The sequence below is a fragment of the Cornus florida genome, unplaced genomic scaffold (genome assembly GCF_030987335.1).
Source record: "Cornus florida cultivar Cherokee Brave unplaced genomic scaffold, ASM3098733v1 CherokeeBrave_3.0.0_Hap2_Chr04, whole genome shotgun sequence".
NCBI classification, from domain to species: Eukaryota; Viridiplantae; Streptophyta; class Magnoliopsida; order Cornales; family Cornaceae; genus Cornus; species Cornus florida.
In genome coordinates, this window is record NW_026775574.1 from 94,313,115 (window position 1) to 94,457,293 (window position 144,179).

The following is a 144,179-nucleotide window of genomic DNA, read 5'->3' on the forward strand; positions in this document are numbered from 1 at the left end:
ATCTCCACACTAGTTAATAGCACAGACATACGTCGCATCATATTAAAATCTGCATGTAGTTCTTCATACCGCCGATCATTCAAAACCCTCTCATAATGCTCAAAGAAACGTAAAAGATTATGACTCAGCTTCAAGTAATTCTTTAACAATTTATTCATACTTTCACTACGTTGGGAAGTTTTCATGTCCGCAATGAAAATATGTCATCCGTAAACCATTGCCCATTTTTCTCTTATTTTAAATAACTCTTTTAACCATTTATTCTCTTGGAGACTGTATTTTTCCAACATACTATTCCATGCCAATTGCCACTCATTTTCATCTTCATAATCGTACACACAATTGCTAAGGTCATAAGCAAAATGATTTGATCTATTGAACACATGACTCAAATTCTTGGCTGTATTTTGATATATATGCCAAACACATAAACGATGTTGAGATTCAGAAAAGACAAGTGATATTGCTTTTGCCATTGCAGCAGATTGATCTATCAGAATTGTCTTAGGTTGTTTTCTGGACATTGCACCAAGGAAAGTCTAAAACAACCACTTAAATGATTCAATGGTTTCATTTGTTTATGATTCAATGGTAAAGTAAGGCTGCACCAAACATGATTGTTTGTTTATGATGATTCACCCCAATAAATGGTGCAAAAGGTCGACCATATTCATTTGTTCGATAAGTATTATCGAAGCACACAACATCTCTAAATAGGCTATAATCATTAATTGAGCGTGCATTAGTCCAAAAAATATTAGTGATCACATCATCCTCATCTACTTGCATTGAATAAAAATATGATGAATCCTTCAATTGCATTTTTTCAAAATATTCTAAAATTGCTCCAGCATCTCCTCTTATCATTGCCATCTTTCGCTTTCTATGTATATAATTTCGGTAATCCTTATCTAGAAAACCAAGATGTTACCTCTCGCCAACTTCTACTCATTAAATCCATAGTTCCTTTTATTAGCAATCCTGACTTCTCAGCATCTTCAACATGTTCTTTTTGAGCCTTTGAAATATTTCGATTAACTCCCATCATATGTTTCATTGGAGTTCTAATCAAGTTATGATTATGAATTTTGTTCAACGATACAACTTTGAATTTGCCATTGTTTTGAAGTCCACATTTTATATGAGCCAAACAACCAACTCTTGCAATAGGTTGATGGTATAAAGGAGTTTTGGTCTCTTTCCTTTTACCTTCTTTTAAATAACAAAAGGTAACCACCGTGATGAGCCCCGCTGTATTTTTTCTCTGATGATTTCTCCTTACATCGAAACCAAGTTTGAGACCATAATTGAGGTACAACTTATATGCTTCATCAGATGAACTAAATTCCATTCCAAGTTCTGGTTCATCTCTTTCTTCTTCATTCTTTTTTTTTTTTTTTTTTTTTTTTTTTTTTTTTTTTTGTGAGGAAAATTCATTAGTAGGAGAAGAATAATCATCATCAATTTCACAATTATTTGATGTTTCACTACTTAAGCTTACATAATTTGTTTCCTCCATAGGTCTGCATATATATGATTAAGACTATTAAAAGCTGCCAATTAAATGTAAGGAAATCTTTTAATCTAAATTTTGTATACACAAAACTAAATAGACCTATGACTAACCAAGTTACAGAAACTCACCCTTAAAAAAAACAAAGAAGTTACTTTGACATAGAAAAAAATGATTGTTGTGTTAATGCATCACCAATCTTAGATTTCTCAAATTTGAGAGAGATATTGAGGGTTTTTTTAAACCATTTTTTTCCTTCTCAGTTTGGATGCTTAATGTTAGACTTCTGAGTGCAGCACTCTTATTTTTTTTCCATTCTTACTCTATTACTCCAATTGTACCAAGTCTTGTGAAGTCCTCAAGGCAAAATCACTAATGGCAACAAATCAGTACAATATTTCTAGAATTTTGCAAACACTCCAAAAAAATTAATAATAAATAGTGTGTCAATTTTAACTAGTGTGAATTCAGAATCATACATTATGTTGTATTATATCATTTTTCAATGGAAAATATTTATGTGGCAATAAATGAAATTAAACTTTACAAAGTTGTTTTTAGCCTGATGGTTTCTTCTTTGGCTTATATGTCTTGCTTTGAAATATCCTCCAATGTACTATATAGTGTGTCTTCTTCCTACTTTATATATATATTTTTTAGTTACCAGAACAACCATAAAAAAATTTGAAGTTCTGTACATATATATATATAAAGAAAAACAGAGGAAATAATTAAAGAAAGTAAAAAAAATTTATATATACAAAAAAAGAAAAAAAAAAGAAAAAAAAAAAAAGAAAAAGAAGTGGAATGAAACACTAACTTGAAATCACAACAATATTTCCTCAATCTCCATTCAGAATCATTTTATTCTTCAAAATAATTAAAGAAAGTAAAACAATTTATATATATATATAAATGGAATGAAACACTAACTTGAAATCACAACAATATTTCCTCAATCTCCGTTTAAAACTGCCTCGGGGATCGGTGACAAGGGGATTGAGCAGAGGATGGAGATCCAGATGCTTCTCGTTGATGCGTTCTTGACGATTTATGACTACCTTGACCAGGATCTTCAAATCTTTGCGAGGGACGATGAAAAACTTCTACATTTCTCCTTAAACGCAAGCAGAAAGATGGAGAGGGAGAAAGAAAGCGAGAGAGAGACAGGCGGGAATATTAGAAATGGGTCTACGACGCAGTATAGGTTTTGAGTGAAAGAGAGAGAAAGGGCGTGCAAAATGGGTTTGACCTGCACCAAATGAGTATTACCCATGTTTTTATTATTTTTTTAATAATGGACACGTGTCAATATATAAGGAAGCCACATCAGCAGGGAGGATGAAGCATCCTCCTTGCGCAAGATGCAAGTATTACTCTTATATTAAACAAGCATGATTCACCGCTTTCTTATTTCACAGTTACAATATTCGGACCATTGGGGGAAGGAAATAATACTGTTGCGTGAAATAAAAAAAGGCGTAAAGTTGGCAACTGTTACAAGGGGAGACTTGTCCCACATCAGATCCGGATGGGAAGTGATATGGGTATAAATGGGTGGGTATGCAGCACTACCCAACAGTTCGAGCTTTTGGGTAAATGGGCAAGTGCCCACCCGTTACAGCAACCGCCCCTATCGTTGCCTAAAGGAGATGGAATTGGTTGGGTTTGTTGGTCGTCTTATTGACCTTGATCTTGCCAAATACTTTATTAAGAATGCCATCAATTTGGAGAAGATTACCATTGATGGTCACTGGGTATGTTTTACGAGCGGACCGCCAGTGTTCAAGGAAACCTAAGAAAAATTTTTATGCAAAAGAGCTTGCCATGCAGCTCTAAGAAAATATACCTGTAAGAGTCAAAATGGAAATTATTTAATCCTCCTCAACTGCATTTGGCTGCTCAAAGTTTAGTTTGTTCATACTTATCAGATAATTCAATTCTTTTCTTTACTATTTGTTCATCGTACTTCTAAGAGAGTTTCATGAATGTGTCTGTAACTGTTAATAATACATCTAGTCTCTCTTTTTTCTAGCTGGGGGAATGGTAGAAGAGGTGATACTGAATGCTCTGGGATCGTGCTGCAAATTTGTTGTTGATCATCTCATCGAATTAGCACTTGACGTATGGCATTGGAGCTTGGTTCTTGTCCCCTGAGAAGTAGATGCTGTTTGATAAAGTTTGAAATAAAATTCAAGGAACCGAGAGTGAGTGTGGAATTACTTGCCAATAAATAAATAAACATGATCTCCTCAGATATTATAACCTGTTATTGAGTTTAGAATTGTCAATTTTAAATTCAGATTTCTTTTGATACTGGTTGGTGTGGATGTGGTTCAGCCACGTCACCAAAGGTCAAGTCAAATAGTCAACACCTTGACAAGATCCACCTCAGTAAGGTGAGCAGTAGTCGACCGCCGGGACTCAAACTTTGAACCAAACATTCGGTTGATGGATCTTGGGCCTTGAACCATGAGCCATCTCCGTAGTCGGTTGACGGGCCTTGAACCTCGATCCAACCTCGTTACAATTAGTCGATCGATGGGCCTTGAACCTCGATCTAACCCCGTCACAATTAGTCGATCGACGGGCCTTGAACCTCGATCCGACCCCATCACAGTTGGTCGATCGATGGGCCTTGAACCTCGATCCGACCTGATCACAATTCATCGATCAACGGGCCTTGAACCTCGATCCGATCCGACCCGATCATAATTTGGCGATCGACGGGCCTTGAACCTCAATCTGACCCCATCATAACTTGTCGATCGATGGGCCTTGAACCTCGATCCGACCGACGACCGACATATCCTGAGCCGTGAATCAATGTAGCAGCAAACCATCAATTGATGGGCTTTGAGCCTTTATTCAAGCAACGAAGAGCTATGGTAGGGCTCTTCGAGTGACACCTGGGATGTAGAAGGGATTTTGGAATGGATGATAGAAAATTAGTAATGTCTTGCCCACTAAGGCAAGACCCAGTTTGAGGATAAGAACAAAAGACAGCTGGAATAGTACAATTGCCTTTACAGCCTGCCGTTTCTGGACTATTCAACAGGAAAGGTACACTTGGCAGCCGATCCAAAAATATAAGGATTAGGGCAACATGACCCAAAGAGGCATGATTATGACCCGCTCTGAAAATGGAGGCCCAACAATGTACCACCTGGATGACCTAGGGCTATAAAAGAAGGCAGTGACAAAAGAAGCAAGAAAAGGATGGACGACAACTTCTTCCCTACCATTATTCAAATCCTCTACGGACTTGTTTTCTCTCCCTTCTTCTACCTCTCTACATTCCTCATATTGTCTTAGTGATATATTCCCAGACTCTTACAGCTACTTTCGGGACCCACGAGAAACAGGTATCTACAGTTGGAATTTTAATATTTGATTTTTAGTGTAAATAGCATTACTTAAAGCAACTCCAATGTTCTCTCATTTGGGTTTTCAAACTCAAAATATGAGAGGTGGCTAAAAAGTGAGCTCTCCAATAGGCTCTCATTTGGGCTCTCAAAATTTGAAATTCTCAAATCCACTCTCAAATCTTGCAGCTGCCAAATTTTTTTTTTTTGGCAAGTCTCTTAATTCCTCTGTCATCTCTATCTCCCTCAGTATCCGTCTCTCCTCTACCTTTCGTTCCATTCTATCTCTGTCCCTTTCATTGCGTTGCCCTGTCGTCTCTCTCTCCCTCTCATCTGCAATGACAAGTTTGTTGCCATTTACAAAATCTGACTTCAATCTCTCTCTCTCTCTCTATATATATATATGTGTGTGTGTGTTTGTATATCTACCTCTCAATACAAAGCCCTATTTTTGTACCCAGTACCACAATGTCTTCTTATTTTTCTTGACCCTCCCTGCACTAATCGAAACCTTTCCAGAAAACAGAGCACCAAACCCAAATGGGTTTGATTATTGATGATGAAGAAGAACGAGGCGACGTCGTTCTGGTTCCACCCACCAATTTCTCCATGGTCGAAGATGGCATTTACAGATCCGGCTTTCCTCAATCCTCCAATTTCCCATTTTTTGAAACCCTCAATTTGAAATCAGTCAGTCACGTAAGTGTTGTTATATATAATATAAATGTATATGTATCGTAATGATTCACAATTTTCTTGTACTGAGTTTGGGATTTTGGGGCAGATGTTTGTATACCGAACCTTACCCTCCAGAAAATTTGGAGTGTCTTCAATCTCACGTTGTACATCTCTTCCAATTTGGAATTGAAGGGACTAAGTTATTTCAATTTTCTCCTTGTATCTTTCATTTCTACTTTCTCTCTCTAAAATTATCAATGTGAGCATAGAAAATCTTGGTTAGTGTTTGTATTATATTTGGTAATTTTTTGGTAACTATATTATATCTGGTGTAATGATGCTGATGCATTGTGTGCGCGCGCTCTTATGTTGGAAATTGAGAGGGTGGAACTCCAGGCTTAGCTTTTGTTTATGAGATCATAAGCTAAAATGTTATGTAAATTAATGAGGGGTTATTTCTTTTTGTCATACTACCTGTTTTTTAGGTGGCATGGACCAGTGATTACCATTTAATTTGTGATCCAGATGAAATGCACCATTAGAGCAGAATTGTTAAAATGTAGCATTTTGACACTGTAACACTTATCAAAATATAGTTTTGGCATACAATAATAGCATTTTGCATTGGAATGGTAGTTGAAAAAAAAAAATAATCATAAAAAATGCTATTTTTTGACACAACCATCAATTTTTTTTTTTTTTTAAATTCTACCATTCCAATGCAAAATGCTACCAAAAAAACATGGTTTAAGCTTCAGCTTCGAAGATCTTACCCAAAAGTTTAAGTTTGGACTTATAATAGTTGAAAGATGGTTACTTTTTTTCTTACACTTTTTAAATTGCTTTATAAAGTACAATCTGAAAATTGCAAACCAAATAGTAAATTAGTAATGATATGATAATTTTTTTTCATTGTATTTTAGAATGAAATTATCTTCATTAGTTCATCACTGTTGGTTTCAAATTTGCAATGGATATTTCTCCCTTTCTCACTTTCTTTGAGCCCATCTTGTTTTCCTTGTACTCTTCTTCTTACTAATTAGAAAAATAAGTGGGTACTTATTTATTAGCAATCTAAAAAAAAAATTCACATGCACTGTCCAAAATCTTAACCCAAACGTAGACAATTTTTTTATTTTTTATTTTTATTTTCAGTTGGGGGTAATTTTAACTTTGTCTCCACAATTTTTAACTTTCTCCTTAATTATATGAGTTACAATTTAATTTTTTAAAAATAAAAGTTGTAAAGAAATTATACATCAAATTTTTCCTCAACAACTCTTATACAGTGAAACTAATGCTCATCGCCATGGCCACTTTCAAGTCTTCAAGATATACCAAACCCAAAACCTAAAACAATTAACCACTTCTATCCATTATCTCCACTCACTCTTCACAAACCCTAGCTCTCCCTTGAATGGCTTGTTCTTCTTTTTCGCTCTTTTAACCTCCTTTTCCAACCGATTCGCCGGAAAATCTCCTCTCTGCTCGGAGAAGTGTTGTTTCTCTGCCGTTGAATGTATCGGTGAAGGGTACTTTGTCGCTGAGGCGATGGTGTGGAATGACTGGCGCCTCTACTGAGATTCTTGATGATCAAATTGTGGAATTGGAGAAGGGGAAAGAGAGAGGGAAGATTCTGAGAGTAGGACTCATCTACGGAGGTCCCTTTGCGGAGCATGGAATATCGCTCAACTCTGCAAGATCAGTTCTTGATCATATACAGGTGTATATATACATATATATATTTATACACACCTGTAAGTCCTAAACACTACTCCTCTCCTCACCGGTGAGGTGAGGACTGAGGAGGAATCTTCTCCGATAACAATATTTCCTCCTTCCCTATAAGGCTGGCTCCTGTTGGGTGATATGGACCAAAGAAAAGTTGACACGTGTCCTAAAGTTAATATTTAAAAATTATGGTGAGGAGGAACCTCGTCCCAACGTGAGGTATGAGACATGTTAATTTTGAATTTTTGTTATAAGAAAAGAAAAGTTAAATTTTCTTTTTTAATAATTTTAAATTCAAAATGGACAGCATTAAGTCGTAAAAAATGATTTTGTAAATGAATTTTTTTGACCAATTTATAAATTTAAACTTAGTTAAATTTCTGAATATATTATAAAATTTTCCAAATGTTTTTCAAATAAAAATAATAATATATTACTATTTTATAGAATGAGAGATTTTTTTTTTTTTTTTTGAGAAAAATTAAAATTGACTATCAATGTTCCGTAAATGCTAATTATATAATTATAAATTATAAGGGATAAAGTTCATTCCCAGGAAACATTTTGGTTGTTGTTCATTATCATTTTTATTATAAAACAGATTCTACTAAAGTAAATAAAAGATTTCATATTGATTTGCATGTGTTCTTATTATCTTTAGATGGTACGAAAATGTATTAAATTTGTGATATTTCTGTGCTTTTTGCCTAATTTTAATTCCATCTTTGACTTTTACTAACATTCAATATTTTACATTTCTCTTGCTGACTCACATAGGCACATGGAGTAATTGAGATGCCAAACCCTCCGCCAGAGCACTTAATCTTTGAACCTTTCTTGAGACAGACGAGATAATTGTTTCATCCAAATCCACAAATGAAAATGCAGATCATCTATTGTGGGAAGGACATAGTAGATGGGTAGAGGTAACTGTTGGTGTTATGGGAAATCTTGGATCAATGCACTCGTTGTCACCTGGTGTTACTGTCCAAGAAACTGGTGATTTCCATACCAAACCATACCAGCATATTGAACCCTCACACCCCTTTTGGGGAGGATAGGTTATACATTTGGGTCAATGGCTTGGTAGTTTATTGGGCACTTATCAAGAGAACTCATACAACCATGTTGTAAAATTAATGGTTTGAAGGTAGATATGATTTCATGGATTTTACTGTGTTAATAGGTATTTGGGTTAATTTCATTAACACTTCTTCTTTGGTCATTTTTTATCCTCAAATATCTTTAGAAAATAACTGTGACTTAGGTCTAATTCTATTTTTTCGTTGCTCCGTTAAATACATGGATAAAGACTACTTTAACCCTAATTTTTTAATTTCATTTATTCCAAAATATCAGACTGCTTAAAGGACCATTATACCTTACACCCACCTACCATCGAGACATTGGAACGGAGATGAAGCACGACGGTTGGAGTCCATGGACATTTCTGTTCGGAGCTTCGTTGGTGGGTTCGTTGACGCTCTGAGTTGAAATTTGGAATTGAAATTGACTGGAAAAAAATGCCCCAAAATTGATATAATGAACCCATTTTTTTTTTTTTTTTTTCTCTCTCTCTCTCTCTATCTATATATCAGAGGGCTTTGCCGGTGGAGAGAGAACAGAGGGCTGTGGTTGTCGTCGACGCCACCATGGAAGAAGACAATCACGGGGAGGAGGTCGCCGGACGGATTCCGATGACGAAGCTGCGAACACTCCGAGGACGACCACCGCTGGTTTAACAGAGGCTCGCAACTATGACTCCAACGTTTATAGATTCCGATGACACTCCGAGGACGACGACGGATGGGTGTTGCATATTTCGATGATGGATGGGTGTTACTAGTGGTAGTTGTGGTGGCGGCAGATGGGTTGCAGATTCCGACGATGCCAGTCTTTTTTATAGTACTCCCATTCAGAAATTTATCAGCCATCCTGTGATGTGAAATTAATGTTGTGCTAAGTTGAAAATAAAATGATTTTATGTGGTAATTGTGTTAATTGAAAATAAATGAGGGGCATAAGTAGACTTTAAAATGAAGGGTACTTCTAAGTTCTATCTTAGAGAAAAATGGTTTATTTTGTCTTGTACTTATTTGAACTAGGGACATTATTCAATGGCCTTGTTTATAAAATGTTCAACTCTTAATTTTGAATATTCAAATTTAATTCATATATAGTGTGAATAAATTGATATATGATTTGCGTGTGTTACTTTTCAAAAAAAATTGATTTGCGTGTGACAGGTTATGAAAATAAAATGAAAAAAAATTAATCAACTACGTAAATGAAAGTGCAAAATGACTCATTCACTCCTGCATTGGACAATTTCTTCCACCTAATTTAAGATGGTCTAGATCCTCCACTTGATAGTTCTCCATATTATTCCATGGAACACTTTGTCATTCTATTTATCCTAAACATCTAAAAGCACAAAAAATCCAACCCGGCGAGATGATGACGATTCCAGAGAGCGCAAGACGACAATGACGTCTCTGTGACATAGACGTCGAGACAATAACATTAGTTAGACAACACACTCCTGAATTAATGATTTATTGTAATTAAGAACAAAAACTAATTTACTTTTTCTCATTAAATTTGTCATTTCCTATTAAATTATTATTTTTAATCTTTTCTCCGATTATTATTATCCCAGAGCATTCAGTACCACCGCTTCAACCATTCCCCAGCTAGAAAAAAGATAGACTAGATGTATTAATAACAGTTACAGACACATTCATGAAACTCTCCTAGAAGTACGACGAACAAATAGCAAAGAAAATAATTAAATTATCTTACAAGTACGAAAAAAACTAAACATTAAGCAGCCAAATGCAGTTGAGGAGGATTAAATAATTTCCATTTTGACTCTTGCAGGTAAACTTTCTTGGAGCTGCATGGCAAGCTCTTTTGCATAAAGTTTCTTCTTGGTTTCCTTGAACACCCGCGGTGCTCGAGCACTCGAAGAATATTCCCAGTGACGATCAATGGTAATCTTCTCCAATTTGATGGCATTCTTAATCAAGTATTTGGCAAGCTCAAGGTCAAGAAGCCGGCCAACAAACCCAGCCAATTCCACCTCCTTTAGGCATCCATGGGGGCAGTTGCCAACTTTACGCCTTTTACTTTCATGCATTTTTATTTTTTCCTTCCCCCAATGCCTCGAATATTGTAACTGTGAAACAGAAAAGCGGTGAATCATGCTTGTTTAATATATGAGTAATGCCTATTTAGACCTATTTGTCTGGCCAAGAGTGTAACTGAAGGGGTTTTTATCCATGATATAGTGGATATGCTAAATGTGAATCTCATTCACTACATCAAAGGGATGGTAACCCTTCGGTTATACAAATAGGTTTGAGAAGTCGCCTTAAGAATCATTTTCCTTAAACATATATATATATATATATATATATATATATATATATATATATATAATTGATTGTGTAAAGCTTTTAAAACACTACCAAAAGGCATAAAATAAAGACTGAGAGAAGACACACACATATATATGTATATATATATTCCTGGTAAGTTCAAAACAGACTTGTAGCAATAATCTTAAAAGTCTGTTAAAGAAATGGTACAGCACATAAAATAAGGCATTTCAAACGCAAGAAAATATACCAGCCAAATCAAAAGCAGTCCCATTGCATTTTGGTACTCAACAACTAAAACAGGGGCAGACCCAAGAAGTATTAATGGAACAGTTATGACATCCAAACAAGCAGTTCAGTACAAATAAGTAAGTTCCTATTCTGTCAAACACGATAACTTCCGATTAATTACTTCTATTGTTAAAGAAATGGTACAGCACATAAAATAAGGCATTTCAAACTCAAGAAAATATACCAGCCAAATCAAAAGCAGTCCCATTGCATTTTGGTACTCAACAACTAAAACAGGGGCAGACCCAAGAAGTATTAATGGAACAGTTATGACATCCAAACAAGCAGTTCAGTACAAATAAGTAAGTTACTATTCTATTGTCAAACACGATAACTTCCGATTAATTACTTCTAATCATAGCAGAGTGTTGCTTTACATTAAAGTGGTATGTTAAAAGTTTCCATGTACAAAAATTTTGTGCTCTTCACACTACAAAGAATAGTGGACAAATATTTATCACAGTTCTACTTTAGAATTAGCTCTACCAGCACCTCTTTTATGCCTTTCACCACAATAAGGGGATGTCCACACATAAGTGTCATCAAGCCTCTCCCCCTAGGAGATGTGGGACGTCATAATGCACGGGTTGAGCAGGTCGTGACTCATGACACAAACACGTCTTAGAAAAGCCATCCCCAACAAACATTGAAACATGCCAACATATCTCAAAACATGCAATTAACACTTAGTAGCATTGGACAACTATATAATTGCAACTAAAAAATATGATAGGTAATTAGCAAAAATGTTGCATATATGTAAATTTTTAAGATATATTCAGCTTCATCTTCCACATATGCAATTATTAGTACATAAAGCAGACAATTAATCGAAGTTATATATAGTCCTATACAATAGATGTACTACACTCAAATTAACTCAGTAAAGCCTTTCTCTCAACAACTTAGAGTCCAGTACATGAATCCAAAATTTTCAATTCCGCTCTATTCAAGGTCATAACCAATGTCAAACTACATGTGATCATATCATTCCTTACTAACTCTATACATTTCGACTTTGGTCTTCTCCTATGTCACCTTCAATGTGAATCATGTCACTCGTCCAAACTAGCTCACTTAGTGATTTTCTTCTTTGCACATGTCCAAATCATTTTAGTACATAATCTCTCATTTTGTCTTCAATTGGTGTTACTTTAACCGTCCCATGGATGTGCTCATTCCTAGTTGTACTTTATGCTCATTCCTAGTTGTCGTTTCTTGTCTTACTGCACATAAATTACGACATTCGGATTACAGCCGCACTCACATTATATATATGTTGTTTCTTAACTGCCTAACATTCTATCCTGTAAAGAACAATGTGTGAATTAGTTGCTCTTTTTTTTGATAAGTGGGTGTATTAGTTGTTTTATAAAAGTTCACTTCCAATCTTAGCGAGATACACAGATCAAACAACATACTAAATGAACTCCCTTACTTAACCCATCTTGCCCTGATTTTATGATCAACATTATCTCCAATTTCCTCCTCGATATAAATGATTGAGCTAATATAATGTAACTATTCACCTTTTCGTATCTCATGACCCTCAATCTTCACTACATACTTATTTAAAAACCCTCTTAATTCTAGGGTTGTAAATTAGCCAAGCTGATCATAAATAGACTAGGCTCGATAAAAACTATTGTGTTGGTTCATTAAGTAAATGAACCGAGCTCAAACAATTTTCTCAAGCTCGTCTAATAAATGAGCCAATCTCAAACACCTATAAGCTCGGCTCGTTTGTTGGTGAACTGAGCCTGTTATTATGTTTGTGAACTAACACCAACTAAATATATATAAACATATATACATGTAATATAGAGAGTATAATATATGAATATATATATGCAGACCAAGTTACATGGACTATTCAAGAGTAGTGGAGTACCTGTGTCAGATACATATTGCGCAGACATGGGTATGTGATATGTGTCCAACACTTGAGCATGTACATGTACTTAAAAAGAATATCCAACCATTCAATTATATTATATTATTACTTTAAATAGAGTTAAAATGTATATATTGAACACTATATTAGATGAAAATATTACTTTACTAAAAAAGATTAAATAAAATGAATATGTAATAGTGCCCATGTGTCGGATATGCATGGTTACATACCCGTGTCGGACACACAGACTCAAGTCCAGGTAACATAGTATATAGAGTCAAATAAAAATGCAAAATATCTAACACCAAATGAATTATGAAATCATTTTTAAGTGGTTTCCCATACCTATTCTTCGAGATCTTCCACTATAGCTAGACTAGAGTCTAGATATTTCTCAATATTTATCTTCTCTGTTCTCGCATACACTTCACCAAATGAACAATTTTGAGCTTGTTTTCACATACACTTATTGATTTCTCAAGATTTCCACCTTGAAGCTCAATGCTTATGGTCTAAGGAATCCACAATGATACCGACGATTCAATATGCTACACGTCATCGTCCGAATTGCTCCGAAAGACGGTGAGCTTCTCTTCTTCCTCTCTAAATCTCTCATTTTCTCTTTCTATCCAACATAAACTCAACTACAAGGATACTCAATAACGCAATTAATTATGCCCTCTTCCGTATACGAGAAAGATTGTACATAAAGAGTTTATTTGAGAATTAATGCAATTATAGATCAAGAAATATGAAGTCTAAACACAAAGTTTCTAGAAACTCTAAAAGAATCATTGATAAATCAATGACGTTATTCTCAATGTGTATGAATCTTCAGCTATACTTTATGTTTTTGGTTGTCGAACGTTATCAAGGTTCAAATGGTTTTAATTCATAAATTTGTCTCAACATTAAAGATCCATAAAACTAAATGACATATTAGCTTTGTGTACTTCAAGTCAGCATTGGTTGTGACCCTCTCATGCCTTTCTTTATGGAACTACTGTAACAAATTAAAATAAACTAAAATAACATACTCTGTTAGTACAAATTGAGATTTAGATATTAAGCAACGACCAACGTAAAAATATTTTCATTGTGATATGATTTTATGTTTCTGTTTTCTTTCAACGACAAGTAGATATAATACAATGTAATTCACAAGATGGGACCCACACAGAATTTTTTTAATGATCTACAATTATATAAATTACAATTTTATGATATTTGTCTAAAGATTAGAAAACTTAATATAAAGAAAACTTTACAATTTTATCCAATGCAAGTAACTTCTATCCATGGCCGTTGCTGTGAGAGGATGACAGGAGAGATAATTATCATGTGTCATTATACAAAACACCCGTATACAAAAAAATATTTACCTGCAATTTAAATTTGTGCAGCAAAGGTGATGCATTTATCAAGTTCGTCCAACCGATAAAGCTTGAAGATTCGTCTGCGTCAACATGCAATGTCAAGTGTTTGAGCTTGGTAAATTCAGGAAGTTGTTTGAATCCTCGATTACCCTGAAAAGCAAAACTTATCATAAACTAACAAAATTAAATAATGTCACTACATAGTGTTGGGGTTACGTGGGATGTTGGGAGGATTTACTCAATCCGAACCTAACCTTTGGTATAATTTTCGACAAAAAGTATTTGCAGTCATACTCGAACCAGTTTTCTAGAAGTTGGCAGTTCCAAGTTTTTAACATAGCACCAAGCAATGATCACTATTCTATGGTAATCCTCACCAAAAAAACAAATAATAACAATAATAAAAAAATAAAAAATGATCACTATGCTAAAATAACTTTAGAAGATATTAAATAACACTCCTGTTAAAAATTGATGTACTATTTTATAACTTTATAGAGAAATTTATAGAAGATGGAAATATTGTCATACAATAAGTACTAGTAAAATTGTCTTTCTAGAAAAAATAATGTGTCAAAAATATGTGTAGGAGAAAATACTAGATACATGTACTCTAGAATATTGGCCAAGGAAGCTATGCTAGTAAGCCAAGTCTTCCAATATCCAAAGCCTTGTACTTGGAGAGTAAGTGCTCCAATCAGGAAATATTCTCTGCTTCATGTTCACTACTCCCACCTAAATTCATTCCAACAGCCCATGTCACAGAATTGCAATAGAAATATCAACTAACCTGAGTCATCTGCATGCCCAACGAAAGATTCTCGAGCTGCGAAAAGTAGCTTGAAAACGGGAAAAAAGCATAGTCTATTTGCCTAGAGAAATCTGAAGTAGACACCTCAGCAAGCTGGAATGCATCCTTAATTTGCATATTTATTATGCTGCCCTGTCCAAAATATTTAAATGAAACAAGACTCGGAGCACAAACCTCAAGATCCATCAGATGGCGGCAGAAGGATATCTCCAAAACCTTCAGCCGAAGTGAGGAGCCAACAACTTTTAAATTCACTAAATCTCTCGAGCTTTCTACATGTAAAGATTCAAGAAGAGGACAATTGGAAACGAAGCATTCAAGAATTTCTCCACTTATGTTCACAAACTTAAAACAGAGGGATCTTAGAGACCTAATGCTGGAGAAACCCGCAGGAGTTTTGATGTGAATATAAATCCGGTTTGTAAAAGCATATGCTACACCATCTCGATGAAAGCACCATGGTTCGAAGTCCACCTCAAGCCTTTGAACTCTCTTTGTTATTGCAAACTCAATCCATCTATCAATGTCACAACTAGAAGAGTTATTCAAACAAAAGGAAACTCTAAACTCATCTATGGTTGAACCATGATGCGACTCCACGACTTTGTTCACCCAATTTATGTACCTAGATCTTCCTACTTCCAGTTCATTTCGATTCGATTTAAGATGCAAAATTGTTTGTAAAGCATCAAAATTTAGAACCCTCTTATATGACCACACATGTTCCCATCTTTTAGAGAGTACACAAGTGCGTGCGGCTTCTCTAATTCCCAGAAGAGACAAAATAGAAACAAGAATTTCATCAGGCAGCCGACTGATCCAATCTTTCATGTAGTTGTTACTCTGAGAACCAAAATAAATTGCAAAATAAAAAACAGTAAATACGAATGCTTCAGCCAAAAACACTAGCATAATCCAATTACCCAGAAAAAATAATAATGAAGAACAATAACTTTAAACTGATCAATAACATGGGTAATTTGACCAAACAAAACCAGATCGAAAAACATAGGTAATTTGACCAAACAAAACCAGATCGAATTACCTTGTGTTTTTTTGTGCATTTAGAGATGGGCGTTATCATCCTTTTCCTCATTGAACCTGATGTTACAGCTGTTTTAGCCCTTCTGCTACTCATAATTTATAGCTAACTAATCTCTGCACATAATACCCAGAAAAATAATAAATAAAAAAATTACAGATTAAATCTAATAGAAATTTATGTAAAGAAAAAAACACAGAATTCAGAAAAAGAAACTCACCTCGGATCGAAGATTCAAAATAGGAGCCCTAGTTTCTTCATAGAAACAACAAAGATCCAACCTTTGTTTGGGATGCATATGTAAATATGTATTGTCCTGTAACGATTTAATTTTAAAATTGTGGATGGGAGATATTATTACATACTCTTTGTCTTTGATCACGGCCAATGAGTTGTTGACAAATAAGCACAAAGCTGATTTCTAATTGATTTTGAATACGTGTCAGCTAGCTAGTTATTAATATGGAAGTGTTCGAGAAGTACGTAATAATTTCTCTTTTGGAAGTACAAAAGGTAATGATGATGTTTTGTAACCCTAAATCCGTTGCAGATGAAGCCGACATGCTGAAGGCCCGTCTTTGTTTGGGCCCAACAGACCTCTCCAATTCAATGGGCTACCCGGATTTGGCCCCTTGTCTTTTAAACGATTTAGATGATACTTACTGTATCATCCCTTCTTTATTATAAAAATATATTTAAAAAAAAAAATCTTTTTTATAAATATAAAAAATTTAAAAATAAATTTTGCTCCTACAAAATTAAAAATGAATAGAGACACATATAAACTTAGATGAAATTAAAAAATAATTCACTGAGATGTAGACTCGGTGTCTTTTTCTCCCATATTCAATTATATACTTGTAAAATTTTAACATCTCCTAAAATTACAAAGAAAAGAAAAAAGTTACTTGTATGCCCTTTTACACAATTTTCTTGGTCCCTCTTAAATTTTATTTAAGTGTTCCTATAATATTCACACAATTTCTAGGTCTGTCTCTAATTTTATTCAAGTGTTCCTATGATATTGTTGGGAGATGGGTCAAATTGACGTGGTATTTTATTTTTTTCTTGACGTAAAGAGGGGGTGAATTTTGTTATTGATATGTGATTACTTAATATAGTTAATTGTTTAATACTTTCTGTTGTTCTGTTGTTGTGTTATAAAAATAAATAGATGGCAGATGCCTTCATCATTCCCACAAAGATTTTTATGGCAGATGCCTTTATCATTCCTACATTTTATACAAAAATATCATCATTCTGAAATAATAGAATAAATTAGTCCGCTTGGGTCAATTTTTTTTTTTTTTTAAAAAAAAAAAAGAAAGAAAAGAAAAAAAAGAAAAGAAGAAGAAGAGGAGTAGTCTAATGGTTAGAACTTAGAATGCTACCTTTAAAAATAATAATAATAATAAAGAAAATAAAATCTTAGAATGCTTGAACAAAACAGAAAGCCTAGGTTCAACTCGGGACGAATCCAACACCCACCAACAATAGGTCTCATTCGCTTTAGGTGGGCATTACATTGGATCATGTTTGTACGAGCTTTTAATTGGATATTATCATAATAGCAATTTTGTTAAGGTATAAGTGTATTTTTTTTTTTTTTTTTCTTTTTAGTTGGTAGTCACACACACTTGTCTCTTCTGAGACTTAAATTCTTGACTTTCTTTTGAGAAGTAAGAGATTAATACCGCTAGGCCATTGACCCGTTAATGACATAATTCACTAATGAAAAAGGCTCAACGAGTCGTGATATTAAAAATTAGACCGATTTGTTGAGCAAAATTTACGTGGCACAAAAAGACAAATTAATATAACAATTAAATGGTCCTACTAACATGTCCAGTAAAATAACATGAATTTTTAAAGGCAAAATTACCCTTATATTGTCTTCTCGCATTCATCCTCCCTTTTTTAGGATTACAACTGAGATCATCGCTTCAAAAACAACCGTAATTAAAAATTCCTTAAAGTTGTTTTATAAATTTCATCAAAACACTATTTCTCCCTAGGTAGATGTGCAATTCAATCCCCATAACTTTATTTTTAAAATTTTATCAAAACCTTCCCTAAAATTTTAAATTTCTAAAAATATATGATAAATTTTTCTTGTACTTTTAAATTCTTTTGATTCCTTATTAGAAAAAAATGTTATATTCCATTTTTTTAGTTAAATTCTAATCCTTTCAAAGTTCTTTCTTTTTTCTTTGTTCTGTTTTTTTTCTTTCTTTATTCTTTATAAACTTTTTTTTTTTTTTGGAAAGGTACACTTCTATATTTTGGATTTGTGTCTTACTGCATTATTAGTTTTTATACATTTCTTTTGAAATTAATTTATGCTTATCACTGTTTTTATTAAGACTTAAGACTATGTTGCATTGTTAAAGTAACTAAGACTAATTAAATTAATAAAAAGCATTGGGTAGTTGAATTTTTTTTTTTTTTTTTTTTTTTTTTTTTTATTTTTTTATTTTTTTTATGTTAAAGTACACTACACCCTTTGAATCATGGCTTTGCCCCTGACAACACTCTTCTACACAAAACCAATAACAAACTAGATGAGTTCATCGATTGAGTGGCGGATCTAGAGAACTGGTTTCATCAACTTGAAGAGGAGGGAGAGAATGCCACGATGGAAGAAGAACAAGTGGTCTCTCAGGACGACCTGATGGTGATGGCGACTGCAATGGCAATGGTGGTGACGCCAGAGATAACTGGGAAGAAAACCCTCCTCACCAAGTACTTTAAAGTGATATATTTGTTTATCATGAATCAATTATGGCAATGGAGAAAAGGGTGATAAAAAAAATATAAAGAATGGGTTGACTATGGGATAGAGGTGAATGAACTGTAATACCCTGGTTTTTAAAAAGATATAAAGGGAATTTAATTATTTATTTTTATTATATTTTATTTAATTATGTGGTTATGTACGTGCTTATGTGTCTATGTGGTTAATATTTTATTTTATTTTATTTATTTATTATTATTATTATTATTATTATTATTATTTGGAGATGAGCATATAAAGAAAAGAAAAGAACTAGAAAGAAGAAGGCATGTGACAATTTTTTATTTAATCTTAGAAGGTGATAGGTATACCTTAAAGAAGATAGGTGACAACCTCTTAGAATCTCTATATAAAGCTTCCATTCTCTCAACTTATCGAAACAAAAGCTTCCATTCTCTCAACTTATTGAAACAAAAGCTTCCATTCTCTCAGTCATATCATCTAAAACCAGTCCATTTCTACCTTTCATAAACATGGCAAAACTTGGCCTTTGCTTGCTATTACTCTTCTCATTCCATCTCATAGTTACCATGGCTGCGAGTCCTACCGTTGCCATAGATTCCAGCACCACAAACTTCATAAAAACCTCACGCAGAGCCACTAGCTATCCTGCCTTATGTGTTCACTCTCCCTCGAGTTATGCCAGTACAATACAACAGAGTGATCAACAATTAACTCAAGCTTCCCTGTCAGTGAGCCTGACCAGGGCTCGATTGGCTGCAGTGTTCGTCTCCAAGATGACTAAAACTTCAGGTATCAAGCCTAGGGAGTACCAAGCTGTGAAAGATCGCCAACATAGGTGATGCCATATATGATCTCAATAGATTGCCACATGGGTAAAGCTAGGGCTCAGGACTTCTCGTGGCACATGAGCAATGTGCAGACGTGGGTCAGTAACTCAGTACCGCGCTCACCAAAGAGAGCACTTGTGTTGATGGATTTTCTGTCCAAGGCATGGATGGAAAATTGAAGGTTGCTATTGAGAATAGGGTCACCTATATTGCACAACTCACTAGTAGTGCACTTGCACTGGCTAGCCGCTGGCCCGCTATGCAGCAAGACACAAAGCTGCTTCAACCTCCAACTATCCTTGATTAGATCTCGTCTTAAAAGTGTATCACCATGAAGGTCTCTAGGTAAATATGTTAATCGATAGCCCTCAAAGATGTTTGTAATAGGCACCAGATTTTTATTTTATTTTTAATCTGGTGTCTAGTTTCTGTTCGTGTTGCATAGCATCTGGTTTATGCTTGAAGGGCACAAAAAGCTTGTTTATGTATACTCATATATATGTATATTGTCGTACCATCATTCCATTGATATTTGATTTTTCTTTTGTTGTGTCGCCATATCTTTGGCATCCGTATCCCGTATCTGTCTCCATACTTCAAATGAGTACTGATTCCAAAACTTGCTAGTTGACAAGACTTTCAATGATTCTGATACATTAACATAAAATCATTTAGACTGGAGGCTTTGAGCCAATCTTATTATTCAACTTACACAATACATATATCTTTCCACTTATCAGGTTCCAAAATAATTTTATGAAGTTCAAAAGTTGAATCAAGGAGAGAAATGTGTTTTATGAATGCAGAAGGTACATGAGATGAGTTGTGAGCACTAGGTTGTCTATCCTAAAAACTGCAATTAGTGTGGGCCAGTGTAACAGTTGGTATCATATGGATGCTTGTGGTTAATTAACAAAATTATTGAAGCTATGCCCAGTACACTATTGGTACAAGGCTCCATACTACAAATACATAAATGTTTGTTTTCTCTTATTTCAAGGAAAGTGGACTTCATGTTTATTTTAATGATGAAATGAAAAGGATAGCCTGAGCAAATATTGGTGAATGTTACTCAACTTACACAATATATCTTCACCTGATATGGAGGGAAGTCTACTGATGGTTATTACTGGTTCTAGAATAATCTTATGAGGGAAATATCTTATATGGTTAAATCATATTCATTATCATCCTTGTTTTAATTTCATATAAATAGGTCGGTCACATGAATTATCTCTCTCCAAACTTTTTTATTACATGTCAATTCACCTATTATATTTAACATTTTAATAACCTCATCCCTTGTTATTTTTTGCCGTCATTTCCATCTCTTATCTTTATTACAACTATTCTTACTCATTTGATAATCACCAGGTCTCCAAAAGTCTTCTCTCTCGAATTTTCTCTCCAATAAAAATGATCTCTAATTTTCATCTCACACTTTGATTAGTGATCTGGTTTAGTTTCTCTCCAATAAAAATGAACTCTAATATTCATCTCACACTTTGATTAGTGATCTCGTCTAGTCATCTACTCATACATCTTAACATTCTCTTCTTCTTCTACTTCTTCTTTTATTTTTCTTTTTATGAATAAATAAAGTACATAAATTGAGGTGTTGAGTACTAGGTTGCCCATCCTTAAAACTGCAGTTAGTGTGGGCCAGGCATGTCTGCTCTAATAGTTGGTATCTTATGGATTCTTGTGGTTAAAAAAGTTAAAGAAGCTACGCGACAAGACTCCATATATATATATATATTCACTATGATATACGGAGTAGTTTTTTACACTACTACACATGCTCATCATTTAATAGTAGTTTAGTTTTTGACTTTTGAAAAAAAAAAAAAAGGCAGAGAGACACATTTGAAAAATTCAGAATCATCCACGAAAGATATAGGCGACATTGACCTTTATTAACGGAATCCTCAAAGCTGCAAACTAGAGCCTTCAATGTGAGTAATAAATTGCTAGACCTTTTGTGTGGAGGAAAAAAAACTCCCTCCAATAAAAAACGCACACGTCATCACTATCCATATCTATAGGCCAAGGACATATAAGACCCATCATGCTCAAGCCCAAGTTGAGGGTATTTACAGTCCAAGACCATTCCATCAAGGCCGAATCAAGAAGCCATCAGCCCAGCTTGTCGTCAGCCCAGATATGAGTATTTAACATCCGGCCTGTTACCCAAGCCCAGCCGGATCAAAATATATTCAGCCCAAGAATGCACAAATCCTACCATTTGAAGAATTTACCGTAGAAGGAAAATTCGGATAGGAAGTTCTGTACAAGGCAAGTTCTATGTATGGAAAATTCAACAATGGAAAGAACTCTATTAGAAAAGAATGGTTATATAGAAAGAATTGGAGGGCAAGCAACGCGAGTCCTACCATAATTTTGCAATCTTTTGTATATAAATAGAGGCTAAGACCTCCAATAAAGGATCAAGCAATTCCACACTTCTCTACACATTGTTCTTATTTATTTTTATTGTTTTTGAGTGAGTTGTTTTATTTTTCTCAGTCATTATTGGTTGAGCGAAATTTTGCACCTACACCTTGGCGCCGTCTGTGGGAATCGTATAGAAATATACTCCCACTTGTTCTTCAAAGTAAATCCTTTAATCGTGTCTGGAATGTCAAACGGAGAGTCAGTAATGAATCAACAGATAGAATTGATGCAAAAGATGCGAGAAGAGTTCTTGCACCAATTTGAGACACTCCGGCAAGCAAACGATACGAGTGTCACCCAGATAGCTGCGCTTCAGCAGCAGACTCATACGCTGCACACGGCCATGGCCAGGCTAACGCCACAACCGCCACCAGGCGATGCTGCGGCACCACCTCCCACCCGGAATTTACCTCCGGTTCACGAGCCTCCAGCCAACGAGACACCACCCAACGGGGCTCGTCCTAGTGAGGTTCAGCAAAAGCAAGGGACGAGGTCCGAGGCGGTTGCTTCGGATAATCTCCGGCATCGCACTCAGGACGAACAGGCCGAGTCCAGCCGTAGGCTCACCGTATGGTCCAATGGCGTTCCGGATGGCGCACGTGTACAAGATGCCTTCGACGAAAAGAAGCTCTTGAGAGTCCAGACACCAGCCGAGATGGCTAGAGAGCACAAGAATTCCTTGGTCAAGACCCCCTTTACTGACGAGGTGTACCTTGTGGAGAGGCCGAAGAAGTTCACTATGCCATCCTTCACCCAGTTCGATGGGGCAGGAGACCCCTCTCGGCATCTTGATCATTATGCGCAAAAGATGGCATTGGACGATCATAACGATCCGTGGATTTGTAAGGTTTTTCCTACCAGTTTAACCGGAGCAGCGTTAGAATGGTTCAGGAATAGGCCACACAAGTCTATCCCTGACTATGAGACCTTGTGCACCATGTTCTTAGCCCAGTATTGCGGAAATAAGAAGCAGAAGAAAAGTATCGCCAGCCTTTTCACCATAAGGCAAAGGAAGGGAGAAACTTTGCAAGATTTTTTATCCAGGTTTAACATGGAGGCCTCGGAGATAGCAGATTGCCATCCTGCCACGGCAATCGAAACGTTTAAGTTGGCGATGATCCAGGGAACCAAGTTTCACACATCCTTAGTCAAATATTCCCCCCCGGATATGCAGACTTTGAACGCTAGGGCACAAATCTACATCCGGTTGGAGGAAAACGTAGCCCACCGTGCACAGCACGCTACCCTCGTCACGGTGGAAAACAAGTCTCGAGAGAAAGCTGTGAGCACAAGGATGCAGAAGGTCCCTCATACCGCCACACAAGTCACCCAAGCGTCTGAGAAAAGGCGAAGGACAGAGGACAGGCTTACCCCTCTCCGTACTACCTTGGCGCGCCTATTCCAAGAGAATAAGACGAGGTTCGCAACTCCTCAGCCCATGAAGCAACCCTTGGAGCAGAGGGACAAAAGCAAACATTGTGCCTACCATAGAGATTATGGGCATACCACCAAAGACTGCAGGTCCCTACAGCGACAAGTAGAAAGCATGATAGCGAGAGGAGAATTGGTGGAGTATCTCGCCACAAAGGAGCACGTAAGACCTCGGGAGGTTAACCCTCGACAGGTAGAGAGCGGTCAGGTAAAGGTTATCCATGCTATACACGGAAGGTCAGAGGATGATGAAGAATCTGAAGAGTTGTACAGATCCAGGCTGCGAGAGGCTCATAAGTTACGCAGGTTGTCTTCGGTAAACACAGTTGCACCAGGCAGCATCAACATTGGATTCGGTAACAATGACCTTTCTAGAGTCCAGCGCCCGCATGAGGACCCCTTGGTCATCAGCCTCCTGGTAGCGAATTACATGATCAGGAGAGTGCTGGTAGATCCGGGAAGTAGCGCCAACATCATTACAAAAACAGCTTTTGATCAGTTGGGGATTTCACCATCATCCATCAGGCCAACTTCCGGCCCCCTAATGGGATTTGATGGTACTAAGGTGAATCCGCTTGGGGTGGTCGATCTATCCGTTACTGCAGCAAAGAGAACTCTAAAGGAAAACTTCGTCGTGACAGAGATTCATCCATCCTATAACCTCATTATGGGAAGAGGTTGGATCCATCGTATGAATGGAGTCCCTTTTACACTTCATCAAGTAATGAGGTGTTTATCCCCGGATGGCAGGGAGGTCATCGACCTCTGGGGAGACCAGGTTGCTGCCAAAGAATGTTACATGCTAACGCTACACGAAGCAAAGAAAGCGTCGAAATCATCTCAGTCAGAGGCGAATCCCAAAGACGCAATCAAATAGCAGCTACAGTATCCTCTGCCCAAGTATCTCAAGGCAGAGGAAGAAACCGAAGCTGAAGCACCTACCGAGGAGTCCCTCGAAGCTGTAGAGGTAGTCCTCGGAGACCCTCAGAAGATCACCTACATTGGCTCATCTTGCACAGCCGAAGAGAAGGAAGCATTGATCAGGGTTATTCGGTGCAATTCGGATGTCTTTGCCTGGGATCACTCAGATATGGTGGGGATCAATCCTACAGTCTCATGCCATAGTCTGAGGGTTAACCCAGAATTCAGGCCAGTCAAACAGAGGCACCGACGGTTCGCACCTGAACGCAATCGCATAATAGCCGAGGAAGTGAATAAACTGTTACAAGCAGGATTCATTCGAGAGGTGCAATACCCACAATGGCTCTCGAATGTAGTAGTCGTTCAAAAGAAGAATGAGAAATGGAGGGTGTGCGTAGATTATACCAACCTTAACAAAGCTTGCCCAAAAGATAGCTTTCCTCTGCCCAAGATTGATCAAATGGTGGATGCTACGACGGGTTATGAAAGGCTCACATTCCTCGACGCATACTCTGGCTATAATCAGATTCCCATGAATCCTGAAGATGAGGAGAAAACTGCTTTCATCACAGAAACGGGCACTTACTGCTACAGAGTGATGCCCTTCGGTCTAAAGAATGCCGGAGCCACCTACCAGCGACTTGTCAATAAAATTTTTAATAATCTGCTGGGCAATACAGTTGAAGCCTATATCGATGATATGGTAGTTAAAAGTATACGGAAAGAGGACCACTCGAAGCACTTCCAGGAGGTCTTTGATACTCTCAAGAGATACAATATGAAGCTGAACCCCACCAAGTGCTCCTTCGCCGTTTCGTCAGGACAGTTCCTTGGGCACGTCGTAAATAAAAGAGGAATAGAAGTAAGCCCAGCTCAGGCAAAGGCACTCATACAGAACCAGGAACCGAAAACTCGCAGGGAAGTGCAAGTTCTAACCGGCCGAATTGCGGCTCTCAGCCGGTTCATATCCCGATTATCTGATAAGTATAAACCTTTCTTTGATGCTATTCGATCCAAAAACAAAGATATGTGGGGACCTCAGCAGCAGGAAGCTCTCAATCAATTGAAAAGCTACATGGCAAAACCCCCAATCCTTTATGCTCCAACGCCCGGAGACACTCTCATCCTGTACCTGGCAGTATCAGCTGTAGCAACAAGTGCAGTGTTGATCAAAGAAGAAGACAAGGTTCAGCACCCAATCTTTTACACAAACAAAACTATGACGGATGCCGAGACACGGTACAGCAAGACAGAAAAGGTAATCCTGGCGTTAATTTATGCCAAGAGGAAACTTCGACATTACTTCGAGTCTCACAGCATAGTGGTACTTACAAATTACCCTATACGGGCTATCCTAGCTAAACTAGACCTGTCTGGTCGAATTACAAAATGAGCTATTGAACTTAGCTCTTTTGACATCACCTATGCACCGAAGGTATCTCATAAGGGGCAGTCGATAGCGGATTTCCTACTAGAGTACGAAGATCAACCTGAGGAACCGACACTTCCAGAGCCATACTGGGAGTTACGAGTTGATGGCTCGTCCAACCGGAAGAGGGCAGGGGCTGGTATTGACATCACAACACCCGAGGGTACCAAGCTGCAGCAGTCAATTCTGCTAGATTTCCCATATACTAATAACGAGGCCGAGTATGAGGCAATGCTCGCCGGACTTCGGCTAGCTAAACAGCTACAGGTACGATGTTTAAAAGTTTTTAGTGATTCACAGCTTGTGATCAATCAAGTGACGGGGCAATATTCCCCCAAGGAGGAACGTATGAAGTCATACAAAGATGCTGTAGAGAGTGCTATCCGAGAGTTTGATCAAATCGAGTTCCATCAGGTACCACGAGATGAAAATGCCGAAGCAGATCGATTGGCCGCAGCCGCATCGTCTTCAGATGAAGAATTGGTTCAGCTTGTTCCAATCGATGTTCTCGAAGGACCTAGCATTAATCCCCAGCAAGAGGTGATGGTGATCCCGGAAGTACCACGCGAGCCCTGCTGGATTGATCCAATCGAAGCCTACCTCAAGGAAGGGGTTCTCCCGAATCAGAAAGCTGAGGCAAGGAAGCTTAGGCTTACCGCGGCTAAGTATGCCATCATCAATAACCAGTTGTACCGAAGGTCATTCTCCGGTCCCTATCTCAAGTGTGTAACCCCTACTGAGGCTCTCACAATTCTAAAACAAGTTCATGAAGGAGATTGTGGAAACCACTCCGGAGGAAGATCCCTTGCACACAAAATTCTGACCCAAGGTTATTTCTGGCCATACTTGGCTCGGAATGCCGAGGAGTACTCAAGACGATGTGACAAGTGTCAGCGTCATGGTCCAATAAAGCACCAACCTGCCGAGGGTTTGCACGCCATGGCTAATCCATGGCCGTTCGCCCAATGGGGGATTGATATAGTAGGACCATTGCCCAAAACCATGGACAAAAAGGAGCATGTGCTTCTGGCTACGGATTATTTCACCAAGTGGGTGGAAGCTGAAGCCTTCTCTAGCATCACCCACGAAGAAGTAAAGCATTTCATTTGGAGCAACATTATTTGCCGGTTTGGGGTACCAAAAGTCATCGTAATGGACAATGGTAAGAACCTCGATAGCAGAAGTACAAGGAAATTCTTTAGCGAACATGGAATCTTGCAAAAGTTGGCTGCAGTTAGTCATCCACAAGGCAATGGGCAAGCTGAAATAACTAATCGCACGATATTCGGGTGCTTAAAGAAAAAATTGGAGAAATTGAAGACAAAGTGGTACGAGAATCTCCCTCAAGTGCTTTGGGCCTATCGAACCACTCCAAGACGACCCACGGGAGAAAGCCCATTTGCTATGGCATATGGGTCCGAAGCTGTCATTCCTACCGAGTCCATAATCCCAACCCTTCGGACATCCTTGGTGCTGGAGGGGAACAATGAGCAACAACTCGAACATAGCCTTGATTTGGTGGATGAAAGGAGAGATGCAGCAGCAATTCGACTCGCGGCCTACCAACAACAGGTGTGTAACAGTTATAACAAACGCGTCAGGATCAGGAGTTTTGTGGTAGGCGATTGGGTGTTGAAGCAGGAGACAGCTCATGTAAAGAAACTGGAACCTCATTGGACCGGACCCTACAGAGTTACCGAAGTAGTGGGGAAAGGAGCATATCGTTTGGCCGAAGCTGGCGGACGCCCCATTGCGCGTCCTTGGAACGCAATACACCTGAAAAGGTATTTCCATTAGTTAAGTTTGTCAATTTTGCTATAAGTTCTTCACAAATAAGGCTGAATATGTCCGCAGTTAGCCAAACTTTTCTTTATTTTACTTCTCTATTCAATATCACTCTCCTCTGTTTTTGTTTCTTTTTATAAAAATGGGGAGTCATACGAACTCTATGATTACGCAATTTTTATGCGCATGCCAAGTCACATTTTTATGCGCATGCCAAGTCGCACAAAACAATGATTTTTACAAAACAAAAACAAAAACGAACAAAACACAAACACAAAAACCAACAAGCACACAAGACACAAAACACATGAATTATGGCCTGTGCTTAAAACTTTCTATCCCACATCGATAAAACAGTATGTGCTACATTCTGTTATATATGGGAATATTCAAATAGTTAATTACGGTGTAAGGAGGGCCCACTGGTATTTAAAGCTGTCAAGCTCAATACCAGAGGCATTCCTTACACCGACTTTTTTGACAAAATTTAGTCTATGTCCCACATCGGATAGGAATAGAGAATAAATGCGGTTCATATATGCGCGGTCCACAACATTTGGCTGCCAAGAAGGGAGTATCAGTGGAGGCAGGTCTCTAAAGTCAACAAATGGAGAACTTCACAACCACTGTTACTCGCTTTCTTGGCCTCCTATCATTTTTGAGTCTTCAGCCTCATAATAAGTGATTTGAGGAAAAATATGAAATAAACCTCCCATCAGGCTCAGCGCCGGGGAGTAATTCATTCGCCTCGGACCCTAAGTGTCCGGCTCGGCAAAACCTCCCCTCTGGCTCAGCGTCGGGGAGTGATTCATTTAAACCTCCCCTCGGGCTCAGCGCCGGGGAGTAATTCATTCTCCTCGGACCTCAAGTGTCCGGTTCGGCACAACCTCCCCTCAGGCTCAGCGCCGGGGAGTAATTCATTCGCCTCGGACCCTAAGTATCCGGCTCGGCAAAACCTCCCCTCTGGCTCAGCGCCGGGGAGTGATTCATTTAAAACCTCCCCTCGGGCTCAGCGCCGGGGAGTAATTCATTCGCCTCGGACCCTAAGTGTCCGGTTCGGCAAAACCTCCCCTCTGGCTCAGCGCCGGGGAGTGATTCATTTAAACCTCCCCTCGGGCTCAGCGCCGGGGAGTAATTCATTCGCCTCAGACCTCAAGTGTCCGGTTCGGCACAACCTCCCCTCAGGCTCAGCGCCGGGGAGTAATTCATTCGCCTCGGACCCCAAGTGTCCGGTTCGGCATAACCTCCCCTCAGGGTCAGCGCCGGGGAGTAGTTCTCTCGCCTCGGACCCTAAGTGTCCGGCTCGGCAAAACCTCCCCTTTGGCTCAGCGCCGGGGAGTGATTCATTTAAAACCTCCCCTCGGGCTCAGCGCCGGAGAATAGGTCATTCGCCTCGGACCCTAAGTGTTCGGCTCGGCGAAAATCTCGCATCGGACCCTACGTGTTCGGTTCGACAAAACCCCCCTCCGGCTCCACGCCAGGGAATGTATAATTCGCCTCGGATCCTGAGTATCCGAGGCAGCTTCGGACCCTAAGTGTCCTATTCAGATCAGAACTCTTTCCTCCGGACTCCAAGTGTTTAATACCTTGTGTATGCGGATATGTCATAAGTTCATCATATTCCACCCCACATCAGGAACACATGAGAAGGAAAGAGTATGTATACTGAAGGCGAGTAGAAGGCGAGGAAGGTTCATTTAACAGTTAAATCATTGTCCATATGACTCATCCTGCGATATCAACTAAACTGTTAAAAGGATCTCCTTCTTCCCACAATCCTTGCATTTTCACGGATAGCATAAATCCGAAGTATAAAGACAATGTTTAGTGTTTAAACACATTACCAGTCAGAGAAATATATCAAGAGCATACAACAAAAACAAGTCAGGCAAGCCTAAAACGAAAAGTTATATTCATTATCCCAAAACGGGCTGTTCATAAAAACAAAATACATAGTTCTACTTCCTCTTCGGATCAAAGGGAGTAGATTCAAAAGCATCCACTACATTAGGACTTGAGGTAGCCGCAGGAGCAAGGGAGCTAGGAGTACCCTTCAGGTGTGCCTTCACCATCTCGGCAAAACGAATTTCAGCTTCCAAAGCCTCTGGCCCTTCATCATATGGGAAGTGCACCCCCACCTGCTTGTCAAAGGCGTCCGGATCCATCGTCTTAGGGCCTGAACCCTGATTATAGCCAGACCGAAACGCCTTAGCACTAGCCAGGTGCGCCAGACAGGAGTAGCGCCCCTGCATTTGCTTCCCCGCCTTGAAGCAAGTAGTAAGAGCCTCGGTCAGGCGTTGAACCTCGGCCTGAAGAGAATCCACCTTAGCCTCAGAGGCTGACAACTGCCTCTTATACGCATCCTTGGCTTCAGAAGCTATCTTCAGATTGGTAGAGGCAGTAGTGGCTCTCTTCTCTGCATTGTCAAGATCCTTTTCCAACTTCTTGATGGAGAGGGATTGAGCTTCAGCAGTGGCACAGAGGGCCATGGTGTGGTATAGACTCTGTTTAACAGGGAAGCAAATATAAGCATAAATAGAAACACAAGCAGGCAAGAGTAGCATAATTCTGAAGGTGCAATGCGAACCTCTATGGCCCGGACTGGGGCAGAGGGGAGTAGTTGCTCCAACCCCATTTGGCTGATGGCTTCCTCGTCATTTGGGAGCCACATTCCTCGAGCCACCGCCAGTGCAGCTGAAGGGTCTGTAACCACAGAATCCCCTGAGTGTAGGACTGACCTGTCAGCCCTGGTGAAGGAAGGAGTCCAAGGAGCTCCAGTCTCAGCAAGAACAAAGGCCCTGACTTCATCTTCAGGTTCAGCCTCCCCAGCTTTTTTCCCTCTGCTTTTAGAGGGGACTTTGCCCTTGCCAGAGGAGGAGGGGTTGAGGCGGGATTTTTTCAATGGTGGTTCCTCAACCTCCACCTCATCCTCAGTTGATCCAATGACGACTAAGGGTTGGGCATCTCCGGCTTTCTTTTTTAAAGCCTCAGCCCGCCGTATCTCCTCCTCGGTCATAGGGAAACTGTCAAAGGATGGTAAAGCCAGGTCCATGAGGTCTGCAGCAACGGCACTGGAAGCAATGTCCTTGAGGTTGGAGGAAGTTAGCAGGTCCTCGATAGGCGAGGGTTTACTCCACACTCGTTCCTCAAGAAAAGAAAGTCTGTTCCTTGCTGTGGAGGCCGGGAATGTAGCTGAAAAAACACCAAGAAATTCATAAATACGGTGAAATATTAAGACTTGGCAAGGAAAACAGCCAGAACACTTGGTATGAAAGGAGGTTAAATATTCTATACCTAATTTCCCGAATTTGCGCGGAATGGGAAGCGCAATTAATTGGGACACGAACCATTTCCCTTGAACTACAACCATCTTTTCTTTCCATTTCTTTTCGGATGAAGGAAGGTTCGTGCATATCCTTTGATGAAGGGGAGAGGTAAAAAAGAAGCGACCAGGCTCGGTCCCATGCTTAGATATATTGTAAGTAAGCAGAAGGTCGGCAAGGGTCAAATCCAAAGCCTCTAATTTCCGGCGCACCAACAACGCCGAAAGGATGCGAAAGAAATTGGGATTTACTTGAAGGGGGGCAAGACCTAGCTTATTGAAAACTAAATGATAGAAGGGATGAAGAGGGAATCGGAGGGCGTTAAGGTGCCCTACAGAAAGAAGCAACTCATCCTCCTCAATTCCCTCGCCGGAGGTGAAATTGGCACCCTCGGGATATTCTGCAATGTCTACTCCTTCAGGAACATCAAATTCTTCCATTACTGAAGCAATAGAGAATTTGATGCGGCGAATAGAGATGATTGCTTTCTTCTCTTCATGGGTAAGAACGTAATCAGAGCCTGAGGTGGATGTTTCGGTTGGAAGAGGGGAAGTACCTGATGGATTCAACGAAGGGCGATCTGGAGAAACCCTAGGAGGGGGAGCCCTAATGCGAATGGGGGAAGATGAAGGTGTGGATTCAGAATCCCCAAGGTCTACACGTTCGGGAGTAGATGAAGTACTCATAATGAAAGATTGAAGAGAAAGATGCGAGACTAACCTGACAAAGCGAAGGAAGCGATGAAATGAAGGACGCAGAAGTGCAGCAAGGGCAAATGCAACTCTTGCAAAATCTTGTGTGACGGAAGTAATAACGAAAGGCCACGAACCGTTTCTGAAGCAAAGTGAAAACCGGTTTCAATTCCCTCTTTAATAGGAGCCGTCACTCAATTAAAAAGGGAATTTGGGGCAAAGTGTGGAGGGAAAAAAACTCCCTCCAATAAAAAACGCACACGTCACCACTACCCATATCTACAGGCCAAGGACATATAAGGCCCATCATGCTCAAGCCCAAGTTGAGGGTATTTACAGCCCAAGACCATTCCATCAAGGCCGAATCAAGAAGCCATCAGCCCAGCTTGTCGTCAGCCCAGATATGAGTATTTAACATCCGGCCTGTTACCCAAGCCCAGCCGGATCAAAATATATTCAGCCCAAGAATGCACAAATCCTACCATTTGAAGAATTTACCGTAGAAGGAAAATTCGGATAGGAAGTTCTGTACAAGGCAAGTTCTATGTATGGAAAATTCAACAATGGAAAGAACTCTATTAGAAAAGAATGGTTATGTAGAAAGAATTGGAGGGCAAGCAACGCGAGTCCTACCATAATTTTGCAATCTTTTGTATATAAATAGAGGCTAAGACCTCCAATAAAGGATCAAGCAATTCCACATTTCTCTACACATTGTTCTTATTTATTTTTATTGTTTTTGAGTGAGTTGTTTTATTTTTCTCAGTCATTATTGGTTGAGCGAAATTTTGCACCTACATTCTGGATCTTGTATGACTCAACAGGAGTTGTTTAATTTAATAGTTATAAATAAAATTCTCTTTTATATTTTTTTACATACCGGAAACATTGACAGCTTTTATTACTTATCTTGGGTGTGGTTTCTTTTACATTTATACATAAAGGAAACATTGACATTAATGGATAAGTGGCCTAGCGGTATTAAGTCCTTATTCCCTAAAGGATGGTCAAGGGTTCAAGTCACAGTGACAACTTCTTCAGAATCCAATTCAAATCCTTGATATGAATGCAAATTTTAATAATAAAATTAATGTACTGAAACATTAAAATAAATGTGTTGAAATTTCTCTGTCATACGACAGTAGAGTCTCCAGACTTAAAAGGAGCGTATGGACACACGTTTGAGTAAAAAAATGGTGAGACCTTTATCACACTACCAATAGAGTATGTTCATCTCTATCTGATTGCTTACATTGATGAAAACAAAGATGATCAGGAATTTTATGACTTCTTGGAACCAAGTGGAGCTAGCATATAAAGAAAAGATAGAACTAGAAAGAAGAAGGTATGTGACAAATTATTCTTATTATTATTTTTATCTTGGAGGGATATAGATATTCCTTGAAGAAAATAGGTGACAACCTCTTAGAATCTCTATATAAAGTTTCCATTCTCTCAACTCATCAGAACAAAAGCTTCAATTCTCTCAATCATACCATCTAAAACCAGTCCTTTTTATTAACATGGCAAAACTTGACCTTTGCTTGCTTTTATTACTTTTCTCATTGCATCTCATGGTAGGCATGGCCGCGAAGCCTACCGTTGCCACATATTCCATTACCACAAACTTCATAAACACTAGCTATCCTGCGTAGTGTTTTCACTCTCTCTCGAGTTATGCCAGTACAATTCAACAGAGCGATCGACAATTAACTCAAGCTTCCTTGTTAGTAAACCTGACCAGGGCTCAATTGGCTGCAGTGTTCATCTCCAAGATGACTAAAACTTCAGGCATCAAGCCTAGGGAGTACCAAGCTGTGAACGATTGCATTGTTATTAACATAGGTGATGCCATATACGATCTCAATAGATCGGTTCAGAAGCTAGTCCAGATGGGTAAAGCTGGGGCTCTGGACTTTGCGTGGCACATGAGCAATGTACAGACGTGGGTCAGTACCGCGCTCACCAAGGAGAGCACTTGTGTTGATGGATTTTCTGACCAAGGCATGGAAGGAAATGTGAAGACTACTAGTAATGCACTTGCACTGGCGAGCCGCTATGCGTGCAACAAGACACAAAGCTGCTTTGACCACCAACATTCCTTGATTAGATCTCTTCTTCAAAGTGTCTCATTGTGCAGGTCTGTAGGTAAATATGTTTTTAGCCCTCAAAGATGTTTGTAATAGGCACCAGGTTTTCCTTTTATTTTTAATATTTTTGATCTGGTGTCTAGTTTCTGTTCGTGTTGCATAGCATCTGGTTTATGCTTGAAGGGCACAAAAAGCTTGTTTATGTATAAATGTTACTTAACTGCTCTAAGTTGGAGTACTTCTTTTACTAAATTGTTTTTTTTGTTAAATTGTATTGGGCTTGATAATTTTGCTCTCTCTCATTTTGTTTCACGTCCTGACCCTCGGAAATGTGAAATATAGTGACAACAGTTGGTATCATATGGATGTTTGTAGTTAACAAAAAATTATAGAAGCTATGCCCAGAACACTGTTGGTATCTCCATGTATACTACAAAACAGATAGCAATGAACTAATTATGGACTACTAGGCTGAATTCTATCAAGGAGTTTTAAATTTTTTTATTTAATTGTTCATGGTATATTGTTCCGTAGACAGGAAATTTAAGCTCTGGAAAGACCAAGGCCATGGTACGAATTCATATTTTGGAGTGAAAATAGTTTGTGCCAGTCTGAGTCTTGGAAGGAAAATGAGAAATGCTGCAATGAAGTGTGGAAACTAAAATGTTTATTTAATGATGAAATGAAGGGAAGTCTGTTGGGTGGTTATTACGGGTTCCAGACTGATCCTTTCAAGTACAAAACTTGAATCAAGGAGGGAAATATCTTAATTGAAAACCAGTCGTTGTCTTAATCTCATACGAATGGAGTCGGCTACATGAATTCTGGTTGTTCAAACTTTTCTCTTACATGTCAATTCACTTACTATATTCAACTTTTTAAAATTATTGTAATAACTTCATCACATGTTAATTTTGGCATGTCTTTTCCTCTCTAACCTTTTATTATAACTAATCTTCCTCATTTGACTAGCGCGTCACTAGGTCTCCAACGTATATATCTAAACCATATATAAGTTTATTCTTTCGAATTTTCTCACCAGTAAGTGTTATTAATCTTCCTCACACTTTTATTAGTGACGCTATAATCTAGTTAATCTATTCATCCACGTTAACATTCTCAATTTCTTTTCCTAGTTGGCACTAACACATCCCTCTTCCTAAGAATTATTTGCTCCCAAAAAGATTGGTAACATTCTCATTTTCTCTATACAAAAATGTTCTTGTTTGTTTTGTATATAAATAAATAAATTACATAAATTTAGCTATGAATACTAAATAAATATTCAGTACGCTTGATGTATCGTTCATCGGACTAATCTAAGACATGCATATGTTGACGCAAGTTGTACACGGCTTTTATTAGTCCCGTGTCTGACTACCTATTATGTTGCTCATCCTTAAAACTGCAGTTAGTGTGGGCCAGGCATGTCTACCCTAACTGTTGGTATCATACGGATGCTCGTGATTAAAGAAGTTTCAAGGCTCCATACATATTGACTAAGATATCAAGGAAAGGGAACTGGTGGTAGTCGCTATAAATTACTAAAATCAGAATAATATCTTAATATGGCTCTTTCTGTCTCAAAGCATATCCCACCAGTCAATCCCTGCTTGATCTTGTAAACAAAAATAATCAACCGACTATGTAATACGTAATAGTATTTTACACTACACACGTTCATCATTTAATAGTAGTTTTTTTTGGTGAGTTGGAGGCATAAATAACTAGGATTACTTTAGTTATCAACTTGTGGTTAGTTTTTTACTTTTGAGGAACAACGTAGAGAAATACATTACTTCTGTTCGGTTCAATAGGAAAGAAAAAAATTAAATGAAAAGAAAAGAAGAAGTGATGACTGAAACATTCATAAGGAAGAGATTAAGGCTTTGTTTGTGTTAGGCGCTGAATGTTATACATTTTAACCCTTTTACTTACATGTTTTATTCTCTTAATAATAGTTTATTTGTGATTTTACATTGTTTTATTATTTTTATTTATTTCATGGCTTTAATTATAAAATCAGTCAAGACCAGTGATTCTGAGCTTTAAAAGATGACATTTCGTGGGACCGAGCAATATTGAAGATCCAAATCTAATTATTCTTTGAAAATAGTCCAAAAGAAGTCATAAGTTAATGAGAATGGAAAGAAGAAAAAAAGGAAAAATCATTCTCCAAAAAAGAAACTTTCGCCAAAGTTGGTAACTTGAACCCATTTTGGTAATATGGTTGTATCTCTCTCCTCGAGTGTCAAAACAACTAAATTCCCACATAAGTTAATAGGAAATTCGAAGAGTTACAATTTTGTATTTCAGGAGGATTCCATAAAACAGCTGTTTACTTTGTCAAAATTGGGCTGGAAGTATATACGAATTTTGGAGTCCTTATTTGACAGAATTTCTATGTATGTCTTCTATATGAAAAATGGAACTTTAGGGCTAATCTTTTATTATTTAAAGGGAGTCCTCTACAGCATTGAATCATCATACAGAAGAGCTTGAGGCTGAGATCAGAGGATAGCATTCAGAAGAAAGAAGAGATCGATTCATGGCGGTGAAGATGTCTTCCTCAACCATGAAGAATTCCACTCCAGTCATGCTTGGCTAAACGTTTTGCTAGGGTTGTGATATAGCCGTGGCTTAGCACACTGGTTTGATTGTATTTAAGTATTGGAGAACAATTTTTATCATGCATGATTGTGTAATCTATATAATTTTTAATTAACTTTTCAATAAGAATCGATTTTAGAGTTTTAATTCAATTACAAATATTTTTCTATCTTATCTTAGATATTTTAATCTTATGATTGAACACAACTCATTCACTTCTTGTAATTGTGAATGAGATGATTACACGATAGTATTTCTCTGAATATAATGTTTGAAATTTGATAGATTATGCTTAGAAAAGATAGACCATGCTACACCTTAGAGTAAAGTAGTTAGGTAGATGGTTTATACCAATCAAAGATAGCTCATGCTTAGCTTTAAATTATATTATTTTCTTGTTGAATTAATATGTGCTTGTAACCATGATTAATTCCCTATGCATGTTATATGATATATCTCCAATAAATTGATACAATTAACTGGTGGTGCGACGTTAGTGGTGAAGTCATTCCCCCAGTCCTCTCTCTCTATTTTCTACATCCTATTTAATTATTGTTCTTTATTTTATTTTCTACTTAGTTGATTTAGAATTAATCATCACAATTCGATTATCCTACTTTCAAGTTAATTTGAAATTTAAGAAATCTGACAAACTTATTTTACACAAGTCCCTTGGGTACGACACCTTTACAAGTAAATCCTATCTGCAAAGATTCATGCATTTGCGAGTGGTACATATAAATCTCACAATAGTTTGGATTGAGAGATTTAGAGTGATTTGGAGAGAAAAGAAATAAAAGGATAGTGTATAGCGTGTTTGGATAAGAGGAATTGGATAGAAAAGAAAGGATTGGGAAGTATCCCTCCAAATCCCACAAACTGAATCCCTCCAAATTTGACAAAATTTGAAGGGAAAGAAAACCAAGTTAAGTAAAATTTTCATTAAGACCAAACTAGCCTTCAAAATTTTGTACAATTTTTTTTTTATTACATTTAAGTCCTAATATCATAACACAATATTTAGGGCAAATCAGATTCGGCGCAACACAGATTAGCTCCTCTTCTCTAGCTCCTCTTCTTTGGCTTCTCTAGCTTCTCTAGCTCTGGCTTCACCTCTTCTCCAATTCCAGCATAATTCTAACAAAACTATTTTTGGTTCTAAGATTGAGCATACTAGTCACAAAAAAGAAATTGGTGGTTAAGACATACTTTGGTTAAAATTGCTTTTATCTACCCTTTTTTTTTTTTTTTCCCGGGATGTACAACAATTTGCCGATAATATGTTTTCCTCGCACATAGTTTAGGATGTGAATATAAATTAAGAATCATAAATTGATTTTTTCTGGATTTAATAGAAATTGAGTTTTCGAGTTATTTCTAACTGTTCACGATTGGAAGCTCTCTCTCAAATGTCAATAGTTATTGTTTGTTTAGTTAGGACACATGAGATTCTGGATACCCATATTTCTGTAAGCCCCAGGTAATACAATAGACTCTAATTAGTACTATCAAAATTTCAGAGAGCAATTTGTATGAAGCTTGGCCAAACACCATAGCATCACAACCATCTTGTGCAACTAAGTGACCCCAAAGTTTTTCAGTGTCAAGGATATGGCAACTGGGTTTAATGCAACAACTGCTAAGGATAAGGCAACTGGGTCTAAAACAAAAAAGCAACACTACTCCAAATTTGATCATCACCATGAATATAATCTTTACACACACCCACACACATGTATATATATCTTAGAAAGTCTAACACTGACTTATGCTCCACATTTGATCATCACCATAAATATGATCTTCACACACACACACACAACACACACACACACACATGCATATATGTATATAGAAAGGTAGACTTTGAAAACAAGTTATTTGATTTAGATTAGATACATAAGGGTAAGATAATAATTTTATTATTATCCTTTCCTTTCTTTTTTCTCCTCTATTTTATCCAAATAAGAATATTATTCATTCATTTCTTTTATCTCTTATCTATCCAAATATAAATATAAATTATAACTATCATTTCCTTTATACTGCGTTTGGTGTGCATGAATGGAATGGAATGCAAGTGGGAATGGAATGAGAATGAGAATAGAATAGAATGACCATTATCATTCTATTGTTTGGTTGTAAATATGAAATGTGTAGGAATGGAATAATAGTAACCATTCTAGTGTTTGGTTGGACCAATTTAAAATTTAGAATGAAATAAATTTCAAATTGAATTCTCCAAAATATCTCTCTTAGTAACAAATAAATTAAATTAACAAAATGACATTCTCTAATAATTTTTAAAAAATAAATGGTGGTAGTAGCGGTGGTGGATGGTAGTGACGATGGTGATGGAGGTGAAAAGCAGTTGTGGTGTAAATGGTGGTGTTGGAAGGTGGCGGCGGTGGCAATGGTGGAAGGCGGCGGCGTTGGTGGTGGAAGGAGGTGGCAATAGTGTGGTGGTGGTGGTGGAAGGAGATAGTGATGTAGGTGGCGGTGGTGGAAGTTAATGGAGGTGACTATGGTGGTGGTAGAAGGCAGTGGAGGTGACAGTGGTGGAAGGTGGTGGCGGTGGTAGTGGTGGAAGGCGACGGCGGTGGTAGTGATGGAAGGTGATAGAAGGCGATTGCGATGGTGGAGGTAACGGCGGTGGAAGGCAATGGAGGTGGCGGCGGTGGAAGACAGTAGAAGTGGTGAAAGGCGGTAGTGGCCGGTGGTAGAATGTGGTAATGGTGGTGAAAGGCTGTGGCAGTGGTGGTAGAAAACAGTGGTTATGGTAAAAGGTGGTGACGGTGGTAAAAGGTGACAAAGGTGGTGGTGGTGGAGGAAGGTGGTGGCGGTGGTCAAAGGCGATGACGGTGGTAGTGGCAGAAGAAGGCAGCAACAATGGTGGTGAAAGGTGGTGGAAGGTGGTGGCGGTGGCGGTGGTGGTGGTGAAAGACGGTAGCGACGGTGGTGGTGGTTGCAGCAAAGGCAGGCAGTGTCAGTGGTAAAAAGTGGTGGTGAAAAAATGTGGTGGTGAAAAGAGGTGGGCAATGGTGAAAGTCGGTGGCGGTGATGGTAGTAGAAGGTGGTGGTAGTGGTGATGGTGGTGAAAGTCAGAGGTGGTTATGATGGAAGGCAGAGGTAATTTTTAAACTTGGAACATGAGGGTTTTTTGGGAAGTTGACTTTAAAAAAAAATTAACTTAGGAATGGAATAGCCATTTCATGGGTTTAGTTGTGAAATGGATTTTCATTCTCAGGAATGGATTTTCATTCCAATGGAATGGCCATTTCCATTTTAAATTGCATACCAAACAAAGGAATGGTTGGAATGGGCATTCCATTCCTACACACCAAACACAACATTACTTTCTTTTCTCTCATAACTAATTTTATCATTTCCTTTATTTTCTCTCCAATGTATCCAAACGAAGCCTAAGTGTTTCTCTCTTTTTGTTCGGTTGGATGGAAGAGATGGAAAAAATTAAAAATTTAATTTGATCTATAGGATAAAAATGAAAGATAAAAATAAAAATTTAAGTTGTTTTTACTATTAAACCTATCACTTACTTTAGTATGGAATTTATTAAATATTTATGAAGGATGATATAGTAATTTAAAACTTATATAATAGACTCACTTGTCTTCTCTCTTATCTTCTGCCCATATTTGGGCAGATGAAAATTTGTGAAGGAGAAAGGATGATTTATTTTTTCCTATTATCCATTCTTTCCTTATATCTTCTTTACTGAACGAATGAAATTTGTTCATTGCTTTCTATTTTCCTTCCACCCCTCTCTTTCCTTCCTACGGAATATAGCATTCATCTGTCTCAAATGTTTTGTGGGTATTTGGGGAATTTAACTTTTTATGGCAGTGGGTTTTGCATACTTTTAAGGTAAAATGAAAAAAATATGAACTATGTTTGAGTTTGTAAATAATTCCATTGAACTAAATTTTGTGCATAATACCTGAACTATCACATTTTGTTACAAAATACCCTAATGCCTATATTTTATTTCATTAAATGACCATAATGCCCTTTTATTCTTGAATTGCACTTTATATATTTTTTCTTATTTTAAATAAATTATGAAAAAAATTCATATTAATTTGATAACATATTCTCCATTAAATTTGCATAAATTTACCTTTAATTTTTGAAATTAATTGTTTAAATAAAAATCTTAAGTAGAAATTTTTAAAAAAATTTAATCAATTTCTTAATTTTTCATAAATATATTACATGAAAAAGAAGGTCTTTTTTTTTTTAAGTAGTTTATTAGTTTTTCATCAATATATTGTATGAAAAAGAAGGACTTTTTTTTTTACAATAAAAAGTTTAAATTGGGTATAATAAATTTTATTATAAATAATAAAATTTTAATAATAAGTTAAATCATTTTAGAAAATGGTAGTTACAAATCTATTTAAATTTTTTTTTTCATTTCTAAGATAAATTGATATTAATAATAAAATTAAGGTAAATAGCATAATTAATATTTAGATGAGTGAAAAGATAATAAAAATAATTTAATAAGAAATGACAAATTTAATGAGGAATGGTAAAATAGTATTTTGTCATGGATTTGTCCTTAATTGTAATAAATCAATAGTTCAGGGGGCAATTTTTAGTTCAGGGGTTATTTGCAAAAAGACAATAGTTCAAGAGTAACCAACGGTCAGTGACCTAATGATATCAGGCATTTACTTTCCAAAGGAAGGTCGAGAATTAAAGTCTCCATAGAGGCATGTCTATATAAGTATCAACAAGGAAAAAAATAGTTCAGTTTTTTTTTTTTTTTTTGGCACTTTACCCTACTTTTTATTATATTGATAAAAATAAAATTTTAAATTTATTTTTATTAAAAGATAAAAGAGTACTTCATAATTAATGCAAAGTCAATGTCAAAATAATAATTTGAAACTATATAAATAAAAAAAAATTAAAAAAATTAAAAAAAAAAAAAAGAAAAAAAGAAAGAAAGAAAAGAGTACATCTATTTTAAAACATTTTAAAATAAAAAGATAAACAAAAATTTTAAAACAGATAAAATAAAAAATATTAGAATCATCACCAAAGATCTATAGTTCTAGAATATAGCAAACCTTGACAGCTTTCATCACTCATGGTACGTGTGGTTGGCCGCGTCTAGATCCTCTACCATATGGACTCTATGTCATAGCATCCTGGAGGGATTTTTAACACATTTAAATTGTATTTCAATAAGTTTAATTTAAATTTTAACAACATTATTTTGTGTTTTAATACATTATTGTGTGTATTAATAATATGTTGAAATAAAAAATAAATATGTTGAAATATAATTTTTAAAATAATTTTTAAAATGAAATGGAAACAAAAAAAGGGAAAGAAAAGAAAAGAAAAAGAAAAGAAAGAAACTTGATTTAAATGCGGTGAAAGTCTATACAGCACGCGATTATAGACCCGTCACAACTGAAGATTAGACTCCTAATCATCAACACATAGGGAACACGTTGGAGTAAAAGAGATGGTTAGATATTTGTAACACTACCAATAAAATATATTCATATCTATCTAATTGCTTACACAGAAGAAAATAAAAGATCAGGAACAGGAAGTTTACTTCTTCTGGCAAAAGTGGAGTTCTAAAAATTATGCAACTTTCCGAGATCAAAGAAGAAAGCATATAAATAAAAGAAAGAACTAGGAAGAAGAAGTCATGTGACAATTTCTTTATTTTAATCTTAGAAGGAGATACATATACCTTAAACAAAATAGGTGACAATCTCTTAGAATCTTAAAGCTTCCATTCTCTCAACCTTAGTCTTGTCCTCTAAAAGCAATCCATTTCTACCTTTCGTAAACATGGCAAAACTTGACTTTTGCTTGCTGCTATTACTCTTCTCATCCCATCTTATGGTCGGCATGGTCGTGAAGCCTACCGTTGCCACAGATTCCATTACCACAAACTTCATAAAAACGTCATGCAAAGCCACTAGCTATCCTGCGTTGTGTGTTCACTCTCTCTCGAGTTATGCCAGTACAATTCAACGGAGCAATCAACAACTAACTCAGGCTTCCTTGTCAGTGAGCCTGATCAGGGCTCGATTGGCTGCGGTCTTTGTCTCCAAGATGACTAAAACTTCAGGCATCAAGCCTAGGGAATACCAAGCTGTGAAAGATTGCATTATTAACATAGGTGATGCCATATTCGAGCTCAATAGATCGGTTCAGGAGCTAGGCTAGATGGGCAAAGCTGGGGCTCAGGACTTGAATTGCGTGGCACATGAGCAATGTGTAGACATGGGTCGGTACCATACTCACCAAAGAGAGCACTTGTGTTGATGGATTTTCTAGCTGACCAAGGCATGGAAGGAAATGTGAAGACTGCTATTAAGAATAGGGTCACCAATGTTGTAACGATCCGGTCATTTGCCTCCCTTTCTTTTTTTTTGAAATTTTACAAATGAATTTTTTTCGTTTAATTTTCTTTTCTGAGCTCTGTTTCGTGTCGCTTAGTGTCATCTCGAGTGCTCAGAATTGGTTTCTAAGACTCTTTCATGTGAATTGACAACTTCCTTTGAGGACCGAGTCATTTTCGCATTTTTCGTTTTTCAGACACTATGCGCTATTCGTCTTTTCCCTATTCTGTCATTTTCCTTATTTCGTCTTATCTCTGCTTGTCAGTTTTTGGCACAACCTCACTTCTCATGCTCGGAGTTGGTTTTTGACTTCACGTGCCTTCATCTTGAGTGGTTTTCTCGAAATACGTATCTTTACTTTTGCAAAAAAGTACTCTGGTTGCTCCCGGTGTCCATAGGGACATGGATGCAAAGTTCTTTGAAATTATTTTCTTTTCTTGGGGTGTTTTTCGTAAATATCTTTTGAAGATATTTTATTTCAGGGTTTTTTAAGAAAATATTTTTGGAAGATATTTTCATTCTGGGCCATAAGTGCTTTCACTTTTTGGAGGGGCCATTGTGCAATTAATGAAAGTTATTACAAAATGTCTTATTTTGAGCCTGAATCCTCGTACAAGATTCATTTTCACATTTCGTCGAGTTGTATACTCTTGGAATTTCCTCCTGAACGATGTTTTCCAGTTTCAGGGTTTGTGGCCCCGGTTAGCGCCAAACTTGTTTTGGGCATAACTTTTTGCTCGGGACTCTGTTTTTGACGCTGTTTCTTTCGTTATTCATATTTTATCATTTTGAATCTTTTTCATTCACAAAGTTTTGCCATTTGAGCGCGTCTGCTCAAATTTTACTTTTTCGGACCCAGCGGGGCCCGTTCGGGGCATTTTTCGAGATTTCTATAAAAGGGGGTAAAATATTTCATTTTTCATCTTCTCCCCTCTTCATGCACGACCTGAAGCTCCCATGGCAGCCCAAGGGGTGCTGCCATCTTCTCTCTCCTCTTTTGGTTCACTTTTCCTTGATGGAAAGTCTTCGGCCTTAACGTTTGTTGTTCCCCTCGCCGTGCTCTACCTTTCCCCCTTATTAGAATTCAGTTTTGACCATTTCTTGAGTTTGGTTTTGAAGTCAAGTTATGATTTTGATGGGGCTTTCATGGGGGTTATGTTCACGGCGTTGTCCCCGACAAAACCTAGTAGTTTCGTCGGATTCGGAGCCGTTCCATTTTGATGGCATTTGAGATTTTCATATCAAATTGAGGTAGGGGATGTTTTAGGTTTAAATTCTTGTTATATAGCATACTTGTGATGCTTATACTACTTGTTTGCATGATTAATTATAAAATTTAGAGATTTTATTATTTATTTTTCTTGTACGGAATCTAATTTTCCCGGTTGCTCATGACTTGGTTTAAACATGTAGCATGATTTTATATTGCCCATTGATATGCTCATTGTCGTGTATTAAAATTAGAACATTTGAATAAGTATTAAAGATTTTATTTAATATTTATCTTAGGTGAAAGATTAATTCACATGGCCTTAACTAGCTTAAAATCAATATGTGTTAGCATATTAAATTAGGCCTTTGCATGCTCTCCAACATAGTTGAATTTGAAAGTAATTGGAGGTGTTTTGAAAATTAGTAATTATTAATTAATTTGCCCCGAGTGCACTATTCACTCTATTTAAATTCCGACATGATATTCTTGACTTACATGCCATATAGTTTCACATATGTTTGATTTAGAATATTCGGTTAGGTTTTCAAACCTTTCATTTAATTAAATTCCTTATTTAAGATTTAATCCTTATGATGATATACAACTTGGAATTGAATTGTGGCATGCTAGAAAATTAAGTTTTGGTGTGGTTGTTCACATATATTAAATTGGGATTAATTGCATGAGAATTGCAACTTTTAATTTATATTTAACTTTAGTAAAACATTAAGTCACATGGTCTTAAATTGAATGAAATAAACTTATAATGTGATATTACATTAGTCCTTGGTATATTCTCTAAGATATGTTAAATTGAGAGCATTTGGTTAAGTTTGAAAATCTAGAGATCTTAATTAAAAGAATTAATTAAAATCTATTTTGTGGTCCCAATAGCTTAATTAAGGTTTTAACTTGATATTTGTATTGGCCATGACTTGTTTACTGGTATATATTAAATTGGGACTATCTGAAGTTGTTTTAGAACCTTGTGATTTAAATTAGCATGATTTAATTAAAGTTCTACTTTATTGTTCTAATAACCTAATTGAGTTTTAGAATGGATATAGGTGATGACCTTGCCATGCCCTTTAACATGTATTAAATTGAGATTAATTGAAATTGAATCGGAAATCTAGAGAATTTAATTGTGTTTATCTATTTAAATTCTATCAATTTGCTCCATGATCTAGTTGTGTTTTAGAAGTGGTTTCTATATTCAAATCATGGACTTAGACTTGTTGTATATTCATTTGGTTATGTTTTGAACATTGGATAACATAGTTGCTATGTTTGTATTCATGAGAATATGTTTTCCTTATTGAATATATTGTTGCCTTGTATAATGATTTGCACACTTCGTGTTTAACATCTTTCATGCATAGCGTGTAACGAATCGCACACTGAAGATTCGACATTCATTATATCATATTAGTTGTGGATTTAGAGCATGTATTGTATAGGTTTCCAAATTTGGTTGTGCTTAGTAGATAGTTCATTATCTTGCATATTCCTGTTGATATATGCGTTGTTGCACAACTTGTTGATTTTGGAAACCTGGGGATGTCGTTGTTTGACTATGGCTAGGATGTGGTTCTAGTACGGGAGATAGTCCCTCTATATATAGTCTAGTGTGCACATAGGGAGGTTACCCATGGGTTAGTAACCCTAAAGTAACTATGTTGTCGGTCTGATCCAGCGTGACATCCGAGTATCCACTTTGTTTGATTTCGCATTTCATTTTCAAGTTGATAACTAGATGATGTTGTAACTTGTCGTTTCTTATTTGTCATTCCATTTTAAATTACAGGATGTTAACTTTGCGAAATTGTGCTTTATGCGTTGTATTGGAAGTTCCAATGTTGGTTAAATTGCATCGATATTGAAAATCGTGTTTTGACGTTCTAATAAAGCTTAGGATTGATCCTATTGATTCATTTATAACATAGACGTTAGGTGGCATGAACCACTACTGTTATTTTGTGCTTTAGATTCTAAGTTGATGGCTTTGAGAACTTAAACCTTGTTGCATTGTATAACATGCTCTTTTATTGTTGAATTGCATGGATAATGTGATTCTTGTTAACTTGTATTCAAATATGCTTTTGTTATGTTGTATGGATTACTCTAGACCTAGTTCAATTGTATTGAAAATGCAATTCATGTTAATATATGCTCAAGCATTCTTCTTGTCGTGTTGTTTAGATTATCCCAACCATGATTCGTTTCATACACGTATGTATATCATGATTCTTGTTGCTTAGACTCTAAGGTAGCTTAGGATGCTCCCCGAGTCTCACTTGGACATAGACGTTAGGTGGCATGAGCCCCTTTAACATGTTTCACCTTAAGGTGATAAATTTGTAAAATATTAGGTCGATGCATGCTCATCTCCTACGAGTAGCTTTATGTTACTCACCCTTACGATAGTGGGGCATATTTCGGGTACGAAGACTTGGTTCGTGAAGCCTAGCATTCCTTGGATGTCGAGTAGCTTTCAAGTTTCCATTTCATGCAAATGTTAGCATGAAATGTCATTTTGTAGACTTATATGTCAAAATATGTATATTTGATTCCATGTATGTAATGTGTACTTAAGTACACTCCTTTCAATGTATTTGATATGTATGAGATGAGGCCGGAGGCCAATGACATGTATATTGTATTTTATGCAACTTTTTAACTTCATGAAATGTTATGAAAAACTTGAAAAATCACAAGTCATTACTTCACCACGGTTGCATCGGGTGTGGGAATTCCATTTTCATCTTTTATAGGGTCTTATTAATCTTGTATAAAGTGTGGCCAAGGGCCAAAAGGTCATTTGATCCCGTTTTGCATTTTTGGATTCCATGTTTTCCATTCCAAGTCCATTTTTGCCTTTTTGCCCGTTGGGGGGTCGGATTTTGCATCGACTATATTTTTAAGCCATGGACTATTGTAGCACGTCTAAATAGGTAAGTTACGTTTGCATGCATAGTCGTTTCCGGGCAAAACCTCATCGTTTGTGTTTTGAGCCTCTTGTGAATTCATTTCGCATTTTTTTTGCATATTCTGATCTATGGGCATTATGGACCTTTCACCTCAGTTTTATTTTCTTCTTTCGACATGGTCACTTAGAAAACATAATTTTAGGGGGGGTTTCTTTTTCGTGTTTTTCCAGAAAAGGTCGTCTTGGTGCCGGAAATCGATCGCAAAGTTCAGTTTTCTGTTATGCATATAGCAGCTTTTTAATCCTCTTGCCCTTTTCTGATCTAGGGGCATTCTGGGTACTTCATAGTGTTTATTTTTCATTTTCGTCCACGATTCGGGTAGAAAACGTGATTTTAGGAGGGGTTTTTTCTTCGTGTTTTTACAAAAAAAAAATCATCTTGATGCCGAAAACAACTCGCAGATTTGGAAAATCTGGTCGTTCCAGGTTTTTCCGAAAAAAGTGCTAATCTAAGGGGCATTTCGGGTATTTCACTTGCAAAATAAGATCTTCTCTTGACATGGTCATGTAGAAAACATGATTTTTGGGGGGGGGGGGGGGGTTTGTTTACAATTTTTTGCCAAAAAATGTGGTTTAAGCCCTCAAAACCACATTTGAAGTCCAAAAATCTGGGCAGGTCCTGCCCAGATTTGAACCCAGAAAATTGTTTTTTTTGAAACTTTAAGGCTTCATATCTTCTTCGTCCCGACTCCAAATCAAGTGATTTTTGAGTCTAAGTTTATTAGTTTTTGTTGGTTTATATAACGGTATACACAATTGCATCAAATTATATCTTAAAAGACCATTTTACCCCTTGTAAAGTACCCTTGCCGCACTGATTTTAAACCCAAAAGTTGGTTTTTATGAAACTTTGACATTTCATATCTTCTTCGTCCGGACTCCGAATCAAGTGATTCTTGAGTCTAGATTCATTAAATTTTCCCGGTCTATCTAACGGTATACTCAGTTGCATCCAATTTTGTCTGAAAAGACCTTTTTACCCCTTGCGAAGTACCCTTGCTACATTGATTTCAAACCCAAAAATCTGATTTTTATGAAACTTTGGAGTTTCATATTTTCCTCATCCGGACTCCGAATCAAGTGATTCTTGAGTTCATCTTGATTAGTTTTTCGTTATCCTTCCAGTGGTGTGCTCGGTGGCACCCGAGTCCATAATTTTCAGAAATGACTATTTTGCCCCTAGGGGCTTATTTGTCATATTTTTGGTCTTTTGCTTCCGCGTCAATTCTCATTGAGTTCCACGACCTCATGGAAGGTCATTTTGATTTCTTAGAGTCTTATTTTTTGTTTTTGCTTCCGCATATCGGATCCGTTATCGGGTCAATCTTCGGTTCATCACAGGACACGCTGGCCTAAAAACTAGGGTCGTCACAAATGTTGCACAACTCACTAGCAATGCACTCGCGCTGGCTAGCCGCTATGCAGCAAGACACAAGGCTGGTTCGACCACCAATGTTCCATGATTAGATCTCGTCTTGAAAGTGTATATGGTATGTAGGTAAATATATTAATGGATCGAATAGCCCTCAAAGATGTTGTAATAGGTACCATATTTTTATTTTTTTTTTAAATTTTTTTATCTGGTGTCTAGTTTCTGTACGTGTTGCATAGCATCTGGTTTATGCTTGAATGGTCTCTCTGAGGGCACAAAAAGCTTGCTTATGTATAAAAGTTACTTAACTGCTCTAAGTTGGAGTAGTCTTTTTACTAATTAAGTTTTTGTTTCTTACATAGTATTAGGTGAGATTTTGTGTTACTTAATTGTTGGTGGTTATTAGAGTGTTTCTCAATTTTATTATAGTATTTTACTTGAGGTGGAGTTATGAAAAGATCTTTGATCGACGTAAAGTTATGGGGGAGCACATGAAGACATAGTTTGATCACGTGATTAATTACGTTAATGATTTTGGAGATTAATGTTGTTGATTCTTAATTGGTATGGACTTTAGCTATTACCAAAGTTGAACTGATTCAACCTAGGCATTTATTTTTTTGGCTTTGGCTACTGTTAAAGTTGAACCTAGTTCAAATGGGGTGAACCGGTTCACTTGGGCAGTGAGTTTTGGAAGCTGCAGGAAACAGTTTCCTAATTAGTTTTGGAAGCCAGAAGACTGAGAAAAAGCTGAAGATTTGGGGAAAAAATTGTACATGTTATTTTAGAGTTGAAGACTGATATGGTCACTCCTTGTAGGCAAATTGGGGAATACTTGTCCGACAAGGAATTAAATTTTGCAGACTTTATAAATAGAGATAGTGTGAGGGGGTTTAGAGAGAGAAAAAACGTAAGAGGTTTAAGGGTGAATGCTGTGAGGAGAAGAGTGGATATATGTAATTACCGAGTGTATACATATAGCCTCATAAGAGATGATGAGAGAGTGAGTGGGGTTTTGACATGTAGTTGTATATTTTCTTACTTGATTCATAATAGTAAAATCTCTCTCTCTCATGGACGTAACCCTAGAGTTGGGTGAACCATGTAAAATATTGTGTTGTGTATGATTGTTATTTCCATATATACTTGTGTTGATGTGATGTGATCGTTGATGCTTTGGTTGTGTGTACGTAATGAATGAGGAATTTAAGTCTCAACAACAGCCGACCGTCGAGTGGGTTTGAAGGAGTTAATTTTTTCCCGAACAATTACTGGTTCTAGAATAATCCTCTCAAGTTCCAAACTTGAATCAAAAAGGGAAATGTCTTATATAAATAAATCATCATCATTCTTGCCTTAATCTCATATGAATTCTCTCTCTCCAAACTTTTTTATTACATGTCAATTTATCTACTATATTCAATTTTTTAAATTCGTTTTTAATAACTTCATCACATGTTAATGTTGGCCGACCTCTCCCTCTCTTACTTTTTATTACAACATATCTTTCTCGTTTCACCAATGCATCACTAGATCTCCATTGCATATACATATCTAACCATCTATAAGTCTATTCTCGCAAATTTTCTCCCAAATGAGTGTTATGTCTAATTTTCCTCACTTTTATTAGTGACACTATATATGTGATCTAATTAATCCACTCATCCATGTTAACATTCTCGTATTTTTTGGCCCTAGTTAATATTTACAAACTTTCCCTAAAAAATTGTTTATAAGAGAATTCTTAACATTCTCTTTTTCTTTACACAGAGATGTTTTTGTTTGTTTTCTATATAAATAAATAAATTACATAAATTGAGGTGTGAGTACTAGAATAGATTATCAATGCGTAGTACATCGGATTAATCAGGGTCATTCACGACGCGTATTGTGAAACAATTGATCCCAACAAATCCCACTACTTAATCCCTTGACCTTGTAAACAAAATTAGTCAACTGACTATGTAAAAGTTTCTTACACTACACATTCTCATCATTTAATAGTAGTTTTTTGGTGTGTTGGAGGCACGAATGACTAGGATTACTTTAGTTATCAACTTGTGTGGTTAGTTTTTTACTTTTGAGAACTAGAGCCTTTAATATGAGTTGTATACTACTCCGTAATAAATTGCTTGACCTTCTGGATCTCATATGACTAAACAGTAGTTGTTTAAATTAATAGTTAAAAGATTTTTCTTATATATTTATACATACAGCAAACCTTGACCCCATTCAAATCTTTATAATGATCGCGTATAGATCCTCTATTACAGGACCCTACGCTATAAGCATCGCGCAGGGATTTTCAACACATTTAAATTATGTTTCTAACAAGTTTAATTTAAATTTCAACACCATTATTTTGTATTTCAATACATTATTGTGTGCATTGACAATGTGGTGAAATAAATAAATAAATGTGTTGAAATACAATTTAAGTTATGATCTTCAAACATTGTAGTTTTGTGACATCTCATCTATCTTTCACAGAGAAATTGAGGGTTTTGAGTCCTTCTGTAAAAATAAATAGGTGTGTGAGTTTCTTGCTAATGGAAACAATTTTTTTTTTTTAAATACGATTTAAATGCATTGAAAATCTCTACAACACGCTGCAATAGGAATCGCAATAAAGGATTAGACTCGTGATCAACACATAAGAAATACGTTGGAGTAAAAGAATGGTTAGATATTTATTTATTATGCTACCAATAAAATATATTCATCTCTATCTAATTGCTTACACTGAAGAAAATAAAGAAGATTTGTAAGTTTACTTTTTCTTGCAACCAAGTGGAGTGTTAAAAATTATGCAACTTTCCGAGATAAAAGAAGGCGGCACATAAATAAAAGAAAGAACTAGGAAGAAGGCACGTGACAATTTCTTTATTTAATCTTAGAAGGAGATGGATATAACTTAAAAAAAAATAGGTGACAACCTCTTAGAATCTCTATATAAAGCTTCCATTCTCTCAACTCATCAAAACAAAGCTTCCATTCTCTCGGTCATATCATCTAAAACCAATCCATTTCTCCCTTTCTATTTATTCTTGCAATTTTAAAATAAAAATTATAACCTTTAATTTAATATTTAATAATTTGGTCAAAGATGAGCACAATTAGTGTTGGATTAATCAAGCCCAATACATTCATCATTATGATGTGATGACACAACTTTTAAATATTGTTATTCTAAGGCTAACATCTAACATCTCCGGTTTCCTAGCAACAGTCTGACTATGTTTCATGAGTCGCTTATTTTGATTGGCTAGAATCAGCCCACCTAAGCATGCGCACATGGGGCCATTATTTTTTGGGTAAAGTGCAAATAACCCCCCTGTACTATTGACAAATTGCAACTAACCCCCCTAAACTAAAAAAAACCCCCTAAACTATGAATTTGTTGCATTTCAGTCCATTCCGGTGACCGACTTAACCGGAAAAATAAAAAGTCTGAATTGCCCTTATGATTATTCACTACTATATAAGGTATATAAATATATATGCGTTTATATATATATATATATATATATATATATATATATATATATATATATATTTCTGGTTTTAAACTGAATTTATATATATGTGTTTATATATATATATAACATTGGAGATTGAAGAGAGAGAGAAGTATCAGGCTGGAGATTGAATCATGAAGAAAATGAAGGAAAAAGATGGTGGCGGCGGCGGCGATTATGGTGACGGAAGAGGAGGTAAGTCGGCGATTATGGTGACGATGCGGAGTCGACGCGTCAAAACCCAAATCATCCTCGTCGCCGCTGGGATCTCGCTGCCGTCATCTCCTGCGCCTGCCCCGCCACCGTCTCTTGCGGTGACAGCTGGAACGAGCTCGGATGGTGGAGAGGACCGGCGAGCAAGGTGGGCTGAACGGCAATGGGCTGGTTCAGCCATGGTTAACTCGCGGCGATGGGCTGGTTGCGGCTTAGCTGCACAGCGGCCGAGCTTCGCCTCATCCGCGAACCTCCCTGTTCCGATCGGGACGGTCACCCACTTCTCGTTTTCATCGACCCCAAATTATTCCGCAATCATTCTCCACAAGTGCTTCCACTTGAACAGATCGCCGTTGCTGCAATTGAAAGCTTCGTTGCTCGCATACGGATCCATCGCCGCCCATACTAGTGCTCCGCTATCAGACCGGAATCCGACGCCACCGAGTAGCAGTTCCATGCCGCCTTCGTTCCCGAGGGAGAACCAGAGATTATGTTTGAAGGGGGTGATGGCAGTGGGTTAGTGGGGGTTTGGTTTCACAGTGTGTGATGGGTTTGATGGAGAGAAGGTTGGGCTGTGGTTGGTGATGACGGGTGATGGTGGTGGCGGGATTGGGGTAGTGGCTGTGGGTTTGTGTACTAGTTCGATTGGGTTTGGTGGTGTGCCGTTGAGATGCCGATGGAGGTGGTAGTGATGGTGATGGGTTTGATTTCGTTTAACGGTGTGTTTTGGCATGAGTTCAGGAGGGTTTCGTGGTGGTTATGTTGGTGGTTGCGGACGGTGGTGGTGGTTATATTGGTGGTTGCAGAAGGTGGTGGTGGTCGTAGACGACGGTGGTGGTGGTTATAGGATAATTTAGTATTTTCATATATAGAAGGGCATTATTGTCCAAAAAACTTAGTTTGTCTGTCGCGTGTGAATCACGCGCTCATTTTTGGACGGCTGGTCACCGGATGGGGTGATCTGCAACTTTTTTGTATAGTTTGAGGGGTTTTTTGCATTTTTGGTAGTTCAGGGGTTTAGTTGCAAATTTTCCCATAGTTCAGGGGGGTTATTTGCACTTTACCCTTATTTTTTTTTTTTCTTTAATTCTCTTGTTTTAAGAGACATATCTTGGAAAGAGAGTTTTGACTTGCTGAATCAGTTATTGCGTTTTCTCCTTCCCTCTAATCGGTCATTACACTTACTTTTTTCTTTCCTCATTTGGTAAAAACAATCTTGAAGAAGACGACCATTTTTTTCCTCATCATCACCAAACTTAGTCTACTGCCAACAGCAAATTCGTTCAATCATCCATTTTTTACCACTCGATCCAGTGGATCCTAATAACGTCGTCCGGGTGAACCACCACTCGTGCCGTGTCGACTCACTAAGTCGACCAGGCTACTCGTCCAATTCGATTTTTTTTGGGTTAGCAAATTCCGAGGCATACTGAAAGTCTTTGGCTTGGTTAATCTTCATTTGTGGACGTCTCGTCATTCCATCGGCTTTGGTGCTGATGAGGAAAAAACATAAAAAAAAAAAAATCTATTGAACTGAGTTTGGTGATAATGAGGAATTTTTTTTTTTTTTTTTGATTGGATTGAATATGGTGATGATGAGGGGAAAAAAAAGGTGCAATAATCTGTTAAAGGAAAGGAGAAAACGTTATACCGGTTCAGTAAGTCAAAATTCTTTTTCCAAGGTGTGTGTCTCTTAAAACAAGAGAATTATATATATATATATATATATATATATATATATATATGGCCCCATGTGCGCATACTTGGGCTGATTCTAGCCAATCAAAATAGGCGACTGATGACAACAATAGACTGTTGCTAGCAAAACTCAATAAGTAGTCTGAATGAATTGGTCAAATAATACAAAATAAAGTTTTAAACATTTTGAATGTCAATTTGAAAATGTTGGATGCTAGTTGATACTAGTAAATTTGAAAAGTAATTCAACAAAAAACAAAATAACGTGATACTTTTCATCGAATCAATTTTGATTGACCATAGTAATTTCCAAGTTACATAAATTAATATCAAACCCATTAATGGTTTAAGGTATTATTAATATATGATGTTATTTTTCAAGTTATTCAATCGCCATCTTCTATAGTTACATAATTTAAGTTCATTTGTAAATTATATATTTGGAGACACGTGTTCCAACCACTGGCCCAATAACAGAGGACAGACCGGAAACCAAGAGTTGGGCCAAACTAACCCATATAGGCCCAATGATATCCAAGCGACCAGAAAAACCACCTTGAAGATCTAGAGAGGCCCAAAACAGAAGGACCAATTACAAAGCCCACTGGGTCATCAACTTGTACTCAAATCGATTTCCATTTAGAGAAGAGTGAGGTCCACAAGAGTTACGGTGTGGATTTGTGATTGGTCGGGACAAATTAAATTTGGGTTCATCATGTAATAATTTAAGAATAATTATTTAATTTAATTTATATAAATGTAGTGGTGGATCAATATTATGTTATTTTAACCTTCTTCTTTGTCCTCATTCATTTATTTAAAATCAAAAAAAGATATTTTTCCCTTTTTGGAGATCATCCCTTTAAAAATACAAAAATTAATAATGTCACTTTGACCACCTTCTTTGTCCTCATTCCTTTTTAATTTTTCAATTCTTACACATTAAAATGTCTTAAACACACCCTCCTTATCTCCAAAATCAGTGCTGTCATTTTGACCTTTTCTTTGTCCTCATTTCTTTTTCATTTTTATATTCCTTACACACATATCCAACAAAAAGACTTTAAAACACCATCCTTATCACCAAAACCTAGTCTCAAGTATAATAAGACCACCCTAGCTGTCCTGTCAAGCAACAATCTTAAATATAGCATGAAAATTGAAAAATAAATGTATATTTATAGCATAAATTTTTTAAATAAATTTATATTTATCACACCAATAGCATTGCAGTATCTAGAATTGCAAACTAGCTGAGATTTATGTTATTAAGACTCTACGTCGTTTATTTATAGCTTAGCCGAGGCCCGTAACTAGCTAAAAAAAAAATTTGAGCTTGGACTAACCCTAATAAGACTTATGCACCCAGGGGACAACTTTTCCTCTTTTATTCATTTCAAAAGCTAATTTACCAACCAATATCAACCCCTAAAATTTAGAGGCATTTAGAGTTACTCCCACAACCGTGAGTGTAAAAAATCATCATACCTTCATTTCCTAGAACATAAATAATAAAACAAACTGGAAAATTTCAAGCTTTTGAAAATTGAAAAGACAGGCTCAAAACGAGAGAGAGAGAGAGAGACCAAATTAAATATACCAAGACCAAAATATTTAAAAGCCATACTTCATAGTCATCAAAATATATTCAGGAATAAAATAAGCCAAATAAGAAACAAACAGGAGCAAATGGGAAATCAAATACGAGAAACACAAAAGAAAGTAACAATCAATATTATAAGATGGTACAATATTCATCAAGTAATTCACTAAAATCTCTCTACAAGGAGAAAGTGATGAAAGCAAATTGAAAATTTGTGAAGACCAAAACATATTTAAAATAAGAAAGAAACATTTCAAAATTATCAGGTAAAAGAGATCAAATTTATCAATTAATCCATTGATGCTGATGCTTTTGCTGATCCAAACTTCCTGTGTTTCTTTTTTTTTTTTTTTCCCCCTCATATTCATTTCATTTGAACAATCCCTGCTCTAACCAGCTTCTGGATCTTGTTCATCACAAGAGGATTTTTCATGTGATGCTGTGCAGCGCTTGGATTCTCTTGGAAGTCTGTCAACACCTGTGATTACCACCATTTATGAATATTGGTCATTACAACACGAAAAGAGCAGAGTGAAGGGATCCGTGGAAGAAAGGCCATGAATCCACTTATGGCAAATACAGTAATGAAGACGAACATTTTAAGAACCCCCCTTCATACCTGACTCATAACAGGATCTGTGAGGATGTTCTGAATTTCTGGATCCTGCATTGCCTTGGCCTGCAAATCGGAACCCACAACCATATCTCAAGTTGGCTTCAATCAAAGAGACACAACAACCAACAAGAGTTCAAACTGATCATACCTGTCTCTCCTTCAGTTCATCAGCGCTAAAATCCCCACGACTTGCCTTGTTAATTTGTTCTACAGATCTGCAGAAAAACATAAATAAAAAATCTTTGAAGAAGTGACCCTCTTATTATTATCATTATTATTTCGTTTCTGAAAAGAATGCACACTCAAGCTTCTCTTCGTTTCTGAACCTAAATTAAATGAACCATCTACTTCTACATCTGAAAATATTTTGCATGCGAATAATTTTACATGAGAATTAATTTCCTTCTTATTTTCCGGTGTTTGGTTGATTTTTTATTTTATTTTATTTTATTATTATAACTTATCAAATGAGAAAATTAATTTCCATCTTATTTTCCGGTGTTTGGTTGATTTTTTATTTATTTATTGTAACTTATCAATTCTTAGAAAATACTTATAGAAGCATGCATACATATACCAATACACTCATTTTATATAAGCTTAGATAAGATCGTTATATAGACAAGTATAATTACTGAAAACTATATATAGGCAAATATATACTTGAGTCTGCAAAAGAATATGTAAACGATACTTATATATGTGCACTTACTTATACGTATATAGATTTGGATGTGTGCACATATATTTTTATATTTATATGTACGACTATCATTTGAGCATATGAGTTACACGTGCATTTTGTAAGCTACTTTGTCTTTCCTAAGAAATTGTGTAAAATATGTTACAATCAAAAGAACATATTTTACATCAAAACTTCAGAAGCACAAACTGTGAAAATTGTGTTCAGGTCATCTTACCTCCTTACACCATCCAGTAATTCCTGGTTGTGAGGGTCGTGTTTCAATCCTTCCCGGTAAGTTTCCAAAGCTTTATCATACTCTTTCATGAAGAACTGAACGGCACCTTTTCTAGTATATCCCTTGGCAAAGGTAGGATCGAGCTCAATGCATTTCTCTGCATCTTTCAGTCCCTCGGGCAACGCCCCCAGTTTTGTGTAGCAAGCAGCCCTGTTACTATATGCCTGGAAAAGCAACAATCAGTAAGGCATTTTAACAGTTGAATTGGTGCAAGAATTTCATCTAAGAAGCAACTCTGAATATACAATGAGTACTTAAAATCTGAAAAAGTAAGTTAGCTACCTTTGGATCATTGGGGTTCCTCCTCAAGGATTCTGTGTAGTGCCTGACAGCTTCTGGATAATTTTGCTCTTTGAAACACTGATTACCTATGTATAATATAGAAACGGTGTCAAACACCATACAAATAAGCCATTTGGGGTTAAAGGAGGACGGGCAAAGAGAAATGAGTACCTAAATCATAAAAGTGTACCTTTCTCACGCTCCTCGTCAGCTAATGTTGGATCGAAATACTCTTGTTGCTCCAAGTCTTTCTTTGCTTTCTCAGCATCATTGCGCCTCTTCAATGTGTCTGGGTTCCGATGCTCCGTAAGAGCTTTCTGAAAACACTCAATAGCAGGATCATAGTCCTTTGAGCACTTTGCCATCTTCACCAAGGCAGTTCCTTTCCTTGTCAAGGCCCTTCCAACCATCTTAAAGTCTGACCTAAGCTCTCTTCCCCTTTCAACAGCCTTGTCACAGTCTTTGATGCATTCATCATACTTAAAAGAATGATACACTGATTAGATAAAGGCTGACTGGGTGAACATAGATAGACACCACAAATTGGGAGCAAATGATTGTCAAGTTGTGAACATATATTGAACTATCCATTTAAGTATATATTAAAATTTCAAATGAAATGAATGCATCAACAAATAATTCTTTGGAAATTAACAGCCATATCATGACATTTGGTAGAGCCTATCGACCTATCCACGCACTGGATCACCTACTAAGTTTGGACACAGACATGGTACATGGATACGCCGCCGACACGTTAAATTCTAAAAAAGTTGGACTCAGACATGGATAAATTTTCATCTATATATCTATTGAATAAGGCAATTAAAGAATCTTAATTAATTTATAATTTCTATACTAAAGTTACGTAAGTTGAATATGAAGCTATTCGACTATCAAAAAGAATATATTATATTACATATGATAGACCATATCTTATCCTTATAGTTACGTTTTTTTTCATTACATACTGTGACATGTTTAATGTCAATTTGTCAATTTTTTTTTTTTTTAAGAAAAATGGGTTGGATAATATGATGTATGTTCGAGTCTTCGACTATCATGTGATTGTTTTATATAAGATGAAGAGTGTGGGATGTGTTGGTTGAGTGTCCGGAATGTGTTAATTAAGTGTCTAATATGTGTCGGCCAAGTGTCCAAAATAATAAAAATTATTTTTAAATTATAAACATGGCCATGAAGTGTTAGATATGTGTCCAGGAGTTTCTATGAAGTGTTGGTGTCCAACACGGACACGGCACCTTCTTAGAAGTGTCCGTACTTCTTGGTGGACCACCAACCGCAATGCCATTGATCGGAAGCATGCTTTTTATGGTAGGTCATCCAACTAGACGCAACTTTTGTACTAAAGATTAAGTGACTATATGTGCAGTTGTCGATGTCTTATTTGTATTTTGAAAACAACACTCGTTATTCTTTTGTGCAAATTCATGGTTATATAAAACCGCAATGAAACCCTAGGAATTGCAATATACATTCATCTGTCTGATGAACTTGCCTCAAGCAACATGAGTACATGTTACTGTAGGATAAAGAATATGCAACTGATTCTTCAACATAGAACAAAATTCATCACCCTGAATTCAAAACCTAGCTGTCTTACCTAAATCAATCATCTAAATCTTCTATCAGTTACAAATTTAATTTTCGGGGCATTTTGTCTTCCCTCAACTCATAGTAGTGGCATCAGCAAACACACATATCACTTATAACAGTCAACTATCAAATAAAAAACAGCAGCCCTTATGAACTTATGAACTTATGAACATGGAAAACAAATTGAAATACAAGATGATAAAAGGATGATATAGTTGAAGAGTTAGGTAATATTCAACTATAAACACTATCGAACCAATCTCCTAATACAAGTGCAAGCATACCAAATCAAATCAAAGTACAACCACAGCATAAGAAATCAAAAGAACCGAAAATAAAAGTAAAAGCAAAGTAAATTCATTAATATACCTTCCCCATCTCCAAGTACACAGCTGCCCTGTTTGTGAGAAAAGAAATATCCCCGTCGTCCAATTCAATCGCCTTCGTATAGTGCAGAATCGCATTCTCGAAGTCCTTCTTCTTGTAAGCGGCATTTCCCAACTCCTTCTCGTTCTGCGCCTGCGCTTTACTCTCTCTTGCTTCTCTCCCTTCCTCAGATATTTCCATTGGCTCTGGCTGCTGCTTCGGCTTCCCCGTCACCGGCTCCGGCTCAGCCTGTCTCTTCCCCTCCGGCGGCGAGGACGGCTCACCCTGAGCCTCCATCTCCTCCGATGTCGGCGACCGAATCATCACATTAAGCAACACACTCAGCGCTTGCATAACCCTCTGATCCTTCAAATAAAGATTCAAATTGCTAGGATTTCTCTGAATCTCCTGCATCATTTTCACGAAATCAGGCTGTTGCAGGTAAGCCCTAGTCGTCGGATCGGCAGTGAGTTTCGTCCACATCTCCGGCCCCGAAAAGGCATCGCCAAAAGGAGAAGAAGAAGATGCCGGACCTCGGGATCTGGCGGCGGAGGATTGGGCGTCCGCGAGGCCGGACTTGAGGGCTTCATTGTTGGGGTCGATTTCGAGACCCTTCTTGTAAGCCGAGACGGCATCTTCATAGTGATGGAGACCTAGGTGTGCAGCTCCGAGACGTGAATAGGCCTTGGACCAGTCGGGCTTGAGCTCGACGGTCTTCTCGGCGTCGGACAAGGCGTCGGCATACTGATTGAGGGAGGCGTAAGCGGCAGATCGATTGGAGTAGAGGACGTGGTTGGTCGGGGACAGGTTGATCGCCTCTGTGAAGTGGCGGATGGCCTCTGAGAAGTTTCCGGCGGCAAAGGCCGCGTTGCCTTCGGCCTTTGCTGCGTCCGCCATATCTATTGTCGCTGTGATTCAGCTCTCTTTCTCTCTCTAGATAGTAGTGTGTTAGGTCACATTGGCGACGACATGTTTCTGGAATGTTCGTTCCAAGGATGTTTGGCTTTCGGGTTAAGATGGGAGGAGATGTTTGGCCACGATAATAGAAAGACTCTGACAGGGGATAGGTTTCCATTTTTTTTTGCAGACTCCAATTTTGTTACACTTGATAAAATGTCAAGTGTGTTTGTAGTCCAAATTTACTACACTTTCAATTTTGTTACCTTTTGTGTTTTCTGAGGAGTGCAAACAATTTAAGTTAGCCCATTTGATTATTTGAGAGATGAATGATTATCAATCAGGTTTGTAAATGTCCAATAAAATTATATTTCTTTATAAATTTAATTAATTCCAATAAAAGGGAAAAAAAATTGAAAGGCAATAAAAAAAAAAAAAAAAAAGTTACAACTTAAAATGGCCTTTTATATCCATCAAGAAGTTGTTACATTATAAAAGTTGAGTAGATCACTTCTTTATCACGTATGAGATGATTGTCAAGATTTGGAAATTATTATCCTTAAGAATTGATATTAATACTTAGGCTCTGTTCGTTTAGAAGTAAAATATTTTTCATAAAATATTTTTTATTTTTTTGAGAATTGGTTATCCTAAAATATTTACAAAAATATATATATATATTAAAATTTAACAAAAATAATATATTCATTAATTTTCAGTAAATTATTTTACAAGCTTCGTTCGATAGACTCGACCTCAACCTCAAAGTAAACTTTTGTTAAATACCGACAAAGTAAAAATAAAAAAATATTTTACCTGAAAAAGAAGAATATTTTTTAAAAATATTATTTTACGTCGAAACAAACGGATTCTTAAAGTTCAAATATTTTATTTGAGTTTTTGTGGTAAATGGAAAAGTGAAAAGCATCCCAATAAGTTTTTCAGATTGACTTATTTAGGTCTCGTTTGACATATAATTTGTTTCTACTGTTTTTATTTTTGGATTGCTACAATGTTAATTTTTGCAACAAAAACATATTTGGTGTGGCCTTATTTTATTTTACACAGTGTTAAAACACTTCGTGAATAGTAACTCAGAACCAAAAAACTAAAAAGTTATTTTTTCTTATTTTGATAATTGTTCATGGCCCAAAATTATATTTTGCATGTTTCTGTTTCCGACATTTTCACAACAAAGCAACGTTCTCAAACGTGCTTTCGATTTTTTTTCAAAATATTCGTACAACAAAAACATTATTTTTGTTTTAGTCAAAAACAAAACGCATGCCAAATAAGCCTTTATTTTTTGGTATATGTGTAAATTTTGGAATGATCTAATTTTTTTAAGCAAATGAATGATTTTAAAGTTGATGCGATACAAATTTTAGCTCAACACCGTGAGTTTGAGGAGTTGTCAAGACCTGTTGTGAGAGTCTCCATTGAAAGAGCTCTAAATTACACATTTATAGTTCTATCTTTTTCATTTGTAGTAGATGTTACCTTAACACGAAATCTAACATTGAGAAGTGCTATTCATATGCTTCTCGAAGGTTTTGCAATAGACTTATCTTGGAAGAAGATTAATAAACGCCATTGCATGTCACTTGGTAGAGTGGTTACGTAGAAGATATCAGTCAATAACAATTTCATATTTTAATTTGAGGCTCTGTTTATTTAAATGTAAAAATATTTTTATATTTTTAGTATTTGATTGTCGTAAAATATTTACGAAGAAAAAAAAAAATTAACAAAAATAATTTATTTATCAATTTTTGACAAGTTATTTAACATGACCGGCCCAATAGATTCGATCTTAGACCTTTACTAAACGCTGACAAAGTAAAAATAAAAAAAAATATTTTTAAAAAAAAATATTTTATGTACGCATTCTCAATTTCAATTCAATTTGCTCATAGGAAGTGTAATATTGTAACTCACTCTGAGTTAGCATTCATTATATCACAGATTCTTATGCATTTGTTGGCGACAGTGATCGATTGTATGCTCTTAATATCATCAATAATTTTTTTTTCTTTATCAGGAAAAAATATATATAAAAAGTTGTATTTATTGTTATTGTGGTATTTTATTTTTTATTTTTATTTTTTCCCAAATCATACAATGTAACTTAAGTATTACTTAATTTAAGAGGACTTGAAACCCTTTTACTTCCAATTTTAAACCGCAGAGGATATTTCTTTCATACTTTTACCATTGTAGCACCCAAAATCTCCACAGTTTTTACTCCTTTCCGTATACATAACAGACTAAAAGTAGTACCATAATAAACCATTAGAGTAACTTTTTACTACTTACTACCTACTTAGAGTATCGGATTCTGTGTAAACTCATGAGCTTCACCAACATCAAAGTCACGATCAGAGCCGTCTATTTCTTGACTTAAATTGTAACGTAACACCCACATCATCAACCCATCAAAACCGCTTTCTTTTTGTGGGCCACCAGTGTTTGCCCCACTTCTTTACACCCGCGCGTGGGCATAACGTCCCATTGTTTTAGGAAGACAGCATGTAAATGTAATATTACAGTATAGGACTATAGGAGTAGCATAGAACTCATGTATTTAAATGATTTCACAAGTAACGTAACCCAAAGTCCAATGACCGAAATGCCCTTGGCGCAACTCTATTCAATAAAATTTTGACTTTTGGACAAATTTGGTGTCGCGCAATACATAACTTTTTATGCAATGTGTAATATAATAAAAACAAAAACAAAAAAAAAATATATATATAATGTACCAGCCTCTCCTTATAATGGAATCATAAGAGATATATGAAACCTTACTTTTATACGAAGAGATAATATATATATATATATATATATATATATATTTTTTTTTTTTATTTGAAACACAATGGAGCAATTCGTGTAGAAATTATTTTATGGTCCTTATCAATCACAATACAAAAAAAAAAAAAAAAAAAGAATTTGTTTGGAAATAGTTTTGAGTAATGTTTTTATCTTAAATATAAATAATATTTTTATTGTGAAGTGTATTCAATAGTTAATTAGAAAGGTAATGTAAAATTGGTTGTGAGATTTTTTGAAGTAAAAACATAGTTGAAAAAAAAAATTGCAAGATTGAAAAATAAAATGCATTTTAAAAAAATGTTATTTAACATATCTTTTCTATTGTTCATTGTTACAGTATTTTTATTATTAGATTGTAGAAATGTTAATGTTGTGTTTACGATTTGAGCCTCTTTTTCAAAAACAAATACAGTACTATTTATGTCGTAACAAAGTAAGTTATTAAACGTGTTTCTATGTTAAAAATAATAATAATAATAATTAACAAAAACGGTGGCACTAAAAAGCTGATACATTTTCTTAGGTGTTGAGTTCGGATTAGTTGGGACCATTTAGACCCCACAGTGTAATAATTTTTCCAATCAATATAGAGGGTAAAAATGTAATTTAAATATGTGACGAAACATAAGAAGGGCCGAGAAGGCAACAGAAAATAAAACCCTGTTATCAAGTAGTGCCAGATTCTGCTAAACAAAGAAAGATAGAGAGAGAAAATATAACCATTTTGGATCTAACCCTTCTTCGTCCCCGTTCCCCTTCTCTGCTTCAAGCCTCAAACCATGAGGATCAGAAAACATGCTAAGCTCACAGGCTCTTCTCTCATCCCTCAAGACCTCCTTCCTGAGACCCACGTGTGCCAACTGAACCAGTCACCGTGGGATGTTATACACTTCCCAACTGGTTCATCTTCAACACCTGAATACAAGGTCAGTCAATCCCTCAATCTCTCTCAGTTTTAATACAGCAAATATATATATACAAACAGATCTGCAAAATCCCTTTTTGTATGTATTCTACTTTCCCTGCATTTTTTGTTCTCTGGTCTAGGGTTTCTGTGAACCCATTATTAGGGTTTCTCAAAAACCCTAAATCCCACCATTTCCGTCGTTCATCTACACTTTAATACTCGATTACTCTGATGGGTGGTCTTTATTTTTCTCTATTATTGACTGTATACGTTTGGTTTCGGCTTGGATGACCATTTTTGCAGGTTGATAAAGACAGTAGCTTTACCGGAAATGGGAGCTTTGCAGACTCTATCGGAGCTGTGGAGAGGTAATCCGAAAACATTTTCTTCGATTAGGATCGTTAAATAGATTTGTTTGCTATTAATCTGATGCAGACGTTGTAGGGTTTCCATTATCCGTAGCCATTTAATTTTTTTCCAAATAGTTAACAATAGAGCTCTAATTGTTCAAAATTTGATCTGAACAACACTTCATCAATACCGTATAAATAGTCTGTTTATCATTTTTTTGAAATATATTCATTGCAGCACTGCCTCAATGAAGATATCTCTGGAAGAAGAAAAGGAGACTAAGGAAGACGATGGCCCGAACCATAAGAGAGAGGACCATCTGGGTATTGAAAATAATGAGGCTATTTTGTGCAGTAAGAGTGATGGGAAGGGTTGGCAATGTTGGAGAGAAGCAAAAGAAGATCATTCACTTTGTGAACATCATTTTACCCAGCTCAGGAATTACAACAATTTGGCTCATCCTGGCAGAAGATCTGGTAAGTCGTCGGAGAAAGATGTGGCAATCAGTCGCCATCCGCGCACAAAGAAGGGTTCATCAGTATCTAATCGACATGAATTTTACTATTACTCCGGATTTGGACCACGTTGGGGCAAGAAGAGAGGTACGATAATTGAACCCAATGTTAGCAGTGACCCCAAACTTATAGTAACCAATGTTAGCAGTGACACCAAACTTGTAGTTGAACCTATCACTAAAGTCACAACAAAATCATCGGCACTCCAGATTGATGACGCAGAGTTTGATTATGTAGGGGAGGATGATTACGATGACGACCAAGATGAAAGTAGTGAAGCAAGGAAGAAAAGAGGCCGAAAACCTATTAAGGCTAGGTCATTGAAGTCTCTAATGTGAGCATGGATGATTAGAAATGTGTGTGATTATCGTAATTGTTTTAGTTTTTGTGTTAGTTAAAGTACTTTTAGGTTAGTATAATTTTTTGTTTTACATTTTGGAGTGTTTTGTTATAAGTGAGAATAGTAGGTCTCTTCATAGAATATTTTACTATTTAACATGTAATTCATGTAATCCTAGTTGTTGTGTTTAGTGAAAAGGGCAAACTTGTCATTGAAAATTTGTAATATATTTGAATTCCTTGTATTATCGTGGCCAATGGACCCATCATATTTGATTCAAAAAGGAAGTCTTAACAAGTTGACCAACTGTCCACGCTTACAAAATTCGTTACAGTTAATCCTTCTAAAAATTCTCACCCTCACCCTCACCCTCACCCTCCCACATTGTTTGTTACATTATTTACATATGAGACTTGCCTTTACAAATGAGACTTATATATATATATATATATATACATATATTACAATTTAAGATTAATATTTGGTTTCTAAAACCATCCAATTAAATATTTATATATTTACAAATTTGTTATCCTTCTCTAGTCTACCAAATTATATAAATTTTACCATGTTTTATAATCTTTCATGTATCTACAATACTGCATATTTTCTAATTATTTATAGGGCTAATTCCACAAAACCTCCACTACTTTCATTTTTTGACCATATACTCTCAACTTATTTTAGAAAACCACCAACACTATAAAATTTGATCACATTGCTCCAATTCTGTTATTGAATTTCGTTAAAGAAGCACGTGATGCTCACTTGCGTAGTCAAAAACTATTTAATGACTAAAGTACCCCTGATACAACTTGTGGGAAGCATTTGCTGTTAAGTAATTTTTTATATTCCACAACTACCCCTAACCATGTTAAATAAGCATTTGCGATTCTCTTCCATATTTCATGTTTCTCAATTTATAGGTGGAAGGTTTTGAAGATAGTAACAAAGTCATACCTTTGGACATATTGTCTAACAAAGTCGAAGACAAACACCTCGAATAGACAACTCCTTAAGATTCTTCACTTACCCACAGATGAAATGCACAACAGTGTTTAAAGGAAAAACACACAAGAGATTAAATAATGAAAAACACACAATCTCACACGTACAAATTCACCCTCAAAACCTAGTCGATTCCCATCCCTCTGATCGCTAGTGTTTGTGAGCCACTCCTTCAAATTCTTTATTATGTATATTATATACATGTGTATATATATACACACACACAAAGAAAAGGGTGAAGGTGAATAAAACGACTGCATTTAATGCCAACATATTTGCACATCAAAACGCAGTCGTTTTGTATCGATTACGTAAATGTCATCAAGGTAATTTTGTAATTTGCAAAATATCGATTTTTGCTTTTTAAAATAAATTGGTATATCAAAAGGTTAATTTCGTCATTTAACCACAACTTAACAGTTCAGTAATAGAATTGTGGCAATGTGATCAAATTTTATAGTGTCGAAGGTTTTCTAAAATAGGTTGGGGGAATATGATCAAAAAATGAAGTAGTGGGGTTTTTTTTTTTTTGTGAAATTAACCCTTATTTATAATGCTTTATATTTATTGAAATTAAAATATTGAAGATATAAGAAAAAATAAATAGTTTATACAGATTTTTAATGACAAACTTTTAAATAAAAATAAAAAGAGTAGTATACCCAAAAATATTTATATTATGTATTATATTTTACTAACTATGCATGATACACATGTATGTTATAGGATAATTTTATTTATAAATGTAATTATTTAACATTAATGCTTCAAAACTTAATTATTCAAATTTTGTGAAATTTTCTTTTCTATAAACTTCATTCTCACTCTCTGAAACAGTACTTTCACGGGTTCGTGGCCAACGGTCAAATGTAAACCTAAAGTTCCAATTTTGCTCTTCATTAGGAATTCTCCCCTTTGGTTTGTACATTTATTCTCATACAATTAAATTTATCTTTCAAAAAAAAAAAACTTTATTTTGCAGATGATCAAATCATAAGGATAGTATTGAGAGTAAAAAAATTCCTATATTTTCTTTCTTTTGTGTAACTTATTTATTTATTATTTTTTATCCCCGTAGAAAGAAATTGGTTATGTTAATTGAGGAAGTTTTGTTACTTGTCTAAAAAAAAAAAAACAGATTCATGTGTATATTAGATAATTTTGTTAATATGATTCAATGTGCGATGTGCGTGCAAATTACATTCAAATAGAGAACAATGGGTAGAATAAAGTAGAATAATTGACGTCAAATTCAAGTTCCAAAAAAGAGAATTAGACAGCGATTACAATTACTATTTTCAATCTAGAGTAGATCAATTTTATTTATAATCAAGCACTTTAGATACATTCTTTTTGTCCAATGATGAGTTTTTGGGGAAGTGGAGTATCCCTAACTTCCTAATCCTTTCTAATTTTATATACAAGTTAGCCAAAGTCATTTGTATTACATACAAATGATAACTTGTTCTGTTCTAATAGAATTTGAATATCTTCAACAAGCATTGCAACTTAAGGAGCACTCATATTTTCTTAAACAACTAAATAATATATTATTTGCTTAGTAATATGCCTTAAGTCAATGCTTCTACTATGGTAACGTAACTTGTATTGCTACAAAAATAAGTAACAGCCTTAAACAACAGATTTTGTGGAGTTGTTAAAAGCATTATCAAAATTTACCTTCATCACACCATGTGTTGGGGGTTTCCAATTCTGAACTTGATGTTACTGAAATGACGTATGGACTGAGATGTCTTCTGCCTCATATCTCTTGTGCTTTAAAAAAATTGTAGTAATTTACTACATTTTTATTGACAAATCTAAATGTCAATCCGCATCTCCCATTTTACATACATTATTTTTAGAATTTTAATTTTTTATTTGTTTTGGTAAGTAAGAATTTAATAGATATGAAAAGAAATTACAAAAATAAATGAGGCATATCCCAAGCCTAATAGAAGGGGCACAAGCCATTCAAGCTACAAAAAGATGAAGTTCTTACAAGTACAGTCCAATGAATCTTCCAAAAACAAAACCAGAAAAATAACCATGAAACAAACAAGCCCTTAAATTCAAAACTAACTAACCTTAACGAGTAACAAACTGAATCAAAGAAAAGGAATGATTATTTTTTTAAAAAAAAAATGCAAGTTCTAGACTACGGTTGTGGTGCTGTAAGTTGGTGGGGAAAAGGTTGATGAGCTGGTTGAGTTGTGGGTGTTATGATTGTGGTAGGGGATTGATGATGGATGTGAGGCACTGAGTTAAAAGACCATGACCAAAAGGGGTTCGTCTGGGCAACTTCATAGAAGGATGAATGTAAGTTCTAATCATTTGCAATGTTCTTGGCACAAAGACAATCACATTTCTTGACTGAAATAACACTAAATCAAAGATTCATTAATTACTAAATATTAACAAATCCACATAAATAATGAAATTACAAATTCATTGCCATATACAGTACACACAACTTTTGGTTTAGCATTCTCATTTTATCATCTAAATTCATTAAAAGTATGAACATAATTTTACAAAACTTCTTATATATCTACAGGGCCATTTATGTCTAAATTTAAAGCCAAGGTGTCATGTATCGAATCTGTAAGTCTAAAGAAGAAAGAAAACAAAGTATTTCAAATCTTAGCATATGGAACAAAAATTGAATCACTGACACAAGCTTGTTTGTTTTTCTCATTCAATTCCCCAACCATGTATTTTGTCTATGGTTAGCAATAAAAGAAAGACTCCTTATCAAAGACAAACTCTCTTTAAATTTCCATATGCAGTCTAATGTATGCATTCCTTACATTCAAGATGTAGACCGATCATAATTATTTTTCACAATTGTTTCTATTCAATGTCTATATGGAACATATTTAAAGATAAATATGATTTGTTGATTAAAAAATCTGCACGGTCAGAAGCGGGGTGTTTCCTGTAAGATAAGAGAGAAGTGACGACCGGCGTGGTGCCGATCGAGTACGTTCTGACGGTCAAGTTAGTACTTGACGATTCAATATCCGAGAAAAAGATCCAATATCCCCTTTAATATGAGATTTATGGCTTACCTTTTTATATTGACTAGCCTCACTTTTATAGAAAGTTGAAATTGTCGTTTCCGCATTTCCTTCTGGGAGAGAAGGGATTAGTTAATCTTATCTTTAGTGCAACCTTTGAATTAATCAAATCTTATCATTTAATTACCTTATAAGATGAACACCTTATAAGGTAATTATCTTCTTAAGTTTATCCATGTCCTTTGAATCTCCATGTCACTTGGAATTCTTATCGAGTCGAATATTCCGTATCAGTAGCACCCCATTCCCGAAATCTTGCTTGTCAAGCGTCGGGAATGCCAAGTCCTTCCAAGCTAAGCATGCTTGATGATTACTTTCTTGCCCCTTTTAATAAGGGAGTGGATTTACTCGAGCTTTGTGAGCTCACTCTTTAATAAGGGAGTAGTTAACCCTTATCTCTTTACTGAGGGAAGAATATGAAGTTGACCCTTTGTTTTTTTACAGGGAAAAAAGGTGTAGTCTTAATAAGGGTGACCCTTTTAATACGAGAGGTAGTCGTCTCGTCTCTCTATTAAATGAATGAAGCTTTAATTATCTCACCCTTTTGTGTAGAAGGAATAGTCGGATTCTTGTCCCTTTAATGAGGGAAGAATGTGTTGTTGGCCATTGGTCCCTTTAATAAAGTGTAGTTGGCCTCTCGTCCCTTTAATAAGGGAAGTAGATTAATAGGAGTTTTCCTCAGCTCGTCTCTTTAATAAGGTAAGTTGATTAATTTGAGCTTCAACTAGCTCATCCTTTAACAAGGTAAGTAGATTGACACGAGCTTCACTCAACTCACCCTTTAATAAGGGAAGTAGATTACTATGAGCTTCACCCAGCTCACCTTTTAACAAGGGAAGTAGATTATTATAAGCGTCACCCAACTCACCATTTAACAAGGGAAGTAGATTACTATGAGCATCACCCAGCTCACTTGTAATATAATGAAAAACTCACATAGAATTGTTCTTGTAGTATGATGGATGTGAGAGTTTTCCCTGGCTCAGCTCATTATGATGAATGTGAGAGGTTGTCAAACGCGTGTCGCAACAAAGCCCTCTACAAATAAGTCATTTTTGTATAGTTGGATTCACTTAATCCATCTTTATTTTTTGAGAGATAAGCAATTGATTGAATTTCTTGCATCCGACGTACAAAAAGAGACTCGTTGATTCATCTGACTACCAGTCAGGTGGCAATGTCAGTCGCGGCAACCGGTTGGAACTTGAATTAGGTTTATCAATTGGGTCCACGATTCAAACAATTCTATTTGTTGGACAACTGAGATTCGTTTTTGTTTACGGAATCTTTTGGATTTGCGTTGTTTAAGTTTGGGATTTCTGAATTGATATGCTTGGGTGTATAATTGACTGTACAGTCTGTTACACCAGTATATGCATCATTTGTCAGGAGAGGTACTGCAAGTTGTCTTTTCCATCGGCTTTGCAAGAATCTTACAAAAGTGTAGCAAGACCATGCTTTCACCAGAAGAAGATGAAGCCATGTTTTTCGGTGAAGAGTTTGCAGAGATCTATTTTTTGAGATCTTGAGCCAGTGATATCTCAAGTTTTCTATGGTGAAAGTTTTCCATGGTCGTAACAGAGTGCATATATTGTGAAATATGTGTTAAAACCATAAAACTACCCATATAACTCTCAATTGCCTTTTTATTTTTATTTTTATTTTTTATTTTTGTTTTTTTTTGTTTTTTTTTTGTTTTTTTATAAAAAAAATAGCATAAATGTTACTGGAGGTCATATATTTCATTGTTGTGAAATACTATGCACTTTTGTAAATATATATATATATATATATATATATATATATATATATATATAGATCTCCAGCGCACAAAGTGCTCTTCAAAGGCATGCATGAAAGAAGGGTTCTTGATTATATCAATGGAGACAATAAATAAAATAATACCGAATATTGTAGTGTAGTGGTATTTCTTCTCCTTTCAAATTCAAAAGTACTTATCTGAAATTATTCAGCTATCGGCGGATTTTTTACGTCACAAGAATTGCCAAGGTGCCACAGCGAATTTTTTTATTTATTTAAAATAATGATTATTATTTTTTAAGGTAATGAGTTTTAATCAATAAAAGGAACTGGAATTGTCTATGGATAACCAAATCCCATATATATACACAAAGAAAATTAGGAGAACAAAAACACCTAGAATAGAGTTCTACAAAAACTCAAAAAGTTCAGAAGTTGTGCATCAGTACTCAAAGCTAATATAAACAGCAAAAGCAATTTGTAAGCATGAGAAACTAAAGGTATACGTTAAAATTGTTAAATGATGGTGGAGACTCAACTAATGTTCCAAAAAATTCAACACCTCAAGCTTTGTAAGCTCTGTCAAATGTGGCATCATCTTTAAGTGTGGGTAACCTTTTAAAGAATGTTGACTAAGGTTTTTGAGATTTTTCAAGGATGATAACTGTTTAACCTGGGTTTTAAGAAATTAGCTCCAGATTCCTTCAAATAGTAGATACAAGAAAGCTATCAAATCTGTGGAAGTACCTTCCCGTTAGTGTTTTTTTTTCCAGTAAGAGGTGAGGAAGGTTGCAACAATGGTATATTGAATCTTTGTTCCAGAAAGGTCAAGTTCTGGAGGCAAGACATTTGCTTAAAGGATTTGTACGTACTTTATTGCTGTTAAAGCACTCTATTGTTGTCAAAGCACTAGATCCTAAAATATTAAACTGACAAGGTTATAAAGATTGACAATGGTTGGTAATGCTTTTATGTTGGTTTCCAAAAGGTTAAGGATTTGAATGGAGCTTAGATGCTTAAAGAATTTGTCTGTGATTTTGACCAGTACCTGATAGCATTGTCTTAAAAAGGGATGTTGAAGATTGCTAGTGTTGGAAAGGAAATGCATGCTTAACACCACTTTTAGTTTCTCATAAATTAAGGATATGAAAACCAACATTTCTTTCTAACGAATTCTTATGGAATTCATTGAACTTTTCAATAACTAACAAATCAAGATTTTAGTCGGTGACTAAATTCTGGGTAGTCTATCTAAGGCTTTGCAACAACTTACTGAGAGATGCTTGAGATTTTCAAAATTGAGAAGTTTTGGTAAGCTTTTAATCTGGGTTTGGGAAAGATCAAATGCATGTTTGGATAATCATATGATTTGTTAATTTGGACAAACCATGCACATATAAAATGTGACAATAAAGATTTTAAATGCACCATCCATCACTATTTATTTCTTAATGTTGAAGGCAATTAAAGTTACAAAAACCTTTGTTCAATTTTGGCATCAAAATCAGTATGTCAAAATTGCAATTGTTTAATTTTGGCATCAAAATCAATACGTCAAATTTGCAAAACTGAATGTTTGTAAATTTTTAAACAAAAGTCATGTATGAAATTGAACAACCCCTTTTCCCAGATATTGGAGTGTGTGTATATATATATATATATTCATACTTTTACCTAGGGTTTTGACATCACAAATCATACACTATATATTTATAGAATTGGAAGAAAGATTAGTACCTGAGAATGAATTGTAGTAATAGTTGGAACCAATTGGGCTTTAGTTCACATTGGGACGTGGCCAACATGAGTGTACACGAAAGCAGTAAAAGATAGGTACCTCAATTCGTCAGAGGTGACCGAATTCGTGAGTATCAAATTCTTGGGTGAAGTGTTTGAGTTGCATGGACAGTTTTATCAGACTTGTTTGCATATAGGAGTCTGGTACAACTCGTTCAGTGCTTTCTTTAATTCCACGACGATATGTCACCACTTCTTAATTGTCCGGGATGCTTGCTTGAGTTCTGGGGTGATTTCTCTAATCGGAAAAATTATATCAATTATGTTGACCCCAACATTCAGACCAGATTACATAAGCACAAGTTCTCACAGACGGCACCAACTGTTTATTCAAAAATCTGCACGATCAGAAGTGGGGTGTTTCTTGCGAGACAAGAGAGAAGTGACGACCGGCGTGGTGTCGGCTGGGTACACTCCGATGTTCAAGTTAGTACTTGATGATTCAATATCCGAGAAAAAGATCCAATATCCCCTTTAATATGAGATTTATGGCTTACTTTTTTATATTGGCTGGCCTCACTTTTATAGAAAGTTGAAATTGTCGTTTCCGCATTTCCTTCTGGGATAGAAGGGATTAGTTAATCGTATCTTTGGTGCAACCTTTGAATTAATCAAATCTTATCCTTTAATTACCTTATAAGATGAACACCTTATAAGGTAATTATCTTCTTAAGTTTATCCATGTCCTTTGAATCTCCATATCACTTGAAATTCTTATCGAGTCGAATATTCCGTATCATGATTTATATTCGAAGTCTTAGTTAATTTTTTCTAATTTGGGCATTATCCAATTGGAAATAGAAAACAAAACGATAAAAAATGCTTTATTTGGAAACTTACTCTTGCAAGCTTTGTCTATTACATTTGGAAGGAGCGGAATTTTAGAAACAGAATCGTTAACTTAAAAAAAATAAAACTTGAACACCATTATTGACTCTGTTCAATTCTGGTTCTTCTTTACTGAATCATGTGTGATCACTTGGAACTTGCCTCAATCTTTCTTTGATCCTGTGGAGAAGAATTGTTCTTCTCTTTCAACAAAACTTTGTTACAATGTGTCTATTAATGACAATCTTGCACATGATTTGCACGTTATGTCATTTTTTTAGGTACTTGACGATGTACTTTCTTGTGTGCTTTCTTTGCCTTTGGGTTTCTATGTGTTTTCTTTACCTTTGGGCTTTTAGTAATTTTTGTGTAAGCCCATCAGGTATAAACCATGATACTTGTATAATTTGTTTCTTTTTATCAATAGATTTATTAATGAAAAAAAAAATACTTCATTGATTAATTATTCTTAAAATAAAATATTTGTCACAATGTTTATAAATATTTTGATAAGTTATAGTCCTATGCATTTAAGATCTCTATACACAATCGAACTAAGTAAACGAAAGTCCTCTAGAAAATTTTTTTGACATTTAAAAGATAAAAATTACTAAAATTCTTAAATGAAAAATGATACATTTCTTAAATTGCTAAAGATTAGCAAATCCGCATAAATAATGAAATTACATATTAGTTACCCTATGCAGTGTACACACGTCTTCTGGTCTTACATTCCCATCTCACCATTTAACGTCATTGAGATTGTAAATATAATTTGGGCAAATTTCACAAAACCCCCAATACTATCACGTTTTGTATCAAGTACCCCCAACACTATGAAAATTGATCACATTGCACCATGTCTGTGATAAAGGACAAAACTACCCCTAAATCAATAAAAAAAAACAAAATAGGTAATTTTGCCAATTACTAAAATACCATTGGTGACATTTGTATAACCAGACCACAAAACAACCGCGTTTTGTGTAGTCCACTAAACGCGGTCATTTTGATCAAACCCATTTGACGAATTGGTTGGTATATATTATATGTATATGTCTATGTATAATAACTTGTATATGAGAGAGAATCTAAAGTGATCGAATAGGAAGGGTTATTGACAAACACTTGCGATCACTTTTTGTTGGAAGGGACTAGGTTTTAAGGGTGCATTTGAGTGAGATTGTGTGGTTTTTTTTTCCTTATTTAGTATCTTCTGTGCTCTTTTTGTTCAAACACTGATCAGTGGGTTTGCTTTCATTTGTGGGTCAGTGAAGATTCGTAAGGAGTGGTCTATTCGAGGTTTTTATCTTCAATTTTTCTAGACAACAACATGTCAAAAGGTATGGCTTTTAATATTGTTTGGACATCATTTTCATTTGCGGGGTCTTTGTCGGGTATGATTTGAACAGCTTGGGACCATTGAATAATTTAGGGTTATTGTAATTTTATATTAGGGTTATTCGAATTTTGTATTAGGGTTATGGACCCTATTGATTAAATTAGGGTCTTATTAATTAGGGTTAATTAATTAAGATTTTGTGTTTTGTATTATATATTAGGGTTAGGGTTAGGGTTAGAGTTATATGTTTTTTTTTAATTAAAGTCAGTTTATATGTTTTTTTTAATTAAAGTCAGTTTATATTTAATTAATTTGTGTTTTTTATTGATAGGATTTTGTGTTTTTTTTATTAATTAAAGTCAGTTTATATTTATTAATTTGTGTTTTTTATTGATAGGATTTTGTGTGTTATATTATATATTAGGGTTAGTTTATAGCCTTTATTAATTAAACTCAGTTTTTATTTAGTGTTTTTAAATTGTAATGTGTTGGTTAACTAATTAGTTGGTTAATTAAGTGGGATTTTATTGATAGTTAATTAATTTGTGTTTGTTTATTGATAGGTTATAATCCTGTTTTCACGAAATTATATTGTCTTCAAGTTCATCATGGTGGCCAGTTTGATAAGACAGAGCAAATGAATTATGTTGGTGGGTCTATGACGAACATTGATGGAGTAGATATTGATCGCATGTCAATGGTAGATTTGAATTCCATTTCACATTTGGTTGGTTGTTCTGGAAGATGTGATTTGTACTACAGATGTTTGAGAGATGGGAGTATATCAAAATTGGTAACTGACCAGGATTATATTGATATGATTGTGAAGTATAAAATGGTCTCGTTTATTAAACTTTATGTGGTTGCATCAACTGGAGATGATGGTAATGAAAGTGAAGAAGGTGATAAGACACAAATCGAAGATGGGACAGTTGATGTGATTCCAGTGGATGTGATGCAGTAGAACCTGTTAAGGGTAATGTTAATGGAGTACAACCTAGTGCTACAACAGAAGTGTTCATAGACTGGACTGATGATAGTTATGGGTTAAGAAATCAATATCAGGATGAACCAAATGATGAAATTCATGATGAAGATGCAGCATATGGAGGTGATGATGATGAAGACTTCACATTTGATGATGAAAATGCAAGTGATGGTGATGATGAAGACTTCACATTTGATGTTGAAAATACAGGTAATAATGATGAAGACTTCACATTTAAGAATGAAGATACTCATGCAGGCTGTAATGAAGATGAAAATGCAGGTCTTAATGATGATTCTGATGAAGCTTATAGAGATTCTGAGTATGGGCCAAGTGAGGAGTTGATAAGTTTAGCCAGTGAAAATGATGAAGATAATGAAGGCAGTAATGCAACTTCGCAATACTTTAATGCTAGGAGGGACTTGGGAATGAAGAAACTAGAAGTTAAAGTTTAGTTTTGCGGCTGATTTTAGAGAAGCAGTAAGGTATATAGCAATCAAAGGGAAGTTTGACCTCACATTCATGAGAAATGATGGAGATATAGTGACTATCATATGCAAGGCAGAATGTGGATGGAAGATTCGTGGATCTACCAACACTAGTGATTTCTCATTTGAAATCAGAGAATTCAATGATAACCATAATTGTACTGGTGTAAGGGTGAATGGACACGTGACATATAGTTATATAGTTAAGCATTGTATAGGGATAGTTATAGCTGATCCTAGTTGTACAGTGCAGGGAATGGCACATGCAGTTGAGAATGAACTTGATGTTGTTGTGAATAAGCAGAAATTAGAAGGGCAAAAAGTTTGGCTCTAAAAATGATTGAGGGTAATCATGAAGAATAGTTTCGAAGAGCGAGAGACTATTGTCAGTTGATACTTGAAACAAATCTTGGAAGTGTTACTCATGTACGAACAATGCCATATAGTGATGATTGGGTTTCATTCTATAGGATGTTTTTTTGTTACAGGCAATATGGAGAGGATTCAGAGAAGGATGTAGACCATTTATTAGTCTAAATGGAACATTCCTGAAGGGGCCCTATGGGGGCCACACGCTGTGTGCTGTTGGTAGGGATGCCAAAAATGGCTTATTCCCTATTACAATTGCTTGTGTAGAGTCAGAATGTAGGGACTCTTAGGAATGGTTTTTGAATGAATTATTCATCTTGGTTGGCAACTATGAAGATTTCACTTTTATCTCGATAGACAGAAGGTAAGAAACTGATTTTTTTTCGTTCTATTTATCACTTTGATGATTTATATTCTTTAACTTTCTATTTACTTTAATTTACACATGGTTAATTTGTAGGGACTTGTTAAGACATTTGAGAACACATATCCTGGAGCAGATATAAGATTCTGCCTGAAGCACTTGTATGACAATTTCAAGCTGAGGTATAAAGGGACTAGATTAAGGAACTTATTATGGGATGCAATCACTGCATATACTACTTTTGAGTTTGACCTTTTAATGCAAAAAATGAGGTCAGTAGATAAAAATGCATATGAATGGTTAATGAATATTCTTAGGAAAGTGTGGGCAAAGTCATCATATAGTGGCAAGAGTAAGAGTAACCTATGTGTTAACAACATGTGTGAGTCTTTCAACAATTTTATTGGGAAGGTAAGGAAAAAACCTTTAGTGTTTATGTTTGAGATGATTATAAAACAGTTTATGATAAGGTTTGAGAAAAATAGGGTTAACATGGCAAAGGTAAATGGATTTCTATGCCCAAAAAATTTAGAAAAGGTAGAAAATATTTCAGTTCATATGAGAAGGCTGCATGTGGAGTCTGTTGGGAATGACAAATATCAAGTGAATAACATGTCATACTAAGATGCAGGAGTGAGTGATTATGTAAATGTGGTAGAGAGATCTTGTTCATGTAAGTATTGGGACATAAGTGGCATTCTATACAAGTATGCAGTTGCTGTGGCAGTGTTTAGAAGAGAGGATCCACACACATATGTGAACCCTTACTACTATAAGGACAACTTTTTTAAGTGTTATGACCATGTGATAATCCCAGTGTAATTGAGAAATATGAGAAGAGAAGTGGGCACTGCTCGTATTTTGTCACCACCTCATTGGCCTCAACCAAGAAGACCTAAAAAAATAGGAAAAAAAGGTGCAGATGAGGGCCCTTCAAGTAGTGGTGTAGCCAAGAGAAAACAAAAATTGACCTACAAAAAATGTCTGCAAAAGGGCCACAATGTTAGAACTTGCAAGGTAGCTGAACCTGCTCCAAGACCACCTAGAGGTAGAGGTGGAAGACCACCACTTCAGAGGTGTACAAGTGGAGTTGGTGGTGGTAGGCATGAGAGCCTTAGTGGTAGGGGTGGTGGAAGAGCTGGTGGTAGAGGTGGTGAAAGACATACAGATGGTGGTAGAAAACATGCATATATAAATGGTGGTGGTGGTGTTGTTGGTAGGGGTGGAAGAGGTGGTACATTTGATGGTAGATCTCTAATAAATTTTGCTGCTACTAGGGCTGCAGGTGGTGTAAGGGTTGCAGTGGATCATTCACAGGTAAAAATGCCTTAACCTTTAAGTTCCATTTTGTTGATATAAATGCTTGTATTTACAATGTTATTAAAATTTTATATATTTTATTAGGTATCATCATCCAACCAACAAGTGGTTGATATGAGTTATCCATACACACGAGGAAGAACACAAGATTGGACATCCCTCTTACTAATTTTTGTGAATCAAGTAAGTGACATTGCATAAGACTAAATCTTACAAGAATTAGGATTTGTTGTATATGGAACATAAAGTCATTAAATTTTTTTTTTTATTATTGTTTTTACAGGTTGGTTGGTGGATGATAAAGTGATGGTTGATGACAGTGCATTGAATTTTGGAAAATTTGATGATTAATGGTGGATGACAGTGCAACAGTTTTTTTGTAAAGCTTGTGTTGTTTTATTTGGATGACAGTACTATGGCTGTTGTTTTTTTTTATTATTATTTTTTTTTGGAACCTGGTGGATGAGATTGATATTAGTTTTGTAATCACAACCAAACTTGATCAGTTAATGCCCAAGTTTAATTTTTCAATCAGTATGTGTGTACTTAATGGTATGGACATGTTATGAAATGCTTTTATTGTATTTATGGTATGAAGATGTTATTTATAGCATTTGTGATCAGGCTATTTGTAATACCCCCAGATTTCCGACTGCGGGTTAGCCAGGCCCACGCCCGAACACCCGAGGATATCAAAAACAAATCGGCAATAAACGAACACAGAGTACAAAAGAATAAAGAAGAATAAATAAAATGCTGACAAGAAACTAAAATGATAATCTAATAATAAACCTCAGAATATATTTCCATTAATTAATAAACTCTTTTGATACAACTGATCCTCCAAAATACAACTCGGGAATCCATACTGTGTGGACCCCTAGAAAATCCAAACTAAACAAATGACAACAATAACTGTCTAAATCAGGAAACTGAATCATAAAGGAACTCCTATGTAGCATCGGAAAAATGAAGTAGACTGATCCTCGCTCAGCACGAACAACCTCTACTCCTGACGAACACCTGAAAAATAATGGTGGATCAGGCCCACAAAAAAGTTCTACTCTACTACAGTCCAAGCAGAGATCCGATACATGTATACATCCTAGTCAATCCAACAATACTTGTAGTCCGTATATATATATATATACACGCTAAAGGAACCTCACTAGACTATAGGGTTGTCTCAACCTGAATAGTAGGCAACATGTAAAATGCACATATAGTGGGCATGAGTACCTAGACCTACCAGGGTACACAACTACACTATATCTAGCTACACATCCCTGGCGATATACGCGCTCTAACCACTGATCCTGAGACTCAAGTTCATATCATGACACAATACTTATATATATATATAATATAGTAACCATCCTATCCAGTATAAATTAATCATCCATAAGTCATTCAACTTGTTCAGCTGACCTGACTTGAATATAAGTAGGACTTAACATTTTAGTTAATCCATTCCCTTATATAATAAATTAATCATCCATAAGTCATTCAACTTGTTCAGCTGACCTGACTTGAATATAAGTAGGACTTAACATTTTAGTTAATTCATTCCCTTATATAAAATAGGTAGGACTTAACTAATAAGTTAATCCGTCCCTAGAATGCCACCGTCCCATACCAGTGCATTAAACCACACAATCCAATAATTGATGTAACGATTAAGGAAATACATTAAACAATCCAGAAATAACTATGATAAAATGATATCAGTTATCACAAAATAGGAATGACTTATTATTTATTTAAGTTTGCTATATCATATGTCCCACACAAACTGAATCTTATACATGATGATATTTTATTATACCGTTAAATAAGCATTCTCTATATCCAATTCATCCTACACATTTAATCTTAATTGCTAAAATATTTTAAAAGATTAAATCCATTTATTTGTTTAAAACATTCAAATAGCAAACATTATTATGATTGAGTCTATTTAAATTTATTTAAACCCAAACCTAGTTCCTATTTAATGTTCAGGAATTCTAAGCATGTTTCTATGTTCCATTATTTCACAGATATGAAAAATACATAATTTAAACATGTAAAAATTCACACCGGAAATCAAATCAAAATAATGCATTTATTAATTCAAAACACAAGAACAGATATGAACCAAATTCATAAAACCTATGTTCTAATCCAATTAAACATGCATAATTATTTAATTTTATGTGTTTAATAAATTCTGGAATTTCTTAGGCATGTACAGAAATACGAATCAAAGGGAAAGAGATAGAAGAAGAACTTGCCTTAAACTTTCGGATCGAAAGTTGAATTTCTTCTTCTTGATCTTCTCTCTACAGGGTTTTTTCTCCTCCTTCCTTTATTTTCATCCTTCATTCTCTAACTCTCTCTCTTTCTAGAATATATCACGTGAATATTTCTAACCCCCTTTTATAACCTAAATAAAATAACTCTAACCCTTTCCCCAATCTAAGTCAACTTAAAAAATATATATATTAAAATATTAAAAAGGTAAGTAAAATACGTTACGTATATAATTTATGTATATTTTTATTAAATAAATAAATTATACACATTTCATTATTTATTAATGGATTATCCAATAATACTTAAGTTACCATAATATTATAAAGTAACTTAAAACATAACACGTATCAAATCTACGTATATTTTTATTATTTAAATATAAAACATATACATCAGATTAAATATTACTACCCAAGTTACCATAAAAGTAATTAATAAATTACTTTCCCTTTTATATATATTAAAAAGGTAAGTAAAATATGTTACGCATATAATTTATGTATATGTTTATTAAATAAATAAATTATACACATTCCATTATTTATTAATGGATTATCTAATAATACTTAAGTTACCATAATATTATAAAGTAACTTAAAACATAACACGTATCAAATCTATGTATACTTTTATTATTTAAATATAAAACATATACATCAGATTAAATATATAGTTATATATACACACACACAACTATCCATGCGTAATAATCCATACACATCCAACCTCCTATCCAAGTAGTCCATGGGACCCAATTGGTTGGCCCATTACTACTAACCATAACCATAAAAATAAAATAAAAAAAAAATAAAAGGAAAGAAAATATTTAATTTACAATTAATCAAAATACCATTTAAGCACATAATCTAATTAAACAATTAATACATAGACAAATACAAATAATACATAGACACATAATCAAATAATTAAGTAATACCTAATTCAATTAAACACATAAGCAAGTAGTCAAATAATTAATTAAATAATTAAAAATACAATTAAAACAAACAAATAAATACCGAGATTATCCTTTTAAAATTAGGGGTATTACACTATTGTATGACATGTCTCATGTGAACAGGTTGCATTTGGATAGATTGTTATATTCCATTTGTAAACAGGTTTCATTTGGATACAGTTGGTATCAATGTTGTGAACATGCCATTGAAACTACATATGCTAACATTCAAAGGACATAAAATAATTGTAATACAACCACCTTAAGAGCAGAGTACATTAACACCAACTTACAACACAAAACAACTTGTAAGATCCTAAACCAAACACAAAAGCACAACTAGTCCCTACACCTCCTAAGCCGAACCAAGAACCAGGCTATTTTCCTCCCAAAATTGACACAAAAGCAACAATAAAAATGCTGATACAGGCTGCAACAAGTTTCTTCGTCAATTGAAGACTTCCTTCCATGGCAGTCAATTTAGTATTCAAGTAAGCAATATCATTTCTAAGAACTTGTTGACCAACCTTAATCTTCTTCCCATTTGCATTTGAAGTTCCTATTGAAATTGGTTCACACCATTCCCAAAATCCACATCTTCTATTTCGACATCTATGGTATAACTTTCCCATATTGTCATATTCATCGGACCCTATTACCAGGATTATAGCTTTTTTTTGACAATCACATTCAGCATCGGTATACCTTAGATCAAGACTCCCATGTTCATTGCTTGAAGAAGACATTCTTAGATTAAAATCTACAAATCAAAACAACATTTCATTTCAATAAAAAAACAATCAAAACCAACTCATAACAATAAAAATTTGATATTGGTTATGGCTGGAAACTAAGGTAGATATTGAATTTACGAGTTGAAAAACAAAATTCACATAATTAGGGCTACGGTAAGAGATTTCAATCACGGCTTCGGTATGGGGGTTTAAATTAGGGTTAGGGTAAAAGCAAATTATATTCAATTAGGGCAGCAAATTATGTTCAATTAGGGCAACAAATTACCATCAAATAGGCCATCAAATTACCTTCAATTACGTCTTTAAATTACCTTCAATTACGTCTTTAAAATCACGTCGACGGATTCTTTGAATGGAGGAGAGAACGGCGGCTTCAAATTACTTCCTCAAATACTTCCACCCATGATTGCTTAAAGGATTTCGCAGAAAAAACTCTCAACTTGCGCTGTTCTTTCAACCCTCCTATACCTTCCTTTGGATCACAGTAATAGCATGAAATCACAGCTCCAATGAAGCTTTGCATTTCACCTCCAATGAAATTTGCATTTACAGGGCACAAAGATGGAAGAGAAGGGCGAAGGGCGAATGAAGGAGGTGATTATATACATATATATATAATATATACACACAAAACGCGGTCGTTTTGTGGTTTGGTTATACAAATGTCACCAAGGGTATTTTAGTAATTGGCAAAATACCTAGTTTGGTTTTATAATTGATTTGGGGGTAGTTTCGTCCTTTAATCATAGGCATGGTGCAATGTGATCAATTTTCATAGTGTTAGGAGTTTTATAACGTAGGTTGGGGGTATTTGATACAAAACGTGATACTATTGGGGGTTTCGTGAAATTTGCCCATATGATTTTGCAGAACTTCTTTTCGGCAGGACCATATACGTCAAAATTTAGAGCCAAGTTGTCATGTTATCAAATCACCATGCCTAAAGAAGGAGGATTACGTAACCCAAATCTCAGCATATGGAATAAAATTTTAGTCACTGGACACATATGGTGCTTGGTTTCATGATTTTCTAATAGTATATGGAAGCAATGGGTAATCAAACACTTGATTAAACAGAAGAGTTTTGGACATTAAAATTTCTAATAACTGTTCCTAGTTATGGACAAAGTTTCTACGAGTAAGGTACATAGCTCAACCCCTCATACAACATGAGATAAAAAAATGGAAGAGTTACAATGATTTTCTATGACAATTGGCTTCCCTTTGCTCCCTTATATCAAATACTAGCTTTTGGAATTAGATTTGGATGGGATATCAACATATATGGTAAAATAGTTTCTGTTATTTCAAATGGACTTTTGACTTTGTTTAGGCATTTGTCTGACATTATCTCCACTATTTATCTCCACTATTTTTTTACACCATTATCTTACCTCAACCAAAATAACCAAGCAGATATCATCTATTGGACTTTATCATGCATCTAATAAACCCATTTTTCTCTCTCAGCCACATAATGAGATTCCTATCCCGATATAACACCTAAGTGCACTAGCATAAACTTGTCTGATTTTCTGGCCTATTCAATTACCAAACATGCTTTTTGTTTATGATTAGCAATTCAAGAAAAACTTCTAAACATACAAGATAAAGGAATGACAGACAAATATTTAGGCTTACCCTTGCTCATTGGTAGAAATAAAAAGGATGTTTTTGGTTATATTAAAGAAAGAGTTTAAATCCACTTCGGCTATAGCCCAACGGTTTACTTGCTGGACTTTAGAACTTAGTAAGTTCAAGGTCAGGAGTTCGAGTTTCGCTGGATATTCTTTGTGGCTAGCCTCCGCTGCCCCTGCAGTGACTTACTCGATTCGAGTGGGAAAGTACCCTTCCGGGTCCTCGGGAATTAGTCGGGTTGTTGAGGGAATTCGGGTGGGGAAGTATCCTTCCGGGTTCTCGGGAATTAGTCGGGTTGTTGAGGGGTCCTAATAGTTCGTGCCATCCTAGATATCCCGGGTTAACTAAAAAAAAAAAGAGTTAAAGCGAAGGTAAAAGGATGGGAAAAGAGTTTGTTATCTCAAAGGGGTAAAGAGATTCTTATTAAAAGTGTTTTGCAAGCCCATATAGCGTTTTCTATGGCATGTTTTAAATTATCCAAAGGTGTGTGTGAAATTCTTGACAGTTAGATCTCAAAATTTTGGTGGGATGGTAATGTAGAGGAGAGGGGAATTCACTGGATCAACTGGAAAGTTCTCACTCAAGTGAAAGAAAATGGAAGTTTAGGCTTCAGGGATATAGAATATTTTAATCTTACTTCCCTTGCAAAGTAAAGTTAGAGACTCCAAGTTGAGAAAAAAAGGCTTTTCTATCATCTTTTCAAATCGAAGTATTTCCCACACTCATCCTTCTTGAAGGCTAAGTTAGGAAACAAGACCTTATTGGCTTGGCAAAGTTATTTAGCGGCTCAACATGTTATTAAGGAAGACATCTTTTAGAAAATTGGCAATGGAAAGTCAGTTATGTATTGGGAGGACAAATGGATTCCAGAGAAAGGTTCTGTAAAGATTTTTTTTCCAAGAGCCCATACACTCTTATATCTTTAGAGTTTGTGATTTAATTAATCCTCAAAATGGTAGGTGAGATGATGCAAAAATTAAAAGTTATTTTTATTGAAAAGGATTGGTATAGACTTTTGGAGATTCCAATAATTTTTCTGGGAATTTTTCGACTCTTTTTAGAATTCACTATCCAATTCTCAGTTGATTCCCAAGTTTCAACCGAGTAAAGTGAGTTGGTTTCCTCCACCTAATGGTTTTGTAAAGGTCAATATCAATGCTAGTTTCTCCATTTCTTCAAATGAGGCTGGTGGAGGTTTTGTAGTGAGAGACAATATGGGTATTCTGACTCATGCTGCTCAATGTTTCTTCCCATCAATAAAAGATTCCTTTATTGCAGAAGCTTTAATCTTGAGTAGGCCATGATTACTATCTCAGATTGGAAGTTGGATAGAGTTAGTTTTTAGGGTGATGCTAAAGTAGTTGCTAAAGCAGTGAATAATCAACTGGTAACTCTTGTGCTGCTACGAGTTATTATTGAAGACATTTAGAGTCTTTTGACAGGGAATCAGAGTTTCTCTGTTGTCTCCGTACCCCGGGAGGCTAATGGTGTGGCACACCAGTTAACAAGTTGGGCTATTAGGAGTAAATTGTAGAAGTTTTATATTTGGAAGATTCCTGAGTGCATTCAAAGTAGTATTTATATCTTCCATTTCCTTGTCAGCTAATGAAATCTCATGCCTTTTCGAAAAAAAAAAAAAAAAACACACTCTCATTAAATTGTTTCACAGTTGTTCCTATTCAAGGTCTAATGGAATGCATAAATGTAGTTTCCATTCAAACCCTAATAATTAGCCAATTTTTTTAATTTCGGTATTATCTTAGGAAGCATAGATATGTATGCGAATACGGATACAGATACCACACGATATACATACGGCGATACGACAAATCTTAAAAATAAAAAAATAAAAAAAACAGGATAAGAGTACGGTAGGATACGGTAATAAAAAATTAATAAATTTAATTTTTATATATATATAAATTAATTTTTGGTCAATTTTTAAGAAAATTTTATGAATCTAAATGCAATAATTAATATTACATAGAAATTCGCTTCACAACACATAAAACAAGTAGCCTTAGTCATTACTTAATAAAATTTAAACTTTTTTTTTTTTTTTTTTTTTCATATTTATACTATATTATGATTGAAAATGTTGTATTTGAGTGTTCAAATTTAATAAAAATATGTTATGAAGTATCTGAGAAGTGTCGGATACGCAGTTGAAATACCTAAGAAGTATTTGAAAAGTATCGAATACGTGTTAGAAATTCAAAAATATAATATAAAATTATAGATGTGTTTAAGAAATATTGGACACGTATCCATGAGAATCCATGGAGTATTATTACTTGATATGGGTACGTTATTCTCTTAGAAGTATATGTGCTTCTTAGGTACTATCCAATTGGAAACAGAAAAAAATGCAAAAATAATAAATAAAAAAAACTGTCAAGTTTTGTTTATCACATTTGGAATGAACAAAATTTCAGAAAATTTGAAAACACATTATTCCTATCTTAAAAAGTCTTGAACTCCATCAATGACGCTGTTCGATTCTGGGTTTTTTTGTCAAATCATATGCGATAACTTAGAACTTTCCCCAAACTTTCTTTTATCCTACAGAGAAGAATATATTTTTCTCATTCAACTAGACTTAATTAATATGTGTGCACTACTGATAATCTTGCACGACATTCGTTGTGTCATTTTAACAAATTTATTGAATTTGATTATACAATCTTGTTTTGCGATCTCATTGTCCTTCCTACGTGCCTATTGATAAACCAACCATGTTTGAGTTTCAAATAGTTAGTTACTTGGGATAGGACTATGGGCCTTTGGTGTGAGCTATGTACTTTTTTGTGTGTCTTCTTTAATTTTAGATTTATAGTCATTTTTGTGTAGACATATGGGGTATGTCTCGTGATATTTGTACATTTCTTTTTATAAAATATTTATTCGCAGAATAAATAAACACCCTTTCGATTCATTATCCTTAAAACAAACCATCTGTCACAAAAATGAAAAATATTTTGACAAGTTGTTATCTTATGCATTTAACATTTTTAAATCACGTAAATGAAAGTCTTTTAATATTTATTTTTTAAAACTTTTAAAAAAAATTACTATAATTTTTAAATGTAAAATTTAATCTTTTTTCTTCTCCTCCATTTTGTTTTCTATGAAAAAAATTGTAAATTTTGCAAAAAAAAAAAATAATAATAATATTATGGTCATACCAAAACAACTGAAGCAAAATATATCTTGCAAAATTTTAATGTTTTAAACTATAATTATGATTTGTCTAATAATGTTTACTAATATAATATTGTTTCAGTCAAATATTATATTATTTGGTCGATTCAACTCGAGTACTGTTTGTGTCAAAAATAATCATTTCACTCTCGGTTTACAAAACATAATGCACCATACATTAGTTAATGCATTTGTCCAAAGACAACAAACCATGATGTTTTCGAAATAGTCTTATTTAAATATTTTCGTGAAATGGTTGGATATTGTTTTTAACTAAGTGATGAGTTATTCTTTTATTTTTCTATCAAATAAATTGTATATGATAAGATGTTAAATCTTCCTACACTATAATTTGTCAAAACTATGAATTGTCTAATTTAGTTTAACTAATTCGTTGAAGTGACACAACATATAAACCACGTGCAAGATTATCACTAAAAAAGGAAGATAAATATAATGATACTTCCAAAGTTTGATATAATGTCAATCATATATGAGTTAGGTCGTTTTTGAACGATCACACTCCGATCAGAAAAGGGATCCAAACAGTCCCTACCAAACAGTCCCTAAAAAGTGATGAAGAGTCAAAATTACCCTTTAATATTTTATTAATATAAATTACAAAATATTAGAATTCTTAAATGATTTTTTTACCCTTCATATGATTTCCTCACTTTTTCTGTCTACCCTAACACCGCCATCATCGCCACAACCACCCACCATTGTCGCCGCTGCCACCACCCACCCCCCACTTTTTTTTTCTCTCTCCACTCTCAACTCACCACTGTAACCTCCACCACACAACCGACACCCACCGTCGAGTTAGAGATCCAAGACTGAACAAAGACTTTGATTCATATAGTGGACCAGTTCGTGAAAGGGTTCACAAAATCGTGATTTACAAGACGACGTGTTTAAAATTGTTGTCGAGTTTGCAGAGGAGGATGAGGATGAGCAAAGCTAGCTGGAGAGAGATCGCCGACACATGCGATTCGTCAGAATCAGAAGTGTCGAGGTAAGATTCCTGCTGAGATGATTTCGTCGGCGGTGGAAATTGGGCGAGGAGACAGAGGTGATTAATGACGTTGAATGTCAGAGAATGGGTTCTGCCGTTGCCGACGGCGTATTTGGATGTGTCCTTTTGGATTGAAGTTTCGAACTTGGTTACCATTGTCCGTACCAACTTTGAGTTTGATCAGCGAGGTCACACATTGTGCTTGGATGACAGACGTTGATTTGAATGCGAAGCTTGATTCAATTTACAGCCAGTGATTGGAGATTGAAAGGTACAGCAATCGGAACATTTTTTTTTTGGTAATTTCTTGCTGCTTTTGGCCATAATTTCAGGGAATTCAGATAGAAGAGTCGCTCATCCTTTCGGTATCTCTGTAATAGGACTCTCTGATTGATTCCAATGATGCGAAAACGCGGTCACATAGGATTCTTTCTCCGTTAAACAGTATCTTCACTACAATCATCACAGCATTCAACCAATCCTTGATCTTCATCTCTAGCAAATTCCAGCCCGTCTTAATTTTTTCTCTGTTTATTCAGGATGCAAATTAAACGAAGAAATGGGTCTTCATTTGTGTCGACAAATGGAGGAGATTCTTATGTGTTCTCGTAGTGGTTTACTTTTTGAAATTGCAACGGTATAAAGAGAATGAGAGAAAGAAACACTACTGTCACTATGTGTGGTCTAAATTCCATAAGGGGCAATCGACCCGTAATGGGGCGGTGGGATTGTGGAGGCGAAAGGATGTGGTGGAGGCTGCGGTGGTGAGTGGAGAAAGAGGGAGAGAAAAGGGGTGTGCGGTGGTGGAGGTGCCAATGCTGGGTCGTGGTGGCGATAGTGGGCAGTGGTTGTGGGGTGGAGGTTGATTGGTTATATGTATATACGTGTGTATGTATATGTAGAGAGAGAAAATAGGACTCAACATAAAAATAAAAAGGCCTAATGATAGTTGAAAAGTATGTGAAAGTTGCTGTGGAAATCGGTACTGTGGTTAGCCTCTTTGTGAAATTTCCCATTTGCAAAAAACCCAGATTCAATCAAAGTTTGCAAGAGGTTATTTTGATCATTGTTGGGTGTGGAGCGTTGGTGGTGGTGGTTGGTGTGGCAGAGCTGTGGAGTGGTGGTGGTAGGTTGGAGTGGTTGCGAAGGTAGGAGGGTAGAGAGAGAAGCGTTGGTGGAGGTGGCAATGGTGGGTGGCGATATGGTGACCGTGGTTTTGGTGGTGTGCCGCTAGTGGAGTTAGCAACCATCCTTTTCTTCTTCCCCTCTTTTCCCCATTCTTTCTGTGTACATATATAACACGTACATATATACTATATGTGGAATGATGAAGAGGCTAGTTAGGTTAATTAAAATTAGTTAGAAGGGTAAATTAGTAATTTTAATATTTATTTTATTTTGTGTCAGTGTGCTTAGGAGTGTGTTTGTCAAATGGAACAAATTTTGAGGGGGTGTCAGTGTTAAAAAAGAGGTTAACTTCCATTTAATTGTTAATAGGTCAAACTTTAAAGGATGTAAGTGTAATTAATCTAAAAAAGAAATAATAAGTAATGAAAGGATATAAAACAGTTATTAAAAAGAAAATCGACTATAGGGGAATATGCTTTGTTTAAAAAATCCACCTTTATTAGAATGAATCAATTAACTCGAACAAGTAAAATGGTTGATTTTCTTCTTCTTATTCTTTTTTAATTACAAAAAATAATCTCATTAAATAAATATCACTACACGTAAACAACAACTAATCTACTTATAAAAATATACAAACTAGATAAAAAAAAAATAAAAAATAAATCTTTAAAGCTTTTTTATTTTTTATTTTCTTAGTAACTTGGACCAAACAATGAACCATCTCGTTGTTTCCCCTCTTCACCCCCTTATTGAATAGTTATTATGATGTTGCAAGAGAGTTAAATATCATCTCATAACACTCTAATGGAAACATTAGCAAATACGCATCCACAAGAGACTTGCAATTCCCATTAATAATCTTGTAGTCCAAACCTTCATATATAAGCCCATATAAGATTTTGTCTAATCACTATGGATTTAGCCCAAAGCAAAATAAATCATTGGTAATTAGGAAATACTAACTTTTGAAATCTTATCAAACGGGTTTTTAAGGACACCTACCTATGTCATTGTCTAAATGCGTGACACTTGCGTGTGACGTAAGGTGTAACGTTAAGCTCTTCCTCATGTATGGTCTTCACTTCTTAGAATTACTTCAATGAGATGGGTTTGGGAGGGTACTCGAATAATTCTAAATTCTGAAAAGGATAAATTAAGCCAAATTCAAATGGACTAGCAAGAGAAACCTTAGCTCCTACTGTATATAGGTGACATGAAATTCGAATACCAAAATTCTAATTATGCACAATTTGAGGGAATCTATGATAGATAGATGCTCATTTCTTTGTACAATTGTGTCATATATACCTTTAACAAAAGCAGATCCACCAAAATGGGAACTTTCCAACCATTAAGAGAATGTAACATGAGAGAGTCATTGGCATATTAGTAGCCACGTTACAGTTTATACACCATGCTTGGTGACATATTCGAAAATTGATGCTGATTGTATGTCTTTTTCTCCTTTATTGCCTCATATAGTCGTGGACAACAAATTTTTTTTTTTTTTTTTTTTTTCTCGTAAAATTTCAATTATTGTCCCATGGGTTAATTTGATGGTCGCATGGAATAAAATTTAATCACTTTTTACTTTAAATACTTAAAACTGTGTTATAGAGAGTGAAAATCTTATTATCCTTACCTTCATAAGTGGACTTGACTGTCAAAATAGTAATCAATATAAAAGTTTAATGACAAAAATGTCTATTTGGTTCAATTTTTGAATAAAAAATTAATGTCTTCTGATATATGAAACAAAAAACAATTCAAAATTTTATATTCCCAATTTCCTTTTTTTGATAAGTAATGCATACCCAATTTCACAAAACTACTACTAGAAAATTAAACTAAATAGACATGAATTCTCTTAAACAAGAGAATAAAACCATTGACTATGTACAGTGTCTATGTTGCTTGCTTGTCAAAAATAGGTGATTCAACATTTTGATTTAGGGCTGTTTGGCAATTACAATTACTTTGTGTTTTTACTTCTATCCAAAATACAAGTAATTTTTTCACTTTAGAGTGTGTATAACATTATTTCGAAACTTGTTTGGTAATGTAAATTTGTTGTGAGATTTTTGAAAACAAAAATATGAGAGCATAATTGATAGCACTTGGTACTATTCAAATGACAGCAGACGTTGCCAAACATACTTCGTACTTTTACTTTGCTGTAGTGCACTAATTAAAGTATTAACTAAACAAGCCCTTAATTTTTGTATTTCTTGGCTTGAAAATTAAGGCAAAGAACAAAATAGATATTGAAGGGTCGAGTTCTTTGTAATAAATATGAATAAATGAATATCTCCATCAATTCAATTTAACGTGTAACTAGGGTTGAGATTGAAAGGTCACCGAGTCCATTATTGACCACAATTTTCATAACCTTATCTTCTTGCTACACCACTTCTTTTATTTTTTTGTTTTTTTTTTTCTGCTGAATAAATTGTCATAGCTATATGACAATATCATGATTTGTGAAACTAACTTAAATTTATTAATTCGTGTTTATATATATATATTTTTATATCCTTTCATATATCATGTCAGTGATTAAATAGTCTTGTCCTACTAAAACAAGTTCAAATTTACCCAGAAGGTAATTTATAAATTTTAATCATGTGTGAAAAAAGAAAATTGTTAATCATATGGAGTTTTAGAAGAGGTGCACCAGATACATATTTTATTTTGTCCATTGTACTACAACAATTCTACCTCTACACTTGAACTTGTGTCCTACACTTGGCTTTCAAAATTTTAGGAAAAATTAATTGGAAAAGCTGTCAAACTGCTACTGTACTAAATAAAGTAAAACCTATAAACCGGCTTAAGAAAGTATTGGTATCTCAAAAGTTTGACTGAGATATTGTAAGTTATTTTAAATTGAATTTTTTTACATAATAACATGTGTCATTTAAAATATATTTATAACTTATAATAAATCACTTCAGTTAATTTAATAAAAGTTAAGAAATTATATCGTTTTAAGATAATAAAAAAAAAGTATTAAAATATCTTAACCATTTATACTTCAGTTTAAATCTGAATCTGCATAAAAATGCATCTAGTTATTACCAACCAAAGATTTAGTATTTCTAATTTTTTAAATAATGAAGAACGTCTTTTTTATATTGATATCATAGCAAATTATGCTCAAACTTAAATTTTACAAAATTCATCTAATCAGAAACTATATACTATTAAATTGAAAATATTATTCAAGTTTCTTTAATAAAATCAACTTCTTCATCCAAGCCAATACTATTATTTCAGAAAAGAGAGAGAGGGAACAATATTTTTTGCAGAAAAGAGAAGAGATTTTATAGGAGAGATTTATAAGTCTTTGTAAAGCTTTTAGTATTAAAACAGTGTAGTTTTCTAAATTTTATTAAATTAACTGACGTGGTTTAATATAGCTCGTAAATATATCTTAATGACACATGTTATTATATAGAAAATTCAACTTATGATAACTTAGATGAATTTTAACTTAGACGATCCAATTCCATCCAGAATGCAGTACATTCGGTCAATGTTGTTTTCAAGAGAAAAGAAAAAAAATTATTTTTGTTGTTTTCAAGAGAAAAGAAAAAAATTATATTTGTTGTTTTCTATTATAAAAATAAATATAATATAGGGATTCAGGAGGTAAGTCGTAAGATTGAACATTTCAATTCATTTGTGAATTACATGAGCGGAAGCGAAAACGTTCACAAAGGAACGAGGGTTACCTTGAATCCACAAGGAAGAAAAGGAATTCACAGAGGAATCTGATAATATATAACGAGGGTTACCTTGAATCCAAAAGGTAGAAAAGAATTCGCAGAGGAATGTCTGATAATATATTAATAATTGAATGAATGATTTGCTCTGCAAGACATATATTTTATAAATAACAACCCTAATAATATAAAAGAAATCCTAAAGACGTAAGAAAACTTGCAGCGCAAGGAAACTACTCAAAAATAAACTTGTGCTGAATATTCTGTAAAAATAAGGTAAGAAACCTCATTACTATACCAAAAAGGAGAGCAAATCGAATCAATTTAGTCTTCTAACAAAAATTCCGAAATATTCAAAATTGGGCAAACGTCATTCCGGAGCCTTAAATGATTAAATTGGACTAAAATTTGGCCAAAAGACGCCCTGCCTCGACAACTTAGCTGCTCGATATCTGCACTAGGCCCGTTTATGATAAAATTAGACTCTTTAGAGTCAAAAAAAAAAAATTTGTCCAAAGAATCCAATAAAAACGGATTTGTTTAACCTTTTGTCTGTTTTGCATCAATGACTCAAGTCAAATTTGCCAATCTTCCTTGTGAGAGACTGTTCAGATTCTCATTGTGCTTTTGCATTTCATTGTTTTTGCTTTATAACAACTTTTTTTCTTAATTTTTCTCTCTAGATTCTAATAAAATTCATCTTAACTTCCAACAATAATCATAATAATAAAATAAAAACTTTGATTTACACAACTAAATTTTCTACATGTATGTTGAAAACAAGGCCTACAATCAAACTACAACTGAGGGTAAAAATAGTTTGGCAAATATCAATCTCAAAATCACCCTCACAATATTCTAACCACTTCTCCCACAGCAGTACTGACCCCTCAGCTCCGCCACCCAGGGCAGTAATCGCCACCGCCACTACCACCGCCGCCGGCAACCCTAGTCCGGACACGTTCAAATTCGGATATCCGACATGGTATCTGGATCCCCCCGCAATGATTGAACCCGTAAACCTTCTCTGCCTCTCTCAACAGGTCCCCAAACAGTGGGTGATTAAAGTACACCACAGGCACGAAGAAACGATGCGTTTCATCTTCTTTCTCGCCCACGTACACCGCCATGTGACCCTTCGGTACACCCACTGGTTTTGCGTCAATCAGGTCTTGCCCCACCCGACTGTAACCCGAATTGGTATTGGAAGAACAGAGCAACTTAGCTCCATGCTTCAGAGAACGACCCCAATTGCAGAGCTTGGACATGGCTTTGATCGCAGAGTTCTGGTAGCTTAAGCGTCGACTGCTTGCTCGCTTTGTCCTTCCATGGACGACCCATTTGAAGGCCTTTACCAGCTTTGTTCGTAACCTGAAACCTCTAATTCTTTTCATGATTTGGGCGATGAGAAATGACGAAACGAAATGGGTTTGGAGCAAAAACAATGATCTGAAATGGGTTTGTTAGAATTTAGGCCAAGGGTCTGTAATTGACATGATTATATACATGTGTGTATAGGATGTTATATATACTCTGTTTATGGGTTTTTCTTTTTCTTGTGACGTTTTCGCTTTATAGAAGTGGTGGTGGTGGTGGGTGTAGAGAGAGAGATTCTAATATTCGAGAGGAAGAGGAATGAGGTTCTTATTTACGATGGAGGTTTCTGGGAATGCCTCTGTAAGAGTTGTGGAGAGTCAACATATGTTATAGTAAGAAAATTATACATATATATATATATATATAAATATAATATTAGAGACAGAGGAGTGGTCGGTTGTGAGATTGTTGGACTTTAAATTGTGGGTGGTGTTATTTGTATTGTTTTGACAAAATGACTGATATTTTGTCAATGAAAACAGACACTTTAGGAGAAAAAAAATGGTAGGAAAGTTGAATAGTAAAGAAAAAGGTTCGTGTACAAAGGTCATTTAATAAATTGAACGAGCTGATGCTTAGCACGTGTTAATTGCACATATATGTGATATTGGGTTGAAAAAAAGGTTGTCACTTTAGTATTTCTTGAATTTAAATTTAAAGAGCAGTGTGAACCAACTAAAACTAATAATCAGATTTCTAATGGCCTTTGTCTAGGACATTGACCAATTTTTTTGTTTGGTTCTCTAAATTTAAGCCACACATTACATGTATACCCACCCTTAAATAAGGTCAAAATTTTGTTGGCTCCATCACCCATTCGTACGTGTAGTGGTACGGATTTGTTGACTCACACAATTGATATTTGCAAAACCAAGACTGTTAAAGTACTTATTTATTTTTTCAACATAAAATGTTAATAATTAGTGATTAATTGTTAGAAGGGAGAGAAATGGTGTAAGACTCGAGCACAAACTTCTAAACACGAGAAGAAATTCAATCATTTTGTAACATAACATTTGCAATACCATTAAATTACTTAATTTATGAGAAATTATTAAAGATCCTCCTAAGGTTCAATCGAAACTCATATTTAAGGTTGCCATTGTCGTAATTGTGCAAGTTTCCTTTTTAAATTTTGGAGGTCCTAAATTACGATCGTTGTTATCTTAATTATGCAAATTTAGCTCTTAGATCTTGAAAGTTTCGTAACGAGACTTACAAATTCAAGAAAGGTCAATGAAATTGAACAACCTAATATTTTGCAGGATTACCTACTTTGATGAGTGACAATATAAACAAGGACGGACCAGCATATTGAGTGAGGGGGATCAAAAATTAATTTTTTTTCTCTTTAATTTCGGAGGCACAATGGAAAATTTTCAAAGGTATATAATTGAAAATAAGAAAAATTACAACTACTTAATCCTAAAAAAAAAATAAATAAATAAAATTCAGGGGTACAATTGCCACCTCATACCTCTTTTGGTCTATCCCTCAATATAAACCTGAATTTCACATAAACAAAAAAGAAAAGGAAAAAAAACCTGATCTTATCACGTGTTAATTGCACATGGGATGTGAAATGGCTTTTATAAAAGATTATCACTTTATTTCTTGAATTCCAATACAAAAAGTAGTGTGAAGAAACTTTTTGGAGTACTAATATCTTCTTCTCCTTTATTTATTTATTATTTACCTTTTTTTTTTTTTTTTTTTGACATTTGGTTTTTTTGTATGGTACAAGTTTCGTAATAAAATCGATAATAAGATTTTTAATGACATTTGTCTCGGACATTGACTTTTTTTATTGATATATATATATACTTACAAAATATTACATTTAATCTTAAAATTATTAAGAAAATACAATATTACTTATTAAAAAAAAAAAAAATACAATATTGTATCCCCTCTTACTTGAATTTCTGAGTGCTTTCTTGTTTACGGACGATTGAGATATTTTAAGCTCAACAAGTCGGCTAGAGCTTAAGTATCACTGCTCGGTCAATACGTAATACAAGATTGCATATCTAGAAGGTGGACGTCATCAAGTGGAATGATGGACCGCAAAAGATTGAAATCTAGAAAATGAAGAAATTCCTCAACAAACCAGTACACACGTGCAAGGAAAAGATGTGCTCGTTTACGGCATGAAGGCTAGGAATGATAAATGTGAATGAGGTTTTTCGAAAAATATGTATTCAATAATCAATACTTGGTGTTTTCATTAGTCGGGTATTTTATAACCACGATCTTTTGAATATTAAAATATATATATATATATATATTTTCACAATATAATAGTCTTTTAACAGGAGAATTGCACTTTAATTGAGAAAAAATATAGTTATTGAATACCCATATATTAATAAAACCTTCCATTTATCTTGATGATAAAAAAAAATACCGAAAATACCCAATAACTTGTCAACAAATGGAGGGCATATAACTACGTTAAAATGATTTGTGAAGACTTAAGAGTGATTAAGATGGTTCAAAATTCAAAGGGCCATTCAAACACGTGTTGAGATATGTGGAGTACTTGAATTGTACGATTTTTCTTTTGAATGGCCAAACTGTTGTCGTCGTTTGGTGTAGCAATTTATTATACTCTGATTGAGAAATCCAATTGACTATCGTGGGCATATGAATTTTAGTTTGATATTAGTCGTTCCAAAATAAAAATATTAAAAAATTGAGTTTTACATATCAGTCTCTTATCTTCCAAACGAAAATCATGATTTAAATTTTAAAAGAGACAAGTGTTTGTGACTATTAACAAAAAAAAAAAAATTAGGTCATTTAAAAATATATATATATATATATATATTTTCAAAGTCAAGCTAAATTTCATACTTTTGCTGCTCGAAGTTGAAAAAAAAAAAAAAATTTCTTTCAAATTTATAAAGATAAACAACCCCATTACATACTTTTTTCTGTCACCAAACAATTGTCTTAGCTAAAGAAGGCAAGAAGAAAAAACATAAGTGGTGACATCAATTAATTCTCTACGTCTCTAATTTCTCTCCTTAGAATTACAAAGCAAAACAAAGCTACAAGTCATGAAATGGCATCTATATTTGAACAATACATTCCAATAAATAAAATCTCATGCTGTCGCACCAACAATAGCCTATTTCTATAATTTTGAACAATTTAAATTTATGGACATTGACGATATATATATATATATATATCAGTCGTAATCAGTATTCAATTGGTCTACTCTCTTTTAATAGAATTAACCAAGAAAGACAAGAACTTAGCGACAAATTGCTTAGAAGACTGTGTCCAAGAAAGGTCAGTAAACTTAAAATGGGTAGGCAATTGTGCAGAGGTGAATTACTAATTTACACGTGTTTTAATTTTGTGTTAATTTTATTTAAATTTTTACTTAAATGTGTTAATTATTAATTTGTCGGGATAATATAATAATTTCTCGACAATTGGGTTCTTATTAAGCTCAGCTTGAACGAGCCAGGTTATGTCCAGGGGAGCAATTGTACTAATGGAAATATTTTGTTATTCCTATTTTTAAAATATATTTTTTTATAATTACTAAAATGCCCCCATTAAATTTTGAAAGAATTCACAAAAGACCTTAAGAAAACTTTCAAAATTAGGAAAGATCCTTCATTCTAATTCATTGTCCAACATAATTTTTTCTTACAACTCAATTCCATGACATGCAAAAAAAAAAAAGTAGGTCTATAAAATAAATCCAAACAAATCTTGTTTTCAAGTAGATCGCAAATTCGCAACACTTTTCTTGACCAAATAAAATTCAGACCACAACTTCACGCACACATATAGATAGTACTCTTGTCAGCCATAATGTTGGATCCAAAGTAATTTTTCGTAGCAAACAGAAAAAATAAAGAAAAAGGAGAATTTAGCTTTCGATTTGCTTATTTCATCATGTATGGTGGCTGGAATGAGGATTGATGCCAAAGACGTACAGCATATACAAATTGGTCATAAAGTGAAGCTATAAAAGATCCCATGAAGGCATGGCTTGCATATATATATTTATATTATTGAATTGTTAAAGAATTTTCTAATTCATTTCCCGGTCTTTTCCTCATCAATATGTGTTACCAGCCTTCGCTGTCTCTGTCTAATTTATATTATCTTTTTCCATCATGACTAAATTCCATAGATTCCGGAGGGGTAAGCTTGATTCTAATGTAACAGGTGGCACTTTAAGCCCCATTTATTCTCTTTCTTGGTATAATATGTGTTTTTTTTTGTTGGTTACAACTCCAACCCTGTTTTTTAACCCAAAAATAAATAAAATTTGTTAACATGATAATCAAACCAAAGTTTCATTTATTTTTATGAGAATAGGTCCGACCAACAACTTCTTGACATAATGTCTGACAATCAAGGTAAAAAGACAATTTTTTTTTGGTTGCTCACGGAGTTATACACTAACTTGTTTGATATCGTTATTAGCGCTTAACACAGAACAGGTAAAAGAAGATTTAAAATTAGCGTGTTTGATAACATTTAAGTTAACATTTTTTTTTCCCTAATTGGTACTCACACACTCATATCTCTTCTGAGACTTGAAACCCTGAACTCCCTTTGGGAGGTAAGAAACTGATACCGCTAGGCCACTGGCCCGTTGGTCATTTAAGTTAACACTTAAAATATAATGCAATAGTTTAAAACATGGCAAAATTTTAAGCGACACAGACCTTACTTAACGCTTATCACAGAAGATGATAATTGATTTTAAGTTTTAAAATATTTTGTGAATGACAATGTTACCCTCAAATATTATATTTCTAGTAAATGTATTGATCATACTCTTGAATTAAACGTATTGATAAACTTTCTATTTCCACTTTGCATTTCTATTCTCTTCCGATGGATTTTTACTTTTAACTTTCTCCAAATTCTCAAATGTTTGATTGTACTTTCCTTCTTAAATAATGTAAATATAAATAATATTCAACAAAATATAAATAAATCAATATGTACAAGGTTCACTCAAGTTTATAATCAACAATCATGTAATGAAACCCTCACACCATTATTATGGTGCAAATCTACTATATAAATAAAAATCGAATCATTTGGGCGAGAATTTTAATCTCATTCTCATAAATATTTCATTTTCATATTCATTTTATATATTGATTTTGAAATTATTATTATCAGTTTTGACATTAATATTCATTATTAAATTGATATATTTCTTTGGTGAAATTCATCATTTTATATATATGTTTATGTTTTAATATAATATCTTTATATTAATATTACGTGTAGAAGATATTCAAGGCAAAAATGTAATATATACAACATTCAGATTTCACCTTCTGCATTTAACAAACAATCAGATTTCACATTCAGACTCAAAAATCACTTGATTCGGAGTCCAGATGAAGGAGAAAGAACAAAAACAAAAATGAGCGTCGTCACGGCCGAGGGAGGCACCCAAGGGCACCCATGCGCAAGCCCGCGCGTGCGCCCAGATGTGTGCCGCGCGGGAGCCGTGCACATGGCCAAGGCTGCGGGCAGTAAGTGCTGGGAGTGACAAAAATCCTGAACTGAGAGCAAAAATGGATCCCGAAATGACCTTTTTTGGAAAAACACGAAGAATAAACCCCCTTAAAATACTTTTTCCAAATTGACCATGTCGAAAGAAAAATTTATTTTTGACGTAAAATTCCTAAAATACACTTGAGATCAGCTTTAAAGAAAAATACAAAAAACAAGTTTGCTTCATGTGCGCAAATGACCAAATATGAAGTTGTGTGCTAAAACGATTGTGCACGCAAGTATAATAAGTGTTTTAAAATGTGCGGGAATAGTCCGTGACCCCCAACTATGCCCGATGCAAAATCCGACCTATTAAATCTCAAAAATGCTTTAAAATGGAAAGTTTGAAGCCAACCAACATCCATATCATACAACCGTGATATTTTGTGCAAAGTAAACTGTGATGACTCAAATTTTTAAGATTTTTATTTAATTAATTTATAATTTTTAGACTGTTTAAATTGATTATTTATTTATTAAAGTTAGTGGGTTTTGAAATTTAATTTATTTTTGTTATATAACATATATATGTTTATATATGTATTGTATTTATGATGGAGAAATGAAATGAAAAGGTGATGCACCAGCCGAAGTGGGTAAGAAAAGAAAGGTTGTAATAATGATAGTTATTTGCGGGTCCCACTGGAGATAATAATGGGTTAGATTTTAGTATTTTTATATATATAACATGTGGTCTGATAGAGTGAGAAAGGTGGTCTGCGAATTTATGAGAAAAAAAAGAGAAAATATGAATTTGGTGGGTGGCGAGCCCCATAAGGAGTAATGGGTTCTAATATTTGGTATATGTATGTATATATATGTATATATATATATATATGGGGTGCTAAGGATGATGAGAAAGGAAAAGAGCGAGCAGGTGGACGAAGGTGGGAGAGAGAAATTGTGATTATGGTAGTATGTACTTGCGGGCCCACTAAAGATTTTTCTTTTTGTTTTGGTTTCCTTCACGTGCCTTATTTTGTGGTTAGGGTCTAATGGATGTAAAGATAAGAAAGGAAAAAGGTGGTGGTGGTAGGCCCCCACTTGTGATGATTGTCCTTCGAATTTGTAAATTGAGTTGGTGGTTTTGCCTATAAATTAGGCTTGTGACTTTGGTGCAAATGCAGAAGATAGAAAAATTAGAGAAAGACTAGAGATATAGAGGAGTTTGCAGACAGAGGAAGCCGAAAGTTACAGAGGAGTTCGGGAGCTTGAGGTTTGATGATCCAGTGAAAAAACTCTTTTTCAGTGTAGAGTTCTCTATACCTTGAATGGCATGGGGTGGTTTTGCTTCAAATGGTTTTATTAAATGTTTTGATTAAATGCATATTTGTTTTGTTTATATGAATGTGTATATTTTATGAAGTTGTTTTGTTAAACCTCCATGAAATTCTTGTTATGGTTTTTTCTACTGGGACTTTTTATCTCACCACCCTCTTGTTTCAGGTACCGAAGATGAACGGGAATTACTAAAAACGAGCTTAGGCTGAAGAGTCGGCGTTGCAGGATTTTATTTATTTATTTGGAGATTTTTTTTATGTATATTTGAGGAAATTGACTTTGTATAAAAGAGGGCATTTTTTTTTATGATCCTGGATGTATTTTGATGTATTTGGATTTGTATAAATCGAGGATTTTGTTAGAATTTTTGGGGCGTGACAAAATGGTATCAGAGTATTTTATTAGAAAATTTGAGTCGTGACAAAATGGTATCAGAGTTGTACCCAGCCAGAAGTGTAAGTGTAGTGATGATGTAGACGAGTGTGAGTGGGCGAGTGTGTAGTACTGGTTAGCTACCACTCGTAGGTGTGTGTGGGCGGATGGCGTTCACCGACAGCTACTGAGATGGTTGGTTAGTGTAGTTGGGCAGGTAGCCCGAGTTTGTTATTGTTTATTTTTTTTAGTGGGCGGGTAACGCATTGACTAACTATCACAACGGTTACGAAATATTTGGGTGGGTGACTAGCATTGACAGCTACCACAAAGTCCTACATATCACTATATCTCACATCGCCTAGGGTAAGGATATGAATTTTGTTTTATGATTGTTGGTGTTTTCGGGTATATGATTGGATCTGAATTTCGAGGACAAAATTCTTTTTAAGTGGTGGAGATTGTGATGACCCGAATTTTTAAGATTTTAATTAATTAATTTTATAATTTTTAGACTGTTAAATTAATTATTTATTTATTAAAGTTAGTGAGTTTTGAAATTTAATTTAGTTTTGTTTTATAATATATATATTTATATATGTATTGTATTTATGATGGAGGAATGGAATGAAAAGGTGATGCACCAGCCGAAGTGAGTAAGAAAAGAAAGGTTGTAATGATGATAGTTATTTGCGGGTCCCACTAGAGATAATAATGGGTTAGATTTTAGTATTTATATATATATATATATATAATATGTAGTCTGATGGAGTGAGAAAGATGGTCTGCGAATTGATGAGAAAAAAAAGGGAAAATAGGAATTTGGTGGGTGGCGGGCCGCCCATAAGGAGTAATGGGTTCTGATATTTGGCATATGTATGTATATATATATATGGGGTGATACGGATGATGAGAAAGGAAAAGGGTGAGCAGGTGGCCGAAGATGGGAGAGAGAAATTGTGATTATGGTAGTTTGTATTTGCGGGCCCACTAAAGATTTTTTTTCTTGTTTTGGTTTCCTTCACGTGCCTTATGTTGTGGTTAGGGTCTGATGGATGTAAAGATAAGAAAGGAAAAATGTGGTGGTGGTGGGCCCCTACTTGTGATGATTGTCCTTCGAATTTGTAAATTGAGTCGGTGGTATTGCTTATAAATTAGGCTTGTGACTTTGGTGCAAATGCAGAAGATAGAAAAATTAGAGAGAGACTAGAGATACAAAGAGAGTTTGCAGACAGAGGAAGCCGAGAGTTATAAAGGAGTTCAGGAGCTTGAGGTTTGATGATCCAGTGAGAAAACTCTTTTTCAGTGTAGGGTTCTCTATACCTTAAATGGCATGGGGTGGTTTTGCTTCAAATGGTTTTATTAAATGTTTTGATTAAATGCATATTTGTTTTGTTTATATGAATGTGAATATTTTATGAATCTGTTTTGTTAAACCTCCATGAAATTCTTGTTATGGTTTTTCTTACTGGGACTTTTTGTCTCACCACCCTCTAGTTTCAGGTACCGAAGATGAACGGAAATTGCTAGATACGAGCTTAGAATGAAGAGTCGGTGTTGCAGGATTTTATTTATTTATTTATTTTTTTTTTTTTTTGAGGAAATTGACTTTGTATAAAAGAAGGCATTTTTTTTTATGATCCTGTGTGTATTTTGATGTATTTGGATTTGTATAAATCGAGAATTTTTTTAGAATTTTCGGGGCGTGACAAAATGGTATCAGAGCATTTTATTAGAACATTTGGGTCGTGACATAAACATTCTCGCAAACATAATATATATAATAAAATACGTTACAATGGTACATGACCTCAAAATACTCCCAATACAAAATTTGACATATCCAAACCCCTAAAACATGAAAAATAGCCTTTTAAAGCAAAATTTAAAATCAATCGGATACATTCAAAAGACCGTTTGTGTCACACCCCAACCCAAGTTACACTATTTAATAAATTGAACAAATTGGAATGCATCCAACCATCTGCATTAACCTCATTCATACATGACATCATCCCACAACAGAGTGCCTGCTTAACAGTTTACAATCAAAGATAAATTATAAATCCACCTTGCAAGTTCTAAGCAACTAAACAAGTAACTTCAAGTCATAATATTAAGTTCTACTACAATATTTACATTTTATACAAAAGACGTTCCAAGGTTCTTTTCCCCATTCACACACAAGACTCTAGACTTGGCAGTAGCAACCCAACCTGATGCCTGAAAAATATAAATATGGAAGAAATGAGCTTAAAGCCCAGTGAATGCAACACTACTATATCAGAGTAATATAAACAAATATTATCTGCTAACGTCAATTAAATTGCATTAACATATTACAGGTATTAAAATATCGTACTATCCTTCTAGGCTAGAGTATGGACCTTATATAATATAGTACTCTCCTTCTAGGCCAGAATACTGACCTTATTTAAATATAGTACTCTCCTTCTTGGCCAAAGTATAAACCCTTTTTAATGTAGTACTCTCCTTCCAGGCCAGAGTATGGGCCTTATATAATATAATCAAGTTATATATATATTCATCTTCAACTCACATAACCACTGCAATACTTCAATTAAACATATCCAAAAATAAACTTGCAGTGAGTACACTTACCTTGGCTACGCCCCCATTTTATTCATTTAGCCTTTGGTATGGTCGAAGTTATCAGTTCCTTTTCTTGGCCTATACAACATTATAACCACACCATATTCATTTCTAAAGAGATATAAATAATAATTATCACATTTCTATAAATCTTAATTCCACACACAATTATAGTGGAAATTCTAACAATAACAATTACATTAACTTCATTTCAATAATCACATCAACTAACCAGTAGTTAAATTTAGATAATATAGCACTTGAATCAAGTAAAATAAATCATATAGGAATAATTTATGTAAAATCCATTAACCCAGTTGCTCATTAAAACACCAGGTTATGAGCTTTCAACATAAAAATATATGTATATATGATTTACCTTTAGTATTGGTTACCAGAATTTTCAGAGAGAATTCCATCCCTTTCCTTCTAAATTTTCTTCTTCTTCTTTATTTTCTTTCCGTTAACCCCTTCTTCCTACTTCGGTCCAAATAGCTCCTTAAAGGAACTTTGTGACGTGTCAAGAGTGTGAGAAATATTGGTTTGTGCTGGCAGCATCTACCTATTTAATCGTGGCTTTCTTTTTTTTCTTTTTAACTTACAAAGATAAGTATGATGATTCAAGCGGTCCAATCAGAAAACTTTCAACACGAATCTATGTTTATCTATGTATATGTGCTATGTGTGTGAGTCAGTAATTTGAATAATGCTCACCTGTATATGCATGCATACTAGAAAGCTTTTTCTCAAATAATTTTTACCCAAGTAATAACTAATATGGTTATCTTTTGGTCCCACCAACTTTCCAATCTCGATCCTCAGTTAATACAAAATACCATTTATATGAAAGGCCACCAGCATGTTCTAAAGCACACAATACACCCACGACATCATCATACATGCATTTTAGTACACATACCCACTTCATATATTTTAATTATCCTATTTCTTCCATTAGTTACCACAAACTGTATCAACTTTTTAATTGATACCACACACATGAATATAACAATATATGAAATTACTTCTAGGTACCACGAACCATGCATTTGTGAACAATTCTCATACTTTTAATTAATTGTTCACAAAAAAAAATGAAATTTCTTATTTTGTTTTCCAACGCTATTAAATATAGGTATTTAAGCTCAAACAAATATTAACAGGCTCATAATAATAATTAAAGAGCTAATAAAAATCAGGATATGACAATCTACCCCTCTTAAAATAAATTTCGTCCTCGAAATTAAAATGTATAACACATACCGAACAAGTGAGGATATTGCATTCTCATAACTTCTTCACTTTCCCAAGTCGCTTCTTCAACCGTGTGACTTCTACACAATACTTTTACCTGTGATATAGTCTTATTTCGAAGCACTTGCTCTCGGTGATCCAAAATCTGTACCGGTTCTTCTACATAAGTTAAATCATTCTTCAACTCTGTCGGTTCCGCAATCAAAACATGAGATGGATCCGATATATACTTCCAAAGCATAGACACATGTAAAAACGTCATGTAATCTTGATAATTCTTCGGGTAACTGAAACCGATACGCTACTGCTCCTATCCGCTCCAGAATTTTGCACGGTCCAATGTACCTGGGGCTTAATTTACCCTTCTTTCCAAACCTCATAATTCCCTTCCAAGGCGAAATACGAAGAAAAACAAAATCACCAATTTCAAATTCCAAATCTCTTCTTTTTCGCACATCTACATAACTTTTCTGTTTATCATATGCTACCTTCATACGTTGTTGAACTACTTTCACTTTTTCTGTTGTAAGTCAATCAATTCTGGATCCAATAACTTTCTTTCACCCACTTCACCCCAACACAATCGAGTTCTTCATTTTCTCCCATACAAAGCTTCATACGGTGCCATCCCAATAGTAAACTGATAACTATTGTTATAAACAAATTTAATCAACGGTAAATAGTCATCCCAACTACCTTTGAAATCCAGCACACAAACTCTCAACATATCTTCCAAAATCTGTATAGTTCGTTTTGACTGCCCATCTGTCTGCGGGTGAAAAGTTGTACTGAACTTCAAAGAAGTTTTCATGGCTTCATGCAAACTACACCAAAATCTCGAAGTGAACTTCAGATCCCTATCACAAACAATAGAAACTGGAGCCCCATGCAAACATATGATCTCATTAACATACAAACGAGCATATTCCTTTGTAGAATAAGTGGTTTTCATTGCTTGAAAATGAGCTGATTTCGTCAATCTATCAACTATAACCCAGATGGAGTCATGTCCCCTTTTTGATCTTTGAAGTCCCGTCACAAAATCCATTGTCATATGCTCCCACTTCCACTGAGGAATTGGCAACGGCTGCATCAACCCCGCTGGTTTATGATGTTCAGCTTTCACTCATTGACATACTAAACACTTTGCTACAAATTCTGTAATTTCACGCTTCATATTGTTCCACCAATAGTATTCCTTCAAGTCCCTGTACATTTTAGTACTACCCGGATACATAGCATATATAGAACTGTGTGCTTCATCTAAAATATCTTTCTTCAAAGAAACATCATTTGGAACACAAATTCGACTTTTAAAATACAAAGTCCCATCGTCCTTAACTATAAATTCAGTTTGCATACCTTCTTGAACTTCTCTTCTTTTCTTATCCAGGAATACATCATGAATTTATAACTCTTTAATTCGATCCAGCAACAAAGGTCTCACCATAACTGTGCAAAGAATGCTCTTTCATTTGTAACTGTCAATTTAACTCCCATCATTCTGAACTCCATAATATTTGCCACCCGTGCACACTGTACACAAGATAGTTTCCCTGAAGACTTCCTACTTAAAGCATCTACTATTACATTGGCTTTTCCAGGATGATGGTGAATATTACAGTCATAATCTTTAATTAACTCCATCCAACGTCTCTGTCTCAAATTTAAGTCCTTCTGTGTAAATAAATACTTCAAACTCTGATGGTCAGTGAATATTTCACAAATTTCATCATACAGATAATGCCTCCACAATTTCAAAGCAAAAACAATAGCAGCTAACTCCAAGTCATGTGTAGGATAATTCAATTCATGATTCTTCAATTGTCTAGAAGCATATGCAATTACCTTGCCATTCTGCATCAAAACACATCTCAAACCCTGATGTGAAACATCAGTGTAAATTACAAAACCTTTACCACCACACGGAATAGTTAACACTGGAGCTGACGTTAACTTTTTCTTCAATTCTTCAAAACTTCTTTGGCATTCCTCACTCCACACAAATTTTACTTCCTTCTTGGTTAACTTTGCTAATGGCAATGCAATACTAGAAAACCCTTGGATGAATCTCCTGTAATAACCTGCTAATCCCAGAAAACTTCTGACTTCTATCACATTAGTAGGCCTTTCCCATTTCACCACTGCTTTCACTTTTGACGGGTCAACATAAATACCATCCCCAGATACCACATGCGCCAAAAATACAACTTTATCAAGCCAAAATTCACATTTGCTAAACTTAGCAAAAAGTTGTTTCTCCCATAGGATTTGTAGTACAATTCTTAAATGCTTTTCATGTTCATCCATACTCCGAGAATATATTAAAATATCGTCGATGAAGACGATAACAAAAGAGTCAACATACGAATGAAATTCTCGATTCATTAAGTCCATAAACATCGCTGGAGCATTGGTTAACCCAAAAGGCATTACCAAAAACTCATAATGGCCATATCAGGTTCGAAAAGCAGTTTTAAAAATATTACTATCATTTATCTTCAACTGGTTGATGAGCACTAAAAAGTGCGCATTTAAACCCGTTAAGCTTAAGCATTCTAGTACCTTTATCTATCTTACTTTGCCGTTTTAGACTTATTACGTGTTATTTATATTTTCAGGCACTAATCCCAAAATTGAGCTAACTCAGCCAAATAAGAGCTTAATTGAAGCAATCTTGAGATAAACCAAAGGAGGGAGCAAAGTGGAGAAAGAAAGGAGCAAAAAGGAATCAAGTTGTGCAGTTGAAAAGTTCGATCGATCCAACTTAGAGTTCGATCGATCGAACATCTATGATCGATCACAGTACTTCTCGATAGATCCAACCTTGGCCTTTGCTGAAATTCCAAATTCGATCGATCGAACATCACCTTAGATTGATCGAACCCTATTTTGTCCTATTCAAATGATTGATTTTATCCACAGCTGTACGCCTACCAACCACTTTTGTCTTTTTCCCCATAAATATCTTGAAAATATCCCAGCCTTGTCATTATCCGGAGGAGTCAGACCACTTCGATCGATCCAAGATGCAGTTCGATCGATCAAACCCATTTTCGATCGATCCAAGTTAAGGTTCGATCGATCGAACTTCCTCCAGCGAGAAAAAGTTAAAGTCCAGCTCATTTATTCCGTCCTTCATCCAATCATTGGAGAATATGCCTTGCACGACCACAGCTCATCATGGGGTGTATTTGACCTACCTATATAAGGAATATGATACACTTTTTGAGTAAATCTCTTGTCACACATTGAAAATCATCTTGGAGGCTATTCTTGGAGAGGAAGAAGGGAGGAAGCTAGAGCAAGCTTTGGAGGAGACCTTTATCATCAAGGAGCAGATTTTCACCATGGATTTAGCCCTTGAGGGTTGGAGCTTCATCATTATGAGTGGCTAGACATCCTTTTGGGGCTATAGTTAGCCCCAAACATGCTTTCTTTACCTAATCTTGTGTAATTTTGAGGGATTTGTGTTGTAATGCATATTTTGACTCTTGAACTTATGAAGATCTTGATTATTCATTGAGTTCTATGGATTAATGCTTCTAATTGATCATTTTCTCTATTTATATGTCTATGTATGCTAGAGTAGATGCTCACCTCTAAATTTAATGTTATTGATACATGTCTATGTGTATTAATGCCTTTAATCTTGAGATTGTCAAAATATGAAGTTCTTAATGTAATGCTCTTGTTATGTCTCTAGATGGTTCATACTTATTCCTTGATGGATTGTGCTTCTCTTTTAAGTAGTGTAGTGTTAGTTTGGGAAACAATTCATGCTTGTTCTTTGATGTTCCATGCTTTGAATGCAAGAAGCATATGCTCTAATATTGTGGTGTAATGGAATTTTGAGCTTAATGAAGGATTAATGACTAGTTATGATATGTTGTATCTTTCACATGTGTTTAGACAATTTATTCCTCACCCAATAGATATTTTGTACCTCTCACATGATGTTTAGATAATGCATGTTTAACTAAATCATCCTTATGGATTGCTTGGACTATGAGCTTAATGAAAGGTTCAATGACTTGAATTGTTATTTTGTTATCTTCACATGATGTTTAGACAATATATTCCTCTACCAATAGATGTATTGTGGCCTCACACATGTTGATTGAGATAATTTGCACTTGTTGAGTCACCCTTACCAATTGAATGTCTTTTACATACACAACATTGTTGCAACACATTCATTTCCCTCATTAGTCACTTGATTATGGTTTGGAATAGTATTGTTTGGTGGTGATCTCTACACCCCAAGACCTTTCCTTCTTACTTACTCTTTATCTTATTGCATTGCTTTATTATAATTTAGCTCATTTAGTATAATCAACCAACCCAATTCTCTTTTGCAATCATTTGGTACGCTAGAGTCGGAGTTGAAATTCCAACACGTATAATCCCTTGGGATGATCCCTACTCACCCTATCTATATTTTATATAGAGAAAGGTAGTAGTGGCTTTCTATAAATGTAAAACTTGGCCACCTCCTAAATTCACAACTCTTCAAGCTTGACTTGGTATCGCGACCCTTGTAAAGAGAGGACCCGGTCACTGGTGATATCCGGACCTCAAATCAATCTTAGAAAACACTTTTGCCCCTTGCAACTGATCAAATAGATCATCAATTCGTGGCAATGGATACTTGTTTCTGATGGTTACTTTATTTAATTATCTGTAGTCAATACACAACCGCATAGTACCATCATTTTTCTTAACAAATAGTACCGGTGCACCCCACGGTGAAATACTGGGTCGAATGAAGCCCTTATCCAGTAGATCTTGCAATTGTACTTTCAATTCTTTCAATTCTGTCGGTGCCATTCAATATGAAGCAATGGAAATTGGAGTTGTTCCTGGTACCAGCTCAATGGTAAAATCTACCTCTCTGTCCACTGGTAACCCTGGTAATTCTTCTGGAAACACATCTATGAATTTCCTTACCACTAGTACATTTTCAAGTGTCACCTTTTTATTTTCAGTACCAACCACATAAGCCAAGTAACCCTGACACCTTTTCTTTAACAACTTTCTGGTTTGTATAGCTAAGATAAGACAGTTTGGAAAAATATTTCTTTCTCCGGTAAATTTGAATTCTGGTTCCCCTAGTATCTGAAATACAACTTCTTTTCGAAAACAATCTATTAAAGCATGATACGCAGATAGCCAATTCATACCCAAAATGATATCAAAATCTAGTATACCCAACGGTATCAAATTTACCTTTAACTATCTATCTCCCAATTGTAAAACACAATCCCGATATTCATTTGCAACCACAACCACTTCCCCTATTGGTGTAGAAATAAACAATTTACTATCTAGTGATGAAACTGGTCTACCCAAATCCATAGCAATAGATGATGCAACAAATGAATGGGTTGAGCCAGGATCAATAAGCATAGTAACATTTCTATTCAAAATAGAAAGTGTACCTGTCATCACTTCTGGAGTTGCTTGAGCATCCTGAAGTGTCATAGCAAAAACTCTTCCCTGGACTTGTGAACCACTTGTAACTCCCCTACCTCCTTTTGACGAGCTTCCCTGTGGAAAACCTTTACCAGAACTAGCAACACTACCCACTGAGGTCACTCCTGTCAACACAAGACAATCTCTCTTCCGATGACCTGGCTAATGGCAATGATAGCACTCTTCTGCTTTCAACACAGGACAATCTTTCTTCTGGTGACCATCCCTTCCACACTGAAAACACCCCCTGCCAGTACCACGTCCTCCAAAGCTACCTTGTTGTACAGATTGTTGTTCGGAAAGCCTTTGACCTCTTCCAATACCTGATATCTGCCCTTGAGATTCACTACCCCTTCCCCTTCCGTACCGCGACCTTTGACTTTTCTGACTTGAAATTCCTTCACCTCCTCTTGATTGTGATGGCTCAAATCTATTTCTTTTGAATTGTTCCCTTCTTTCCTGCAATTCTTTCACATCCCTTTCGGCAATTATGACTTTATTCACAAGTCTGTTATAATCTGTTTCCTCAAACACTGAAACTCTAGACTTAATAACCGCCTCTAAACCATCCTGGAATTTTGTACATTTATTTTCTTTATTCTGTACAAACTTGGGTGCGAATCTCGATAAAGCTGTAAACTTAACTTCATAATCAACCACAGACATTCTATCTTGTTTTAGGAGAATAAACTCCCGTCCCTTCTCTCTTCTGTAAATTGAAGGGAAATATTTCTCATAAAAAGCTTTAACAAATGGATTCCATAATATCACTTTTCTCTCTCCTGGAGTGAGCAACAAATGTTTTGTTGTGTCCCACCAATAACTAGCTTCGTTTTTTAACATAATGTAGCTAAGTTCACCTTTTGGTCTTCTGCTGCACTCATTACTGCAAATATCGATTCCATTCTTTTTACCCACCCCTCTGCTTCCTCTGGTTTGGTAGTACCTTCTCTCTTCTGTAAATTGAAGGGAAATATTTCTCATAAAAAGCTTTAACAAATGGATTCCAGAATATCACTTTTCTCTCTCCTGGAGTGAGCAACAAATGTTTTGTTGTGTCCCACCAATAACTAGCTTCGTTTTTTAACATAATGTAGCTAAGTTCACCTTTTGGTCTTCTGCTGCACTCATTACTGCAAATATCGATTCCATTCTTTTTACCCACCTCTCTGCTTCCTCTGGTTTGGTAGTACCTGTAAATTCTGGGGGTGTTAACTTTATAAACCTCTCATAATCTGAGCCCTTCCTTCCTTTCTACTGCCTCTCCAGCATTTCTTGTATCATCATTTGACTTGCCATATTTGTTTTGTTTTGCCAAGTCTGTTATAGCCTTCTCCATTTTCTGCATACCAGTTAAGTACTCATGTTCTCTTCTCATACCACCCTGAATAGGTTGTTCCACTTCAGCATCAACAGGAACATAAGTGGATTCACCTTCAGTTCCATGATAACCACTTTCCCTTTCTATTTCTTTTTATCTGCAATGAATTTCAAATATAACAACATATATATGATACATAATCACCACATATATCTGTTAGTATAAAATCAAGTCAAATAAATGACTCTACTACACACTTCTTATTGCCACTGCCAGTCTAGACTTTTATTACCTCCAGAACTTAGAAAACCTAGGCTCTGATACCAAAAGTTGTCACACTCCAACCCAAGGTACATTATTTAATAAATTGAACAAATTGGAATGCATCCAACCGTCTGTATTAACCTCATTCATACATGACATCATCCTACAACAGAGTACCTGCTTAACAGTTTATAATTAAAGATAAATTATAAATCCACCTCGCAAGTTCTAAGCAACTAAACAAGTAACTTCAAGTCATAATATTAAGTTCTACTACAATATTTACATTTTATACAAAAGACGTTCCATGGTTCTTTTCCCCATTCACACACAAGACTCTAGACTTAGCAGTAGCAACCCAACCTGATACCTGAAAAATATATATATAAAAGGAATGAGCTTAAAGCCCAGTGAATGCAACACTACTACATCAGAGTAATATAAACAAATATTATCTGCTAATGTCAATTAAACTGCATTAACATATTACAGGTATTAAAATATCGTACTCTCCTTCTAAGCTAGAGTATGGACCTTATATAATATAATACTCTCCTTCTAGGCCAGAGTATGGACCTTATTTAAATATAATACTCTCCTTCTTGGCCAGAGTATGGACCCTTTTTAATGTAGTACTCTCCTTCTAGGCCAGAGTATGGGCCTTATATAATATAATCAAGTTATAAATATATTCATCTTCAACTCACATAACCACTACAATACTTCAATTAAACATATCGAAGAATAAACTTCCAGTGAGTACACTTACCTTGGCTATGCCCCCATTTTATTCACTTAGCCTTTGGTATGGTCGAAGTTGTCAGTTCATTTTCTTGGCCTATACAACATTATAACCACACCATATTCATTTCTAAAGAGATATAACTAATAATTATCACATTTCTATAAATCTTAATTCCACACACAATTATAGTGGAAATTCTAACAATAACAATTACATTAACTTCACTTCAATAATCACATCAACTAACCAGTTGTTAAACTTAGATAATATACCACTTGAATCAAGTAAAATAAATCATATAGAAATAATTTATGTAAAATCCATTAACCAGTTGCTCATTAAAACACTAGATTATGAGCTTTTAACATAAAAATATATGTATATATGATTTACCTTTAATATTGGCTACCAGAATTTTCAGAGAGAATTTCGTCCCTTTCCTTCTAAATTTTCTTCTTCTTCTTTATTTTCTTTCCTTTAACCCCTTCTTCCTACTTTGGTCCAAATAGCTCCTTAAAGGAACTTTGTGACGTGTCAAGAGTGTGAGAAATATTGGTTTGTGCTGGCAGCATCTACCTATTTAATCATGGCTTTCTTTTTTTCTTTTTAACTTACAAAGATAAGTATGATGATTCAAGCGGTCCAATCAGAAAACTTTCAACACGAATCTATGTTTATCTATGTATATGTGCTATGTGTGTGAGTCAGTAATTTGAATACTGCTCACCTGTATATGCATGCATATTAGAAAGCTTTTTCTCAAATAATTTTTACCCAAGTAATAACTAATATGGTTATCTTTTGGTCCCACCAACTTTCCAATCTCAATCCTCAGTTAATACAAAATACCATTTATATGAAAGGCCACCAGCATGTTCTAAATCACACAATACACCCACGACATCATCATACATGCATTTTAGTACACATACCCACTTCATATATTTTAATTATCCTATTTCTTCCATTAGTTACCACAAACTGTATCAACTTTTTAATTGATACCACACACATGAATATAACAATATATGAAATTACTTCTAGGTACCACGTACCATGCATTTGTGAACAATTCTCATACTTTTAATTTAATTGTTTACCAAAAAAATTGAAATATCTTATTTTGTTTTCCAACGCTATTAAATATAAGTATTTAAGCTCAAACAAATATTAATAGGCTCATAATAATAATTAAAGAGCTAATAAAATTCAAGATATGACAGTTTGACCCTTGGCCACACGTCACATATAATAAAAGAGCACTAAGGAATGTGTTAAAACACACTTCCCACCATCCAAGCTGAAAATGACATGTTAAAGTTTCGCGTTTTTTCATTTTTCACATATTTAAGCATATAATCAAGTAGCATAAAAGTAAAACATAATGTCACTGGCCCTTGGTTTTATCATATACATGTCAAATAGGTCTCAAATGATGCATTTAAGCACATATTACATATCCCAAGTATAAACTATAAGTTTTGACATAATTGATCAAAATAAGGCAAAATCATGCTAGTAAGTGCATGTAAGGAAATACGCCAAACTCATCAAGCCACAAAGCAAGTTCAAGGATGTTGTGCATCCCTAAAACACAGTTCCTTACCTGAAAAATGTCCCAAACAACAAGGTTAAGTAAACAAGTTACTCGCAGGAAATGAACATGCGTATAACCTAAAGTTTTGCAAATCTTTATAAGTTGATATAAATCAATTCATACGATTCATGCCACCTAACGTCTATGTCAAAGGTAGGACTGAAGGATTATCCTAAACTACATTAGAACATCCTCATCATAAATCAAAATAAATAAGTTATTAAACAACATTGAAACATCAAATACCAAATAACAAAATAAAAATTCACAAAGTAAACAATTTGGAATTTAAAATGTGAAATCAAACATACGGATACTTGGATGTCACGTCAGAATAGAACTGGACATACTAAGCATCATTTGGGTTACTAACCCGTGGGTACTTGTCCCGAAGTGCGCACCATAAAATAGAGGGCTCTCATATCCCCCGTACGAGAGCCGAGCTCTAGCCATAGTCATCCTTATGGCATTTCAAGTTTCCAAAATTAACAAAATGTGCACAACAAGTATATACAAATATACTAAATGCACTTAATCAAATACCATGCACAATCAAATTGTGGAAATACACAAGACATGCCCTAAGTCCTCAACTATCATGGCATGTAACATAATAAACTTTGAAAACATCAAAGATGTAAATAAACCATAAAATAATCAAATGGAAATTAATTAAACAAAAATTAATTAATTTCTCTATATTGCAAAATATCTCCAAATGACATGAAATTAACACATATTAAACAACATATCATGATTAACACAATTATCAAATCAAAAATCTAATTAAGCCACTAAAACACTCAATTAATTTTTAATTAACTTAATTAATTAAAAAACTTTAGATTTCAAAAGTCATCCAAAAATTCCAAATTCAATATATGATGAACAACAAGTTATGGGTTATCCAAATATCATATTTTTAATTTAATCTAAGCATACTTCAACCATGAAATTAAATCATCATTTAATTAAAATAAAACCTATTTCTAGATCTAAAGTATAAATATGTATACAAGTTATATAAACTTCAAAAATATGTAAAACACTAAGATTATAAACATCAAACACCCCCTCTATCTCACTTTGAGATGAAAATCTCAAATCACTCCAAAATCAAATTTTACCAAATGCGATGAAACTTCGGGGTTATGACGGGGACAGCAAGAAGAGCAAGAAATCCTCTTGTGACATGACTCAAATCCAAGCTTGAACTCACACCCCAAAACTCAAACTGCTGCAAATTGAAATCCGATCGGATAGAAATCACCGCGTCGTCGAGGATATCAAAAAAGTCTTCATCGGGAAGAAGTGAATCAAAGAGAAAGAAGATGAAAAGAAGAGAGAGAGAGAGCTCAAACTCCAAGAATGGCGGCTGTAGCTGCTGTTTTTGGAAAGTTGAAATGAAAAAGTGACTTTCTCTCTCCTCCATCTACCCTAAATAGGTCAAAAAGGTGTCCCGAACAATCCGAACAGACCCCGTCCAAGTCCAAAAAGTGAAATCTGTCAAAATGAGCTCAAATGAAAATGGTCCATGAATGAAAAAGTTTTGAAATGGAATTCTAAGATCAACTGAAGAAATAGGGTTAAAAACTAAGTTCCGAGCGAAAAGATATGCCCCGGACAAGTTTGACGACTAACAGGTTTGAAAATTCAAAATAAATGAAATAAAAATCTGAAAAATATTCTGAAAGTGCCAAAATCCATAAAAAGAGAAAATAAACCGATCATGAAGGTTTGAACCCAAAATGAGAAATTTTTCCAAAATTTTTTCAAAATTACACAAATGCTCCTACACTAGATAACTCAAAAAGTGAATTTCCTAAAAAGTCCAAAATGAAGTGTCATTCAAAAGATACATTTAAAAGGACCCTAAATACAAAATATCATCAAAATATAATTACAAAAAATACACAAGTAAAGAAAATAATTTTCAAGAATCTTTGCATTTATACCCTTACGGGCAAAAGTAAACATCTAGCATGCTTTTCTATAAAAGTAAAAATGTGTATCACATGAAAATCAAGTAAAATGAATGCATGCAAGGTTGGAATCAAATCTGAGTACGACCCGATAGGTTACGCAAATGAAAACGAAGACGGGAAAAAGACGAAAAAGAAAAATGTCAAAAAAAAAAAAAAAACTAAAATATGAAAATGACACGGTTCTCTCAAGAATGTTGTCAAACCAAGGGAAAAGGTTTTGAAAACTATTCTCGAGTACTCGAAACAATACAGAGTGACGAAAACCCAAACTTGGAAAGGAAAAAAAAAAAATTCAACGGAAAAAAATTATCCGTAAAATTTGAGAGAATGAAAATGAAGGAAAATGACCGGATCATTACAGCTATAATTTCTTTTCTTTTTCTTTTCGGAGGTCCTCTCAAAGAAAATAATTTATTCCATACTAATAATTTTATTTTTGGCTCTGAAAGAGAGAATTTATTGGTGACTTTTTTTTTTTTGGTGCAGTCAAAACAAATAATTTATTCAACAAAGTTGACTTTATTTTTTTTATTTTTTAAGTCCGGTAAAAAGAGGTAACTTTTTTTTCTTTTGTAATTTTTTACGGGTCCCATCAAAAGAAATAATTAATTCAATAGAAATATATATATATATATATATATATATATATATATATATATATATTTGGGTATTATCAAAAGAGATAATTTATTCAATAGATAAATTAACCCTCTTTTTTCGTACTTTTTTTTTACCTTGACAAAAGAGATAACTTATTCAATAAATATTTTTTATTTGGGTTTTTTTCCTTTCAAAAGAGATAATTATTTTAATGGTTGCTTTTTTATTTTTGGTCCGGTCAAAAGAGACAATTTATTCAAAATAAATTTTTTTTTGGGTCCCGGAAACAAAATATTATTCAATTTTTTTTATCTTTGTCAAAAGAGACCTAAAATATTAAAGATTTGAGATAAGTAGAGAAAATTTGAAAAAACAGTTATGTCATTTAAAAGTAATAATCATTTATTTGTAAAGTTAAGATTATAATTTTCATTTCATTTAAGATTGTCGTGCAAATGTAGAAAAGTGGAGTACGTACACGTGTGTGTGTGTGTGTGTGCGCGCGCGCGTGCGTGTCTATATTTGTAATGAGAGCGGCACCTCTAAAAAATTGTGCAACAATTAGGTTTAATATACTATGAATTATTGCTTAATTATTAAAAAAAATAATACGATATTATTAATTATATGATGTAGGGAAAGGAAAGGGAGAGGATCATCTGCTTTGTAGGTACTCCTTATTGTACATTTTTGTGCAACTTAATTAGGTTATACACGTGTGTTTGTGCATTATAATATACTATTAATTATTGCTTAATTATTAAAAAAAATAATACGATATTATTAATTATATGATATAGGGAAAGGAAAGGGAGAGGATCATCTGCTTTGTAGGTACTCCGTATTGTACATTTTTGTAAAGTCAAGGTCGAACAACCCCTTACTAGGCAATATTTCACAAAAGTGAAAAGATCCTCTCCTTGATAATCTCTCTATTATATTATGCTCCTTCAATTCTAAGGTGCAGATTTAGCCATATCACCCTCTCAAGTGAATAAATTTTTTTTTTTTTAATTTGAAATTGCAAGTGACAAAATTGAATTAAAAGATGGTGTGGCTCAATCATTCTGCATAATCCATTAGAGATATTATTAAGGAGAGGATCTTTCCAAAAATAAGGAGGAAAAAAAAGGCTATAATTAGAATATAAATTTGGTGTGGACCCGAATCCTCCATTTCACTTTAAATTCATAATGCAATGCAACAAAGCAACACCCACTACAACGGAATGTGGTTGTAGGGAAGCCACCTTTTTTCCCAAATAGTAGAAACGCCAAAAATAAATTTTCACATGTTTGTTCTGCATTATATGTGGTTATGTGTAGTTTACAATGTAGATATATAGTAAAATTAGAACATTTCTGAGTATAAAATCAAGACTCATTAGTCACATTTTTGGTGGCTTTGTTTCAACAAGAAGATATTAGATTCACTTCCTTTTTATTGACTATTGTAATGTCAATCATGTGCAGCTTTAATAAGGGTGAAACGATATGAAATTGCGAAAAATGAATAGAAGTTGCAACTTAAAGATTTTTACGGAGGACCTATTCCAGTTGAAATCAAATTAGAATACATGAAGGTCACTAGGGATAATGCAGGTCTATTTATAGCTGAACTCGGCATTATAGTTCGTGGTAGTAGAAAACTCTTAATTTATGAATCGTGGCCTGATGTTTCAGAAATTGATAAACAAATTATGTATAATGAAATAAAGGTGAAATATAAGTGTTATAGTTATGCACTTGTGACTTCTTTATTTTCTAAATTGAAGTTAGTTTTCTAAAGTTAGATGTATTATAGGAAGATTTTCAAGTTGATATCAATGATCCACACCACAAAAAAGTTGTGGATTTGCAACTTCATACCTGACTTAAGGATTACCGAAACGGGATAAAAAATTATTAGAATTTATTTGACCCTGATGATCGAGTCACCTCGATATTCATATAAATGTATTCGGTACGAAATTTGGTAATTATTGTGCAATCGGTTCATGTCTGAAAAACATCAAGTAATCTCACCTTCCACTTCAAATAGATGATTTTGAAGATTTTGCTGTTATTTTGTTCAATCTTTTTTTTTTTTTTTTTTTTTTTGCTTCACTACACTTTTTTAATTGATAGTGGAACCCAAATAAAGTTAAATTAATTCCTGTAATAGACTGATTATACATTCTTTAGTTGGATAAATTATTTGTCCCCATAAACTTGATAATTTCCACAAGTTGGAACCAATAGTAGCAACATGATTAAAACCCATAAAGTTTCCTTGATTTGATACTTGCTTTGTGTGGGAAATCAGTGAGCTAAATCAACGAACCGGGTTGCACTACAAGTTCATCATTGTGGTTGAAGCAAGTCATGCGTGCGGTACATTGAGGAGAAAGTTATAGTTATTGAACCAAAAATGTTTTTTTAAACACTTGCTTTTATATGTTTCTACAATTGACATTATAATAATTCCTTGAACTTTGCAAAAAACGTCTCAGAATGGAGCTCAACCTCAGTTGGTTGATGTCTATGAAAAAACACATCACAATCCGAAAAAGGGTTGGACATGTGAGAAACTCGAGAATTGCACGTTAGAAATGTGTTTTATATATTTATAAATAATATGCCTAATATTCGTAAATAAGTAAAAATACATATACTCTGTTAATGTTGGTGTGTTAATGTTGTTGAATGCAAAAGTATTTAGTCATAATTTACCGAATATAATGGAATGCAATTTGACTAAGGTCAGAACCATTAGATAGAGTGGAATGGATACATATGATTCCTATAATTAAGCCCAAATAGTTTAGAAAATGCCTTGATTGTTGATGGTGTACATAAAAATTGTCATCCCTGTCTGTTTTGAATATATCTCATCTTTTTTCTTTTCTTTTCTAGTGGAGTAAGCTAGAATTATGTGGTAAAATAATTTCTTGAAAAGGATCCTATGCACCTAGTCACTTGAAATGTAGACATCTAACTGGATATGGAGGCCAATATGGAGCAAAGATTAGAAGCTGAGATGAGCATGACCCCAAAAGGGTTGCTCTCTCAAAGCAATGTTTGGATCATAAACGGATAATTGAATTTTTTCTTCAATCTATATCTGACCAATCGGATCGAATTTGGATTAGAATTCGATCAATTGACAGGTCTACCTATGAAATGACGATTGTTAATGCTTTCGTAGCCCAATGGTTAGGTTATTCCCTATTGTCTTTGGAAGTCCGAGTTCTAACATTTGCACCTATAACTTCTAATCTTACATTCTTGCCCTAAAAAAAAGCCCGATTTATATTACATCGAAATTGCTGCGTGGGTGTTGTATTGTTGATTGAAATACACCGAAGGATGTTGACCTCATCTGTAGACTATGGTGCACCAGAGACAATTTGATTCATTTGCGGGTAGCACCTCATTATTCTATTAAAAAGTAGAATAATGATACTTGCACCGATTTGTTGTACCGAATGTTTCTGATTGGTTATTTATGCATAGTACATGTAAGTGGAGGGTTCCACTTCTTTTTTTATGTGATTTGTTGTATTGAATTGTCAAATCTATTTATTTTAATTGGTCTATTTAGGCATAAATAAAGAAGTGGGGCCCTCCACTTACATGTACTATGCATAAATAACCAATCAGAAATATTTGATGCAATAATTCGGTATAACAAATCGGTACAAGTATCCTTACTCTAAAAAGTAAGCGTAGGCAAAATCCCATTTTTCATAAAACAAGCAGGCAATTGAATTTGGGTAAGGGTAACCTTGTCCAAGTCAGGAGGAACAGGTCCAACACAAAACAACCCAAACATAAGGCCCAATACTTTAAGGGCTATAGAGTAAAACTATCCCATTTTTATATTTCATGGGATAGTAAAAAATAAAATGTCCCGTTTTTGGTTTTCTTTTCATGAAGTTCTTTTTACTTCTGACAAGAGTTATGAATATTGTATTCGATTTTATTAAGGAGAAAAAAAATTTATCCAATTTATTTAATTTTTCAATTACTAGTATTCAACAGAGAATTAGTTAATCTCTCTCATAAACCTTGTTTTTGTTTACTATCTATAGAGATAAGTTCAAATTCTTCTCATTATATCCTTAAAAATGTGTGTGTGTGTGTGTGTGTGTTTTAATGATGGTAATGTAATATGATTTGTCCTGGTTTAATTGTTTGTAGGTCTATGTAGCTTTTGTTAATTAGTAGTGTTGATAATTATTATTATTTTTCAATGTAGTGGTATTTGGCTAGATACTTATTGATTTTTTGCAGTCCAAGACCATTTGATTGAAAAAAACGTCGTGTTTAGCACCGTTGGAGTGCATTTATCACTTCGCGTGGGTAAGCTCACATAATTGAGATAAATGTGAGGTATTCGGGATGCAGAGGAGAAGTAAATTAGCCAATAAGATTTTTTGTGAGAGCGGGGGATGTTCGTATCTATGATAAATTCTTGTTTCTATGGGAGTTAATGTGTCCACACATATAATTTCAGGAAGTTCTCCCCCATGTAATGTGGGATCGATGTCACAATCATCCCCACTTAGAATCTAATGTCCTTGTTGGTTTGATCCGGTATGGGCTTGTGCATGTTTTCACGGCTATTTGATTAAGGGATACCCACACATATAAGCCTCAATAACTTCTCTTTTCTTGGGCCATGTGAGACTTTTAGACTGCCCGGATATTACCCTGTTGATCTCAGATTGGTGTCATGATCCTTCTAAGCACCTAAAAGGACAATTCCTTCCTTTCACCACAACCTAATGTGGTGATGTGTTAAGTCTCTAATGTAGGCATTAAATGCCTTCAACTAAGCAATAATGTTGGTTTTAAGGGTCTCTGTCACATCACATGCTAACCATCTGTGTGACTAAGCACATTACTTGTGTTAGGCATTTTCTAACTCCTCACCCCACTAATCTAAAATTCTTTTAAGCATCTCAGTTTATATGTACACAAGATGGCCTTACCTTTATTTCGCCTCACACTATGTAACGTCTTTGCCTCAAGGTTGTGAAATGTTACACGCGTGTTAATTCTCGATGCATGACGTCAAGAATTTCTTTAGATTCAAGAGCGAAGGCATCGAGGTGATAAGGTGACCTGACATTAGCGTCGGGATTTTCCAACTCGAGGGTTATGGTTTGGAGGTTTGGTGTTGGTGACCTGACAGGAGCGTGATGCCCTATAGATTTGGTAACCTGGTGTGACATCAAGCTTAAGGTTGGGAACCTTGGTTACCCAGGCTCTCCTTTGACTCGTCAAAGGGTCATTTGGTTGCTGAGTTGGACTATTGGCCACCTGGCAATTGTTGAATGACAACTACGCATATTAACCAATCTTTTTCACTCTTTCAATTGTGTACCTCGTATCCACCTAATTTATCGGTTTTCTGCTAAATATCGAGTTAGCCTACCCACCTGTTTGTCTGTTGGATTAGGCAATGCAAATGTTGGATTGGACATTAATATCATGAATTCCCCCAAATCCCTAATTAAACCATCCAAAAAGCTCTCTGCCTGCAATTTAGTTATTTACATCCCATAAAAATATATTGAATAATAGTATCACCATGTCGCCAAATCACAATTGAGGCAAAGCCACCGATGATATATCACTTCAAGTAGCCAACAAATCTCTCTCTCTCTCTCTCTCTCTCACACACACACACACAGAGTACGCAAACAAAGATAGAGAGTGGGGGCATGGAATGGAATGGAGGTAGAGGTCCTCATCCCAACATGCAAAAGAAACAAATAGCTTCTGTCAGGCTTTTTCCTTACAGGCATTAATAGCTTCTCACTAATGTGTACTGATCATTGAATGTGTGTGTGTGTGTGTATATATATATATATATATATGCATATATGTATAATAATTATATAATCATGGAAAACAGTTCATGGGTGAGACATGTACTGTCTGATGACATCTCTCTCTCCATCGATTATGGGATTAAAAATCCTTTAATAAAAGCTCGAGTCTTGTGAAAAAATTATTACATGGGGATTACATAGTTGGTCAATTACATATACAGTCACACAAGTTAATATGTTAGCTTTATTCACTTTTTTACTTGATCATGATCATGATTGTGATTGACTGAAAACATATAATCAGCACTTCCAAAAATTTATGCCTGTGGTGTAAACTGTAGAGAGATATATATATATATATATGTATGTATGGTCAGCATAGCACAAACAAAGGTCTTGCATGCGTCAGATTCTGGACATATTAGTGCTGTAGAGTAGAGTAGTAGCTCAAGAATCCCTAGCTACAGAGATGAAATTCGGTAGCTGACGGATGCGGTCGGTGTCTGTATCATTGTCAGGACTTTCTAGCTCAAATTGGCATCTTCCAGCACACTGCATGTAGAATCACACCAAGGATATGTCATCCCACTTGTTAAATCATCACAACTCAACTAAACTCCATTACTACTCTCCCTCTCAATATATGTCTCATGCATCATACACTTCCATTATGCTGTACTAATTTTGATTTGATATATACTGAGGTTCACAGTCGTCGATGTAGACGACATGAATAGGGACATGACTAACGCGTATCAATTAGGCCTATTTTAGTCGCAAGAATGGAATGGAATAAGCATTTCATTCCAACCATTTCCTTATTTGGTACGACATTTAGAATGAAAATGATCATTTCTTTAAAATGAAAATCCATTCAACTTCTAAATGGATGGAATGGAACTCTTAGCCATAACCACAACCATCGAAACTCCATCACTACTCTTTCAATTATCTCGTGCATCATACACGTCATTATACTAGTACTAATTTTGATTTGATATATATATACTAAGGTTCACAGTCACGAACATAGTCAATGACATGAATAGGAACAAGACTTAACATGTATCAATTAGGCCTGATTTGGTATGCAAGAATGGAATGAAATAAGAGTATTCCATTCTAACCATTTCTTTATTTTGTATGACATTTAGGCAATGTTTGGTACGATGGGTTTGAAAGGAGAGGATAACATTAGTTATGAGGAAAAGGGAAGGAAAGGAAAGAGAATGATAATTTCAACCCCCTATCGTGTTTGGTTGATTAGTGAAGGAAAAGAAAGGAAAGGATAATGAACATGTTTGAGAAAAGAAAGGAAAAAAAAATATTTTAGTAAATTTACTATTATACCTTTGTATTTTAAAAGATAAATTTATAAATTTAATTATGTAATATAAAAAAATATTCTTAGGGCAAATCATTTTAGCCTCCCCAATCGCTCCATCTCTATTCTCGTTCTCAACTGTGAACTTGGCCCCTCTCTCTATTTGCAACTGCAAACTACAAAATCTACAAAAATCAGATCGGCGTATCATTCCAGATTGTTCAAAAAATCAAAACCAATATCTTTCAGTTTATCTATCTGTCTGCAAGAATCAATAGTTTAAAACCCATATCGGCATATCATTTCAGATTGTTCAAAAAATCAAAACCCATCTTTTTCAGTTTCCATCGCTGTTCACCGTTCCAGTTCGGGTTCGCCGTTCGCAAGCTTCAGCCGCTGTCTTCTTCAAGCTTGCCCCCCCCCTCTCTCTCTCTCTGTGCAACTACTAACTTGTGTGTATAGGTTTTTTTTCTTTTTTCTTTTTTTTTTGTTTAAATAAACTAATCAATTTGGACAATGTTGGTAGTTACAAAATTTTGTTGCCGTTTCCTTTCATTTCCTCCCAATTTTGGGAGGATAACAAAAATTGTTGTGCAACCAAATTGAATCCCTCCGTTCCCCTCTGTTTCCTTTCTTTTCTTTCTTATATTTCACCCCAAACACAAAATCCCATCACCCTCCGTTTCCTTTCTTTTCTTTTCCTTCCATTACTTTCCTACCAAACTAGCCCTTAGGATGGGAATGACCAGGAAAATCTATTCAAATTCTAAATGGATAGAATGAAATTCTTGGCCATCACTGCCACAACCGCCACCACTACCTTCCCCCACCACAACCATCACCTTCCACCACCGTAGGCTTTCGTCACCACTTTGCATTGCAACCACCTTCCCCTACCTCCGCCGTCACCTTCCTCCACTGCCACCGCTTTCTGCCACCACCGTCATCATCTTCCACCACAATCGCCGCCTTCCATCGCCATCACCACCTTCCTCCACTGCCGCCACCGCCTTTCGTCACCACCACCGCCTTCTATCGCCAACACCGCCTTTTACCACCACCTTCCGCCACCCACCCCCACCACCATCGCGCGCCTTCCACTACCACCACTTAGAATTGTGATTATCAATTCATTCCAACATTATTTTATATTTACAACCAAACAAGAGAATAAGAATGACCATTCCATTATATTCCTATATATATATATATATATATATCACATATTAATTCATGCGTACTAATTAACATTCTAATTGCTGTAATATTCATGGAAATTGATTATTTCTTGAATTTAAAAGAGTCACTAAGAACATGAGGCAATAACTATGATTTGTAAAACTAATATGTGTGCATATGGCACTTTTGTTTTGTTTTGGCTAGGAACAAGTGTGGATGTGAACTAGTGCACATGCATGTCCACATACTTATGGAAACTACCCGAAAGTGAGCAGCAATTTGCGCCATGCATGAGTTCTTGACAGCTGATTGCTCTTTTATTGTAATGGTCAACCTACTGCTGCTGCAATTCACAAACTTGAGTTGAGTCCACAAGATCTACCTTCTGAAAAGAAAAAAAAAAAGAAAAACTTTCATATTATTATTTTTCCAAATATTCATGTGTGTATATATATATAATCCATCTATTGAAGCAATGAACTTGAATATTCCTCGTAATTGTCCAAGGAATTTTTCTAGTACACATTAGACGAGAGACTACACGTCTTATGCTATGAGATATAGGGTTTTGAAAAGGAGGTTTGGTTACTTAATTTGATTGCTTTTTTGCAACTAAATTTTTTAAATTTAAAAAGAAGAAGAAGAAGAAGGTGACATTATTACAAAGTTTGCTTTTTAAGAGAGATCGTATTAATTTCTAAAATTACAGGAGAGGTCCCGGTAATTAGAAAGAGGATGCAATTATAATTTGCTCATTTGAAAAATAGGGTTGATTCTTGTGTGGTAATTAACTAATCATCCTGTACTATCACTTGATATTTGAAGTACTACTCAATAGCGATTGCTAATAAAAGGTCAAAAAAAATTTTACAGCTTTTTCCATATCGGTTATACATTTAATTTCGAAATAGAAGTGTCACAATAACCATTTTTTTTTTTTTGGAAGGTCACAACAATAACCATTTTTATATCAGTTTATAGTACGTTTTTTTTTTGAGGAGGATGAGAAGCCTAATCTTAAATGTGGAAAAGGTGATGGTTATAACATAGAAATGTTAATAATAAACAAATGGAGACCATTTTTTTTTTTACTGCATATAGGTTGCTTTGCAAAATTTGTAAAGAAAACCCTAGAAATTAATGTCTGGGGGAGAAAGAGAGTGGTAAAAAACCAAGTTAACAGAAATAGAACTCTAGTAAAGGACAAAGATGGTAAATGGAAAGGTCTGTATACAGAGACGGTACTGACTTAAATACATAGATGTGTGTAAGAGGAGAGAGATTGAGTAGTCAAATCATTACAAGTTAGCTTTTGATGCTTGTGATCAACTAGCTCGACATTATAATATTATATGTACTACTATATATACATGTGCATATGTTTGTTTTCTTATGCTATTGATAGTAAGAATCCTAACGAAGCGGAAGGTGGAGGCTTATTGTCCTTAGGGCACAAGAGAGAACTTATGGACTCTCCCAAAAAGCGAAGAAAACAATACTGTAGACTCTCTTAACTATGAAAATAACAGGTGAATGAGGGAAAGTTATATCACTCCATGCAAAAGTCCCTTTCTCGCTCCTCTCCCCCACATCTGCCGCCTGCCACTCTCTCTCTCTCTCTCTCTCTCTCTCTCGCTCTACAGATCACACACTCTCTCTCACACACACACTCATCGGGAATGCCATCCACACAGTTATTTTCTTGCAACACCATGCCTATGTGAGATCCTTCTCCATATGATGGTGTACTCATTACTATCCATGACAAAAAAAGTATTGTACGAAGAGTCACAGAATTGTATATATTGTTGACTTTTTACAGCAAAATATTTATTGTTTTGCCACTTTGCCTTTATCAAGCGTGTTTAATTTCACATATTGTTATGTTTCAAGAATTGAATCAGTGGATTGGATTTAAAGTAACTTTTCTTTGATTCAATAATCCGTGATCGTCCTTTTAATCCATATGTTTCACATTGTTGAGGTATCACAATGTTGAGGTAATAAAATTGAATCTGAATTCTTCCCATGTAAGGGATCATGTGCACCCATTCTGTATTGGTAGTACAATACACTATACACATTGTAATGCAATACATTGCAGATGTTGCACAAGTGATGTTAAGTTGTTGCATAAATAACGTAAAGGCAACAAACACGAGATGAAAAAGACACACGAGAGGATTCGGGGCTCAATAAAACAACGCTTAATGGGATCATTATAGTTTTTCTGGTGAGAAAGAAATTAATAGTTCAGCTAAGAATTCTTTAAACTCTTGATTACAACCTAAATTCCGATTATCCACAATTACCCAAAAATTAAGAAAATCACTTAAATTAAGATTTGAACTTAGAGAACTCAAATTAGTACCTTGACATAGCATGCATCCTGTCATTGGAATAACCTTGAGGAGTACAAGTATAATATTTTATTTCATGCCCAAATCTCATTTTTATTCATATTATCTACTTAAATTCGTTTTAGAATTGAGAGAAATTTAGTTTAAACTAAATTTTGTTCGATTCTAATTCGTCCAAAATGCAACAAAAGTGAATTTGATTATCACACTTTTAACTTATATGAAAGTCAGACGATAATCCATTTGCGTCCTTTCAATCCATATGTTTCACATTGTTGAGGTAATGAAATAGAATCTGAATTCTTCCCATGTAAGTGATCATGTGCATCCATTAAGTATATCATAATGCAACAATTATATCATGAAATATAACAACATAAAATAACGATATAGTGCACTTATTGCATGAACAAGGGAAAGGTAACAGACGAGATGAAAACGGCACGTGAGAGGATTCGAGGCTCAATAATAGTTCAACTAAGAGTACCTTGATAAATTCCAAATATTCACAATCACCCATAAATTATTAAAATCACTTAAATTAAGATTTGAACTTAGAGAACTCATAGTACCTTGACATATCTTCTCATTGGAATAACATTTTTTTTAGTTAAAGGGTAAGCTTGCATTGGAATTAATAACCTTGAGGAGTACAATTGTTATATTTAGTTTCATGCTCAAATCTCATTTATATACATATAACCTACATAAATGTGATGCATTGGACCCAAAAACACCAGCAAGAAACAAAAAGGACAAAAGGGTTTAGGCAGCTCTGGCATATTCTACTATACCTATTATATACCACATAGACCGACCTCCCATTCTATAACTCATTTCTTTCTATATGTAAACTCCTTTCTTTCATAACTCATAATCAAGAGAAAAAGCAGATCCAAGGAGCCATCTATCTGAGTGTGGTTTGATCTGTCAACCCATCAATCAATCAATCAATCAAATCAATCACTCAAAAAATCTAACTTTTTTGAAAACATACAACAAGGGAATCAAAGAAAGATGTCCTCCTCATCCTCATCCTCATCTCCCTTGTTATTGGACCAATTCCCTCCCTCCGAGCAGCTCTGCTATGTCCATTGCAACATTTGCGACACTGTTCTCGCGGTATCATACACCCTAATTTACTTGTCTCTATACATCTATCCTATATATATCTCTTCCCTTTTTTGCACTTATTGTGTGACCACTTATACTTTGATTTGTACATAGATTTTTTTATTTGTACATAGATTTCTTACATGTCTTTTATTATTTTGGGTTATCTAAAGACGAGTTCTTCCATAGATTTCTTACATGTCTATCATCAATTATTTTGGGTTAATTTCTGCATTTGATGGTATATATATGTCTTTTTTCCGTTTCTCTTCTCTCTACCCATCTCGAAACCTTGACCTGTGCCTGTGATTTGAGAGTCTACACCAAAGTCACCAAGACGAAGGTGTGGACTGATTTTTACATAGATTTGTTATTATTATATGTTAGATTTCTACATGTCTATATTTGATGACATATATATATATATATATATATATATATATATATATATAGGTGAGTTTTACATAGATTTGTTACATATATATCTATATTTGATGGCATGTTATGCGGGCGAGTTTTTACATAGATTTGTTACATGTCTATCTTCTATTATTTTGGGTTGATTTCTTCTATATTTGATGGTATGTATATATGTAGGTGAGTGTTCCTAGCACAAGTATGTTCAAGACTGTCACGGTTCGATGTGGTCACTGCGCCAATCTCTTGCCTGTAAACATGCGAGGATTGCTTCTTCCTTCAGCTAACCAGCTTCACTTGGTTCACCAATTCTTCTCTCCTAATTCCCAAAATCTTGTGGTATGTTTTTATATATCATGAACCGTTTAAGCTAAATATATATACTAATTTCACTTGTTACCTTATGAATTTGTTTGTTGTTATTGATTGATGGTATATTGTATTGCAGGAGGAGATGCCAAGCCCCACCCCAAACTTTCTGATGAATCAGACGAACCCAAATGACTTCGCCATGCCAGCTCGTGGAGGACATCATGATGAGCTTCCAAGGCCCCCGGCCATTAACAAACGTGAGATTATTACAATTGCATGCCGATATGACCCGTTTGCTATTTCTTTCTCATTTTCTTATTACTTCCCAGCCTGAATCTAGCTAACCAAACAAAGCATTAGGAATATATATGATGATTGGAGAGTAAAATGATGAGCATGTAGAAAATAATATATGTATATACTCTGAAACCTAAATAATTATGTAATGTATTAATTCTATACGTTTCACTCAAAATATAAAATTTTCAGTGAAAATATATAGTAGCTTGACACAATACTACTACTTGTGTTATATTAAATGCAACAAGACGATTATTTTTAGTTGAGATCTTGTTCTGAACTTTATCATTTAACACTGATTTTTACTTAATATTAGTATTTACGGAAAAAAGAAAAGAAAAAGAAAAGATGACGAGAAAGCATATATATATATACACATATAGTTTTGGACAATGCATAGATGCATACTCAAAAAGAGGGGTAGGGTTAGCTTAGTTACCCCTCTTAATTCTTCATTTAGTTTTGGACATGCATAGATTTAGCCTTATTACCCCTCTTTTTTCTTCAAAAGAGAACTTTTGAATTATTAAACATACTCGATTTACACTTGTACTCTGTTAATCAACGGAGGAAAAATAACAATAAAGTGAAAAAGAATTAGGCTATATATGCTTTTTTGCTCACTTTCAAAGTCTTAACAGTTTTAAAGCTCTTGGTCTTGTGACTATTGATATTACCCTTTAAAACACGAATTGTATATATATATAAGCCTAAAATTCTTGCGCATATTATTGCACAATCTTCTGTTGTAGTACGAGAGTCCACTTTGTGGCACAACTTTCTAGTGTCAGAATTTCTTGGTTTCCCCCTTTTTCTCCTATTAATTTGAGGTTTTTCCCCTTTTCTCCTCTTAATTTGATGACTGCCTCATTTAAAGTCTAAAGTCACATTCTCTCTCTATATATATTTTTTCGTTTTCTTTTGCTTATTTTGGATTTGTTCCCTTTCTAAAATGATCCTTTACTTAAAACCCAACAATTTTTTTGAACACCATCTACAAAACCAATATATTGAAAATGAGATGAGAAACTTTTAGGTTTGGTCTAGCTTACAAGAGCAGTGCCTAACAGGTTTCCTTTTAAGTCTGATCTCTCTGTGTTGGGTTTTGTGTGTCTGTGTGTGTGAGAGAGAGCATTTTCACTCCCAAAATTATGGATATATAGTAGATAGATCAAATAGAAATATAACCAAAGAAATGATGATGAAGTTACAATGTCAACTTGGGAGATAAATAAATGAAAGAGATTTTTTTTTTTTTTTTAATGTGTGTGTGTGTGTGTGTGACTGTGTGCATGCATGTCCAGCTCCAGAAAAGAGACAGAGAGTCCCCTCCGCCTACAACCGATTCATCAAGTGAGTATTCATCAAAAGCTTATGCAAATTCTCTCTCTCTCTCCCCCCTCCTACGCACATAGACACAAATAAGTCATTAAAAATATATATGTGCTAATATATTAAATATGAAGCAAACATATGATTAATGGTGACGACATATTCCAATGAATCGTCATGTAGGGATGAGATTCAACGCATCAAGGCAGAAAATCCTGATATTAGCCATAGAGAAGCCTTCAGTGCTGCTGCAAAGAACGTATGATCCTAATTTCATTATATCTATATACATATATAGATATAGATATAGATATACAAACTAAATGAAACCCCTATTTTTGTTAAATTAGGGTTTCATTTTATTTCACCCCACTAATTAATTTGTTCAATTTGACTGTTTTTACGTCTTACAGTGGGCTCACTTTCCACACATCCACTTTGGTCTCATGCCTGATCAGAGGGTGAAGACCACTAACGTGAGCCAACAGGTACTGCTGCCACCTTCTCCTCTTGCAATTGATATATGTATGTATGCACTCTGATATATATATATATATACTCTCTTTTTTGTAGGAAGGAGAAAATGTTCTGATGAGAGATGGGTACTTTGCTTCGGCTAACGTGGGTGTCTCTCCGTACTAACAAGTGAAGTTGTTAGTTTTTAGGTCTCTCTCTCATTCTCTAAACTTGTAAGAGTTTTCAGTTTCTAATTGAGGGCAAAAAAAGAGATTTTGAGAGATCTAGATGCTATAAAGTCTTTTAACAACTTTAATTTCTTCCTATCTAGCTAGCTAGCTTAATTATCTGCCAATGAAGCTCTTTTAGTGTGTGCTTATATTTCACTACGTACTACAATGTTCTTCTAAACCTTAAATTTTATGTGTACGTTTCCTTTGAAGACTTCAATTATGCATATATGTTTCACATTTCTTTCTAATTAGCCTATTTATCTGTCTATTGTGGTTATTTTATTTTAATTATTGCAAATAAATTTGTTTCAAGACTGACTTTTGGTACAACCCTACATTGATGTGAAAATAAAATCAAAATAAATAAATAAAAAATGAGTTGAGGTAGGTACAGTGGATTCTTTCCAATAGAAGCCCTAGAAAAATAGAAGAGTAAAGTACAATATTATGAAAATGATGATACAGGATACAAGGGATAGAATTGCTCTATTCATGAATTTGTGTGTGTGTGTTTGTTGAGGAACGATATTATGTTATATTTGAGTATATAGAATTGGTGTTTAGATTCATAATTTACTATATCGTCTGATACACGATCTTTTTTTAAGTTCGATACGTAATTTGTATCGGGTAGTTTGCTCTGACTTTGTTCGAATTCGTTACATTCCGACCATAATTGAATCTGCGAACTAGTAAGTAGCAAATGAATTTGCAAATGAATTTTTCTTTACTTTCTAAGTGTAAATCGAGGCTTCAAGTCCTCTAAAGAAACAATTGTGGGCATTTTCTTTTGACTTACTTGCCTAGAAAGAAAAAATAATAATAATAAAAATAACATTATAGGTTGCTTTCAAAGACAGACATATACACGAGTGTGTGTGTGTGTGTGGCGTGGAATTCCTTTCCCATGTATCTCATTATACTCGAGATATCTTGGCTATCCTTGAAAAAAACAAAAAATTTAAAAATGAACTTGACGTGGGCTGTCACGTCTGATAACTCACTCCCACTTGACATATCACGTGAATTTCATGTGAAGATGTCTATAAGTAACTATTGATTAGTGGCCCTTGTTTAATCACTTCAAATTTTTTATCCCACACGGCATCTAGATTGAGGGAAAAACTTCCTCGTTCCCTGTAAATGGTGCACCTCATTAATAAAAAGTGAATCATGAGATGCACCATATGTCGGGAGCAAGGAAGTTTTTTTCAAATTAAAATTAATAAAATATATATGAGTATATATCATATTATTTTCGTTTCAAATTAAATGTACTATTTAAAAAATCGTAAATTTGTCAAATATGATATATTTTTTTTGAGACAGAGAGAGTACTTAATAGTTAAAATCAGAGTGAAAGTAAATAGAGTATATAAGAAGAGTATGGAGCACACCCAACATTTAAAGTTGGAGATGGGTAATTGTTGTGCCCATTATGTTGCCTATAACTGGGTATTGGTTCTTGAGTAACGGGCCTAACCCTATGAAAATTTGGATCTTTAGATATTACTAATGGGCCTTGGGCCTCTTGGCCCAGTTAATCTAGTACACACTGAGTACAATTGCTTTATATATTGGCCCAATGGGTGCGCGCGCGGGCACACACACAGTACACACACTGAGCTAAGATGTAATACGACCCATAAAGAAGATTGGACTCCCATCACTATTCAGTAATAATTAATCAAAATAGAGGGCAATTTTTATTGCTTTGAAATTGTCTCATATCAAAACTGTCGCTAAAGATTGCATTGCAGATGATAACATGCTTAGTAGTGTTATTTATTTTATTTTATTTTATTTTTTAATTTTGTGATGTTTTCTCAAGTACACCACATATTGAAGGTTATATAACAACTTTGAATGGCCGAATTAAAAAATTGTATAAGTTTATGCCATTACTCATCATTATTTATACCTATATGAGGTGCTGGACAGAATAGGCTGCATGGATAGTTGGATACATATGTATTTGTTGACTGATTATTGCATAGAATGATTGGCTGTGGCAGATCAAAATCAAAATTTTTTTTTTTTTTCCCTTTCTGATGGAACTTGAACTCTGACCTTAAAAAATGAGAAGTACCACTATGATACACTAAACTCGGTCATATTCTCAAGCATGGAACTATGGAAGTCAATGCACCAAGCATGATCAGTACTGAATCCGAAACTTCTCAACTTTGAATGATTTTCTAAACATGGAAAAACTGTTTCAAATGCCTGTCCAGCACCCCAAACACGGTGTGCTCGTGTTCGAGTCTACCCCTTCCCCTAGTTTTCCAATTAAAAAAAAAAAAAAAAAAAATGCTTGTGTTTATCTTCCTTGAATGCTTTCTTTTATGTTAAAATTAATTGCTAAAACGGCAGCAACCTAGTGGTTAGAGCATAATTTTAGTCCCAACTGGAATTCAAAATTTGCTGCGCATTTGACAACAATGGTTTTGCCATAAAAACCAGAAATCTGCATGAACCTGCTTCAAGAAAACCTTAACAATAGATACCTTTGTCTGACACAAGGTGTTCATTCTGAAAGTATAAGGAAACCATATGACAACACAAAAATAATATAAATACAAGTTATGAAGTGACTTTATAGAATATAGATAGACCTATTTTAGCATCAACATGTCCCTCTTTGAATGCATGTCTTCATTACTTTTCTTTTAGAGGTTCAAGGATTTAACAACAGAAAAATATCATTTACCAAGAACAAAAACAGAAAAAGCAGACATAATAACATCACTTAAGACAAGTGAAACTAGGATGTAGGTTAATTGCATTAAAAATTGATGAATATCATCATTACATAAATTATAAGTATTAAAAGAATGAAAAATCCCAATAAATTAAACAAGGTTCCCCGGCAGCATTTAGTATATCGGGAAAGTAAAATTACATGTCAAAATCACCGAAGATTCATATCAACAAGACTAGAATTACACACCTAAACACAAACAGCCACAAACCTCATTAAGCGAGACAAGCCTCCTGCATGCAATATAAATAAGGCATCCCGATGGAAAATGCTTAGCGGAAAATGGAAATTACAGCACATATCATCATCAGCAGAGTGAAGAACAGTTTTGAATGATCACCCATGATTGAAGTTGCCAAAGAGATTTCTTGTGCCCTGATAATGGAAAGGGAATGTAAAATCAGTTTACTTGCTCAAAGAAACATATAACATTTGAAATGGAATGGCGGTCTGATACATACTTTTGCATTTTGCCGAGGGCACCACAAAAAAGGGCATTATCTGGCATGGGTAACTCGGTTTTGTTAGTTGCCTCGGGATTCACAACCCTTACATATGTTTCTTGACCAAGATACCATGAATCAAGGTTCTCTGTTCTCAGGTTCCAAACTCCGACGTTGTCAAGGGAGATCAAGATAGCAGTCCATGCCCCGGGGTAAACCTATAAGGTACAGAGAAAATGACTTAAAACTCAAGACTTTAGGACAACAAAATAGGAGTGTGCTGGTCCCTAATTTTTTCCATGGTATAATATAAAAACATGCCAAACGTGAAGCCAACAAGTGTAAGAGGTGGTTCGTAGTTATATTTGAAGTCATATAGGTAGGCGTCAACATTTACTAACGTTACAAGAAACAATGGTTTTAGTGTTTTCAGATAACATAGTTATGATTTATAATTGGACTTGTCAGTGTTTCAAAGATGCTATCAGATAAAACCGGAAAAATAAGTCTTCCCAAACAATTTTGCATTGAGGTTCCAAATCCTTTTAGCTACCCAAGTCATAGTAAGATCTTTGCAACAACTAGTCTTTTCATCTTCTTCTTTTTTCGGTTCTTTATCTTCTTTATCATTGTTCTTGTTATTTGAAAAAAATATAAGAAAAGAGATAGGAAGCGTAAAAAAAACAACAAAACATACAATGCATCGTTTAAGTAAAATGGTCTTCTAACAAATCCAACTTCTGCTTAAGCACAGAGGCATATGTCATATAAACAAAGACAGTGCTGAGGAACATGTAACAAGTGAATCCTTCTACATGAACTTGTAAAAAAATACCTGTGTTGTGGTGCGCGCAATACCATCCCACTTGTTATATGTGCCCCTGCTATTATCTGTCCAGTCACCATAATCCATCCTGCAATGTCAAAGTGTCGGGTGATAACTGCTGGTCAGGAAAAACATGCATTCATACATGTATATATGATGAAGTTTAAAAAGGCAGCCGACTCCTACCCAACCACAAAAAAGGCGTATCCATTCATGTGATAGCTTTGCATCTTGGTGTCATTATTCTGTAGTATAACCTCCATGAATCCCCTATATGTACCATTAATTATTGATGTTTCCATCCGAGGTGGTCCTGTAAGTGGCCTTTGAGGAAAATCAAGCTTATACACTCCCTTTACTTTGTACTGGTCAGCAAGCCTGATCGGTGTGGCAGGATTGACATATGAGATCCCACTAAGTGTTGCCCGCCGTTTCCCGTTTATCATCACTGGTGGCTTGTTTTTTAACACATAAATATCAGTCACGTTGATTGAGCCATATCTAAATGAACCCTGTGGATTGGGGCGAGCACCACTAGCAGACACATTCCACCTGCAAAATTTTTAACCACAAAACTATCACATAAATTAAACAAAACCCCATTTCTTTAATATAGAAAGGAAATTTCTAATTGTAAAGAAATCCTGAATTGCACAAAAAATAAAAAATAAAAAAAATAAAAAAATAAGATTCATGAACAAGACCTAATCCCAAATTTATCCAGTTTAAAAAATTTAGTGAAATATGAGAACATCTTAACTAAATGCTAAATTTGCTAACTATTCTGACTTGTTCCAGAATGAACTTCCCTTTTTAAAAGCTAACCGCCAACCCCCTCCCTAACATTTTATATGTGAATTCTTTTGCCAAAGTTGCTTCCGCTACTCTTTCATTCTATTCATCAGCACCAGCTTCCTAACTTTCCATGATTTTCTTGTGATTAACTAATGAATTGTGAACATTCAGGAATTGGTATTTTACAGAGTGAAGATTTCATTACTGAAATTTGTTATTATTATGCCTGAATCAAACACGTATAGTTGTAAATATACGCCAAGAAAAGAGATAACTAATATACTAATTTGAACAAACCTGATAGATCTTGCCTGGTTCATTGAGAAGGTTTTATCAAACTGATCATTTGGTGAGTCTGGAAGGGGACCAGATGCCTTCCCTTTCGAATTTGAGTAGTGCAAGATGGCAACACCAGTAACTCTTTGCCAGATTGATTCATTCACAAACCTGGCGCTTGCTACAATATAGTAATCCGTACTTGCATTCTGATCCGTCGTTAACAAAAAGGAATAAGATTGTCCAACGTGAATATCTAAGCTAGTATAATTTTGTTGTACGGTATATGATCCCTCCGTTTCTGCTAAAAGCAGGTTGTGGCCTTGGATTCTGAAGTTCAAACTAGTAGACACTCCAACATTGTGTACACGAATACGATAAGTTTTTCCTGCACAACATCATAACATAATCAACTTTAAGTTCAATAAAGAAACCAAGAATATTTAACTTACAGGGGCATGTGTTTCAGTGTACGGCCAAAAAGTTCCCCCATGAGGATGTGTTATGGTTCGTTATTATTATTGATGTTGCATGTGAGGGTGTGGGTGCAATCTCAAGAATCTCTCTTTCTTACATTTTATATATATATATATATATATATATATATATATATATATATATTTCTTCTAGACATTTAAAAGGTTACAAACACAACAAGAAGTTCACTTCTTACTGAAGAGTGCAAGGGTAAAATGACAAATTGACAATCAACAAATTTTTTGTTCTCAGCTTCCACAAGGGAAACAAAGCCACGTCAAAGGATGAAATTTACCGAAAAACATTAACAGATGAAACATAATTCATGTATATTCACATGGCATCTGCTATTTCAATTAATACTTTTGCCACATTCACTAATCTGTCACATCTGTTCACACGAAGAACATAAAGCTTTAGATTATACACATTCCAAATAGGTATAAATGCTACTATGATTCTAACAAACACGTCTCTCTTTTTCTTTAATAGTAAGACTAATAAAACAAATAAATATTAGTGACCAGAGTTTAAAAAATAAATAAATAAATATTTCTTTATAGTGACCCTAAAGTCACAAAAGATGGATAGTCAGTCACCAAACCATTTGACTTTAATTTCATAAAAGAACTTCATTGATTTTTGAAAGATAGGAGGTTCTTTCTTTTTGTTTTTTGGTTTCTCTTTTCATATCCTTCTTTACATATACGTGTGTGACATTGGATCTGAATATTCATATTGTGTGTGTATCATATATTCATCTTTCAGCTTTAGCTTGGATCAATATTCAAAGGAGCTCTTCTACAAATCAAAGATAGAAGCCAAAAAACCCAATGCAATTGTTCTGTGAATCAGAGATAGCACCCTCCTCTGCCAGAGGTATCCAAATAGTTGAAAATTTATGTGAGACTAGACTTAATATTTCATTTTTCCACTACAAGCAATATAATTTTTCTGAATTTGTGTTGGCATAGCAATCCCACATGGAAACATAAATTATTTGTTAAATAAATATATAATATCTAATAGAATCTTCACAAACAATATAGTTTGAATCGACTCACCTGGATGGACATCAAATGTTTCATAGTCAATGCCATCAGGAACAAGTGTATTATTGTATTGGTAAGGGCCTTTCCCATTAATAAGCACACCGTCCGGCATCCCGAGATCTTTCCCTTCGTTAAGGGTCCTCCTCAAGGCCTAAAATCCAAAAGAAGACCAAGCAAACAATCATTACATTTTAAACCCCATTCAATAAGCACTTGAAGATTACATTTCCATAATTCATCGAAAACCCTTACCGTGTGGTTCCGGGTGTACCAATCACCAATTAGAATTATAATATCCCCATCTGGGGTTGCAAAAGGAATTGGAATAATAGCCCTATTATTGATAATAATTCCACCAAAACCGCCCGACGCTCTCTGAAAATTGAGGGACGGAAAGTAAAAGAAACTCCCAATTTGATCCTTAACTTGAAACTGGTAAGTCCAGTTCCACTTTGAAGGAATTGGACAGTTGGTGCCAAGCACCCCATCTTGCCAAGAACTCCTCCTCTGTTGAATACCAGCCCTGTGGCACCAATCAAATTCCACATCTTTATTTACCAACAAAAGTGAATAAACAAATTAATTAATCAATTAAAAAAAAACCCAAATTCCCAATCACATTATCATAAAAAATATATATATATATATATATATATATATATATATAATTGCTGCAAATCCTACCAAGTGATGAGGAGGTCCTCGTCTAATTTGTTCCGTACATTGACAACCACATTGTTGTTTGTGGTCACATTAATGGTAGGGCCAGGAAATTCCTTATTAATAGCAATAACCTGCAAATTAAACCAATTCAGGCTAAGAAAATCCTTAAACCCTAGAAACACTTCAATATCACTCCAATGCTCACTACATTGCACAACTTTAACCATAACACAGCTCATATTATAGAAATTCAAGCACATTCTACAGATCTGAAGCTAAAGACTCAACATTTTGAAAAACCAAACCAAACCCATCAATTATTCGCAAAAATTGAGTAAACCCACTTGAAAAGAGGTACATGACACTTTCAAAATCTAAAGCAAACCCATCAATTATTCACAAAAATTCAGTAAACCCACATGAGAAATGTACATAACATTTTGAAAAACTAAAACACACCCATCAATTATTCACAAAAAATCAGTAAACCCAAATGAAAAGATGTACATGATATTTTCAAAAACTAAAACAAACCCATCAATTATTCACAAAAATTGAGCAAACCCACATGAAAAGATTTGCATACTATAGAGAGAGAAAGAGATCTGAGGTAGAGACCTGTTGGGGAACACCCAGAGGAGAAGCAGTGATGTAAGAGACCTCAAAATCGTAGCTAACAAATGGATCTGCAGCGAAACACAAGGTGATGAACAATGAAATGTAGATCAAGAACACTGAGATTGAGCTGTGGAAAGCCATGAATTGAACTTTGGGGGTGTGAATCGAAGAAGACAACCGAGTTTCCGTAGGCTTTCTGGGTTTACATTATCAGATAGAGAAGGGGTGGAGAGAGAAAGAGAGTGGTGTACAGAGAGGGTGTTGTTACACACAGAGAAAAAGACTGTATCTTGGGCTCAGTAAAGGGCGAGAAAGCACAACGGCTTGTTCACATTGGCTTTTGTCGGTTTTTAGTCATCATTTTCAAACTGAGAGCGTGCATGAGACGAGAGAGAAAAATCTAGAGAGAGAGAGTTCTAGAGAGAGAGGGGATTGAGGAAGGGAGGGGATGGTGCCAGCCAATGGCCAGTTCACAATTTCACATACTCCGTTGTAATACAGTGCACACGCGCTCTCTTTTAATTGACTAATGTTGTCTTCCACCCGACCGATATATATATATGTATTTGTGCAAAACGATCTGCTGAAAGGGCCACATGATTGCCAGCAATCTATTTACCCGTGGGCCCCACTTGGGGGTTTCGCATTGATGGGCATCGCTGGCCCTGGCCTCATTGTATTTGTTACGGTGTACCCCAATCTTAAGGGTGCAAATGAATCAAATCAAGTTGAGTATGTGATGTTCAGGTTCGGCTCACTCGTTGTGTATTTAATTTAAAATTCTAACTTCAAATTCAATTCATTATTTTGAGAAATTCGTGCTCGGTTTATTTGATAATAAAAGTTGTTCAAGTTCAGTTTGAGTTTGAGTTTGAGTTCAAGATCTTTTTAATTCATTCATGAATTTTTTGTTCACAAACATATATGAACTTATACCCTTAGATGAGTCGAGTTCGAGTTGTTCATGAACAACTCAATTTATTTGTAGCCCCTGTCCATTCTAGTAAATGACATAGTCTGAACACATAAAAGTATAAAATACGATTAAAAGTATCTTAAAATTTAAATATATTATTTTATTTTATTTTTTGAGGACATGGATAGTTTGAGTTATGTGATGTTTGGTTTCGTTTTCAAGAATTCAGAAATAACACCTAAGTCTAATTTTAAAATTTAAGTAATGGACTAACACACCATTCATATATATCTATCTTTTCCAAATTTGGGATGCCTTCGTTACTGTCGGGCCACTCTCCCTATTGATTAGTTTAGCTCTGATTCTATCTATAATGGATTGGGCGTTTTGCAATTTGAATCATAAAAGTTTTTAAACAGAACTAACACTCAATTTATATATAGCCATTTCATTTTTTTTTTATCAAAATTTGACGTGTGACAAAACTTTCCTCGTAAAAGCATAAGGCTAAGTGACTAACGGTCAGTTGCACAGCATTTTTATCAGTACTATGTAATGCTATTAACAGTATTGTCCCCACACTATCACTTTTTTTCTTCCTTGGACTAATTTGTAAAAGTGTCACGCATGGTTTTGATTGAGTGGGTGGGAAAGAAAAGAAAACACAGACACTTCAGGTTTAAATGTGAAATGGTAACAAAGATGGCTTAATCATCATCAACAGTAAATTTAGTATACTCTTTTATGCGAAAGAAAACAGTTGGAAAGATGAAGAATATTTAATAAAATTTCCAAAATATTGAAATTTAGCATAAAATTGAGAAGAACAAAAGGCAAATTACATCTCAATCCTATGTTACAATGAACCTCAATGGAGTCAATGGTGGACAATATGATGATGCTCTGCTTTGACACAAAAAACCACTTTTATGAGTCATGCCTCTAATATATAGGAATATATATATACACACACATATGATGGACCCACTAACATAATCTCTAGCTTTAAAAGATATAATATAATGGGCCACTAATATTCTACTTTACAGTAATAAACGAATTATACCATTCTTTTATTTTCCATCATAATTATTGGTATCCGATATTTCCTTTTTATCCTTTCTTATCTGTTATTCTGTTTTTATTGGTTTTCTAAGTTCACTCACTCTTCTCGTTGGTCTCAAAAACTAGCTGTCTATCCCACTATAAATGACAGAATGAGGTTAAAATGGCCAATATCGTCAAAAAATAAAAATAAAAAGGAGAGAAGAAAAAGGAATAATTAAATTTTAAAAAAATAGTGAAAATCTAAAAAATAAAAATTGAAAGATGTTTCACATTTTGAATCCATATGTTATAAGAAAAAGAACATAGTTCAGACTTTTGTGAGATACAAGTTTTATTATTTTTAAGTTCATCAATTAAAATGAATCGAGTTCAAATAAACTTATATATAGGATCAATTGACTTGTTTGATAATTGTTTGTTTCTCTTTTCTCAATTTTGATTTCAAAATCGATTTTAAGTTCAATATCAACAATGAGCTTGAATTTAATTGAAGATTCAAATTTGAGCTTGAATTTTTATAATAGTAAGATTACTCCATTGTAACATCGAAAAGAATGTCATGCATGTTCTCGGCTAATCCGCGATTAAATGTGTCAAATTTAAGTTTGGGCCAAAAGCGTCATTTCACATGCCATTAATTTTCATGGTATCACATGGTTGTGAATTAGTACTAGTATATTTAATTACTTTGCACCAAAAAAAATCCTATTTAAATAATTAATGACTGTGTCAAAGAATGATATCAAACGGTTACCTAACTTTTAGAGAGAGACAAAGAGATGCTTTCAAAATTAACGGATAGGACCCTCGAGGCTCGAGCTACTGAAAGTGAACTTGAGCACGTGCGATCACCAGCCACTCGATGGTAGGGTCAAAGTCAACTCAAAATTGAAGCCGTTGATGATGGTGTTCAAAACATGGATCAACAATTTTAAACCTCGAGATGCTACATGTGTGTATGTACACATACATTAGTCTAATACCTGAAGTAGTATCATACTCTGTTTCCCCAAGTAATTTAGGTTACCCAGCTCAGATCTTGCCATGTCAGCAGGTTGACAACGTTACGTGAGTTCCAGTGGAGCAACAACATTGGACGGTTCTTTAACCAAAACAAAACAACATTGGATGGTTACAAACGTGTCGTCTCATTATTTGTTCAAATATAAAATATTGGTAATAAAGGTCACCAATATTGCAATTTTTGGTTTAAGAATAGAAAATTGGAAAATAATATCTAAATTAATGCGTTTGACTTCAAATACTAGCTGAATTCTTATCTATCATATATTTTAAGTGGACTGATGTTTGTCACTTAAAACATATCTGAGATATAAAAATAAATAAATAAATAAACCGATTAATGTTTTAGATCATAATTATGGTTTTGAGTATCATTGCTAGTAGAAAAATGATATAAAAAAAGTGTCAAACATAATGTTATAAGAGGAGAGAAAGTATATATATCTTATTGATAGGATTAATTTGTCACACAGATATTATATATATTTATTCATTTGGTTATAAAAAACTCATGCATTCGGAAAATTTTAACTCTCTCCTTTTATTTTTGGAGATTGAGAATATCACTAACTTATAACCTCTGATGATGTCTTAGAATGGTTTCTTGTGAAATAAAAAATTGTTCATTCAATTATGTATGTATAAATTATAATATTTTTGGAAAGATGTATTTTTTTTTATCTTTTACATAAAAATTTATGTTCCTTTTACAGGCTACATGAGATTCCAATTATTACAAAGTCCGAAGAAAGTTAGATAGATAAACAGTCTCATTTTCGCATAAGGACTGCTTTCATGATTTTTTT

The 144,179-nt window shown here is 34.8% G+C and overlaps 7 protein-coding genes and 2 pseudogenes across 8 annotated transcripts; 5 read left to right on the plus strand and 4 right to left on the minus strand.

Annotated features, from left to right (window-relative positions):
• Positions 1-9,981: 9,981 nt before the first annotated feature.
• Positions 9,982-16,441, minus strand: LOC132304005 (F-box/LRR-repeat protein At2g42730-like). The gene is made up of 5 exons (XM_059801486.1): positions 16,305-16,441; positions 16,088-16,200; positions 15,022-15,885; positions 14,238-14,381; positions 9,982-10,465 (listed from the first exon to the last, which is right to left on the minus strand). Exons 2-5 carry the CDS (start codon positions 16,178-16,180, stop codon positions 10,139-10,141), a joined length of 1,428 nt encoding a protein of 475 aa, XP_059657469.1. The 5' UTR covers positions 16,181-16,200; positions 16,305-16,441; the 3' UTR covers positions 9,982-10,138.
• A 2,910-nt stretch (positions 16,442-19,351) lies between these two features.
• Positions 19,352-19,976, plus strand: LOC132305384 (21 kDa protein-like; annotated as a pseudogene).
• Positions 19,977-33,479: 13,503 nt separating this feature from the next.
• Positions 33,480-33,957, plus strand: LOC132305385 (pectinesterase inhibitor 9-like). The gene is made up of 2 exons (XM_059803032.1): positions 33,480-33,852; positions 33,938-33,957. Exons 1-2 carry the CDS (start codon positions 33,480-33,482, stop codon positions 33,955-33,957), a joined length of 393 nt encoding a protein of 130 aa, XP_059659015.1.
• Positions 33,958-42,242: 8,285 nt separating this feature from the next.
• Positions 42,243-48,464, plus strand: LOC132305386 (pectinesterase inhibitor 9-like; annotated as a pseudogene).
• Positions 48,465-55,504: 7,040 nt separating this feature from the next.
• On the minus strand, positions 55,505-60,250 carry LOC132304006 (hsp70-Hsp90 organizing protein 3-like). The gene is made up of 7 exons (XM_059801487.1): positions 59,270-60,250; positions 57,474-57,762; positions 57,284-57,369; positions 56,942-57,165; positions 56,170-56,236; positions 56,025-56,084; positions 55,505-55,883 (listed from the first exon to the last, which is right to left on the minus strand). Exons 1-7 carry the CDS (start codon positions 60,161-60,163, stop codon positions 55,770-55,772), a joined length of 1,734 nt encoding a protein of 577 aa, XP_059657470.1. The 5' UTR covers positions 60,164-60,250; the 3' UTR covers positions 55,505-55,769.
• A 3,380-nt stretch (positions 60,251-63,630) lies between these two features.
• LOC132302338 (uncharacterized) lies at positions 63,631-65,367 on the plus strand. Its single transcript, XM_059799173.1, has 3 exons — positions 63,631-63,924; positions 64,209-64,273; positions 64,494-65,367. Exons 1-3 carry the CDS (start codon positions 63,778-63,780, stop codon positions 65,107-65,109), a joined length of 828 nt encoding a protein of 275 aa, XP_059655156.1. The 5' UTR covers positions 63,631-63,777; the 3' UTR covers positions 65,110-65,367.
• Positions 65,368-93,895: 28,528 nt separating this feature from the next.
• Positions 93,896-94,898, minus strand: LOC132304007 (auxin-responsive protein SAUR36-like). Its single transcript, XM_059801488.1, has one exon. The coding sequence runs from the start codon at positions 94,566-94,568 to the stop codon at positions 94,065-94,067; it is 504 nt and encodes a 167-aa protein (XP_059657471.1). The 5' UTR covers positions 94,569-94,898; the 3' UTR covers positions 93,896-94,064.
• Positions 94,899-129,070: 34,172 nt separating this feature from the next.
• On the plus strand, positions 129,071-132,703 carry LOC132304008 (axial regulator YABBY 1-like). 2 transcript variants are annotated; one of them, XM_059801489.1, is made up of 7 exons: positions 129,071-129,414; positions 130,003-130,161; positions 130,271-130,391; positions 131,739-131,787; positions 131,950-132,025; positions 132,180-132,254; positions 132,340-132,703. In XM_059801489.1, exons 1-7 carry the CDS (start codon positions 129,310-129,312, stop codon positions 132,406-132,408), a joined length of 654 nt encoding a protein of 217 aa, XP_059657472.1. In that variant the 5' UTR covers positions 129,071-129,309; the 3' UTR covers positions 132,409-132,703. The 2 variants fall into 2 exon arrangements, with proteins under 2 accessions (XP_059657472.1, XP_059657473.1); XM_059801490.1 differs by lacking the exon at positions 129,071-129,414 and adding an exon at positions 129,493-129,748.
• A 2,501-nt stretch (positions 132,704-135,204) lies between these two features.
• On the minus strand, positions 135,205-140,870 carry LOC132304009 (monocopper oxidase-like protein SKU5). The gene is made up of 9 exons (XM_059801491.1): positions 140,367-140,870; positions 139,770-139,879; positions 139,338-139,608; positions 139,098-139,236; positions 137,578-137,944; positions 136,672-137,037; positions 136,495-136,573; positions 135,678-135,877; positions 135,205-135,591 (listed from the first exon to the last, which is right to left on the minus strand). Exons 1-9 carry the CDS (start codon positions 140,505-140,507, stop codon positions 135,489-135,491), a joined length of 1,776 nt encoding a protein of 591 aa, XP_059657474.1. The 5' UTR covers positions 140,508-140,870; the 3' UTR covers positions 135,205-135,488.
• Between the last annotated feature and the right edge of the window lie 3,309 nt (positions 140,871-144,179).

Coding starts and splice junctions, on each gene's coding strand:
- LOC132304008 (XM_059801489.1), top strand. CDS start 129,310: ATGTCCTCCTCATCCTCATCCTCATCTCCCTTGTTATTGGACCAATTC. Junction 129,415..130,002: donor TTTGCGACACTGTTCTCGCG/GTATCATACACC, acceptor GTATATATGTAG/GTGAGTGTTCCTAGCACAAG. Junction 131,788..131,949: donor GCCTACAACCGATTCATCAA/GTGAGTATTCAT, acceptor ATCGTCATGTAG/GGATGAGATTCAACGCATCA.
- LOC132305385 (XM_059803032.1), top strand. CDS start 33,480: ATGACTAAAACTTCAGGCATCAAGCCTAGGGAGTACCAAGCTGTGAAC. Junction 33,853..33,937: donor CTCATTGTGCAGGTCTGTAG/GTAAATATGTTT, acceptor TCTGGTGTCTAG/TTTCTGTTCGTGTTGCATAG.
- LOC132304005 (XM_059801486.1), bottom strand. CDS start 16,180: ATGAGTAGCAGAAGGGCTAAAACAGCTGTAACATCAGGTTCAATGAGG. Junction 14,382..15,021: donor TGGGCATGCAGATGACTCAG/GTTAGTTGATAT, acceptor TTTGCTTTTCAG/GGTAATCGAGGATTCAAACA. Junction 10,466..14,237: donor TGCACAAATTTAAATTGCAG/GTAAATATTTTT, acceptor TCTGTTTCACAG/TTACAATATTCGAGGCATTG.
- LOC132304006 (XM_059801487.1), bottom strand. CDS start 60,163: ATGGCGGACGCAGCAAAGGCCGAAGGCAACGCGGCCTTTGCCGCCGGA. Junction 56,237..56,941: donor TTACTGGATGGTGTAAGGAG/GTAAGATGACCT, acceptor GTTTTTCTGCAG/ATCTGTAGAACAAATTAACA. Junction 55,884..56,024: donor CAGATCCTGTTATGAGTCAG/GTATGAAGGGGG, acceptor TGGTAATCACAG/GTGTTGACAGACTTCCAAGA.
- LOC132304007 (XM_059801488.1), bottom strand. CDS start 94,568: ATGAAAAGAATTAGAGGTTTCAGGTTACGAACAAAGCTGGTAAAGGCC.
- LOC132302338 (XM_059799173.1), top strand. CDS start 63,778: ATGAGGATCAGAAAACATGCTAAGCTCACAGGCTCTTCTCTCATCCCT. Junction 63,925..64,208: donor CTTCAACACCTGAATACAAG/GTCAGTCAATCC, acceptor CCATTTTTGCAG/GTTGATAAAGACAGTAGCTT. Junction 64,274..64,493: donor TCTATCGGAGCTGTGGAGAG/GTAATCCGAAAA, acceptor TATTCATTGCAG/CACTGCCTCAATGAAGATAT.
- LOC132304009 (XM_059801491.1), bottom strand. CDS start 140,507: ATGGCTTTCCACAGCTCAATCTCAGTGTTCTTGATCTACATTTCATTG. Junction 135,878..136,494: donor TTGCGCGCACCACAACACAG/GTATTTTTTTAC, acceptor TGTACCTTATAG/GTTTACCCCGGGGCATGGAC. Junction 135,592..135,677: donor GCCCTCGGCAAAATGCAAAA/GTATGTATCAGA, acceptor TTCCATTATCAG/GGCACAAGAAATCTCTTTGG.